We start from the raw sequence: 121,751 nt of genomic DNA on the forward strand, positions 1-121,751 counted from the left end.
AAATAAAACGATTTTGTAAGAATGTTTGTTCCCTCCGTAACTGCTTCCCAAATGTATTAACTTCGAAAGAGGGTTTAGGGTTGTTATTTCAACAATTTAATACTCATCTGAAACCATGTTTTCCGATTTAGAGTCATCATAGAGTCTTTACCACACAGGTCACCATTTCTGACGGCCGTCAGAATGTGTGACCCAGAAAAAAATAATTATATACATTTTTTTAAAGAATGAGTGTTCCCACCCTAACTGCTTCCCAAAGGTAGTAAAACTTCGATAGATCGTCTGGGGTAGTTATTTCATCGATTCACACTAATTTGGAGCCATTTGTTCTTACTTAGAGTCATCATAGAGCCATTACCACAGAGGTCACCATTTCTGACGGCCGTCCGAATGTGTGACCCACAAAAAAAATAAAACGAGTATTTAAGAATGTTTGTTCCCTCCGTAACTGCTTCCCAAATGTATTAATTTCGAAAGAGGGTTTAGGGTTGTTATTTCAACAATTTAATACTCATCTGGAACCATGTTTTCCGATTTAGAGTCATCATAGAGCCATTACCACATAGGTCACCATTTCTGACGGCCGTCAGAATGTGTGACCCACCAAAAAAATAAAACGATTTTGTAAGAATCTGTGTTCCCTCAGTAGCTAATTCCCAAACGTATTAATACTTCGAAAGATGGTTTGGGGTTGTTATTTTATCAATTTAACACTCATCTGGAGCCATGTTTTCCGATTTAGAGTCATCATAGAGCCATTACCACATAGGTCACCATTTCTGACGGCCGTCAGAATGTGTGACCCACCAAAAAAATTAAACGATTATTTAAGAAATGTTTGTTCCCTCCGTAACTGCTTCCCAAATGTATTAACTTTGAAAGAGGGTTAAGGGTTGTTATTTCAACAATTTAATACTCATCCGGAACCATGTTTTCCGATTTAGAGTCATCATAGAGCCATTACCACATAGGTCAACATTTCTGACGGCTGTCAGAATGTGTGACCCACCCAAAAAATAAAACGATTTTGTAAGAATGTGTGTTCCCTCCGTAACTGATTCCCAAATGTATTAATACTTCGAAAGATGGTTTGGGGTTGTTATTTTATCAATTTAACACTAATCTGGAGCCATTTTTCCAATTTAGAGTCATCATAGAGCTATTACCACATAGGTCACCATTTCTGACGGCCGTCAGAATGTGTGACCCACCAAAAAAATAAAACGATTTTGTAAGAATGTGTGTTCCCTCAGTAACTAATTCCCAAATGTATTAATACTTCGAAAGATGGTTTGGGGTTGTTATTTTATCAATTTAACACTATTCTGGAACCATGTTTCACATTTAGAGTCATCATAGAGCCATTACCACATAGGTCACCATTTCTGACGGCTGTCAGAATGTGTGACCCACCAAAAAAATAAAACGATTTTGTAAGAATGTGTGTTCCCTCCGTAACTGTTTCCCAAAAGTATAAAAATTTCGAAAGATGGCTTGGGGTAGTTAAGTCATTAATTCACACTAATCTGGAGAAATTGTTTCCGATTTAGAGTCATCATAGAGCCATTACCACATAGGTCAGCATTTCTGACGGCCGTCAGAATGTGTGACCCACCCAAAAAATAAAACGATTTTGTAAGAATGTGTGTTCACTCAGTAGCTAATTCCCAAATGTATTAATACTTCGAAAGATGGTTTGGGGTAGTTATTTTATCAATTTAACACTAATCTGGAGCCATTTTTCCGATTTAGAGTCATCATAGTGCCTTTACCACATATAGGTCACCATTTCTGACGGCCGTCAGAATGTGTGACCCACCCAAAAAAATTTACGATTATTTAAGAATGTTTGTTCCCTCCGTAACTGCTTCCCAAATGTATTAACTTTGAAAGAGGGTTAAGGGTTGTTATTTCAACAATTTAATACTCATCTGGAACCATGTTTTCCGATTTAGAGTCATCATAAAGCCATTACCACATAGGTCACCATTTCTGACGGCTGTCAGAAGGTGTGACCCACCAAAAAAATAAAACGATTTTGTAAGAATGTGTGTTCCCTCCGTAACTAATTCCCAAATGTATTAATACTTCGAAATATGGTTTGGGGTTGTTATTTTATCAATTTAATACTATTCTGGAGCCATGTTTCCAATTTAGAGTCATCATAGAGCCATTACCACATAGGTCACCATTTCTGACGGCTGTCAGAATGTGTGACCCACCAAAAAAATAAAACGATTTTGTAAGAATGTGTGTTCCCTCCGTAACTAATTCCCAAATGTATTAATACTTCGAAAGATGGTTTGGGGTTGTTATTTTATCAATTTAACACTATTCTGGAACCATGTTTCAAATTTAGAGTCATCATAGAGCCATTACCACATAGGTCACCATTTCTGACGGCTGTCAGAATGTGTGACCCACCAAAAAAATAAAACGATTTTGTAAGAATGTGTGTTCCCTCCGTAACTGTTTCCCAAAAGTATAAAAATTTCGAAAGATGGCTTGGGGTAGTTAAGTCATTAATTCACACTAATCTGGAGAAATTGTTTCCGATTTAGAGTCATCATAGAGCCATTACCACATAGGTCACCATTTCTGACGGCCGTCAGAATGTGTGACCCACCCAAAAAATAAAACGATTTTGTAAGAATGTGTGTTCCCTCAGTAGCTAATTCCCAAATGTATTAATACTTCGAAAGATGGTTTGGGGTTGTTATTTTATCAATTTAACACTAATCTGGAGCCATTTTTCCGATTTAGAGTCATCATAGTGCCATTACCACATATAGGTCACCATTTCTGACGGCCGTCAGAATGTGTGACCAACCAAAAAAATTTAACGATTATTTAAGAATGTTTGTTCCCTCCGTAACTGTTTCCCAAATGTATTAACTTTGAAAGAGGGTTAAGGGTTGTTATTTTATCAATTTAATACTATTCTGGAGCCATGTTTCCAATTTAGAGTCATCATAGAGCCATTACCACATAGGTCACCATTTCTGACGGCTGTCAGAATGTGTGACCCACCAAAAAAATAAAACGATTTTGTAAGAATGTTTGTTCCCTCCGTAACTGCTTCCCAAATGTATTAACTTCGAAAGAGGGTTTAGGGTTGTTATTTCAACAATTTAATACTCATCTGAAACCATGTTTTCCGATTTAGAGTCATCATAGAGTCTTTACCACACAGGTCACCATTTCTGACGGCCGTCAGAATGTGTGACCCAGAAAAAAATAATTATATACATTTTTTTAAAGAATGAGTGTTCCCACCCTAACTGCTTCCCAAAGGTAGTAAAACTTCGATAGATCGTCTGGGGTAGTTATTTCATCGATTCACACTAATTTGGAGCCATTTGTTCTTACTTAGAGTCATCATAGAGCCATTACCACAGAGGTCACCATTTCTGACGGCCGTCCGAATGTGTGACCCACAAAAAAAATAAAACGAGTATTTAAGAATGTTTGTTCCCTCCGTAACTGCTTCCCAAATGTATTAATTTCGAAAGAGGGTTTAGGGTTGTTATTTCAACAATTTAATACTCATCTGGAACCATGTTTTCCGATTTAGAGTCATCATAGAGCCATTACCACATAGGTCACCATTTCTGACGGCCGTCAGAATGTGTGACCCACAAAAAAACAATTATATACATTTTTTTAAAGAATGAGTAATCCCACCCAAACTGCTTCCCAAAGGTAATAAAATTTCGAAAGATCGCTCAGGGTAGTTATTTCATCGATTCACACTAATCTGGAGCCGTTGTTTCTGATTTAGAGTCATCATAGAGCCATTACCACACAGGTCACCATTTTTGACGGCCGTCAGAATGTGTGACCCACAAAAAAATTATTATATACATTTTTTTTAAGAATGAGTTTTCCCACCCTAACTGCTTCCCAAATGTATTAACTTCGAAAAAGGGTTAAGGGTGGTTATTTCAACAATTTAATACTCATCTGGAACCATGTTTTCAGATTTAGAGTCATCATAGAGCCATTATCACAGAGGTCGCCATTTCTGACGGCCGTCAGAATGTGTGACCCACCAAAAAAATAAATTTAAGAATGTGTTTTCCCTCTGTAACTGCTTCCCAAAAGTATTAAAACTTCGAAAGATGGCTTGGGGTAGTTAGTTCATTAATTCACACTAATCTGGAACCATGTTTTCCGATTTAGAGTCATCATAGAGCCATTATCACAGAGGTCGCCATTTCTGACGGCGTCAGAATGTGTGACCCACCAAAAAAATAAATTTAAGAATGTGTTTTCCCACCGTAACTGCTTCCCTAAGGTAGTAAAACTTCGATAGATCGTTTGGGGTAGTTATTTCATCAATTCACACTAATCTGGAGACATTTGTTCTTACTTAGAGTCATTCATAAACAAGTGTTTGAGTGTATATGATATTCGTTTTTGAGTATGAGGGAGGATACACTCATTTCATTCACCATTTTTTTTTTCCATTACTGGTAAAGTACACCAAATTTTTTAGTTAATGTTTGTTTGGCACAAACAGACAGTAAGTGCCCTTAAGATACCCAGAAAGATCTTTAACTTCAGCGGAAGTGTTTAGCTCTGCTGGATAATGGCCCAGCAGAAGCTTTTGGGGCATGGCTAATGTGGGGCCTTGAAGCTCTCCATTACATAATCAGAGCTGCTGAAAGTGGCATTTCACCCTTGTGGATCTGTGGGAGGTCTCTGATACAGCTAATTACAGCATATGAGGCCTGTTTTGTTCCAATCCCCCCAAAGGTCTATAGTTGATCTGTTAGCATCCTGTTGTGGATTCTGCTTAACCATTAGCCTGCTATCCTTGATCCCAATGGCATGCATAGAGATTGCCCCTTCAATAGCCATCTCTCTTAGTAATGTACAAATACTATTGACTGGATATTAACCATGATCAGCCAAGGGGTAGCCCTGCGGCTAGAGAACTGTGATGAAAAGTCACACTTATAGAAGATACACAAACCAACTTCTTTAGCACAGTTTGCGGTGGTCTGGGTAAATAGGATGTAGAGACAAGCCTAATTATAATTGACACCATCACAATGTGGTGCAGGTCTCCTCTTATCCTCCTCAACACAGCTGGCTGAGTCACACGCTTAACTGCAGGGCAGTCAGTAACACCATGGCAATCAACAACCTTTTCACGTCTTCACATAGTCTTCATTAGTCATCCTGTCCATTTGACATGAATTCATTACTGGTTTGTTGAACTTCTTTCTCATTGTTTAGGGACACTTGGATGTTGAGATCCTCCAATGTTCATCCCTCACTGAGGTAGGTGCATCAACAGTCGTGAGGAAGCAATCAAACTCTCCCTTGTTACCTTCAACTGTTATGGGAGTCATCCTGGGGTGGATTTGGGGAAAAATATTTTGTCAACGCTCCCTTTTCCTGTCTCTTTAGTCTTTGTTCTGATGTGAAATAATATGCAGTGGTTTCGAAAGAACGACGACATTTAGCCCAACATTAACTATTAACACCCCCCCCCCCCCCGCTTGTCCACACCCTCACATAACTTATATAACCTACATATCCTTACATAACCTAATGGAGCTTTTTAACCTACAGAAACACAAGCAGAGAGGGAAGCAGAGATGGAGAGCTGGAGGACTTGTATGAAGACGATGCGTTCACTGAAACTCTGTAGTTGACCTGTTACACAAACAAGTAAAAACAAGCATGTTAAGATTTTCAGACCTATTTGTGTAAAATACTTGCTCAGTCAATAACAGTGTGGATGCTGTAATCCAAATTCCTATGTGATTTTTGTGATGTTCTAATTGACCAAATGAAGGAGTTTTACAGTCACAAAATGTTTTTTAGCTTTTTCAATGAGATGTACTTTTCCTGTTTGTGATTTTACTGCACATTTGGTCGTGAATATCTCTGTGAATTATATTTGTGTGTTCAAATGTATCTGTAAATATGTACCATTGTCAAGAACATATTTTTGCATGCTTTCATAACGTAACTACTGAAAATAATAAACCAAAGCTATAATTCTTGTTGTCAAATATTTAGTTTTTTATCTGTACACATTTCAAAACAATATAGTTGAGACACTCTCTGTTGTGGATGTATAGAACACTAGATGGCAGCACTGTGCCAGTTAATGATGAAATCTTCACATAAATCTATTTGTCCGTTTTGCATCTCTATATTCGAGTCTGAAGCCCTGTATTTCTGCAACAAAATTGGGCGTATGCCTCTTAAGTTCCTTTGCCCATTTCCTCTTTGTGTATTTGTGTTTGTTAGACCTACAGAAAACAACACTCTTCAGTTCAAACTTTAACCTACACACACTGTATACTGTGCTAACCTTAAGGTTTCTTGTCCGTTCTCACAACAGTAAACCGTTCCAGTCTCTTCCTTTTGTAGATGGTGTAACTATCCATACAGTCATACACAATCCATACACACCATCTTGAGATGAGTGTCGTGCTCACATGAAGTATGTGTCTTTCCATCATACTTTCCTCTCCAGAGGACATATAGGTTTGTACTATATAGTCCTGTCTGAGCACAGCGGACCCACTATCTGAAGGGCCTGTCATGTTAGACATATGTGCAGTGATTTGTACAGCCATGCAGTTCCCTTATCCTATAGAAACACCACAGGGGTTAAGTTGTACAGTACAGTAAGTTATGTGTGGTAGAGGGTGTCCATGAAATGATCTTCGCAAATGTTTAATGTTAAGAATACAGAGTAGGCTGAGTTTATGTGCAGTACAACAAGGAAACCTGCCGTTTCTGACATGTATTGGCATATGCCATCTATATATGCATGGTAAGAGGAGGAGAAAATCGGGTCTGAAAAGAATGCCTTTCTAAACACAATCACAGACACTATCTATCATCCCCCTCTGTCTAAACATTCTACACCACAGCTGGTAACACGCACGGAACACAAGGAACGTTACCATTGACGACAGCTTATCCCCTTTTAGACACATATTTAGAACTTAGGATGACAAGTACAGTAGGCCACATATGGAAAACAGGACATTTATCAATCTTGTTACGTTAATCATTTAATTAGTTGGCATTTTTGCAGTCAGTTCCATTGCTTCGTTTTCTACTCAGAGGAGGCAATCCTAAAAACCACAGAGGAATGTTTCCAAGCAGAGGTAACTGTGGAAACAGTTGCCATGCAACAGGACAATTGTTTACCAGTCTCTGATATGGTGTAAAAATGGACTACAGGCTGTATTTCACTTCATATATACCATTTTTTTACCTTACGATCAGGTGTCCTTGTTGTTTTTTCTCACATACGGTACCTTGATGTGTAGCCCCAACTTGCAGACCCACACTTAGCTGTAGCACCCATTCAGAGCCAGTCTAGGCTTCAGTCACAGTTAAACCTTCACCAGCGGTGGATCTTGGCACACCAATAGGGCTTAGGTTTCTGACACAGCATTTCTCAAATCCAACGCAGTCTGCACACAGTCAGTCATAATACAGAAATGGCAAGATGCATTGTTGAATGCATAAAACATGTAGGCTTTAGATGAAACATTGTTAGGCAGAATCTTCATTTGCAAGTTCCTGGCAATCCATACTGTACATGCCACACCTGTATGCTATATCTATCTTGGGTATTTTAAATCCTATACAATTTCACGCTTCCTCTCTTGTGATGGTGCACCAAAAAAAAAACACACAACAAAAACAGAACAAAGCCGAGCAAAGAAAAAAAAGCTGGAATTAAAACCATCATTATTTTCAAACAGAATCACAATTTGTCATCTGAGAGCCAAAGGTTTCCTCTTATGTTGGCAGGCTTTTACTGTGAGCTTCTGTGTGCATGTTTGTGCTACTCTTTCACCATGGGCTGGATGTATGTGTCGCATGTGCTGTGCCATGTTATTTAAGTTGCAGCTATGTGGGCACTCAGCATGTCAAGACAGGGAGATTACTGCTAATGTTCCTAGTCCTGCAACTTGTCATTTTTTCCAGGGTGGGTACAGTCTATCTGCCACATGTCACTGGATTGGATATCCAACTTTAGACATAGGACACTTAAGCCTTTATTTTATTATTTCCCAAGTCCCTATGTAATGGATGGCCGTGTATTAAGTGCCTAGTTCTGTACATTCTGTACTATGACATGTGCTGAGTGTGGACAGTTGGGTTGGCAAGGTGCCCTTAAACAGACCACAATAGCATCCATGGGCTTTCATGTCAGAACAAACATGCCCCTATATATTTACTTATTTACTCAGTGTGAGATAGCAACTGCTGGCTCTGCCATTTGACACATATGTTTGGAAAATCCTTCATGTTTGCCAGGAGCTTATATGTTTCTTTTTAGGAATGACTATTCAACTGTATCACAATTCTTTTTTTTTTTTAAAGAATATTGATAGTCTCTTTATTCTAAATAGACTTTGAAGTGATTACTTTGTTTACAAACAGTCTCTTTGTTCACAAAGTTCTGCTGGTACTACTCTGGTTGACTGTTTGAGTCCTTTGGGTATCACAGGTTCCTCCTACCGCAATGCATGAGATAATTTTGCTTTTGCAATTTATTAATGATGGTAAGAACTGTTTAGATTGGTTGTTCATATACATTCAGTGTCAGCCCTAGGATGAAGACTGATTCATTAATGATTTCCTTGCCCAATGCTCTAAGATTAACTATGGTCATCTTCCACACTCCATGACCAGTTCTCTGTGTTTGAGCTATGTCAAATGATCCTCAGACCAGCTCACCACCCTTATTTATATTTTTGGAAAAGCATCCACGCATGTTGTCTGATCCCAGGGTAGACTGTCACTCTACAATTTCCCCCACTTCATCAGTGGAATTCCTTCAAACTGAATAGTTACAGAAAGTAACTTCCAGGCAGACCTCAGGTCTCATGGAGAAACCAGCTGCTCTGTGATGGGAGCTGTGCATCTGTACGTTGATGCAGGCTGTCCCCTCTTCCAAAACTGCTGAGTGCTGCTGGACTGCTGGAGTCATATCTCAACAGGCGCTGATACGGATGAAGAGCAGAGCGGGGGGGACAGATACCTTCACAAGCCTGTTATGTATAGGAGAAGATTACAATTGTCCAGCAACTCTAACAGGGGGGGGTTTTCGTTTGAATTCCTTTGCAATGGTGAGGAGGCTTCCCATGAATAGTCAACCCAGAGTCCAACAACTCTAAAAATAACTGGTTTGGGAGGGCAGGAGGGGGGCAGGAGGGGGGCAGGAGGGGGGCAGACGGAGAGGTGTATAAAGCCCATACCCGAGGACCCTCACTCCACTCTCACCTTGACTTTAGTGCGAGACTGAGACCTACCCTTCCGCAACCCACTGACACGATGACCGAGCGACGTATTCCTTTCACCATGCTGCGGGAGCCCACCTTTGACCCCTTCCGCAACTGGCACCACGGTAGCAGGCTCTTCGACCAGTCCTTCGGCATGCCCACCATCCCAGATGAGTGGGCCCACTGGCCCGGCACCCACTGGCCCGGCTACCTACGTCCTCCTGGCTCCTCTGTGGATGGTGGCTTCGTCTTCCCCTCCCTAATGGGCAACCCCTACGCCCGCATGATGAGCCGGCAGTTGAGCAGTGGTCTGTCTGAGATGAGACAGACCCATGACCAGTGGAGGATCAGCCTGGACGTCAACCAGTTTGCTCCCGAGGAGCTGACAGTCAAGGCCAAGGATGGAATCGTTGAGATCTCTGGTACATGTCTGGTGTTGATGCTCCATCAGATTCTACAGGCACTGATATATCTTAACACAAAACAAAAATGTCAAACTTCCACTCAAATAATATTTGTCTCTGCTTTTCAGGAAATCACGAAGAGAGACGCGACGAGCACGGATATGTGTCCAGGAACTTCACCAGGAAGTACACGTGAGTACACAGACAACCAAACCACACACAAAGCAGAACAAAATAATTCCTTTATAATGAAAGTAAACACCGAATCAGCTACTGATGGAAAAAAATGGATGACAACAGATAAGACACATTCCTTTCATGACATTGGGAACTTTGCATGCATTAATCAGCCCAGTGGATATTCTGGAGTCTCTGTGGTCTAACCTGTTTCTTCCGTCTGTAGACTCCCCCCTGGTGTGGACTCTGAGAAGGTGACCTCCTCTCTGTCTCCAGAGGGTGTGCTGACTGTCGAGGCTTCTCTACCCCTGCCAGCTCTCCAGGGAGACCTCAGCATGACGGTCAAGAGAAAGTAACTCCTGAAAGTGCCTCCCCAGCATCGGTTGATTTTGCAGACAGCAGTTGTCGAGTGCTGTTTGAAATGATCAATACTGTTACTTTAGTGCCTCTTTTTTTTTTTTTTACCTTGAATTGCATTGTTAGTACTATATTCTGGTAGTCAAATATCAGTAAATGTGCTTCATGTGGCTGTTTCTGCAAAAACAATTTCACTTGTTTAAACCACTGGTATATCATAGGTAGTTCCAACCTTTTTCTCTGGTTGGTTGGTTGCTTTGAAGGAAATGCAACAAGAAGGGTTAAAGAAAAGTTAATCTAGCAGGAATTCTCAGCAACCAATCAGGGTCAGAGTCAAGGATACAATACATCTACAAAACAGTAGATGTTAGCCAGCAGTAAAGATAGGAGAGAGAGCACTGTTGTATAACTGATTGTGTTTGTTCTTGATGCTGCATGATAATAAGATGTGAGATAATAAAGATGCAATCAGGTTACAGTGTTTGCTTTTCTTTGTCTCCTACTGTATTTAGACTTTGCCATATTAATGAATTGCATTCATTTCAACCATGCATAGACTTCATTAACACCGAATGTGTTTTAGAAGAAGGAGAGAAGCTAAGCCAAGATGATGAAATACTTAACTACATTAGTATGCATTGTAATATTTCTTCTTAATAAAGCTTAATCCGCTTCTAGGTAATGGGGATGGTGGCATGTCTGATACAAAGCATACATTTGAGTAAATGGCACAACATTGTAATACATCTGGGACAGATTGAGGTAGTGTGCTAAATTTGGCAGAGGTTCTCTTATGCAATAATTTTTTGATCAGTCACTGAATATACTATTAGCCTAGACTCAGTGGTGGGCCTGTCACAGTAATGTGCCTTTCCTCTTCAAACTCTTCTCCCAGGCAATACAGAGAACTATATATAGAACTGGCTGTCTGGGCACTGAGCATCTACTGTGCTTCTCTTTTGTTTTTAAATTACAGAATATTTCTGGAGCATGGTCATCATCTTTTAACATTATAAAAGTGAACATCAAGTTGAAATGCCATAGAATAGACTTGTTTTATGAAGCCTATACCTTTCAACATGCAGAAAGTGCATGGTGTGCCAGAATATAAAGATCACACCTCAAGTTCCAGCACTGGTCCAGGATGTGGCTGAACACTCCCTCTAAAGTCTCAGTCTTTGCATTTTCAGTGTGTCCATTGTCCAGTAAATCAATACTTCTACTGGTTATCTGGAACATTACCCATCTGCAATATATTTGACTTACTATGCATTACATGGATAGTATTCAGCTGCTGCAACCCACTGGTGTTACACAATCAGTTTTTTTTTACTACAGACCCTCATGTCTACTTGGAGTTCCAACCCAATCGGATGCTGCCCTCCAGTGTCCACCTACAGACCTGCCATTCTTGCCACCTGGTAGTCTACCTTGTTCACCTTACAGAGGTTACATGAAAAAAAAAAAAACATTGACCCTGCATCACACTGGTTGCCCAAACTACACAATCCTCCGAGAGATGCATGCTCCCATTATTTTTGTCAGCGAGGTGAGCCTCCCAGTAGGAATAATCTGTACAACATGCAATTTTAATTGACATTCAGAATTGTGATTGAGCACACTTCTAAATCGTCCCGTTTTAAAAGCCTTATCTTTACAACGACATGTGTTTTTTCGATCTTCGGATACGAAAGCCGTCTGTCTGTCTGCTGTGTATCCAATTTCTCTACCAATGATTATTTTGCAAGCAGCGATTGCGCCGTATCTTATTTGTTACTGTGTGTCTGCTTGTCTTGTCGCTGATGCGGGTCCTAATTGGCACAATACCTCAACGATACAATCTCTAAATAGGATTGAGTTGTCAAGCGCAGCGCTGAATGGTAGACAGGTTGGAGCTGATTTACAGGTTGGTGCTGAATTCTAATATTTTCTGTGTTGCTCAAGCTTTCATCTTTTTTTCGTGAGATGCAATAGGCGTCTAAGCGGTGCAGCAAGAAGTTGAGCTAAGAGTTGGATGCTTATTATAGCCCTAGCAACAAGAATTGGATTGGTGACTGCGGACGGAAAGCCTATCAGCTATTGGCTGGCGAGGAGGACCGTTCCAAGCCCAGAAAATCATCTCATGAAAGCTTCAGTGCAGCAAGCTTCAGCAGCAGTCTGCAGTCAACAGAGAGCCAGAAACTGCCTCTTCAGATGATCAGAGTGGTGCCGTTGAAAATAGTTGTGCATCAATAATTTTGAGACTAACTGATTTACAAATCCACTGTAGTGGAATGCAAATAATAATGACTCAAATGAGTAATAGAGATTCAATGTCCAACAAACATTAGGCCTCAACAAACTACTCTGAGATTAAATGAGATTGCAGAACCTGTATATTTCAGAATTCCTATTCCATATTATGAATGTTTATTGATGAGCAAAGGTTCCTATCAAATCTGGTTTGTCTTTTCAATAATTCTAAAGATCTGGCAGCCTCTGCTCTGCAATGCAGCCATTTAGACATACTCTCTCTGTTTCAATGTCTCTCTCTCTCTCTCACACACACACACGCGGGCGCGCACACAAAAACACACACACACACACACACTAACACGCATACTTACACACACAAAGAAGATATTTGATCTAAGTGTATGACCCAAAAACAGGTTATGAATTGTACTGAAGAGAATATAGTGTGTACAGTATGGTTTAGCATTTACTTAGCATGCCTCTGGATGCTGGTGTCAGCTGCTCAACACATCTCACCATCATTAATCTTATATTTGAACGTAAAAGAATGAAGCAGAAAATGAATTATGGAAACTGTAAAAAATAAATATGAAAATACAGATAAACAAATCACTTTAATGGGACAACAAAAAGCAATCAAATGGCAAACATTTTCCGTAAATTACACCACAGTAAAATGTCCCCTAAAATGTGATGGATTTCTGTATTTAAAAGTTGTTTTATTTGTTGATGGTAAATGTTAAAGTAAATGCAGGGAGTTCCTGATGACACAGATAACACAATTCTCGCTTTGGATTAAAGCGTCTGCTAAATGAATACAAATGTAATGTACACAAAACTAATAACAAATTAATTAGCAGCGCCATTTTAAAACAACACGTTGCACAATAGATCCACAATGGACCATAGAAAGCAGCATTGGAGAAAACAATCCACCTAGAAATAAACCGTACCCTACTTTAACTATACGTCCTCCTTTCAAAAATAAATTTTGATTTTTTAACTCTCAAAGGAAATGAATGAGCAGAAACTGTATTGACAGTGGCAAAGCCAGTGAGCCCCTCCATTTGTTTGTGGACCAGTTTAGACATTTTGCATCACCACATGATCAGATATGTGCATTGGTGTTTATCTAGTTAAGGTGGATTTTTAAGTTATACGTTTTAAGTACCCACACAGTCTTAGTCGTGGAGAGTGTAAATCCCTTGTTGCATACATATTTTCATGGACATTTAAAAAGATACCTACTCCTCAACAACCGCTTCAAGTCATCATGACAGTCATACTCTATGTTGATCTTTGTTTTATCTTAGGCACACATCGTACTAATGGCACATACTAAGGATTCATACTCCTCCATCTGTTTACGATCAAATGTACTTCCTAACATTACAACAATACACTGGACCACCATGGAAATGGTTTGTTTATAATTTTGTCATGTTCTTTTTTATTGTCATAGCTATTATTTCGGTTCTTGTGCAACTGCTACATAATGACTCACATTCAAGATATTTGTCACTCAGAAACAGCAAAAAGGTATAAAAACAATCCAACAAACAACAGAAAAAGTATACTGTCAGAAATAAGCTGTGGTCCATGTTTCTTTCTTAACAGAAACTCAGATTCTGATGACTTCACCATTGTTAATAATAACATGACAGAAAAAGTACTCAAATATCGTTCTAAAACATTGTCTTGTTTTATAATTCCATATTCATAGTTTTGTAGTGACAAACACCAGCTGGTAATATTAAGTGATCACTGGGGTTTTCTCCTTTTTTTTTTCTTTTTTTACTTCCATAACAAATCAAATACACATATTGCATGTCACTATAGCGACACTATCATTACAAGTCAATTTCAACAATCACCATTTTGGTATAGCAAATCAAGACAAAACCAAGAATAAAATGAAAAATTATAGGTAAACATTAGACAAAGCCTATCTTTTTTTTTCAATCATATGAATACTTAACACCCACACTATAAGTTAATAAAGTCAAGCTACTGTATATAAATACATCACCAGCATGCACAATATTGAATAATCGATATTATTGTTATACTGTAACTGTAGTCATCTTACATTGAGGAAACAGTATAGTAGGCAAGTGCATTTAATAAAACAAACACTGAAGTAAACCACAAACTCTGAAGCTGCTTTAGTTTTTTTCTGTTTTAAACTGTCTTAATTCCAAACGAGTTCCAGTGTCTTACAGTAAATGCCAAATATATTGTAGACAGAAAAAACGTATTCATAACAGTTTTTCACCTTTTTATTGTTTTCAAAAGCATAATACTTCAATTCGATATTAAGGGGAAATCTACTATATTGTTAATTAAATTAGTTGTCGTGGCCTTTCTACACTCCCTGACAAACGTTTAGTGTAGCTTTGTTCTCGTACTGGCACCAATGCAAACTATCTTTATGAGGCATTTTCCTTCAAGTATTTCTTAATCTCCGAAGTGTCTTGAACACATCTCTATCGCACAAAAACCTAACCTAAGCAGCTTCCTGTGGAACAAGACCTGTCCCTTTGCCAGTGTGAGGCTGCCATTCCAATCAAACAACGACCTCGTCCAGCTGATTGATTGACACATCAGTGGTTTGGCAAATGTCAAAGAGAAAACCAAGAAGACGGAGGCCCTTTCAACTCTTTATATATATATTTCTATATATATTAAACTAAGATTTCACCTCCCCTCTCACATCTCTGTTTGAATCTTTTCATTGAACACATGGAAAAATAAACAACAGCTGCTGTGGTAGTATCTTCGGCAATAGCGGCTGCCAAAGTCCACCGGCCTTTTCGTTTTTTTTCTAAGCATGGTTTCTCTTTAATTGTTGCCCTCCCCTCCCTCGTCATCCTGCTGGTCACTTGTCCACAGTGTTAAGTTGTCTCGAAGCAGCTGCATGATGAGAGTGGAGTCTTTGTAGGAGTCCTCGTTGAGGGTGTCCAGCTCGGCAATGGCGTCGTCGAAGGCGGTCTTGGCCAGGTGACAGGCCTGCTCGGGGGCGTTCTGGATCTCGTAGTAGAACACGGAGTAGTTGAGAGCCAGGCCCAGGCGGATGGGGTGGGTGGGCTGCATGTGCTCCTTGCTGATCTCGTGAGCCTCGCTGTAGGCCTTCTCGGAGGACTCCACCACGGTAGCCCTCTTCTCGCCGGTGGCCACCTCGGCCAGGTAGCGGTAGTAGTCTCCCTTCATCTTCAGGTAGAACACCTTGCTCTCGTGCTGCGTCTCGTTGCAGTTCTTGATCAAAAAGTTGTCTAGCAGGTTGAGCACGTCCTGGCACACGGCCTCCAGCTCCTTCTCGATCTTCTCCCTGTAGGCCCTCACCATCTCTATCTTCTTCTCGTTGCCATCGGCTGAAGTTTTCTGCTCAATGGAGGAAATAACCCTCCAGGACGAGCGGCGAGCACCAACCACGTTCTTATAGGCTACAGACAGGAGGTTCCTCTCCTCATTGGACAGGGCCTCGTTCAGTTCTGTTACCTTAGAGAGGGTACAGCGAGGTTGAGAGATTAGTGGTGAATATCGGAATGTTATGACATGGATAATGACACATTTGTTATCCCACCCATAATGCAACCATAACCTACTTCAAGTCATACTTCAACTTAATATTGTAGTTGAGATGATGTTATTGTTGCTATGTGGCTGGCAAAAATAAACACCGCATTAACCAACAAAATATTGATGGAACTTTGCACTTCTGATGCTTGATTATCAATTGCATTTACTATGTATTATTTGTATGTAAAAGTATGTGCTAAATGCTTAAAGTGTAAATGTAAAATCCTGCAGGTTTTATGTACAGTAGGCTGGCTATTATCACTACATTATGATAACATTCAATATCAATACATGGCACAGCATTAGGGATGTTCAATTCAATTTGCCATTTGCAATTCCCAGTTTCCATGGCAATCACTTAATTTACTGTACCAATATCTCCAGCTGCCTCATGGCCAGCTAATGCTAGCAAGCAAGCAGCCATATTCCATATACTGAGAGTGGGGGTGGGGTGTTCTGGATGATGTTCCCATGAGCACTGGGGGGCAGCTGCACTGTAAGTGAAGACGATCGCTGCACCAGGCAGTTAGTTCACGTGTTTCAGTGACCTTCTCTCTGGTTCAAACTGACCTTTCACCTGAGTGAAACACCAGGCAAGAGTATACTCTGACCACAGATTTAACTATTTATATGCCAATGTGGGGTAGGATTCTGTATATTGTATACAGACTGGTATTGAGATACATGTAAAAGCATGGTCTATTTACAACCATCGGGTGTACTTGATTATATTTTAACTTATATGCTGTATTCAAGGCCTGTGAAATTACCTAAATCAAATAATGTTTTGTTTTTATATTGCCTAGGTGACTAATTATGTGCCTCTGAAATTAAACTGAAGAAAACTTCCAACTGATAATCTAACTATCACTGAATTGAAACTTCCATGTCCCATCCCCCTTGGTCTTGTCTTGCAGTGAGATCACAGTATTAAAATAAAACAGAGGCTAGCTTGTGAGTGGCCCCAACGGCTCTTATCAATGAGCCAACACTGCTCCTTCCTCGTGGGCTAATGTGACATTCCCTCCCGGGATGAACAAAGATGGCGGTTAAGAGACGACGTCAGAGCCATCATTTCAATGGCCAACAGCATATTACAATATAGGCCAACATGTAAAGCTTATGAAGGTAAGTGAATACCTGTTTATCTCCTATTCTTCGGCCAACAGTACAGTAAGTATTAAAAGAAACTTGCAACAAATTTGTGAGAAATATTAAAGCAGCAGTTCAAATGACTTAAACAACTGAACTTTTAATGTTAGCAAGATACCCAAGTGATATGGTTATGGAGCAGGCCTAATTCGTGGTAATTTGATTCCTCGTTTCTTTTCCCTGCCATAAAGAAAGTCCTGACAGAAATACCAAGGGATTTCCCTTCGAGACAGCACACCCCTACTGGTACACTGCGAAATCAACGTATTTGGACTATCCAACGAGAAATCATCTTTAAGGCACAGTAGCATAAAGCGATATTCTCCAGAGAGGGCATCGTAGTGCATATCAAGTGGTACCACTTAAGAAAGAAAAAAATGTTCTGGTGACAAAGCATTTTCCAACAGAATCAAAACCCAATCTGACTTTAATGTAACCAAGGCTATCGATAATGTTTCAGACGCCTAGCAGTAGGTTAATGAGACAGGCAGCCTACAGCCAGTAGTTTATTGGCTAAATTCGAACACTGGGCAAATAAGACAGCCTACTGCAACCTCACGTCAACAAATTCACACAATTAGGTACAATTAAAAACTATATGCTGAACAATAAAAAAATATGCAAACAATAGGCTAACTGAAAACACTACAGCCCAATACCAGTCTCAACATATTGACTCACTGCAATACGACAAATAATGTTCTAGAGACTTCTGCTGCCTCCTACGTTTGTTTTGTGTAAAGAGCTGCAAATTTAGAAACCAGTCTAAGATGAAGGCATTTTTCACACATTTACTATTTGATTGCACAACTATTTTCATTAGTTTTATCATAGAAGCATCTACCAAATGTTCGTATCGTTGCCAACACAATTTAATTCAATGAATTGCAGATGGGTAACTTCACGCTGACAAGCTGATTTTTAATGACAATTCAGACAAATATCAACAGTGTACAAATATAAACAGCCAAGTCTGTAAAATAGTTTAACACGGTTTAATGTTGGTGAATCCTAAACATTGCATTGTAGTGTAGTGAATCGCAGTGAAAGGCATGAGAAAGGCACCGCCCAAGGAGCTGAACAGACTCGTTCTTGCATATCAGCCTCTAATTAAAACACCGATCTCTCATATTAGCCTCTAAAACCCGCCACGGGAATGGCCGGAGTTGAAACCCGTACAGTTTTGATTTATTTGGATGTGCATTGCAGTGATAGGCCTCGCTGAATGAGCGCGTAACTGCAGAATTGACAATAGACCACTATCAAAATGTTTCACTGCCGTAGACATCCAAGTAGCCCAGAGTAAATGTTATGTACAAACTGATTCATTCAGCTATCATTGATCATTAAAATACTTGGGAAAATGCTTAATGTCAAATAATCTCATTCCAAGGCAATGGTTTGGGTGGAGAGACTTACCGATTTCATGGCTGCTGCCATATCATCATATCTCTCCGCCTGTTCAGCCAGCCTGGCTTTCTGCACCAGCTGCTCGCGATCAACCATTTTATTATAAGGTTTGTGTTTACGTTATTCTATGTCTTAAAGAATAATATGCTGATATTTTACTCGCAATGCAGTGAATGTATCGCGCTAACCTAAAACTGCAGCTGTTCCCTGCTGTCTGCGCTCGTGCAGACGGGACACCCTCCTGACACTTTCTCGTGGCTTCGTCATCTCAGAAAGGTGGGTGTCTCGCTAATGATGTAACAACTCTTACATGGGAATACAGAGGCCCTTCACATGATTTTGGCAGAACAGATGATAAATCAATCGACAATTGGTATCATGTGGAATGCCTGTGACATTAAAATAGTGTCAAAATCAATGTAATGTAATAAAAAAATAAAACAAAATATTCGCGAGAGCTGAACTTGAATGGGAAGACACACAGAACCCTAACCAAACTTTAACCCCTTGTAGATTGTTATGGAGTAATAATGTTTCATAATGTTTTTAAACTAAGTGAACCCCTGAACAGCCCTATGCTCACCTAACCTTACCTTGGTTTTGCTACATAGCCTACTTTTTTATAGGTGGCACATGTAAAGTCTGTCCTCTGCTGACAAGTTGTGCTCTGTTCAACTTTCTCTGAGTTAATTAAACCAAACGACTACTTTTGGTGTGACTGTCAATACCACAGTAACCACCACATCATTTGCCTGTGTTGAATCATCTCCCTGCCACCTGGATACAACTTTTATAATTGTATTCCATCTAAGAGACCAGTTATCCTACATGTAATAATATCCTATCTTAGGTTCTATGAAATCTGGTTCCCATGGAGATGAGGAAAGTAGATTTAACTCCCTGCTGTTTGTGTCTCACTCTAATCTTATATTAGTTAGTCCATCTGTGCAGATCTATAGACCTAGAGCGCACTCTGCTGTTAAAGAACAGTAAAGGCAAGGGTTTGCTCTAGCACAGACACATAATTAGGCAAAATTGATTATAGAATTGCAAATGCATGCCATATCCTTATTTCTGTCTACCGACCCTTAAAAATATAGATAAAGATACACAAACTCACTCACCACACTCCCACTCACTTACTTACTCATTCACTCATGTCTGTCTCCCCCTCTCTTTCCCTCCTCATCTCTCTTTCACACTATTCCTGTTTTACACACACTCTTTTGTACCCGGTAGGAGATTATTGCTAGGTAACCGAGGGTCAGGAGGGGAATCCCATAATAAGTGGGTCAAATTGTGAGAAGGAGGAAGATTGAATCAATGATACAACATTCAAGTAACATGAAAACTTTATCTAGAGACAGCATGTGTGGTATGTTACCCCTGTTATCAAGTATTGCACACAGTATAGACATTTATGTTTTACTAGGCTCAAAGGCTATACTATTATCCTACATTCACATCATGTTCAGACTAATTATTCTCTATTACTTGTGTTGGGAAAGAGTCCTGATGATAATTTCCCCTTTAATAAGAAAACAACCAGTAATAAATAGTCCAAGGTTGTTGCTTTCACAATAGAGTAGACTTGTCCAGCAGGAAGGGTTAGGGCTATATAGTTATCTACTTTCCTCAAAGAGGATTAGATTCTGTGCTTGCAGCTTACCTGTTTTACCTCACATAAGGACGAGAGAAAGGCAAGCCTGTGTGCAGTTGCCATCTGGCAGAGCATAGGGCTCACTCAAACTGCTGTAAATGGAGGATATGTTGGAACTGGACGTGCTTCTGTATCCAGATGGACTGAGGATCTCTACGCCTGATGATATCGGGGAGTGGGATCTTGAGACCGCGAGTCAGCTGTCTGTGCCCACTGCCCAACTCTTTGTGGCTCTTTTCCCATACAACCCTGCTGCCATGTCTCCAAACCATGAAACGGCAGGAGAGGAACTGCCCTTCGTGCCTGGACAAATAATCAAGGTAAAGCCCTGTGGAGTACTTTGTGTTATTGTTGCTGCAAAGCAACTTCTAAAGGTACTATGGACCTTACTCTGACAGATAGAGGCATCTAACTCCATAACAGGTTGAGGGAAAAATGATGTACATGTTCGAATGGCAGAAAATAACAGGCAGGAATAGATCAAAGAAGACAGATAATACTGTTTCCTGTTGTTTTAGATTCAATGTCAGGCCTGCTTGATGTGAGAGTTATGTGGGTTTTCTCATTTCCTGTCCTCATTTGTACTTGCTTGATGCTAAACGATTAACTTTCCATGCTTGTACTTGTTCATTGGGACACAAGGTTTAGCATTACTAAAAAACAGTGCGAATTATACAATGACAATTGAGGGGGTCAACTTATTCTCCATGGTGTAAAGTAATATTTACGATTACAGGTAAGAATGATATATAAATGTATCTACCCCCCCAACCTGGTGTTTTTACCTCTATTGGGGGGGGGGGGGGGGGTCCAAGTCTTAATTAGGGAGGTCTAACCCCGCCAAATCCCCGTAATTCAAACCCTGACTACAAAATATAGTCTCTGCCAATAATAACAGGTTAAGAAATAGATGACCGCTGTTTATGTGTGTTTGATAGGTGTTTGGAGATAAAGATATGGATGGGTTCTATCATGGGGAGTCTGGCGGCCTCTCTGGTTATGTGCCTGGTAACATGGTAGCTAAGATCCCAGTGGAAGATGACTACATCAAGTACCTGCTCATGCAGCAGGGTTTCCTGCCTGTGGACCATACAGGTATCTCCCTTTCTCACACCCAGACTTGGGGAGACATTGTCATTTGTATCACTTAGACATTATAGATTTCATCATGTCAATTCTATAATGAGTCATTATACAGTAGTTCACCATCAGTCATTTAGGGATTGCTAGCAATGGATCATCCACCTTCTTGCCAAAGTAAATTCCTTGTTTGTGCAAACTTTCATGGCGTTTAAAACCCTTTCTTATTCTGATTCTGATCCTTCAAAGTTTGTTGTCAAATGTTGAATTGACAGCTGTTTTTGTCCTGAACAGCAGGGATATCTTTCCCGTCAGATGTGAACACGGTTCCCAGTATCCCAGACAATGTGACTGTCCACAGAATGGTGGCCCTCTTTGAGTACGACCCCTGGGAAAGCTCCCCCAACATGGACAGTGAAGTAATGTCCACAACTCAAACTGTCGTCCCCTTGATAAAGATGTCTTATTTTGTTCAGCTGACTTACTTCATCCCACTTGTAATACTACAACCTGTCATGATCATTTTCCATATCTTTTTTTCCCCCATAGAATGAGCTACCCTTCCGTGCTGGGGACATCATTTATGTGATCGGTGACATGGATCAAGATGGATTCTTCTATGTGGGTTTTTACATAGTTCACGCAAAAGGAATAATCAATGAATGTAAGGCTTCTCCCTGGCTAATGACTATTCCATCCCAACTCAGGGTGACCTTCATGGGCGTCGAGGTCTGGTGCCATCAAACTATCTGCAGCCATTACCTTGGGAATAGGAAGAGACACACGGTAGTCATCCGATTGTGTCACGGATCTTGCTGACGTGGTTTCAAAGATTAATCAAGAGGGCCAGACAGAGGACGGAAGTTGATTTACTTTTGTGATTTCAATTACATTCTAAAATCGATGATGCGACCAATTCAGTCTGTGTGGTACTGTGTTCTTCCCAGGTTTTCATTTTTGGAACTTAGCCAATGTTGCTATGCATCCACCAGACAGTTATTAGTCTTTCACAGGCAAAGAGAGGCCATAAAACAAATATTACGGATTTCATATAGTATATAACTATCATTATCTGTTGATTCATTTGAATAGATAATGATCATATCCTGAATATACTTGGCATCAGCTAGGATATTGTAGCCTTAAGGGACTATGTCTCTGATTACTTGCTAAGCTGAACCTGAATGTTGTACAATAGTTCAAATATTTGCCTTATGGTGCCATTTACATATTTTCTTTGACTTATTTTAAAATGTTTCTTTTTTTGAGTAAGCACTAAGCAGAGGTGTCAAAGATCAGGTCGAAAATATTGTATAGATAAAGAAAGAATACTGTGGAGTCATTTTTGTAAAGTACAAGCACAATAAACTGTTCAGACTTTTGTCAAATTTATACAGTTCTTTTATGGATTACAGTGACTGTCTATTATGATATAAATTCAACTATTCATTTCAATTAACTGTAAAATGATGCATGTGAGAAATGGTGGGAATCATTTCAGATGAGCAAACTTGTATTTTCAGTCAGAGTTCATTCATACAATGATGATTATAGATTACAATTTGAAACTATAATAATTTTGATACGACAATAGCGAGCACAAAAACATTCAGCACACAATTGGCAGCATGTCACATCTATTTCAAAGTAGTTGAGACATTAAACATATGTGAATTTAGACTTCCTTGCATTGTCCTCCGTAGCCCTCAGTACACTCATCCATAAAGTAGGAAACACTACACTGTGCAGAGGAGTTTAGTAGTGCTTTCTACTTTATGGGTGACTGCACTGTATGTCAGGTGTTCTCGGTTGTTGTAGCGGGTCCTTGTTGACTTCTGAACTCTTTTCAATGAAAAAGTAACAACTACGCTTGATAAAACTGTAGTAGAAAACAGTGTGACTTCTCACATTTCACATATCCTCATTCTGTCTTACAAAATTGATGATCTCTCACTGCACACCTTTACTATGTTCCAACTGTAACCATTTACACAGACAATGAATCAGTTATGACATTTTCACTGTATCTTACCAGCTTCCTCTTCTTCATCCCAGCAGAAACAGAACTGTGAAATGAATGTGATCTACTTTTTAACCCTGTCTCCACCACGTGGTCCCAACCACAGGAAGAGGTTCAACGTCAACCTAAAGAGTGCAAATTCACTCACTCACTCACGCTCTCTTTCTCTCTCTCTCTCTCTCTCTCTCTCTCTCTCTCTCTCTCTCTCTCTCTCTCTCTCTCTGTCTCTCTCGCTAAACCATAAAACCATGCATAACTGTTCAAATACAGCTACAATGTTGTTTTCACAGATACTGCTAATAATTGATAGTTGTTTGATGAGACAGTTTTGTCTCAATTAAGGATATTCTCAGTGCTATGTATTAGTGATGAACAGTAGTCTTGAAATGTTGTCATGAAGAACGTGAGCACTTGTGAATCACTTATTTCGTGAAACATTTAGTGACTCCTCATGCGGTCCTCTGGCAGAGGAAGTTCTTCTGCACAAGGCTCTTGCCTAACCCTAAGAAAAACATGAAATGTGTAATGTGCTGGCCACAAAAGAAACTGAGATATGTCCTCTGTTGTCAAGACAACCCAAACCTCAGAGTCACACCAAGTGAGCCATGAGGAAGTGGGGGAAGGGTGGTTTGTGCAAAATGGAGGGATGATGTTTTTCAGTGTGAAAACTCATGGCTTCAGTCAGTATTAGTATACATTCGGAGATAATCCTGATATTTTGCAGTAGACTGTATAATTTCCAAATGGATATAACATAATTAAATCATGAGGGAGAGTAATGCTTAGTTTCCCATGACAACAGTGTAGACAGCTTTGCTACAGTATATTATATAATAGTGATTGGCCTGTACAGGATTTGTCTGTGGCCTGGTCTAGGGATCTTCCTAATCATACAGATGAATACCATAATAATCCATGGTTTTAATATTGCATAACTGATATAAAGCGTGACACTGTTCACAGCTCTCTGCATCTCACATCTCTACAGCAACATGACTGCGCAGCCAGAAAAGTATGCCTTTCCTCACCACGGCAGTGCTAAAGGCACTTAAAAGGCTTGGAGCTGGTATCTATTCCTGTGTTTAATGGGATTGTAGCCACTTACGTAGGGATGTATAGATAGCCTGTATAATACCTCAAATTAAATCAGCAGCCATTATCCACACTTCTCTGACTAGAGATGATGGCATTATTCATCATTCAGTCACTAACAACAAGGGTGGTTCTACATTGCCATAACACAGTTACCACTGTGTCTTACAATTTAAAAAAAAGTGTATTTAAGAATTAAGTTTTACTGATTCACTTATTCACCCTGGACCATGTGTCAACAACCAGTACCTTTGGGGCTGAAATTTACATGATGCATGATTCTTATATAATAATTGTCTTGCAACTTTTTCTCAGAATTGTTTGCACAGTGAAACATATTTGCACCCTATTGAGCACTGATCATATCAAGCAAATTGATAGTGTAATGAGAAAATATACAACACTGGGCTATTGCAATCAAGGTTTAGAAGGGCTTCAAAATTCTAAGTCCAACTAAACTAGTGTTCATCATTGCCTCCCGGTGGATGAATGAGGAATTAGATCAGAAACATGAAGAGTGTAGATTGACCAGTCGTAGTAAACAAACATTCAAAGATTGACAACATTTCATACAATATGGAACTATTCCTTAAACATGGATACAGGTCAGGTCAGATACAGGTTTTATTCAAAGGTTCAGACTCCAGTATTACTCCCTGAGAAAAATGTAGCCATGCAAATTGGACAGGTAATACATTCTTACGGACATAACTGTTATAAATATTAATTACATAATAATACAACTTTGATATGGTCCGACCTATAATTTGCTATACAAAAATACACAAACAAAGTGACTTAGAGAACAAAGTGACTGAGAGGATGCCTTAGGTTGTCCTCTCAGAAGTCTGGCAGGGAAGCTTCAATGGCTGACAGTAAAGAGCAGACGAGTAGCAAAGTGCTGAGCAGGACAACATGGCCGCCAGAGTAATATACCCTGCGACCATTTAGAGGCTGTACAGGTCGATACGTCCCTGCCATTGGCAGTGCATCAGCAAACCAAAGCTTTGAAAAAGCAGCAAGCTGGGGAAAAGACAACCAATTAAAAAAAACATAAAATACAATGGTTTAATATCACATTGAGAACAACTTTACAAAGTGGCTCTTTAAGGTATTGGTATGCATGGATTTTTATAGTGTTTATTGTAAAGTAGCATTGAACACTACCTGTTGCTTGCTGAGTGGAATTGTGTTTTCAAACACAGTCCACACAACAGACTCTGCACAGTTGGGTGTGGTAAGGGAGCCATTGTAGTAGTAATAGCTTGTCATGTTACTCCTGGAGGGGATTAACATGTCCAGGGCCATTCCATTCAGGCTAGTGTTGGTGTCTACAGAGGTCAACACAATAGAAACCAGAAGCTTAAGTTTTCATAAAGCGAGCAACTCATAAAACACCATTGCTCAAACCTTATAATGTGGTGGGACCAATGTCTGTGTTTTATTATAGGCTATAACTCATATGTGCATTGTACTTTAGTCTTTGTAATCGGCATTTGATTTAGAGGCCTCTCTTATCTATTTGGAGGCCATGGAATGAATGGTGATATATGAATGAGCAATCCCTTTTTACAGGCTGATTGACTTACTGGGTTGTTTGATAGAATTCAGAGCATTTATAATGGAGTCATATTTCCGGTTCGACACTGTCGACTCCTAAAATGGGAAAGGATATCCTTGGATAAATATCAAACCAACATCAGATTGATGTTCTCCTTGCCGGAGAAATAACCGTCATTAAGGCATTGTTAAATCACTTAGATCCTAAAATACCTCATAAAAGAATCCAAGAACTGCAATGCCTGTTGGATCTTTTAAGGCTTCAGCCAAAGAGTTGTGAGTCTCTTTTATGTGAACAATATGCAGCTGAGAATGACATTACAGATAATTAGATAACAGACCAAACAAAAGTAATCAAAGTCATATCTAGAGACAGAAGCATATCTATGAAACCATACAGTACCTCCATTGGGTATCTCTCTCCATCAATTGTGTGTTCTGATCCAGGACCTCCATCCTCACCCCAGTGTAGGTGGAGTTGAACTGCCTTATATGTTGCCTGTAGATGAGCACCCAAAACTGTGGCTGTTGTCGTCAAGTCCACTTGAACTACAGATTAAGTTGCATCCAGTTAGGAAAGTTCTTTCCAAAAGAAGTAAATAAACTAATTATATACATCTTCTGTAGGACTCACCTGTGTGACCGTTATTTGTGATGAGGCTGTTAAAGGAGTCTTGGTAGCCTGTGAACTTGAATCCTGTGCGTTGCTGAACTAGTTCAGCTTTCTTAGTGACAATGTTAATGGGAGACTGGAACCTAGAGCCACACATCTCAGCCACCTTAACCCAACCATTGGGTCCTTTAAATCAGAAGCAAAACTGCCGATAAAGTAAACATGTATTTAATCTAATAATTTTTTGTAGTAGAATAATCTGGGTTGCCATGACCAACCCTCTGAATGTTTCTTTACCTGTGCAGTTATTGTCACAACTAACTTGTGAATAGTAGCACCAATCTGAAACAAAGACAATTAAGGGGAAATGACCAGTGACGCATTGAATATGGTCACAGAGTGAAATCCTATTTTCAGAGTAGTCAAATAACAACCATGACAAAATAATCCCCATGAAAGTAAGTCCGTAAACAAATATGTGTTGTAAATAAAAATGTATCTATTATAGCTCTACAGATTAGTTTTTCTTAATCTCACTTTGCAGTCAATATATTTCTGGGTTCTTCCGTAATCTATTGATAAACCCAGTAAAACAAATACAATCTAGAAAGCTCACCTGCACCTGAAATTACCCCCACAACTGTAGACATTAAAATAATATGTACACAACTGCTTGGTAAATGTGGTCTAAATGTATCCATTTTAAATAGTTTAATTCCACAGGGTTATCTTGGTGCAGAAGATGTCTGTATTTATCTGCTAGGTGGCTATAATATAGGCTGCAACCACTCCCACCTGGACGTAATGTATGAACCATTATATAGATAAGAAGATAATGCTTGTTTTAAAATGATTTATAACTGTTCAATATTGCCTGAAAGCTCTGAGAAATATTTTTTGTACTGATGCATTCTCTTTCTCATACCTATGATATATTACCATGCTTGGAACATTTTCAGTATGACAGTATGCTATAATATTTCATTTTTTGACAGTAACACCAGCTTTTATTATCCCTATCTTCCTCTCCTTAACGCAAAGTATAATGTTCCCCATGTATAATTAAACCTACGCTTACGCATCTCACCTTTTCTTTCTTACTTGAAACCATTCTAGTGTATTTGAATGAGCACTCGGCGTTCTATTAATTTAGACTGTTCGTGATGCTCATAGATAGATTGCGTGTGCCTGGATGCACTGTTGAGTTTTTTACAGTAAAGAGCAGGACGGTAACCTTTACTAATAATTAGTATTAGTATTAGCACTGTAAGTTGTACAGTAGCCATCCTCCACTCGCGTTTGTTTTTATACTACAGCTGTATAATAACGTAACGTTGATTGTAAACTGTCGTAAAAAGCCGGTTGGGTAGAAAGTCACGTGGCAAGGAAAGAATGGGCGTAATTTAAAGCCATTTACTTATGATTACTACTGAAAACGTTAAAACTGAGGCATATTGTCATACTTTTGGCAATGGATCGCTGGAGAGGAAGAGTGGCACTTGTTACCGGGGCATCAGTTGGAATCGGGGCGGCTATTGCAAAGGTTCTCGTCCAACATGGCATGAAAGTTATCGGTTGTGCAAGGAACGTCGACAAATTAGAGGTAGGCAATGTGTGGGGGAAGTTCAACTGATAAGCAGAAACTTATGTAACTTGTATTAGGCTACCTACCTACTTTAAAGGTTCTTCATTAGCCTATCTTGTCAATATAATTTAAATGGATAACAAGACGAGTTCTAATCAAGCGCCGCAATATAGACGGCGATTGTTCTGGTAAACAGGCTATGCCTCGCCCAAGGTTTTATTGCTGTTTACTCAAACAAATTGTACATTGGCCCTGACCTGAAATCTCCTTTGCAGTCAAACTGTCCCACACCCCTGATTTAAAACTAACCCCCAAAAAGATTTGGCTCCAATTTAGTTAGATGTAGCCTAGTTGCCTACACATCAGAATAGTGGGTATCTATGTAACAAACACAGACACATTTTACTATGTTTTATTTTTTCAACATCTGATGTTTTTAATTTCAGAAACTAGCTGCTGAGTGTCGGAGCGCCGGGCACAATGGCACCATGATCCCCTATAGGTGTGACTTGTCCAAAGAGGGGGAAATCCTGTCGATGTTCTCTGCCATCAAAACCCTTCATCAGGGGGTGGATGTATGCATCAACAATGCTGGCTTGGCTCATCCAGAGTCCTTACTGAATGGCAAAACAGATGGTTGGAGGGATATGATAGATGTAAGTGGTACTGTCACACCTGGGTGAATTACATTGATGAATGTACTGAAAGGAGATTCACTATGACTTCCAGGTGAATATCATTGCGTTGTCTGTCTGCACTCGCGAGGCCTATCAGTCTATGAAGGAGAGACAGGTGGATGATGGACACATCATAAACATTAACAGGTACACATTATGACCTCCATGTTTTTTCGAATATTCATCGTTACTCACTGATACACTTAGTTAAATTCACTGCAAGTTATTTGTTTTTAGTTAAATATGAGTTATGATTGATAACATTAGAGCCCTCTGTGACATTGCCTGTAAAAAATAGCTATACAAATACATTTTGATTTGATTACATTTACATTAGTAGACGCTCTTATCCAGAGCGACTTACAGTAAGTACAGGGACATTCCACCTGAGGCAAGTAGAGTGAAGTGCCTTGCCCAAGGACACAACGTCATTTTGCAAGGCCGGGAATCGAACCGGCAACCTTCTGATTAATAGACTGATTCCCTAACTGCTCAGCCATCTGACCCCCATAAATATCAAACTTAATCCAGACTCTGCTTTGCAGCATGAGCGGTCATCGTGTGGTGACCAATCCAGATGTGCACTTCTACAGTGCCACTAAGTATGCTGTGACTGCTCTGACTGAGGGCCTGCGTCAGGAACTCAGAGAGGCTGGCTCTCACATCCGGGTTACAGTAAACACAACTACTCTTCAGTTTTGCTGTGCAAACTACATTTTACTCATTTAAAGTCTGATATAACTATTCATGTTAATAAAAAAATACATTCATGAATCAATATATTTCATTATTGGCCTAAAAAAAAATATTACGGGAGATTAACTTATATGTTCATCTAAGTTTCTTTCTTTTTGCAGAGTATATCTCCTGGATTAGTTGAAACAGAGTTTGCTTTTCGGCTCCACAGTCTCAGCCCAGAGAAAGCTGCTGCCACTTATGGAAGCTTAAAGGTAAGAAGGCATTCTCAGGACATTGATGTGGCCATTGAGGTGAGAGGTATGTCTTTGATGATTTGGGTTGTTTAGCTTTTCTCTATTTTTCCATGTGCATAGTGTTTGGAAGCAGTTGACATTGCAAATGCCCTTATCTATGTCTTAAGTGCACCTTCACATGTGCAGGTAAGTTGTCGTTTACGTGTATTCTAATTAGCTTTTTAAATGTGTTTATAAGATTAGGCCTACTAGAATCAGACAAGTTAATAGGCTACTAGTGTTGTGTTGTTGCCTCAGTTGGTAATTTTTGAACAATCAAAATTTGTTTTCTTATCCAGATTGGAGACGTCCAACTGCGACCGACTGAGCAGGTGTCATAGTGGTTTTGTGGGAGGAATATGACGTCCTTCTGAATTGTGTTTGGTCCAAACTTTGGAACGGAAATACATCAATGATGAATTTAATGAAACGTAATATTGTCTTTCAATAAATGTTGTCCAGATACATTTTATATTGATTCTGATTAAAGTCACTTGTGATGTGACTTAATGTTCTTGAGTTGGTAAACGTTAACAGTTGTTTTGTAAACAAACGGATTGCAAATAAACTTTAGATCATGTTTAAAATAGGTGAAGCTACAATGTAATGCAGTGCTGTGCTGAGTTTTTTTGTGACGTTCATACGCCGTCGCCATCGCCTCCATTCGGAGTTCTGGATTTTTCGGGCTGGAAACAATATATATTCCAAGCCAACCAAAAAATCTTATCTAGCAGAATACATTTCTTGAGGTCGATATGGCTGTTCGTGTATAATTTCCCAGACAGCGCTCATCAGATGGGTCTGACGAAGGTACGTTCCATCATCCTAATGCTCCAATGTCACCCAGCTGTGCGGAGCTGTGGACATCGCCTGTTATGCAAACAAGCTAGCTAAAGCCAAAGCGGCAAGCTAGCACTGTTATTAAACCCGAGCTCCGCAATAAACCGTGGGTCCAAAAGCTACAGCTAGCAATCAGTAGCCTATTGTGTACGTACTTGCAAGATTGTGTGATGCATTCGTGTGCAATAAAAATATTTTTAATTTTAAGACATAGCTAACCAAATACTACCACCCCTTCCCGTCATCTACTGCATCACCTGGATCCATGGATGGAGTGTCTTGGCGACACTCACCGAGTTTCTAATGTCATAAGACATGCATAGCATCCTTTAACAGGGAAAGTAGGCGATAGATAATGGATTTTTTCTTATTAGTATTGCTAACATTAACCAAATATAACATAGTTCAAGTCTGAGTAGATTGATCTAAATTGATATTCTAAATGCCATCAAGTCATTAATGCAAATGAAGTTTCTCTAACATTAGCCAATGTTTCCGTGGGTAGACATAGTTTTTAAAACACAAGATTCGTGAAGTATATTTTCTCTTCAACAGCCACAGTAAAATGTCTGACTTCATTGAAAGTGAAGCAGAAGAATCTGACGAGGAGTTGTTTGAGGGGTCAGAGGATACCCAGATAAAGGAACAAAAGCTTTGTAAAGCAAATGATGGTATGTAAGATGCATGAATCAATCCATTAGGTTTTTCCTTGCAGATCATAAAAACATACAGGTTATGAGTAGATACAGCAGGCCAGCCATGTAGTTTCTTGGACATGATGAACTTGATTTACCACTTTAGATGAGGAAGAGGAAGAAGAGAATACTGAGGACCAGGATGAACACGGGAACCTTCGGGGTCTGATTGACGATGGCGTTGACCAGGAGGAAGAGGAGGAGGATGAAGGGAAGAGAGAAAGAGATAGTGACTCAGGGGAAGAGATTGGCCACCGTAAGAGAAAAAGAAGTAAGTGGGCATCTTGATCCCTCTTTCTACAAAACGTAATGCAATTTAGCATTGTAACACTGTGGCATCTGCGTCCTGTTTAAGATCTCATGTCTTCTTTGATTTGTTTACAGACTATGATGACCGGTTGGATGATGATGATATTGATCTCATTGAGGAGAATTTGGGAGTCAAAGTGAAGAGGGTAAATGTAACAGGGAATCGCAGTGTAATCAACAATTTTAAGGGTGCTGTCTTATCCACCTCTAATGTGTAGAAGGGAACTTTTGTTGTTTTGTAAAACATGAGCTCTTGGTTTGTATATTTCAGCAAAAGTTTCGGCGCTTGCGAGACATGTCTGACGATGAGGATGAGGAGGGTGATGATGATGTCAGGGAAGCTCATGAAAAGGATATGATAGCGGATGAGATCTTCATGGGAGTGGGAGGCCTGGATGAGAGTGAAGCTGTAGATTTGCCTCTTCATCCAGGCGAAGATGACGAAGAGGATGATGAAGAGTCAGGTATGGAACTGTGAAGTCTAAAAAAACTGTTATTACATAATATAATGTGTCTTAAAATGGTGTCATTCACAGTAATACAATTCAAAACTTTAACTTTTAAGATATTGATGACTTTATCGTGGATGATGATGGACAACCTTTGAAGAAACCAAAATGGAGGAAGAAGTTGCCAGGATACACGGATGCGTAAGTAAAAACTTACTATAATTTGTTATATATATATATATATATATATACAGTTTATTAATCGGTAATTTAGGTCCCTTATTACATTTACATTTATTCATTTAACAGACACTTTAATCCAAAGCGACTTCCAAGAGAGAGCTTTACAAAGTGCATAGGTCACTGATAACAAGATAGCCCCAAAACATTGCGAGTAGCCAAAACATGAAGCATATTGTAAACAACCAAAAATAAGTGCCAAAGGGAAGAACCATAAGAGCATGTAGTTAAACAAGTTACAATTAAACAACATGAACCGCTATAAGTGCAAGTGTACCTGTAGAAAAACAAGCAACAATAAAAGCAATATATATCACAGCGAGTACAACAATTTAAATCAGTTACCACTAACCACAAGAGCAACAAGTCTCTAAGCAAGAGTCATTGTGAGGAAACTAACATCGGGTCAAGCAAACCATTCCTAAGTACCGTTTTTATTACAATGCTTTCTCTACTCACAATACATGTGTGTGCTAGTCCTAGGTGCAACATAAACTGGTATATTTGCCTTCAGTTTCTTGCATCTCTTTCCACAGAGCTCTTCAGGAAGCCCAAGAGATCTTCGGAGGGGACTTTGACTTTGCAGAGTTTGACACAGAGGCATACGATGATGCAGAGGAGGAGGAGGAAGACGCGGAGGACGAGAGCTGGGACAGGCCCAAGAAGCAGACCAAGAAGAGGGTGGGCCGACGCAGCATCTTCGAGATCTATGAGCCCAGCGAGCTGGAGAGCAGTCACATGACTGACCAGGACAATGAGATCCGCTCCACTGACATGCCGGAGAGATTCCAGGTGTGTGAAAATCATCGGTTTCTAAAGTTTGTACACTTCAAAAGGTGGAGTTTGGTCAATGAGGAGTTTGAGGAAAGTGGGGAGCTATTCGGTCATTTGTTTCAACGTACAATATCATTGTGTTAATGATGTTGCCGGCAGCTGCGTTCCACTCGTGTGAAGCCTGCGGAAGATGTGGAGCTGGAGATGGAGGCGGAGTGGATCTACAGGAATGCCTTCTCCACGCCCACCATCTCCATGCAGGTGGATAACTCAACAGATAGGCATGCTGGCAGTGACTAATAACGGCATATGTTAATTTAGCGGTTGCTTTTATCCAAAGTGCCATACAGAGTGGTTGGAACCTTTGGCCTGTTGATCTGCAGTCAAATGCACTAACTACTGAGCTATACATATCTCCTATGTGTGTAGAAACGTATCCAGTGTATGTGGAAATGTTGTTTCTAATGACTGACTTACACTTGTATCCCTCTTATAGGAGAATACAGACTATTTGGATCGGGGTCCAACCACCAATTTCAGTAGAAAAGGTCCCAGCACCATTCAGAAGATTAAAGAGGCACTGAACTTCATGAGAAACCAACACTTTGAGGTACCGTTCACACAATGACCACATCTTATTTTATTTGTTTTTTTTCAGCTTACATATTGTATTTGTGTTCAGTGAGTGAGATAAAGCAAGTTTTTTTACAACCCCCCAAAAAACGTACAGGTGTACGTCTGGGAAGAATCAAATACATTAAAACATTTGTCCTATTGTAGGTTCCATTCATAGCGTTCTACAGAAAAGAATATGTGGAGCCAGAGCTCAACATTAACGATCTGTGGAAGGTCTGGTTGTGGGACGAGAAGGTAAAGAATGGGAACTAGATTCATAATTTCTTCACTTCATAACTACTCGTTGTAGAACTTCAGTGAGGACTCTCTTGTCTTCTCAGTGGACACAACTGAAGACTCGCAAGCAGAACCTGACACGTCTGTTCCGGAAGATGCAGGCCTATCAGTTTGAGCAGATCTCCGCAGACCCAGACAAGCCTCTGTCTGATGGCATACGTCCATTAGACACAGCAGATATAGAGAGGTGCTGTCAGAATGTTGTTGTTGTTGTTGTTGCCCATTCAAGATCAATGGGATTACTTTTTGTATCAAGGTTCCGCTAGGATCGAATAGGTGTGAGTCAATCTTACTAATTAACCTCAAACAGTCACAGTGTCAGTAAGACTTGCAAACACGATATCCTGGATCAGTTACGGGTTACATTACAAATGTAACCCTTTTTGTCTTGCCAGACTCAAGGATGTTCAGTCCTCTGATGAACTGAGTGACGTGTACAACCACTTTCTCCTGTACTACGGCCGGGATATCCCAAAGATGCAGAATGCGGCTAAGTCCAGCAAGAAGAAGCTGAAGAAAATCAAAGAAGTGGATGAAGATGGTAAAGTTGTGCAAATGATACTAAGTCAAATTGTCAAGCAAGGCTCTGTAGAATTCGGGCCCTCGGTGAAGCCCAAATGTCATGTCCCCCTTTAGGGCTGGAGCAGGAGCCGGAGGAGGAAGAGGAGGAGGTGGTGCCACAGTCAAAGGGGCCAGACCTGAAACTAGCATCTCGCAGGGACATGAACAGTATCTGTCAGAGTGCAGGACTTGGTGAGTGACTAATTCTATCATGTCCACTAGGTGTCAGTAGCAACACTTAATACAGACCTGGAAAAATATACCACATACCGGGACACAACTTGACAGATACATTTTTGACGATCTCTCCAATTAGATGGTCTGGCAAAGAAGTTTGGTTTGACTCCAGAGCAGTTTGGTGAGAATCTCCGTGACAGTTACCAGCGTCACGAGACTGAGCAGTTTCCCGCGGAGCCCCTGGAACTGGCCAACGATTACATCTGCAGGTCAGCCCCTGGCACTGCAGTCACTGCATACACACACAGACAACCACATACACAGACATGCCTTTGCTTGATAACCTGTTGCAACCATCTACTCATATCCGGATCGCTGTGTGTCTGCAGCCAGTTCAGCACAGCCGAGGCAGTGCTGGAAGGCACCCGTTACATGGTTGCCATGCAGATCGCTCGTGAGCCTCTGGTCAGACATGTGCTCCGACAGACATTCCAAGAGAGGGCCAAGATCAACATCAAACCCACCAAGAAGGGCAAGAAGGTAAAAACATGTCTGCAGTTACACATTGTATAGTAGGTGTCATAACGACTCACATGTCACAGCAAGCAGATATGGAGTGGACATATATTTTCATTAAAAAAAATACTCAGTATAATATTTATCCTATTAGATTGCCTTTTTTGAGATTGTTTTAAATATCAGATTGTTTTTGTTTTGAAGGATGTGGACGAGGCCCATTATGGCTACTCGTTCAAGTACCTGAAGAACAAACCTGTGAAAGAGTTGAATGGAGACCAGTTCCTCAGAATGTGCCAGGCAGAGGAGGAGGGGCTGCTGACCATCAACATCTGCATTGACCTATTAGGAGTGAAGGGGTAATTCTAACATCTTGTACTGATGTACAACTGATTGAGTGTCAGTATAGTCCTGGGCTTTAGTGTCTGTCTTATGTACGCCGGGCAGATACGGAGATCAGACATACTTCGAGGAAATCAAGCAGTTTTACTACAGAGACGAGTTCAGCCACCAGGTCCAGGAGTGGAACAGGCAACGCACGCTTGCCATTGAACGCTCCCTCAAGCAGTTCCTGTACCCTCAGATGGGAAAGGAGCTGAAGAACAAGCTGATCGCTGAGGCCAAGGAGAGCATCACAAAGGTGGGAGCCTTCTACTGAAAACATGGAAGTTTATACTGCAAGATCTATCACGATGAGGTGGTGGAAGCTCAAAGTCGTTTTTTACCCTTTATTTTGATGTAATACTGATATAAAGATGGAATTTATGACTTCTTTTCTTATTCTGACACAAAGCAGGTTTTTCAGAGAATTGATTGTGTATGAGCCGACAATATTATGATAGTGGTTGTCCGCCCCTCAGGCCTGCAGCAGAAAGCTGTATAACTGGCTGAAGGTGGCGCCCTACCGGCCCGACCAGCAAGTGGAGGAGGATGAGGAGGAACTTGTGACAGAGGCCCAGGGCAAGGGGATCCGGGTACTGGGAGTGGCCTTTTCTTCCAGCAGGTACAGCCCCATGTCTCTACCTAAACTTAGACCCATGGAGCAATTTATCACCTATGTAGAGACTAATAACCTGAAAATGACTGTTCTCAGAGACGCCCCGGTGTTCTGTGCCCTGGTGAATGGAGATGGGGAGGTGGGGGATTTCCTGAGGCTCCCCTACTTCCTGAAGAGGAGGAATGCATGGAGAGAGGATGAGAGGGAAAAAAAGGTAGATTTCGAAAGTCTTGTGTCAGATCACTATCCAATGATGTGAAGCAATCTGTTCTCTGACACTTGTGTCGTAACACTAATACAAGTAGCATGATCTTTAGATACAAGATATTGACAACCTGAAGAAGTTCCTGAGCACCAAGAAGCCTCACGTCATCGCCGTGACTGGAGAAAACAGGTTCCCTTCTTCTCATATCCTCCTCGTTTCTGAACAGTATGTGATGCTAACTTAAATAACTCTTCTTGATCACTTCCTTCTTTTCTTTGTCCCGTCTACCGTCACTGTAGAGATGCCCAGATGGTTATTGAGGATATCAAGCGTGCAGCCAGTGAACTGGAACAGGAGTCCTCCTTCCCTGCTATAGGAGTGGAGCTGGTGGACAACGAGCTGGCCGTGCTCTACATGAATAGCAAGAAATCTGAGGTGACAGACAGACCCAACCCAGATGAACTTTCTCTCGCCACACAAAATCAGCCTTCTTACTTTGTAAAAAAAATGCTGGAAATGTGCTTGTTTGTAGGCAGATTTTCGGGACTACCCCCCTCTCCTGAGACAAGCCGTGTCTGTGGCCAGGAAGATCCAGGATCCCCTGGTGGAGTACGCCCAGGTGTGCAGTAGTGACGAGGACATCCTCTGTCTCAAACTCCATCCTCTACAGGTAATCATGACACTCTCAATAACCACATTCCGATTAGACAAACATCAAAACAAACTGGTCACGCCTCAATGACCCCTACCTCTAACCCTAACCCTCTATGAGCATGTTTATTGTACGAGTCTGACTGTCCTCTGCCCTTGCCTCCCCTCCCCCCCCACCCCCCACCCCTCCCCTTCCTCCAGGACCATGTAGTGAAGGAGGACCTGCTGAACGCACTGTACTGTGAGTTTATTAACCGGGTCAACGAGGTGGGCGTGGACGTGAACAGGGCCATTGCCCACCCGTATACCCAGAGCTTGGTCCAGTACGTCTGTGGCCTAGGGCCCAGGAAAGGTGCCCACCTGCTCAAGGTAAACCAACACTGTATTGTACAAGTCATTGTTTGTAAGGCTAAAGGTTGTGGCTTATGGCTGCTCTCTCATCTTACGTAGGCCTTTTAAGTTCTAGTTATTTTTATGTAGTTTGACTCGTTCAGGTCTTCTGACTAGCTACCGCAGCTTCCATGCTAATCTGTGGTTGCAGATCCTGAAACAGAACAACACCCGTCTGGAGAACCGCACTCAGCTAGTTACCATGTGTCACATGGGGCCCAAGGTCTTCATTAACTGTGCCGGCTTCATCAAGATTGACACTGCGTCCCTGGGAGACAGGTCAGATTCAGCACAGGGTCTTTCTAAAGACAAATATGGGGAGAGGATACGCATCATAGCACGGGAAATATCACATCATCCATAGAACTAGAGTTAAGTTCAATGTATGAAAGAACATTGAAGAACTAAGTAGAACTATTTAAGTTAAACTAAATCAAATCATCCCACTTTGTCTCTCCGCAGCACTGACTCCTACATCGAGGTTCTGGATGGGTCCCGGGTGCATCCGGAAACATACGAGTGGGCGCGCAAAATGGCAGTGGACGCCTTGGAGTACGACGAGTCAGCGGAGGACGCCAACCCTGCAGGAGCCCTGGAAGAGATCCTGGAGAACCCGGAGCGCCTCAAAGACCTGGACCTGGACGCCTTCGCAGAGGAGCTGGAGAGACAGGTCAGTGTGGCGGTCGACGGGCGGCCACATTCACATCGGGCGGCCAAGACAACACAACAAGGGAGTCAGGTGGCTGAACGGTGAGGGAATCAGGCTAGTGATCTGAAGGTTGCCAGATCGATTCCCGGCCGTGCTAAATGACGTTGTGTCCTTGGGCAAGGCACTTCACCCTACTTGCCTCGGGGGGAATGTCCCTATACCTACTGTAAGTCGCTCTGGATAAGAGCGTCTGCTAAATGACTAAATGTAAATGTAGACACATCCTGGTGGCTTCCTGTCTGAGGCTGCCTTTTGTCCACAGGGCTATGGCAACAAGGGAATAACGCTGTACGACATCCGTGCCGAGCTGAGCTGCAGGTACAAGGACCTGAGGTCCACTTACAGGGGCCCCAACACCGAGGAGATCTTCAACCTGCTGACCAAAGAGACCCCCGAGACCTTCTACATAGGTGAACTGCTCCCCCTCTGACTCTATTTGAGACTCACCGCTGTTTGATGGTCTGTGTTTCATCGCGTCTCCCAGCCGTTTGTTTATGCTCTGGCTGTCCTTCTCCATCTCCAGGTAAACTGATCACCAGTGTGGTGACGGGCATCGCCCACAGACGTCCCCAGGGTGAGAGCTATGACCAGGCGATCAGGAATGACGAGACTGGTCTGTGGCAGTGTCCCTTCTGTCACCAGGACAACTTCCCTGAGCTAAGCGAGGTGAGGTGGACTCCCTCCCCTGGACCTAAGAGCACGATCTCTCTGTAAATACTGCCTGTGCTGTGTATTTCCCAGACTTTTGCTGGGAGACCGGATTCTGTGGGCTGCACTGCAATATAGTCTCCTGTAAATGCTGCCAATCTTTCAGCAGCCTACAACAACTCATGTTGTCCCATCCAGGTGTGGAATCATTTTGACAGTGGCTCCTGCCCCGGCCAGGCTATTGGGGTGCGCACACGCACGGACAATGGGGTCACTGGCTTCATCCCCACCAAGTTCCTCAGTGACAAAGTGGTGAAGCACCCTGAAGACAGAGTCAAGGTGTCTGTATTCTTCCCCTAAAAATCGACTGAACGCAGTTTCACATTTTAAGACCGCTACCTAGGTACTGAGTTGTGCAGATGTGCTTTCGATGTGCGTAGTTATTGATGTGTGCTGGTTTCTAGGTGGGCATGACAGTGCACTGCAGGATCATGAAGATAGACATAGAGAAGCTGAGTGTAGACCTGACCTGCCGCACGTCAGACCTGTCAGACAAGAACAATGAGTGGAAGCTTCCCAAAGACACCTACTATGACTTTGACCTGGAGACGGATGATGTGAAGCAGGAGGAGGAGGCCAAGAAGAAACAGCAAAGAACAAGTGTGTTCCTTAAGATTGAAAAACAAGTGTCAAGCATAGGTCTCTCAATGTTTAAGTTTTTGTTTGTCTAGGTTGTTGTGTGGTTCATTGATATTTGCGATCGTATTTCATCAAAGTTTTCATGCATAGTTTTCCAGACTTTTCTACTGCTTGAACTGTACTCTCTCCCTCCCTTTAGCCTACATCAAAAGGGTCATCGCTCACCCTTCCTTCCACAACATCAACTTCAAGCAGGCAGAGAAGATGATGGAGTCGATGGACCAGGGGGATGTCATCATTCGTCCCAGCAGCAAGGGAGAGAACCACCTGACCGTCACCTGGAAGGTGGCTGATTGTATCTACCAGCACATCGACGTGCGTGAGGAGGGGAAGGAGAACGCCTTCAGTCTCGGGCACACCCTTTGGATCAACAATGAGGTGAGGTGACCCCTGGAAAACAGTTTAATCGAATGGTACATGTCTGTATAAATATGCACATTTAATTTTGGGTATGGCTTGACTTCTTATTTCTCAGGAGTTTGAAGATCTCGATGAAATCACAGCCCGATTTGTTCAACCAATGGCTGCGTTTGCTCGTGATTTGCTTGGTCACAAGTATTTTCAAGAATGCAGTGGTGGAGACAGAAAGGTATGTAATTCAATATTTAGGGTATGTGTGTGTGTGTGTGTGTGTGTGTGTAAATGATTCTGTCGGTGGCTTCAGCCCATGCGTCTGCTAGAATGTGAGTGTGACAAAATACAAATTAAACACAATCATTTTCACGCCTTGTTCAGTAATCATTTATTGCGGGACCTCCTTCTCATTGAATTACAGAAAATGGAGGAGGTCCTCGTGAAAAGCAAGAAAGAGAAGCCTACATTCATCCCCTACTATGTGTCGGCCTGTAAAGAGCTTCCAGGAAAGTTCCTGCTCGGCTACCAGCCTCGCGGAAAGCCAAGGTTATCTAAAGACTGCCAACCACCTCCAAACCTTTGTTGTGCTAATGAGGACCCATTCATCAGATGCACACATTTGCATAGATATAGAAACACAGGAGATGCACTTGGCTTCATTTTAGTTCCGTGTTTAATTGACACCCTGAAGAAGAAGAAAAAACTCTTGTGTTAGACTGAATGTCCACCGTGCACCCAGATACTAATGTGTGTCAGGACAGTAGGGAAGCATGAATTGCCCTTTGTCTTTGCTTCTGCCGTTTGCCAGGAGTAAGTGTGATTCTGGGACTTGTTTAGGGACTGGAAAAGTTGTGGGACTGTCAACATTCAGTCATATCAAGTCAGTGTTGATTGGGGGCCTTGTCACAGGCATCAACAATTGGCAAATTTGACAAATAATCAGAGCAACATATTGTTCATTTGCGAAGATGCCTCAGACCTTTTGTCTGAGTACAACCTGTCTTGATGCTGCTTTACCATTGGCCTTTTATGGACAAAAAAATTGTGATTTGAGTTAACAGAACACCACTGCAGGAAGGGTGGCCAGACTAGGGCAAATCAAACACGAGCTTGCATATTCATCTGGTTCCCAGGCTAACTCTCTGTCTGAGGAACATCTCCTGTTGAAAAAGAGGTCATTGTTGTGTAATGGATGAGTGTCATAACCCTGTCTTTCAGGGTTGAGTTTGTCACCATCACGCCCGAGGGTTTCCGATACAGAGGCCAGATTTTTCCCACAGTTAACGGGCTCTTCCGCTGGTTCAAGGATCATTACCAAGAGCCTGTGCCAGGTCAGAACACAGAGAAACCCTGTGTCCTTGTTCCACCTCACAATGAAAGATATGTCAGTAGGAGTTTGTGTCCACCATTGTTAGTAGTAAGTTTTGTATTTTTTTTTCTTCAGGAGTTACACCAGGCAGTAGCACCAGAACAAGAACCCCGGCCTCCATTAATGCCACGCCAGCCAATATCAATATTGCAGGTCTCTTCCTGTTTCCGTCTGTTTGCAGAAAACGGGAGATCATTTCAGATTACAAGGCAGCTATTGTGATCTACTGCGAATAAGTCACCGTGCATTGCTTCCATGTCTTTTGTCTACCAGACCTGACTCGAGCAGTCAGTGCCCTCCCACCCAACATGACCTCTCAGATGTTCAATGCCATCGCTGCGGTAACCGGCCAGGGTGGGCAGAATTCCAACACCACCCCGGCTCAGTGGGCTTCCAGCCAGTACGGCTACAGTGGAAGCAGCACCGGCGGAGGGGGAAGCAGCAGTGCCTACCACGTATGTTTCGGAGTAAAGGCCATTGCACATTGAGTGCGAAATTTTTGTATGAGTTTTTTCGCAATCGTCTGCCTCAACATTCGGTGGCTCTGAATTTCCCCAAAAAACATATAAAAATGCTGGCTATGGATGCAAAAATGCAGACAATTCAACCCGATCCGGATGAAAGTTTCGGAGGCAGTGTGTAAGCGCGATTGACGTAACGTGAGGTCGTATTCATTTTTTTACGTGCGAACATTTCGGATACAAATTTCGGACTCAGTGTGCAATGGCCTTAACATATACCTTTAGTCAAAACCCTGAGGTCTGCCTGCAGAGAGACGAGCACTTAACCCTAACATTCCCTTGGCCCATTGACAGGTATTTGCCACCCCAGCCCAGCAGCCCATAGCTACCCCGCTTATGACACCCAACTACTCCTACACCACACCCAGTCAGCAGGCCAGCGTCACCACCCCCCAGTACCCCAGCAGCACCCCTCACTCCTCCCATGGACACCGCCCGTCCTCCTCCACACCTTCCTCATCCTCCTCCCGACACCGGACACCACAGGCTAAGTAAGTTACAGATTCCAACAGAGCAAAAAAATAAAATAAAAAATAAGAGCGAACTCTGTATAAAGTTTGATTCTCTCGTCTCATAGAAATGAACTTGATTCTCTTGTTTTCTCTGGTGCAGGGCAACCTCACACACAGCCGTTGACTGGGGCAAAATGGCAGAGCAGTGGCTGCAGGAGAAAGAGGCAGAGCGTAAGAAGCAGAGGCCCAGAGTGACCCCACGGCCCTCCCCCAGCCCCATGATCGAGAGCACACCCATGTCCATAGCCGGAGACGCCACGCCCCTCCTGGATGAGATGGACCGCTAGACCATGAGGTGATTTTCTTCCAGTCTCGCTTCCACCTGTTTCTACTGTACATGAACTGGTTGACCTCGTATTAAATCCATTCCACTGCTACTAAGCAACCCCGAAAGATTAAAGAGCAGGATAAGCTGATGTTGACCAACATGGACATGTGAATTCATATGAGATAACTCTCACAGGAAATGGAATTAAAAACTGCACAGTCCTTCCAGGAATAGAGAATGCGTCAGCAATTTTAAAATAGGCAAGTACCATCCTCTGTGTTCCATAACTTGTCATTCTGTTCCCATGGTGGAATTTCACAGGAAACAAAGAAAGTGCATGCTTTGTTGGAATCAGGCTGTAAGCTTACTAACTTCAAATGCATGCAAATACAACAATAAAAGCACTGTATGTGAATAGCACTCAGAGGTTACTATAACCTCATGATAGCAATCTCACATTGGGTTCTATGCCTCATTGCTACAGTATGCTGTTGTTAGTCTGAATGACTAGCCTTTTATATATTTTAACTGTTCTGGTGCTGCTTAGTTGTGTGGGCTGTGATGTTCACACAAATACACTTTATTGCATAGTAGATTGAAAATGAAAGAAAATGTATTAGAAAAGTATTAGAAAGAAATGTCAAAGAATGGATCAAATCTCGAGCACTTTCACCATTAGGTGTTTTTAACCTTTTTTGTATGTTTAAAAGCATTGCATAAGCATGTTTTGGTCAATAATCTATATCCACTGTGATTTATAAACATACAGTATTTACAATAGTTACTTTGCAATTATAAGTATTTCACTGTGATCCAGTATCAATTAGAAAAGATAATACATTTTGTTTGGCGCCTATTTAATTGAAAGATGCACTGTATTGTTTGTACTCTAAATATCTGTGTATATCTCATCTATTTTCATTACTCATCATGTGCTGATGGAGCCCACCAATAAAACAGTCAATGGATAACCAGACAACGGGATATGTGTTCTGCAACGCTGTTGTGTCAGGCTAGTGTGGTCTACCTCTCACATACCCCTGACGAAGTATTGCTGCTTACTCAATATTAGTTCAATTTGGTGGGTAATAAAAAAGCTTTGTCATAAATGTGTTACTTACCTGGCCAAGCTTTTCTGAATGCTTATGTCTGCTGTGAGAATCTGAAACCTGGATCTGTATCATAGTACTCTCCTCTTGAACGCAACGTAGTTATAACAAGGTCATATTATACATTATGAGAGAGATCCTTGCTATTAGTTCTCTGAATATCTCAAGGTGCCCAGTCACATCTAGTTAAATTCCTCTGAGTTGCAAGCATGTGGGAATCAGCTGATAAGGGATTTGATGCTCTGCTGTGGGTGTTACAGCCCTGATTGGCCGCCTGGGGGGATAGTGTGCCAAGAGGGCCTATAATCCCAGAGATAAGAATGTAACCCCTTTTTCAGTCAAAACCTTAAATCGCATTGAAGGGGACCAGCAGGGCCAGTCTCCCACAGAACAAAGGCCATAGTAAATAATCTTGGAATGTGCAGGTCTGTTGGTGTGTATAGTATGGCTAGCATTGTTTGCAGAAAAGTATACCTAAGAAGGTTTACTGTTAAGCAGATAAAACACAATACTTCCCCTTAAAGATTTAACATTCCTTGCTGTGATTTGCTGTCAAGCCCATGACAAAATGTGTTACATTCACACAATCACCAATTTCAATCAATATACCAACATTTGCAGCATTGTAATATTTTATTAATCTATTTTGTAGGCATACATATTTCTATACATAATACTGATCCCCCAATCACATTGATATGATTACTGTGAAAAATGGTTATAATGTTGATTTGTCAAATATCACAGATAAAACAACTAGTCAGCATTGCAACTTTTCCTAGTCAATAGATCAACTGGTCATATAAGATGGCAATGCAGTCTATCATTCTATGCTAGCAGCATGTTAAGTATAGTTTCAGGGCTGTTTGTCAGAAAGCCTTGTTTTTCTTCTTCTCTTCCAACCTAGTTGCTCTTCAGCCTTCTGTAAAATGGATTGGATGAGGCTCATGGCCGGTGTGCTGGGCTGTGCAGTGTAGAGTACCTGCTCAATACCATCTTTCAACTCTTCAATCTCAGCAACTTCAGAGGGCATCGTTTGGAGTCTCAGCCTTGCAGTTGTCTTTGTTCTAGGATCGTTTTCATTGTCATTATGAGGTGTAACGCCTTCGTTAAAAACAGCTGGACTGTTTTTTTTCCTTCTTTTTTTGCGCTCTCCCTCTCTTGACCCGTGTCCTCCTGCAGTGAGAACGAGAGTTCCAGCCGTGGCGGTAGGACGCGTGCGTTTACCATCCTTCTCCATGGCGACCAGCCCCATGGTGGAGGTGGGAGCAGCGGTCAACACAGTAGGGCTGTCAGTAGAAGACAGCACTGACATGGTTTCTTCAGAAGCGCTCTGGGGAGATGTGGCGTCAGCCAAAAGGGGAAGTACAAGTTTTTTCCTTCTTTTTCTCCCCTCTCGCTCTTTTGATCGTTGCCTTTTGTTTTGGTGGGCATTCAAAGTAGAGGTTGCAGCTGTTGTGGTAGAGGAAGCAGCACTAGTTGTAGTAGCACGAGTTGTAGCAATAGTTGCAGCAGTAGAAGTACTAGCAGTAGTAGTAACACTAGTTGAGGTAGTTAAGTGTGACATATCACTGTCATTTTCTGGTCTGTGAGACTCAAGGTCCGTTGCCGTTTTAACAGTAGTGGTAGTTGGGCTGCCTGTAATCTCTCTAAACTCATCTTTAGTGGAATGCTGAGCCGCAGCCTCCTCAATAGGAGAAGAGGAGGTGATTCTCCTTCTTTTATTTCTGTTTTTCCTCTCTTTTGACCTGTGTCTTTTTCTTTTGAGGGGAGCCACAATGGGAGTGCGGGCAGGGATTGTGGTAGGTCCCAACCTTTGTTGCTCCGGCTGCTCTGAGGGGACCGTTGTAGTGCTGCTCTGGACAACTGAAGTGTCTGTGGTCTTGACCAGGAGTTCCTGGTCAACGGCATTGTGAGTTGTAGCTTGTTCTGGAGGAAAAGTTGGAGATATGTGGTTGGGTTTTTTCCTCCCTTTCCTTGGCCTCAACCTCTTCTGTTGCATAGTTGTGGGGATGCTGATTGTCACAGAGAGGAGTTCTGTTTGCTTGTTCTCTGTGTGGGCTTGGGTATCCAGCTTCAGCTCCTTCACAGGACTGTTTGCGTAGATGGAGGTAGTGATTGAGACATTTTCCTCATCTGTCATTGGTTGATCTTTCATAACATCATTGGACGGCTCCTCTTTACCCCCTAGATCTATCAAATAATTCACGTTCCCGTTAAACTGAACAACTTTACTTGGCTCATCAACAAAGTTACTCTTATTATTGACCTCCTCTGCCTTGCTGCTAGTAGGTGTACCTGGGGCTGCCTCCTCGGCTTTGGAGATTGATTCAACCCTCTGCTTTCTCTTTCTCCCTCGACCCTTAGCCTTCTTTTTTTTGTTTTTCTTTTTCTCAGAATTCTTCTTCTTCTTCTTCTCTGAGGACTGTGCCTCTCCTTTGGCAGCTTCAGTGGTCGAACTTTGAGACGTGGACACAGTAGCGAGCACTTTGATGAAGTCCTCTGCGGCTGTGACCACGTTACTAAGAGATGGTTCCTCAGGACCCGTGGTCTGGGATCCTGACACCGGGGGCTCTGTTGGACCCTCCGGTCCGTCCCGCTCTTGTCCTGATTTATTGGACTCTTTCTGTTTAGGAGGAGCCAAGGTCAATACGTCAATAACGTCAATGCCTCCAAAGTCGTATGGAATGGACTCTTTTGCCACTGCAACAGGCATCTTCTCATACTTTTTACACCTTTTGAATTTGAAAGAAGAGTAAGACATAAAAGATAGTTGATTAGGCATCCATACGTTACCATTAGAACGTAAAGAAATTCACTTAAAACTGTTTTAACTTATTGTGGAATCTCCATAAATACTTACATGCCATACCAGTGCCTCTCAACACATTGCTCCTCATACATGAACTCAAAGCAGGGTACCTCCATGACATTGAAAAAAGCCTGTCCCACCACCCTGGATGAGGAGTCATTCACTTTCCTCAGACAGTCCTTCATCCTGCAGCACACAGAGACAACGACTCACTTAATGTTTCTGGTTTGTCCAGGCACACTAGTAAATCAAATTGTATTTTATTTCAATATCTGTTGGGAGAACCACCCACCCCTCTCTCTCCCTCTCTCTCTCTCTCTCTCTCTCTCTCTCTCTCTCTCTCTCTCTCTCACACACACACACACACTCACGCATTATCGCAGTCACAGTGAGAAATGGAAAGCCACTTGAAATTTGTGTAGCCATATTTTGATGAGAACGCATGGATGACATGGGGGCAATGGTCATGAACACGGCAACAACTGTCGGTCTCAGCGAATACCCCTGAGGAAGTACAAGAGCAAAGCATCTATGAGTGTACAACATGGGTAGGTAAATTAATAAAGTCTCCTTTTTTTACTCAGCAACATAATATATACTTTTAATATAAAATGTTCTCCCTACCCAGTTGATTAACATCATCGGCGATGTTGCCTGCACCGCACCACAGTGTTCCTGGATAAGTAAATCCTCGCTTGGATCTGCTTAACACCTTGTCTTTATTGGAGGCAGAAGTCCCTCTCTCATCTTTTTGTTCCTGTATCGGTTGTGCGTTAATATTTTTGATGACTCTCTTGCGCTCCGTTTTCCTCTGAAACTCTTGACAGTTGGATTTGGCATCCGCCAAGTGAGAAAAACTCGTTTCGAAATTTTCAAATTTGGTCGTTTTATCCTTCAGTCCCAATCTGCAAATATGCATGAAAGACTTCACCTGCATTTGGTTCCCTGTCACCGAGCAGTCCACGAGTTTTCCGGCTGGGTTACGCACGGAACGCACCTCTTCAACTCCGTCTGATACTTGGTAAAGGTAATTCTCTCCTATTATAGACATTTTAGCACAGAATGTGCTGTTGAGCATGAGAAACATTGCCTTTGCTTCTTTTTCTCCATCTAGAGAGTAGCTTAGGAATTCTCCTTTGACAAAGTTTCTGTCCAGGTAAGACAGAAATACAAAAAACACAGACCACATTATGGCAGGTGGCCCTTTTTTTGCACCATGCGCCCAAAGACAGTAGCCTGTTACTATTCTCCCACGCCCTGTGTCCACCGGCTTTTAAAGCGACACTTGAAGTGGTGTGATTATAAATACGATGACTGACATTGCTGGGAGGGGTTTGTCATCCACTTTAACCCCTTCAGTGGACGTGTAAAATCGTTTGACGCTTTTTGTTTGGCAGTAGGATCTGGAGCCATATTGGCATTAAACATAGGATAATGGGCACATCATAAAACACATGAATAGCCGAAAAGTTTAATACCGATTAAAATCAGTTCATTACAAATAATAGGCTATAGGCTACCGGCACATCAAGATGATGGATTCTTAGGGGTGTGTAGAGAATGTGTTGGGAAAAAATGCAAAGCTGTGCATTTATTTTCGAAAACAGTAGCAAACAAATTAGCACGATTTAAATATTTATTTAGAATAAAATTCAAGATGAATGGTGTGAACTAGCAACGACTTCTTTGCTAAATTGACCGCAAGTTACCTCCCCACCCCCCACCCCTTTTCCCCAAGAAGTCGAGATTTATTCCACTGGAGGAGGTTCTTGTGGTGCTTTCCATGGTAACGAGGATGGGGTGATTCCTCTCTAACCCAAGAGATTGGACATCTTGCAAATTCCACAAAGGGTTTTGCATTGCTGATGAGTGAGTGAATAAGAAAGTAGTAAAAAGGGAAAGGAAAAGCTCACAAGTGTGCACGTAATAATAATTGGTACCTGCCATCGGAATCAAGTAAGAACGTGGTTGAAGATGCAAGGTTGTAGCTGACAAGTTTTGTGCACAAAAGTAGCTAAGCAGCTCATAAGCCAAATCTGAATAGCCTTTTCCCATTAGTCTTAACAAGAAATTCCAGTAATTAACCTTATAAGAAAAACAATCTTTAGAGCTCAATTTAAGGTTAGAAATTGATGCTATGATTTTCAATTTGCATCCCCAATATGACCCGCATCAAATGCAAGTGTTCACACTCCATTAGGCTTGTAGGGATCATGTGCAACGAGTCGGCAAACTATAAATCACCCTAATGTTGTCACATCGTTGGCTTGGTTAGCTTTGCAAAGCACTCTCGAGAGGCGAATGTTTGAGGGCGGAGTGAAGTGATGCAAAGTCACCAGAGGGAACATTCGACCAAACCTGCGCAGCAAAACGCGGGTTACAAATGCTCAGTGAGGATTTACCGGCAAACTCTTGTAACCTTTGTAATCCCGGGGTGCTCCAAATAATGTGGGATTTAAATCAACTTGTGCTACATTTTTGTCGGTCATTATTGACGGCTCTGTGGAGAGCAGTTTGGCTTGCCATCAGTGATAGGCTACATATGCTCTCTAAACAGAAAAGATAACCAACTCATACTACTAAAAAGCCTAATGGCACAGTGGTGTCACAATTGTTCACACGGACATAGCCTACATTATAAACTTAGTGGACTGGCGGACAACTGTGAGGCAGAAAGACTCTTTTGTAATTGTATTAAGAGTCGTGTAAACTTTTTTGACCATGTTGTGATGTGCTTTTAGGTGTGGTGTGATAGTGACAATGTTTGCCTCTTGGAAATACCTATTTAAAGGACAACCAGTTTAAATGATTTTTTTTTGTTGCAATGCTGTCGAATTAAGTTGTAGCCTACTGTTTTGTAAAATATGAAACATAAATAAACGAATTACATCCGGTAGCCTTGAAGGCATTTCACAAAGTTACATAAGCTGCAATAGCCTACTTCTCATGTGGAAAAGATGCCCCCTGGAGATACTGTAAACTGAGCCATCAGAGAAAACACTGGAAATATTGATTCAGTAAATAATTCCTAGCTGTTCAATCACATGGAACTATGCTTCTCCACATGGGCAAGTACTTTTTTCATAATAAGTAAACTTATCTCCGCAGTCATGAATAGTATAGTTGTGTCATGCACGCCCCCGTGGAATCTGATCGTGTTCGTCTGCAGATTCCCAGGCAGCCCATTCTCCCCACCCAGACTTCTCCATGAAGATGGACCCTCTGGCGGTTCCAAAAGACAGAAATAGAGGCTGGTACCTCTCATTAATGGCACCAAACACCAAAGGACCAAACTTTGCCTGGCTTGACCCATCAAGGCTTTACTGTAACCCCCAGGTAGGTAAATGTGACCCTGTGCGTTCTGGTCTGTCACAGTAACGTGAATGAGCACAGATGCTATTGGAGGCAATAACTGTCCACACAAACCGTGGTTGAGACTGGGTTGTAGTTGGTTGTCTGCAGAAACGCTAAACTGCATTAATATAACTTAATCTTGATACAAAACCATAAAAGTCCTCTTAATGTATTCTCTATATTTCATCCAGGCTCTGTCAGATTGTGTGCAGGACCTTCTCTGTCCATTCCAGAATGAAAGTATCGACCTAGTTGCGGGTATAGATGCAATGGGATTTATTTTAGGTAAAGACAAATATATTAAAAAGACAATATATTATCTATACTTGGTTTGCTGGTTCAGTGCAGTCATGAACATGTTTTTCCCAAGCACAGGCTTGCTAAATTGAGCAGGGAACCCAACACGTTGAGAGACTAAATTTAGAGTTACAGATTTAGGCCATGCAGCTGTGTCTAAAGGAGAAGCAGAAAACATACATATTTGAATGTTCAACAACAATGTTAATGGATCTTAAAGTGGTTTATTGGCTGTTTCCAGGGTCGGCAGTGGCCACCACACTGGGAAAAGGCTTCCTGGCTATCCGTAAGTCAGGACACCTGTGTATAGAAACGCAGAGTCAGAAGTACAGCGACTACTCTGGCAGGGAAAAAGTAATGGAAGTAAGACTGGATGTGCTAAAACCAGGTGAGCAATTTAATTTTCTTAAAATTCCCCCATTTAGTTACACATAATTTTTTTGGTGAATATATTGTTCCTTTTTGGTGACTGTTCAAACGGCAGTGGAGCCTGTTAGGTCCAATGTTTCAGATGAGAAAAAAAGGCAGAAGACACAGTTTGTTACCTCTGCTTGACCATCAGTGTGGTAACAGATGGTATACTGTGGATAGACAAGCTTAATGAACCCTGCAACACACATCAGGTGGTGCCAAAACTATATGGGCCCAATTAGTAATTCTGTCATGGCACAGCAATCCTAATTTCCTGTGGCACAATGCCCCCCAGTGTTGGCAAGAAGGAACCGACAAACATAAGGAGAATATTTGCGCCTGGAACACCACGTTGTCCTCTCCAGGGGACTTTGTATTCACTGGTTGTCAGTTTGTCCCACTCAGTTTGATTGCCTGCTGCACCATGTGACTTTAAGGCTGAACTGACACAAGTGACAACTGCACTAACAGTGGTCTTCCTGTGACAACAGGCCTTCGGGTCCTGATTGTAGACCAGTGGATAGAAACTGGAGGCACCATGAAGGCTGCCATTCAACTGGTGGAGAAGCAAGGAGCCACTGTTGTTGGTCAGTCAGTGTGCATCATCCCTATCAGTACTTAAGTATGCTCAATGTGGGTAGGAAAAGTCCTGTTCTCTGTAGTAAATCCTAACTGAAAATATAAACGATAAACTTTTGAGTCTGCTCTTCTTAAGTAGAGTTTTGTAAATTAATGTTAGTTCCTTTATATGTGTTTTGTAACTGTAGGTGTAACTGCTGTGGCTATTGAGAACAGCGAGGGAGGGAAGTGGATCAAAGACCATTACAAATACTCTCACTGCATCCCAGAGGAACTTCAGAGTCAAATTGATGAACAATATCTAGATTATTTCAAAAGCTTCAAGAGTTAAACCCTTCCACACTTCATTTCCAAGGAAATTGATTTAACGCTAATCTATACTTTTCAATATCCAGTTTTCATATACTAGGACAGATATCCAACAACCATCTCTGGAGGAGGGGAATGACTCCTCCCAAAGTTTCTTTTATTTCTCTGGAGTATCTTGTCTTCATCTATGGTTTAGGATGGTTATAGGTGGCGATCTATGAAGCCATCTATGACATTGCATGTGAAAAGGGCAATCAAATTGAATTTGATCTGAAATGTTTAATACATTTATTGATGTAGTACAGAAGTAACCAGTACCATCACACATCTAATTTAGCTATGTTATATTGTACCTTTTATAAAAATGTTATTTTGGAACAATTAAATAAGTTGTGCTGGAAATGTATAAAAAGTTATTTATTGATGTATTTGACCTGTAAAAATGCGTTGGTATAAAATTGATTAAAACAATGTGTTTGATCCTAAAATCAACTGAACTATAAAAGGTACCTTGAAGAACATTTGAAAGACTATAAATTATGCTGATCTCTCCTAGAGCCGCTATTAAAATATTGTGTTTCTAAGCAAAATATTACAATTGTGCAGATGCTTTTCTAATACAAAGCAATGCTGTTATACATTTTAGTTTCAAAGAAACATAATTGTCCATATGCATTTTAAGGCTGTAACACAAGGAAATGACCACTGAAATCCTAGAGAGAGTGATAACACCAGGGAATGAATGGATCATAACTGGGCAAGATGAAAAAGCAGCACCACAGGAAACCACATCCAACTGAGGATAATTCTTTCCCAAGCCAGCACAAATTCAGTTTGAATGTCTGTGAAAGCAAACCCCAATGTTCTGTCTGTCAGCTCTCACTGCAACATTCCATGTGTTTGGGAGTGGTAGAGGGATCTCAGGTTCACGTTTGGACTTGAGAAAATGTTCCCTTTGGCTTTTGTACAGTACCATCATCTCACCGGTGCTTCTCTCTATTGACAACAGTTGGGCTGTTTCTTCTTCGATGCTGAATTTGGGTTGTTGGATTTACTGTTAATTTCTAGAACAGAATGAGAGCATACTTGCATTGTGACTATTTCAGACAGCTGAATTAATTCATTCCGGCTTTGACTGAATTGGTGATGTATACCAATTAGCTAACAAAACAATTGTAGATCTGGATACTCACCAACTATATCGCCAATCTTCCTCAATCCACTTTTCTCTAACTCTGCCAGAACATTGGCTTCAAATGCCAGTGACGCAACCCGGAAGAAGAACTCCTTCACATTCTCCCCTACATCAGTTCACATCACATTAGCTTTGCAACTACACCAGATAATGATTGCTGTATTCATGTTTTGATTGAAAGAATAGCTCAGAGACGGTAAAAAACAGGCTGAGAGAATCTGTTTACCTGTCAGTGACGACACTGCCCAGTATTCTGCCCTTATTTCCTGCGACAGTTTGATGGCCTCCTCCTCAATCTGAGAGTACCGTGCAGGAGACTGATAACATAAAACACATTTTCTTTTTAACTAACTGAAATCTAATAAACAATCTAGTAATGTAATCTACAAAAGCAGAAAACACATGTACGCTCAAGTCTTTCTTTGTGCCGACGAGAAAGAGCTGAACACTTGTAGGGTCGTTCTCTTTCAGAGCGTCCTCCAGCCACTGCCTGTGGAGTGACATTAGTTTAAATGACATTTGGATTAAACATTTAACCAAACACCTATTTAATGTTTTCTTATTATACGCCATCAAATTCAAATCCACAGTGTGACCTTTATACCTAAGAACTTTGTACAGTAGTAAATGGGTGGCTGAGCGGTTAGGGAATCGGGCTAGTAATCAGAAGAAGTTGTGTCCTTGGGCAAGTCACTTCACCCTACTTGCCTCGGGGGAATGTCCCTGTCCTTACTGTAAGTCACTCTGGATAAGAGTGTCTGCTAAATGACTAAAAGTAGTAATTGAATTGTGTTTACCTGGTATGGCCGAAGGAGGCGACGTCATTCACATCAAACACAATGATGACAACTGGAAGTTTAGAGATATGAAGTTAGGTAGGTACTTTACAAGGACAACAAATATTTTCCCAAAGATCTGACACTGGTTTATTTCATTCATGAGTACTATTTTCCAGTACTTTGAGCTCCTCTATAGTATGTAGAGGCGATGCACTTGAATCTTTCCTGGCCTGCAGTGTCCCACCTGTAGGTATAGGCATATTTACAATATACAAATATGTAGAGAAATGTTTCAACAGTATACATCTAATAAAGTCAGAACAGTGCAGTGCAGCCTAAGTGCAGATAAATAAGGACTCACAGCTGTAAACTGAATGGCACACCCAAAACCTCAAAACGCTCCATCTCAAAGTCAACACCGATTGTTGCCTTGTAGTTCTTGTCAAAAGCATCCTTGCAAAACCTGTTGATAGAGATTGCATTAATTATTAAACCAAAGCACAAACAGTAGTTCAGTTATTTATTTGCCCAAACTGCCTTTGGATTTAATCTTACTGTATCTATGGTATTCACATTGGGCATCTGCTTACCTATTAATCAGACAGGTTTTCCCCACAGCAAGGTCACCAACTACAATCACCTTGGAGATCTTAAACCTACTGGATGAACATTTTACACAGAGACTATGAAAACAACGAAGAGAAAAACATTCATTAACTTTTTATTCATTTAGCTTAAACTTTTATCCAAAGCAATATAAAAAACAGTCCATGACAACACTGAACAATCGAACCAAATCACCACTTCCCATTGCCATAGGAATGTATAGTGTCTTAAAAGCTTCATTAGGAAAGCGTATGTGTCAGCAGGGCCTCTAACCATACCCACCCTACAGTGCCAGTGCCTCTAACCATACCCACCCTACAGTGCCAGTGCCGCTAACTGTTACCCACCCTATAGTGCCAGTGCCTCTAACCATACCCACCCTACAGTGCCAGTGCCTTTAACCATACCCACCCTACAGTGCCAGTGCGTTGCTCCTGGCAAGCAGTCTTCACTTTTGTGTGGAAGCCGTCTTTAGTGTGAAGAGCAGCTTCTTCACAGAAACACTAGAAGAAGAAGGTCAGCTTTGTGAGGCCTTTACCAAACAATTGGAGTGGAAAAGTACAAGACAGCTACAAGTTAAAGTTAAGTTTGAGTCACAAACCATTGTTCAGCATTACTGTCAACCTACCTGAGGGAGCTGGGCAATGATGCGGTCCCTTCGTACAGGAGGAAGTACACTCATGGTCGGGATTCTGACCGACATTACTTCAAACTAAATGCTCCTCAGAGGGCCATGTACCCCACACTACCACCCTAAATTCTGCATAGAGAAGGGTTAGGATGTGATTTAGTGCTGTTGCCTACACAAACTAGAGTGGGCAAGTCACAGAACAACAAGAGCAATTTAGCATCTGTCATGGTCTGGAAGAGGATTCACTAATCTCTATTTTAATCCTATTGTCCAGAAATGTTGTGAACAAAGAAGACTATATTGACTTCCACTAAATGTAGCTAATTACACGACTTTTACACAGCCTAAAGATAATGGGCTGTGTAGTACAAGTATTTGAATGTGGCCCAAATATACTTAAAAATACACATTTTCAAGAAACAAAACACAATTGTAAGTTATGGCACAAATAACGAAAACGTGACCATGAAAGCAGCATTGGTTCAATGGAGGATGCATAACTTTGCCATTTAGCCTACCTTAACGGGACAATATATTTTACAACGCGTGGTAACCCAGACGTCTTCAGCAAACAAAAAGAAAGTCCACAATTTGTTAACTGTTTCATATAAGTCTACTGATGCGAGTGACGCCCTTTCATGTAAATACTTCAATTGAGCGCTATTTGCTCAAACTAAACATGACTCAAATCCATTCCACGAAAGTTAATCAACAAAGGTCAGCATGATATGTACTTCAATGTATTCAAAGCGGACCACTATGACTCACGTTGAGGTTTTCCCTGTGGAATGTGGGACAGCATAGAACAGGCCACAGCCTACTTTTTCCGTGTCGGAGCCGGTCTGAGCCCTCTGCTGGCAAATACCAAGATTTATTTGCGCACGTTACTCGAAACAACAGACAGTACATTGCTGTTTCTCTGTTGTGGAGATACTGTATGGAACAAATCAATGGCATGATGTTTTTTATTTTAAAATGCGTCGAGTGCTTAATATTTAAATATAAACAATTGTTGGTTTTAAATTCACCACTTTGAAATATGAATTTATATCAATGTAAAAATACAACTCTGATCCAAAGATAAAGGTTCAAAAATTCAGGGTGCCCAAATTTGAAAAGTAAAATTCAGATACCAAAAATTCTATGAAATAAAATTCAAGCTTCAGAAATTCAAATAAAACTAAATTCAGGCTGCTCAAATTCGAATGGTGAAATTCAGATCCAAAAAAATTCGACCAGAAAAAATTCTGATTGCAACATCCGGGATATCATTGCTTGCCTAAGACCGGACTTCTCCCCTCAGACCCAACAATTTATGTTTAAATAAATGAATTCATATTTCAATTTAAAAAGGTGAATTCAAAACTAACAAATTCGGTGTGTTTAAATTTTGATATCAAGTATTCAATGCCTTTAAAAATTCCAAACATGATGTCACTGATTTGCTTCCATACTATCTTATGTGTGTTTATCTTGAATAATACTGCTGATAATACTGACAGACTTTCAGCCTCACGACAAAGACTGGAGGAGGGGGGAATCATTTAAGTCAGATCAGTATGCTCTCTACTTTCGCTAGTTCCTTGTTGTGATCCATAATGACTAACGCTATTCCTCGACACATAATAAATTTATTTGGTCAAACATATTATCAATATGCATTCAATAAACCAAAAGCTCAATTAAGGCACACCAAGGCACTAAGACATGTCAAAAAAGCTAGTCTGAAAGACAATTCTGCCAGTCAACTACATTTTCCATATAGGCCCACTAATATTTGGTAAAAAAAAGAAAATCTAATTTGGCAATGGGCCTGCCCTGCATCTCACAGGACTCTTTTTGATTCAGTTCCTCAGGAGATTTTGGGTTCATCCCAGTCACATTTAAAGTATATTGGAAAGGCACTATGATAATGACACTAATATAGTATACGTTGCTTGGATCTAGTCTGTATTTTGAATAATTTGGTGTGATGAAGTGTGATTCCCGGAAATGTTCTAGGTATTCAAGTATGTACTTTGATTAATCAGATTACTGATCATCTATGTATTGACCAAAACAAACTACACATTTCCCTTAAACGTTCAAATTCACACCAACCAGAGCTAATTGATTGTACTGTACTGAGGAAAGTTGTTCACTTTGATGTTCTCTTCTGAGCTACGTATTCCCCTTTTTATGGCATCACATTGTTAATGACAGGTTTATCACGTTAATGAGCATCCCACATAAGATGTATAGTCATATAGTACTGTAATGTGATAAGAGTCCTAGGTATCATTTGGACATTCCCAGACAATGTATGTACGTGCTTCAGTCTCTGATGTTGCCATGTGACCAGCAATGTGGTTGCTGCCTAGCTTTTCTTTAGCCACAAAAGGCATTAAACAGAGAAGTGTCACACGCCAAGGGATGTACCGCAGTCCCCTACTCCATTTCAAGGCTGCCTTTGGCAGCGCCACTAGACCCTTATACAGACCCACAGTGACAAAAACAACAGTGTGTGAGGTTTCATTTGATAAACAATGGTAGTTACAGAATACACATACACACACACACACACACACAAAACACCACCAAACACACAACAACAGCGACACACTGGTTTTGTGTGAATCAGTCACATTGCCAGCTTGGTCAGTCATTGAGAAACTTTTTAGAGTTGTTTAAATGGGTGCCATTTTGTGCCGAGTAAGCCTTCTTGCGTGGGAAGAAGTCTGCTCGGATCAGACGGTAGAAGTAGATCAGAATCATGAGGTTCATCAGGATCATGGTGGTAAGAAAGTAGCCACCGTGGTCCAGCCAGGAGTAATTTTTCACAATGTACCATGTGAGGTAAAACTGGGCGCTTAGGCGGAAGAATACGTAGGTGAAGAGGTTTAAGATCTTGTTAATGTAGTAGAAAGCAGAGAACTGGGCTTCGGCTAACTTCAGCATGAGCCTTAGATGCAGGGTGACGCTGTTGACCTCCACAAAGAGAGCTACCACAGCACCAGCCACATACAGCTGTGTGTACAGGGCATACAGGAAACACCATAGCACCTGAGGAAAACAAAACAACAACAAAATATACACAAGACCCAATAAATACATTAATAAATGATAAGTGTACAACATTCAGGTGCAATTTAGAAACTGTCAATTTATCTTACCAGCACATGGTGAATTAGGAATTCCCATGATCCTCTTGCATGTCCAGTTAGGATAATGTCACATGCATCTTGCACAAAGTATCCTATCAACAAAACAAAATACGGGTTACAGCTCAGTCAGATGAGTGGGTTCAACAATGATTATGCATAGGGTTTGATCATATACTGTATGGCATTGGTTATCAAGGCGTACTTAGAACACCATGTTGTGATACCAAGATATTAATCAAATGTGCGGTTTACCAGACGTCTACTGTGGGTCACAGCACTAATGAACTACTGTGCATGCAGTACATATCCCTCTGCCTTCTGACCTACTTCCAACATTGCATGGCATGACTAATCAATCAATAACCTGAACCTCAGCCCCTCAAACAGGAAGCTAAGATTGTGTTTGCCTTAGGACTTCCAGTCCTTAGCACAATCTGGAGGTAATAATATGCCCTGGATGGTCTCCTGGGTGCCCCTCCAAGAGGCAATTAAGATAAAATGACAAACACATCTGTGTTCATAAGCCAGCCACCACACTGTGAGGGTAAGCGTGACAGGTAACCAGCCATAGATGGAATTATATAGGTATATTGTGTTCTACCCTTGTTTAAATAGTTTGTCTCAGAAGAGCTAGAGGTTGTTTGCATGCCTCTCCATGGACACACATTGTCATGGTTACGCATGCAAGATGATAGATGCAAGACGACAACAACAGCCCCCAGCAGCTAGTTCCCACCAGCTTTGGCACCAGACAACGCAGTCTATTGAGGATTAGGTTGGTGTCCATAACAATGTGGGGGTGTGGTCCATCACTTCTATAATCCAGGTAAAATGGGCGGGTCCGTTTTGTTTGTGCTCTTAACTAATCTGCCACTGGAAAACCGGAGAATATCACCGGTTATCAGGTTATTTGACTGAAAATGACATTCAATATACCAAGAGGATATTCAGTATTTCCAGAATACTTTGTTTATATCAAACTCTAAATCTCTGTTTTAGTCTTGGACAGCATGGGACATGCAAGCACGCTCTGAATTTACCAACAAGGTTAAGTATGTTGCTGTTTGAATTACCTAATTTGATCAACATGAGCAAAGTTCAAGATAGCAAAGTTGAACAAAGTTGAGAACTTCATCAAAATGTAGGCCCAATGTTAAACATTTACAATTTAAGACAGTTCTCCCCCTTAACGAATGCCGTACAAGCAAGGGGTGTAAAAACATAACTTTAGTAACAGTATGCTTTTCATGCAGTTACTCACTGACCTGATGAAACACAGATGAGCAGGTAAGAAATTGGGGTGTAGAAGGAGTGGATGTTGTGCAGCATCTCTGGCCAAAGGAGCACACTGAAAAGAGACACATGGTCATGGATAGATGATTCAGTATTATTTTCATTCAGACAAACATGAGGTTATCCTGTAGGACTGACAAAATAGACATAAAGACAGTGATCCCCCCGCCAACTCCCACTGTCGCACGCCCTGTGACTTAACAAAATATATTCGACAATAACTCACCACCACGTTGTTAACCATGTTAATAAGTACAGTGTTCATCTGTGACAAGGCTTAATGGTCAAATCAAAACAAGCACAACAGCATAGTTGTTTATTTATATACTGACATTTGCTGACAAGACAAATGACAACAGATGCTGGAATAGTTATATAGTTAAGACTCTTATGTATGTTTGTTTCCCAGGATTCACTGTTAGTGTAAAACTTGACTCACAAACTTTCTTAATACTTTCAGAACCATTTTCTAACCAGCTGGTTTTTCCAGTTTCCCTGGTAGGTAGGCCCCTGTGAAATACTTTAACCAACCCTGTGGTTTGCTGGGCGGTTTGGCTTGTGTAAGTCTATGGTGTGATACATTATGAAGGAATTCTACAGAATGCATTTCCTGTGTCATGGTGTTCAATAAATTAACTCAAACATTATGAATTAGAACTCTTTCTGTCTTTCCCAACTCATCTTGTCCCCACAGTTGACTGCTAACAGCCTTTCATCTCCTAATTCAAATGAAAGGTTGTTCTCTGGCTTCCACAGAGCTTGATGACAACGCACTCAATCAGGTGTGTTGGAGCAGGGACACGTCTATAACACACAGCAGCCTACAGCAGACCTCAAGGAACAGGATTGAACACCCCTGCAGTAAAGGATATTGTGTAGATTTAACAGTGTTTACCCCCCTCAGAAACTATGCTTCTCCCTAAGCCATGCCTCCCCACCCCTGGCCCTGTCTGAACATGCTCTTCTTCTCCACTTCTGTCCTGACGCTGACTGTTACTGCCCTGCTCCACCCCCCCCCCCCCCCCTAAATAACACAACACATAATGTGGATTCACTATGAATGAACAATAGGAACCCAGTGTGGAGACTCACCAGGTCACAGCCCACGTCCCTGTGAGAGAAGAGTGAACCAGCGATATTGAGAGATTCTTCCATTTCCATGAGCGGAAATCATCTTGTGTCACCACTTTGGGTACAGGCAGGTTCTGCAACAGCTTGTGGACCACCCTGAACATGAGAGAGCACATGACCACAGACAAGCCTGGGTATCTCTGCAGAACAGGAAGCAAGGCCTCCATCTTCTCCACCCCCCACTCTTCTCACTCTTTCTCTTGTTTCTTTCTCTGTGACTCCCTTTTCCTTGTTGTTCTGTCCGCTATACTTGTCAGTTCTCTCCACGGCTTTTCTGACTGCTCCAGGGAAGGTTGACAGGTACTTGTGAAGCAGTATCTCTCTGGGCAGTAACAGTGGGGCTGCGAAGAGAGTTGTTCCAGAGATAGTCTCCGCCCTTCTTTTGCGCCTGTTGATAATGTTCAGAATGTTCCAGACTAGGCTTTTCTTCAAATTTCCCACTTCCTGTGCAGAAAAATACAAAAGCATGCGCTCAGAACTCTCAAAAACATGATGTTCCAATTCCACTGACTTTTTTCTTTCTTCCCTCTCTTGGAGTGAGTTGCCGCTGAAACAGCCTCTGCGAGTTTGTGACTGGGGAACAGGGGGAGTGGTAAAGAGGGTGTGTTGTGGGTGGTGGCCTGCTTTGAGAAAACCACAGAATAAAGGAGCAGCATGCAGTTTCATTTTACACTACAAAATCTAGCTTATTGCACAGAAGGTAAAACATCTAAACTTAAAAATCTAAACTTTATAAAATGTATGCCTCTATGTCAAAAACACAACTAAGGACATTACTTCATAAAAAGCTCCCATATTTGTGATGTATTTGGATTTTGAAACCGGATAGACATTTACCTTCCTTGCATATCAGTCGTGGATTGACAGAGTATACTCAATGAATAGTATACAATTTTCTCACAAAACTGTAGTCACATTTTACAATTCATTTTAGTTAACTGAAACAGCAAGTCCCTTCACTTGTTGCTACATCATACGAGTCTTGCTCCACGGCACGCCCATTTGCTGGCCCTCTTTTTCCCCCCACAAACACAGCACACTTCCTACAGCTGGCCTCTTCCTTAAGGGGGGGAAGGGAACTTTAACTTGTCATTGCAACATGGCAACATGTCGCGTTCACCTTCCCTCCCAGAAATATTATTCCACCACCAAAATATTTTTTTTACTCCGCCCACTGTTGATATCACGTCCATTCTCTTGGCTAAGAAGGAGTACAAAGCCTATTGTAAAATAAAATAAACATACACAGTGACAAGCTGAAACCACTGATACGGGATAATACAGAGCTGAGAAAGTTTAGACTGTTATGTGCCGTTTTGGCTTATCCGTTTAACCTCAAAGCCTCATCCAATCACCACCTTATGTTCTTCCTACAGGGGATTTAATTGAAGTGTAGCCCTAGTAGTTTGTTTGGGGCGTTTGGGCCTTAGTCCAAGGGAGACGATCGGGAGGATTGTTGTTGTAATCTATTTAGGTATTCATTGATTAGAACACGGTATAGGAGGCTACAATATATTGCTGTGTTGCAAATCATTTATTAACAAGTACTTTGTGGTAGAAAGGCTACGTGGTATTAATTTACTAGCTAACAAGAAACTTAAACAATTGTGACGTTCCATTTGGTGGAATTGTCACAGCCTGTTCGTTATCTAGGTTTAGAGGTAGGCTACTGAATTATAGGTAGGCCTACATTATTATCATAACGTGTGAATGGGGAACGTCCCAAACAGGCGATGCCATTCAGTAGCCCAGCTAACACATGACGTTGCAGCAGCTACCTCTGTAAAGATAACACGTTGAACACGTTAGTTTAGGTAGCCTATCCTTATACCAGTAGGGGATGAAATCGTGTGTACATTCAGGCAACTTTTATAACGTTAATAAGTAACTTCATAAGGACATTCAGAGGCCCCTCCTGCGTAGACTTTGGACGTAACTTTTATCAGCTGATACAGGTAAGTAGCCTAACCATGACTTAGAGGAGACAAAATAACGTTGATGTCACGTCGTGGAACATAATTTTGTTTGCTGGGTTTAAATATTTGAGCATAGAAAACGAGTAAGACGCAATCTCTGGTATTCTCCTATCAGAGTTCTGACAGAACAGACAGGACTGAACAGGTGTGTAGTCATGAAGCCCCTACAGATTACAGCTTTGCGTCAGACATTCATTAGGAAGGTTTAGGGTAATTTACTGTAACATTACAAGGAATGTGTGTGATTTAATTATTTAATTAGTTGCACCAATTAAGTCCTTACATTTATTTCACACAGAGCTCAGACCCTTGACATATACTATTCTTCAAGGGTCCACATTTACCGCTAAGTATTAAAAATAAACTTTTAGTACTCTAGGTAACTGCAGTTATTCATTTTTCAAGTACCTTTTGTTATCTGGTGCACCAAACCAAACCAGAAGATCTTAAGAGCCTAATAGGATTACCATTACTGAGTCATTAGTGGTTTCTCTTTGTTGGTAAGTAACTGTGACTACGGAGGCAAGGGAACAGTAATGGGTTTAGGGCTGGTGGTCAAATTAATGCCCTGAGGGGGGATATGTTATCACTGACCCAAACCCAAGTCGATACCTTTTCAAGGATAGAGGAAATCTTTCCGTACTAAAACAAACATACTTTGTACGATGTCTTGCTCCTGAGAACCAAATTGTGTGCCAGGGTGGTGGTGTGGTAGACGATGTACAAGGAGTGCAATAAATACCATTAGAAACTATCCACAAATAGTTTCTAATAGTTAAAATCCCATTTAGTAGTCCTGGATTAGACTTCTTAATCACTAATTCTTTGGATTCTATCCTTCTTTTCTGTAATCATTTCTTGGGTCTGGCTCCTCCCATTCAGAAATAGGTGAAGAGTCATGTTGTTTGAAGTAGGTGATTTTATGTAGAGAGAGAGAGAGAGAGAGAGAGAGAGAGAGAGAGAGAGAGAGAGAGAGAGAGAGAGAGAGAGAGAGAGAGAGAGAGAGAGAGAGAGAGAGAGAGAGAGAGAGAGAGAGAGAGAGAGAGAGAGAGAGAGAGAGAGAGAGAGAGAGAGAGAGAGAGAGAGAGAGAGAGAGAGAGAGAGAGAGAGAGAGAGAGAGAGAGAGAGAGAGAGAGAGAGAGAGAGAGAGAGAGAGAGAGAGAGAGAGAGAGAGAGAGAGAGAGAGAGAGAGAGAGAGAGAGAGAGAGAGAGAGAGAGAGAGAGAGAGAGAGAGAGAGAGAGAGTCTGGCATGGCACAGGTGATGTTAAGAGAGAGGGAGAGAGAGACATGGGGGGAGGTTGGGAGAGAGGCGAAGAGGGCAGGATTAGAGTAAATGAATCATTTGCTTTGGCTCTGTGGCACACCAACCCCACAGACAGACAGACAACAATAGATAGAAGGAGCTTGTCGTTTTGGAGCTCAGAGCTTCAGGCTGAAAACATTGGAAATTCTTCACTGAGAGTGTACAAGGAGAATCATCAAAAACGTAAGTCTGTCGACAGATATCTTCAATTGCAAAACTTGCTTAACTTGTCAATATGTGTATCAATCAATTTTATAAGACAATGAATGAAGCAGTGAGCAGAGTGAGAGCATAGCTTTGAGTTTGGGTATAGGAGGCCTGTGTTTATACACGAGGAAACTGAAACGCAGACACCCCAGTTCTCTCTTATTGTGTCCTTTAGTGTGTTATTTTTGTGTGCAGACAAAGCTCCGAATGAACAGTTCCTTTATGAGATTAAGAGCTTTCAATCGCACGCTGACAAGGTTGACATTTAGAGAACAGGAGTGTTCAACCTCATGCTAATCTTATCTTTATGAAAATGGAGGGTTGCGGTTATTGGCTGCCTTAGGTCAAGGGGCTCAGAGTAGGGGTCAGGAAGATACTGACACTTGTGATGGACCTATGCACCTGGTATTCAGGGGTGAGAATCTGACTGGCAAACCCCACTTTGGCATCATCAAGCTCACGTTGAACCTAACAGGTCATACATATTCTGCCTGTCTAAACTGAATTGCAGACACTCAGGTGAACTCCTGCTGAGCCGTGATGAGCCTATTCATTGTATCAGCATTCACTAACAGCATTACACTTATAATGTGTCCTTGGAACGGTTTCTTCCTAAATTAATTAAATGGATTTGTCAAAGTCCTCTATTGGATTATTCTCGATGATATAACATATACATAAATATAGCTGCTTTTATTTGGGATGTTCGAGGCAACTTCATCTCAATAAGTACTGTTTGTGTTGGGGAGAGAATGCGTTTTCATGAAGGTAAATTTTCTTCTGAACACAGCTGACCTTCCCATTCCACCATGGTCTGGCCATTGTCGGGTCAATTGGCATGCTGCGGTGCTGATTGGATTAACCAAATGACAAGGGCTTTTCAGCTGGAGTGAGAGGCAGCGTGAACGTCACCACACCTCACACCATTGTGTAAAATCCCTAGAAAGGTTAGTTAAAATTACTCTGTAAGCTCTTCAAAAATCAATGCTTAACTGGTAAAACAAAAATCAGAGCACAAGAACCCCCAAGAAAAGGACCCAAATAATATAATATCTTCTCAGTGATGAAATATGTGAGTACTGACACATGCATGCTACAAAATGTTCCATTCAAATTGACCCAAATCTAATATGCTCTTCTGCTCCCCAGAATGTTCACCACCTAGACAGTCCCCGCGCCTGCCCCTCTGGCCCCAGGAAGCACTTCTGTCATTCCATCGTATTCAGGTACACATCAAACTGCTTTGTATAAATGTATTACTAACAATTACAATTGATGACCACATTTTAACTTTGTATTTATAAAGTCATGTGCATACTGTATGTGTGTTAGGATCTGTTCCCTTGGATCACCGTGTACTACAGAAAGCCTCTCAGGGATCCAACGCCCAGCCTTGCGCAGAGGTTCACCAACACCAACACACACATCAGCACACACACCAGTCCACCTTAGCTCCTCTGTTTCACCATCCATCTGTCATCCTGCCTACTCCTCCTCCGCCAATGCTGGGAACCATGGCCAGAAATGTGAGAACTGGCAGAACAACAGTCTTATGTTATGATTAATGTTATTTCAATCAGATATTCTGTATGTGGCAATATATATATATTTTTTTTTAATTTTTAATTAATCAAATACTTGCCCATTTTACAGTTCAACGAATCCCCAGCCAAGGTTGATCCATTCTTCAGACACAGTGTATGTAACCTCTCCCATCCCTGTCTCCATTCAATCTGAATTGATCTCCTTGACACATCTGACAAAACTTGGTTCGTCATGTTTTGCTTTCCTACAGGTGTTTCAGCCCTATGGAGAGGTGATGCCTAGGCTGGCCCCCCTATGTGGCCCCCACACAGGCCCCTTTAGCTCCCTTGAGGGGGCTTTCCAGCCAAAGGTATGTCCAAGCCCTTCAGGCCCGGGGACACTGTAGACAAGTCATATTGTTAGCTGATCAGAGCCAGTGCTACCTAATGTAAAAACAGATTAAACACAGAACATTCCACTTATCGAAAATTTACATAGTCACAGTTGTCTCATTTTGATGTTCCTTATATCAGAGTATGACCATGCTGTCTTTTCTTCCATCAGCCTCTGTCTTCAAATCTACCACAGTCTCAATGGAAGGTAAGATTTATAATTCTGTGTGACAGATGTTGTTAGACATTTCTGATCCATCTTCCCATAATCAGATATATTAAGCTTAACAGTTCCATTGTTCTTCAGAAACCAGGTAGATGGTGTGCAATGCATGCCCGCATTGCATGGAAAGTCCATCACCACAAAGAGTCAACTAAGGTTAGAAATCAAATCTATAGCTCTAACAAAAGATAAAAGCAACCATAGCCCCAACAAATGCATAAACACACATTTTATGACTTAATGTAAATTATTTTGTATAAAGTGTTACATCTTCATTTTCAACTGAAAAATTATGTTTGAATTTCCTTAATATTTTATTTATAGAAGATGCAAGTAGAAGCTAAAAAAATTGACTCGAATGAGAAACCTTCCAGAGAGCTTTCTGGGAAACTTAAACATCTCGTTCAACCGTTCATCTCCAGCCCAGGTGAGGTCAAGTTCTGAACTTAAATCCTTTAAAAGGAATCACACACAGCAAGTATTTAGCCCCAGCTAAATTCGTGTTCATCTTTTGTTTTGCTTCCTCTGCTCTAGGGTCTTCCAATGAACAGTCATCCCTGAGCGATTTTGGGAGTAAGAGCGTAATCCCTTTTGGAGCACCAACAAACGCATCCCAAAACGTCAGGGGTCCCCGCAATGGCCAGCCCCCTGGTGTAGCAGTCCCCTCACCTTGCCTCACAAACGCAGACCCAAACAAAGACCCTAACACCATGGACAGATCTTGGGTCCCTGAATGTGGTCGTGGCTGGGACGCGAGCACAAGGAAAAGGGAGCTTGAGTGGGAGAGCCAAATCAAAGTCAAGAAGATGAAGAGGGTAGATGGAGACAGAGAGAACGTGCAAGAGGAGGATTCCAATGAGGGCACTCAACCACAGAGACCAAGAGACACATCGTTCTCTACTCCGGTTCAACAAACGCCATCCTTCCACGCCCAGTCCATTCATCCAATTGCCATTAGGAGTATCAGACCAGGCTCCCACACTGTCAGTGTTGGATACAATTCGAGTAGGACTCACAACACTCCGCCTAACGAACTCGCTCCCTACCAAGGAGCAGAGAAGCCCTACAGAGATGCTCCAGGGGCACCCCTGAGGACGCCAGTTTGGGACATGTACCAAGGAATGGATCTCCCCCCTCATCCTGACATTGTGATGAGAGGGGAACATCTGCACTCCGGGATGGGGTCCCAGCAGCTGGCAGTAGTCTGGGCGCAGAGAAACAATGAGACTTACCAGGGCTTCGCACAGACCTCTATTCACCCCTCACTGGCCCTAATGCAGCAGGAGAGGACCTTCCTCAAAGAGCAGGAGAACCTTCACATGCTCAGAGAAAACGACTATCACCGATACGGTCCTCTTCAACCCCTCCACCCTGCTGCTGTGAACTCTCACCTGCCCTCCCCCAGTCTCTTGACCTCTCCTTATTCCGCTTCTCAGATGTGCCAGATGGGACTGCCACAGACTTACCAAGGCAGCCACATTCACACTCTTCACCCCCCTGTGCCATTGGGTACACATTACCCCCTTGCCTCCTTCTCTGGCGCCCCCCACAGGACCACATCTGTTGTTGTAGATGTTGGAAGATCCCACTCCATCATGCTAATAGACCCCGATAAGCAATGGACCCAATGAGCAATACTGTGAAGGCTACAACAATTATAGTGAATGACTTGTGTGCAGGAAAGAAAAAAAACAACTTTATTTTCAACTGTACAATCATGACCATTTAATGTAACAGGTTAAAAATGAGTGTGTATACCCCTGAATGATAGTTGTTTGTTCTTAGGCTTGTTGAACAGTGTACAGAAACGGAATGTAAAAAAACATAACAGATAAATTGGTAAAGATAAAGTATACAAGCATACAACCTGAAACTCAACATTACCAGTAATGTCAGACATCTGTTACCATGGATCTAATTGTGTACAACTGGCAACCAACCTAGACATATGAATGCATGGTAACGTCACACACAAAAAAATCTTAAAACCTGAGTAGATTTCTACACTGTTACATACTATACATCTGATTACAAGGTTGCATTTAACAAAAGCTGCTTAATACCTTCTGTAGGGTATCGACACGAAACCAAACACTAACATAAAAAGTAACTATTACTTTATTTCAAGACAAAAACATAATTATTTCCATCCTGACATTTATGGTTAAGGGCTAGGCTCTGAAATCTACCCAGACACAGTCTGACATGTTCCCCAGCTAACATACAGCACAGCTGCAACAATAAGAGACCGAAAGCTACTGATCAGACTCTTTGCAATTCAATTAAACAAGGTTAAGTGCTTTTTCCAGAAGTGGCTCTCTACACACATTATTTGTAATTAGTAAATTTCATAGGTAAAAACTAGAGGTCGTCATCCCAATACCAGGGTTGGAGACATATGGTATGGTGTCCTCCTTCCCCAACAGGGTTTACACCACATCCCCAGGCCCCAGTCTCTTACACCACATCCATCCCCAGGCCCCAGTCTCTTACACCACATCCATCCCCAGGCCCTAGTCCCTTACACCACATCCATCCCCAGGCCCCGGGCCACTTCCGTTAAGGCCTTCACCGCCCCAGAAGGCTCACAGAAGTCCGACTCGTCCATGGTATCGTGAGCCTCCTCCCTCAAGTCAGACACGTTATCCAGGACACAGTAGACGGGGGAGTCGGTGGCTCTGGGGCTGGGCCGGGCTGACATGCCCGTGTCCTCATCTGCAGACAGCTCTGAGGACGAGGAGTAGGAGGAAGAGGAGGGCGGGGAGGAGCTCAGAGGGGAGCTGTAGTGTTGTTCCGCCCCGGTGGCTCTCTTGGCCAGTCGGCCGGAGGAAGGTCTCCTCCTAGGGTTACACTTTCTGGCCATGTTCTTCATGATCTCCTGAGTCACCTCCACCGTCTCGTAGCGCACCATGTTCAGCTTAAGGTAGCCATCCTCATCCTCTTTGTATCTGTGAAAATCAGAAACATTTTATTTCTAGAACTACATATAGGGTTGTGTTATGTTATTTTACTGAGGTCTGGTGAGCGGCTAGGGCCTCTAATACGAACCTGAATCGGGAGTGTCCTGAAGGCCATTTCAGTTGGTGTTTCTTGCGCAGGTGCAGAGTTAGAGTATAGCACCAGGAGAAGGTCTTGTCACACAGATGACACTTGTATTTGGAGATCATGCCACCCTGTAGAATAACACAGGTGTAAGCAAAACAATCTCCTCTAAACGCTGTGGTTGTATTCAGCATTGGGTATTTGTCGCCCCCTGGTGACTGGCCTCGTGTACTCTCTTGTAGTGCTGGTTCATTGTGTGGGCCATGCGGGAGGAGTAGTCGCATCCTTCTACAGTGCAGTGATAGGCTGCTCCCTCGTTATGAGTCTCCATGTGCTTGCGCAGGTCATGCTGGTTCTTAAAGCTGGGAGAGGAAGGACATAAAACAGAACACCATGTCAGTGGTGTCCAACCCTGATCCTCAGGGAACACCTGTCCTGCATGTTTTTGATGTTTCCCTGCTCCAAATGAATGGGTCGCTATCCAGCTCTGCAGAGGCCTGCTTATGACCATTCATTTGAATCAGGTGTGTTGGAGCAGGGAAACATCTAAAACATGCAGGACAGGTGTTCCCTGAAGACCAGGGTTGGGAACCACTGATACAAGTGACCGGCAACCGGTCGTCCAGGTTTAGATACGTTTCTTGTACTGTTTTGTGGGGAAGTGGAAAGCTGAAGCACCTGCTCTCACAGAAGTCACAGGGGAACGGGCGCTCGTCACAATGACGGAACTTGATGTGGATCTTCAGAGTGGCAAGAGTAGTGCATGTCATGTCACACAGAGGACACTTTATATGGTTCACTAGGAGGAGGCAGAAGAGACATCACTGACATCTGTATACTGACTCTAAACTATATATCTGTCAACAGGAATTTTGATGGGAATGATAGAGTATCTACTGACCATGTTGTCGAACATGGTCTCTCAACAATCTCTCGTTAGCAAAGCCTTTGTCACAATGCTCACACACCAGGGACTCTGTAGAAAACCCCAAAACATTATGAACATCTACAAAACACACATTTGTGTGAATATTCAATATTGTAAATAATTATAAACCACGAGCCCATCTCTATCTGATGGCGTGGTAGTTTAGCCACCAGTTTAGCATCACTCACCTTCCGGCTCAGCTTGTCTGTGGATGTGGTCGAATAACTTGGTGTTGCTGGAGAACATGCAGCCGCAGGTGGGACAGGCCACCAGGCGCTCCTGGGTGTGGCTCCGCAGGTGTTCCCTCAGACGGTACTTGATCTTGAAAAAGGCGTCACATCCTAGGGAGATGGAGGGAATGAGAGAACAAGACAAGTCATACAACCGAACTCCATGTGACCCATATTTAGATTTTGTGATTTAGCAGACGCTCTTATCCAGAGCGACTTACAGTAAGTACAGGGACATTCCCCCTGAGACAAGAGAAATGAAGTGCCTTGCCCAAGGACACAACATAATTTTTCACAGCCGGGAATCGAACCAGCAACCTTCGGATTAATAGCCCAATTCCCTAACCCCTCAACCATTTAACCCCATATTCCATGCAGCAACACACTGGAACAAGGTCTGGGCATTGGGACCCGTCCTATCAAACTCCCTCAGACCTAGCCCTGGCCTGGCTTCTAGGATGTACCTTTCCAGTTGCAGAAGATTGCTTGCTGCTGGTCAGGGAGAGGCTGGAGCTCTGTGCAATGGGCATGCATGTCCAAGTGCCGGTAGAACCACTCTGGGTTGTTAAATGTGCTCTGGGAAAAGGCATACAAATGTTCATGATACATGAAAATACATTACAAGCACTGATGAAAACAGACTCCTCGATAAATGTACTGCCTTCTCTTAGTTCAGAGTGGACTTACATCGCAATGCTCCCATTGGCACACCAGTCCCTCTGACACTTCAGGGACCAGGTTGTTGCTGTGTAAGTCCTGGTTACAACTGGGGAACTCAGGGTGGGATTTCAGCAGTTGTGCCCCGATGAACTTGAGCTTGCTATGGAAGGTGTGGAAATGGGCATGGATTTCTAGCTCCTTGGGGCTTCCCATGGCTAGAAACTCACAACCCTCCCATAGACAAGCATAGTCATCTGGAGTAGAACAGAAACAGTAAGCAGATGAACAAACTGTTTTTAAGCTGTTATTTAAGTTATCGGTGTTATGAACCAGATAGGCTTAAGACAATCTTTCCTAATTAGCTTTAATTTCTAAAGAAGTAACAGGTGGTAAACCTGTGTATCTTTCTGACCTAGTTCCTCCATAGCATCCCCCTCTCCGAGATGGTCCTTCAGGTGCACGGACATGTGATCACTCAACTCCTCCATGGAGTGTCCCTTGAAGGTGCAGGATGACCACTCGCAAGACACCACCAAGTTAGACAGTTTTTTTTTCCTTTTGGCCATTGCGGGTGGGTTTAACTACTCTGTTGTCACACTACCACCACCTAGGGAAACACAATGAACAATATTATAATGGTGTCGCAATAGATTAAATTCAAATTACGCTTTTCTAATTTATTGTTAATGTTTACATCTTGTGTGATCCAACTGTTTATAGCTTGCATTAACGTTATTGCTGCCCAGGAAGACAAGGTTGACTACCTGGCTACTGACTGCCTCAGGTACTTACTTCTACTTTACATTCTACTAATTACTTAAAATCGGATGATGACATCGTTAGTTAGCTAGCTAGCTAGCTAGCTAGCTACCTGATAATCAAAAACGAAAGTTAGAAAGGTATTCTAGCAACGCTAGATAAGATTAGCAGGTTGGCTAGCTACGCTCGCGTGCTGCCAATCTGGCTATTAAAATGACAAGCTAGTTAGCCAGTTTAATAAAGTAAATACAACATAGCTTTGTTTTATCCATTACCTTTTCAAAGTATCCCCAGCTATTCAAAATGGCTACGGCTGTAATAAATGCATTACGCTCCAGGATTCTTTAAATATCAACTTACTTATGGGTATAAACACTGGACATACTTGTACGTGACAACAAAACACCTCCGCTTTCTCTCCCTCCAATGTGTTTGACTTCACTTCCTGCCAGACCACATAGCGGAAGTTAGATAAAAATGGGCGTCAAACTTTTTGAGCATTGATTTAACCACTAGAGGTCCCTGTTGCCCGTAAAATCCTTGTCTTCTGACTTTTCAAACCAGCGCCAATCCTAAAGAGACCATGTTTCAATTGTTTAGACCTTTATCTGACCAGTGGGCTGCACTTGCCTTTAATTATAATTGTCTTAGTTCAGACAGACTCGAGACATATTCCTTGTTCTTAACACTCAATAAAGATCAACAGAATGAAGAACCTGGTTTCTCAAGGGTGTAGCTAGTCTGAATGGCGTCATTGCATCAGGCTGGTTGGATGTAATCTCTGATTCAACATTGAATATTTCATACAGCCATCCTAACATAGGCCCCTATCACAACTGAATAATTCAAGCCCTTTTATGCCAGACTTACTGAAACACAGGTAATCGGCCAGCACAATGCACAAGCCTTAAGTAAATTAGATTTAAAACATTTTTTTCATTTTACATGAAGCCAAAGAAGCATTTATTAAGGGCAAGTATTTTGGGTTGGAATCCATTTTGCACCAGTTTCACATTCAGGACCTATTCTTTGTGTTGCTCTATTTCGTTATGTAATAGAACAGCAGCCTTTCTTTGGTTGAGTATAGGATAAACTGATGGCATATGATAAAAACATTATAAAATGAATTATACTCACTGGATTTTTTGTAGACAAAATATATTAGAAACATTATTGTGCTAGGTAGGCTACTGTAGCAGTCTTCGCTAGACCTTACATAATCCCTCTGAATATTTGATGCCTGCTGAAATAAAAAATTGATGATTCCAAAATACATTTTGCCAAATAGTTTTGGCAAAATGTACAGTAAGACAAGGGAATCACAAATATCTTCCCTTCTACAATACACCATTGAGTTACGATTTATCGTGTTCTTAATAGTTCCATGTGCATAGCTATGCTCTCTTATACCAAACAGACTGACTTTAGTACATATACTTAAAGCAAGGGAAGTTTCTTGTAAACAAGAAAGCAGAAGGGAAATGTGTTCCTTTGTCTCAAATAGAGGTACAGTACCAGTCAAAAGTTTGGACACATTTTCCAAATCGAATCCCTCTTCCAATCAGGTGCACTTTTATTAGCTCAGTTTATGTGTCTGCATCTGTCATGCAGACTTTCTATGCCTTAATTAAATACACACAATCACACCAGAGAACCTGTTTGGTCATATTTTAATCAGTTCATTCAGAGCAAGCTAAAAATACAAGCACACAATCACAACACATCTGCAGCAGTATGACGTCATATTGCCGTCATTTCACTCGGTTTGAGTTCAGAGGCCTCAAACTTACAGCATATAGATGGGAGGTATAGCACCAGGGCGTGGTGTGCTCTATACATACAACACTGGATCAGACAAAAGACACATTCAGTGCTGGGAGGCTGCTGAGAGCTACAGTAACACTAGAGGGCTCTCACCCCTCACACACACACAAACACACACGCATTTGCAATCAGCATGAATAGCTGACAGATGGCGTAGTTGGATACAACAATCGTGGACAGACAGCAGAAAAAAGGCTGCTGCGGTGTATGCGTACTGTACTCTGCCATGGTGGAGCACAGGAACCTGCACTGGAAGCAACGCTCACACAGAGTGAACTAAGCAGTGTTTCAGATAACAGGAGGGTAAAAAGCTGAAAACAGATCTTCAAGTCTTTCCCCATTCCTTATCTTGAATACCGTTTGGTAATGTTTGAGCCCATAGAAGGTGAGGGTGATTGTGTAAATACAATGTTATCCTATTGTCTATAGCATAGGCGTACATATGCATTTTTTTTTAAATACATTCTACATATTTTGCACACAAACAGCATCACGTGTTAGTGATGGATAATGGCTTAGTATTGTCAACGAGGGGTGTACCATAATAAAAATTGCAGTTTATACTGCACCAAAGAACTGGATATTGAACATAGTGCTTTACACATTGCATGTAGCTGTAAAATCATATTTGTATGGCCAGAACAACAGTTGATTTACAGCTATTGCTAGTTGATATTGTCTGTACGTTTGCGAGTTTCCTTATTTGACTGTGTTAAAACGTTTGGTGTGAGATCAGACTACATCACTACACATGCACTACTATTTGAACAATTATCCCCTCCTGGATATTCTATTGAGTAATATCTTATGGGATTTCACTGGAGAGATGTAAACTAAAATGCTACCACTCGACCAATAACTGGGCCTTGCATGCAAGCTGTAGCAATTATATTCCTTTCCGATTGGTTTCTAAGCAACCACACTGGTGAAACCAGATATCCTCCAGAACATTGAAATGATACCCAGGTCCTTAGAGGCACTGTATTCAGGAAATGCGAGTCTTTGCGATTCATATCTACAAGAACCGACAAATTCAATGCAGTTTAATAGATTGAAAAGAGGAACTAAGTAATATTAATAAGTAATATTCCGCAAAGTGGTCTTCAGCTTCAAGTTCTATCCTGAAAAAAAACAACAACTATAAAATGTCTTCGGTATAGTTTTGATTAAGATAGAAATTTAACAACTGTTATGCAAATAATGCGTTTACCAAAAGAGATGTATGTATTTAATGCTTGCAGTCGTGTGCACACACAAACACACCTTACTAGCAGCCTTCGTACCACAAAGAAAAAAGAATAAAAATACAGATTGAAAGAAAGGGATGAGAATCCTTCTCTAATTCATTTAAGCAGCTTTTAATTTCAAAAGAAATAAGTGCAGAGAGGTTCTCCTCACTGTTTTGACTCAGCAAGTCTATTGCTTATCTCTTTGCTTTTCTTTGTGACCACTCCCTCTGGCTTTGACTCTGGGGTGCTCGTGGATGATTTTTTCTTGGCTGACTGAGTTCCAGCAATCTGCTTCTCTTTAGCTTTCTTCACCATTTTGCTTGTTGTCGTGGTAGGTGTCTTCTTAGGTTTGGAGCGGGACGCTGGCTTCTCCGTCTACAAAAGCAGAAAGAAGATGCAACAAAAGTGGGTGAACTGTGCTTCCCCAACACCATCAGCCTAGGTTGATTTGATTTGTTCAACCATAATTTGAAACAGGTGATAATGGCATTATTATCAGCATGCAAATCAAAGCCCTACGACTAGGAACAATAAACATAAATCGGCAAATGACCATTTTGATGGTAGCATTTGCATCAAGTGGTTAGTGGAATTTAAATACACAAATCACCGATTCTTGAGCCAAGGGTACATCTGTACAGATGTAAGATGTTGGTTGTGTGGATTCTTAAAATAATTCTGGCCAAGAAAACCTTAAAAATGTATATCCCTTCACTCAAGAAACTGTGAAATTCAGTTTACTATATGGACTGGTGTAGCTGTTCTTTAAAGAAAACCGTTACCGTACAGAAGTAAAAGCATAATGCATATTGCGGGTTAGTACATAACAACTAGCAGGTTAGACTTTTACTAGAAATATAAAATACTATTGTCCTAACAGTTATTTACAGTGATCCCATTGATTTTGTAGTTTTTTTTTTAGGAATCATTAAAGTAATAAAATGCCATGCAAACAAGTTTAGAAAACTACGGTTTTGATCTCACTCATGCTATCAATCCTTCCACCTTGCTTAACTTGACTAAAATCCATTTGTCAATCAACTGAACATTGCTATTCAGTCCATCCATCCATCAATCATGCCATCCATTCACTATCCATTCCTTAATTACATATAACAGAACCGTTCATGAAACCACTGAGATGATCAAAATGACAGAAGAAAGGTAAGAGGTATAGGCAAACCCCTGAGGCTGTGGCTAACATGGCAGCTTGCAGAAGGATTGAATCTGGCAGCTCAGTGGCTATGTGACCCTGGTCCTCTTGTTCATGGTGCATACAATGTGAGTCAATCTAAGGTCAACCTCCATGCCTTCTAGAATAAATAGACAACACACCTGACTACAGCAGATCTAGAACAGAGCTGCTTTCAGTCTCAGAACAGTCCTACAAGAGTGAGAGAGGGAGGGGCCATATAAACATACAACATGCAGACACAAGAATATCCCATCACTAAGACACATGCACGTGGAGAGAGATTAAACCTCATGGCTTGTGTGGTTGGTAAATGTTGGCACACTACTGAGTAGTGACCGAACACTAATTTAATGTATAAATACTAATTGTTATCAACGGCTTTTTCTGTAGCTTCAGACAAAGCTACTGTAGCTATCAAAGACAAAAAAAAAAAAAACAACTATGAAGCAACTCTTGTGTGGTCATATAAATATATATACACTCTTTCTGTCTTAAATGAGTTGGCCTCTCATAGCAACTAGCACTTGGAAACCGGGAAAATGAAAATAAAATTTAGACACAGTAACAACCTGGGAAAACACAAAAGTGACATTGGAGTTTGTCCATGTAAGCTCACCTTGGTGGGTTCCTTGCCAGGTTCATTATACAGGCTGCGTATCCTCCTGCGTTCCTGGACCTTGTTGTCAGTAGGCTGAGCCTTGACCTGCTCCCCCTTGTAGGTGGCACTGTAGCTGGTCTCCAGACTGGCCTTCTCCTCAGTGGGGGCTTTGTACTGAGACTGGGCCTTGAAGGACTTTACTGGCTTCACATCTGTGTACGCCTTGAACTCATTCCTGAAAACAAGGACACAAACAAGCCCTTCCAGAGGTCATTTTCTTTTTGTTACAATACAAATAGTTCATTCATTTCCGGACGCTACATACCATGAAGACACTGACGATTTCACAGAAATCCACGCAAGTACAGTACATTTCTGTGCAGCTGTCATCTAAGGAAGGCTGCTAACCCAGCTCTCTTGTATACCCAAATTCCATTCACATTTCAGCATGAAGTAAGACATAAGGCCTGTGTGGAGTGGGCAGTGGGATAGGCTGAAAAATAGATTAATCTAGATCATTTACTGTCTGCTTCATGCCATGTCACTGTATAACTGTGTAGCTGAGGAAGAAGAACCAATCCTGCAGGAGCTCTATGACAATATTGGTCTGATCATGGGCAAGATCATAAGATATTGATTTTGTATGGCTTACGGTGTCAAATATCTCACCATAAAACACACAAGCAATAAAAACGTCCAATATTACAGTAAATGCACTAAATGGGCCATATAATTTAAGAGTATATATTTCATGGAAAAGCTAAAGTAGTTCAGGGTTAGCACAAGAAGAAGTAGTGAAAAGAGGCCAGATTAAGTCATATTTTAAATGGAATATTCCATAAACTAACCTCTGACTAGTCACTATATATTAAGTGTCCTGGTAACTCAGAGTTAAGGGATAAGTAGTAACTAGGGATTTTTTTATGAGGCAGAATTGATGAACAGATAGTTCCAAATGTATTAAGCCTTTTCTTCAACAAAATGCTCAGGAAATAAACCAAAAAGCCATGTCCCATAGCAGGGTGGTAGGTGGGCCTATACTCACCTGTAGGAGCTTCCCGTTGAAACGACCTCCTTTATCTGCCTGTTCAGTGCATCTGCTGCCGCTCTTCCCTTTCTCTCCGCAGTGACATCTGCCGGTGGTTGCTCTCCTGTTTTAGCATTTAATTTTTCCTCTATGGTCTTCTCCCTTTTAATGGATTTCTTTAGCGTATCTTTAGATTCTTTCTCCTGTACTTTCTCCTCGATTTCGCTCTTCTCTACCCCGCTGTCTTCCTCTGGTGCTACCTTTGGCGGGGCACCCCCATAACCCGCTTCCTGCACGGTGGAGGTGGGGCTGGGTTTGGGTATCCAGGGGTGATCCCCCTTTTTCGGTATCGGCCAGGGTTTATAATCCTTCTGATACTGTGTTACGTTGTTGAAAGGGGTCGCCGAGGGGTGATATTCATTCCTGGGCTTGCAACTGGGCTCAGGCCGAACTTTCCAAGCCTTGAAGTCTTGGCGCATCACGGACGCACTAGAGCCATCTTTACTCAATGCGGCACCAGCGGGCGGTGCCTTGCTTGCGGTGGCCTCCTCGCCCAGCGGAGGTTGGGTTTCTACGGCGACAGGACCTGTCCTCTTCTGTCTGGGTTGGGGTTGAGGATGGAGGTGGTGCACCTCAGCCACATCTGAGTATTTTGTGAAAACCAAGGGCACAGCGATGTCGCCTTTGTCTAACTCACTCCAGAAACGATTAATGCAGCAAGCCCGCGTGATGCACGGCCACGCCATGGTTAGGGATTTAGATAAAATAACTACCGTTAAACAAAAATGTATAAGGTAGGCCTATAGGCTACAGTGGCTAGGCTATTGATGAATGAACGTACTCACGACTACTCACGAATATCAAAGACGGGGGAAATGATGCTTCTTGCGCCCACTCAAATTCTGTCCAGTCAGGGAAAAACACCTAAATCTTCATATTTTATTTTATTTAAAGAAACGTCACAATTCTTTAAAATAAAGAATGTTTGAATAAACACGTTCCGTCGTCTGTATTGGTTATTTTTATCAAATGAGGTTCAAGCAAATTTAAGTAGCCCTATGTTGAGCAAATAGCTCGCTGTCGACTTGCTGGTTGCGCATCAGAGCGACCCCACCCCTCGTTTTAGAACCGTACGAAAAGATGCCCGGGTTTACACCGTGAACTGTCACCTGCATCCGTCACAAACTGACTGGGGAGGAGATGGGGGAGGTTAACCATTTGGTTTCCGGTGGCAGTGACCGACCACAAATATGCAGGGGCCTAGGCTGAAACTTAAGGGTGACCGTAGCCCATGAATTATATGATCGGTTAAGGTCCATTTAGACCAGATCCATTAGACAACTGAATTCCCTAGCTACGGTAGTAAAAATACATATCGATCCTTTTACTTTAGTAAGACTTCATAAATATGTGGCAGTTATTTCCTAAACCCACCACATGGTCCACTTGGTACCAGGCTATAATTATCAAGGATAAAGTAGTGTACTGTATAAGAATAAAAACGACATAATAGTAACAATGTGCTTACATCCATTTGATTCCTGAACACTGTCTGATTAATGGAATAAGGAGAAGCAGACAGCTCAAGTTCTAAGGCCCTCATGTTTCTTCCAGTTCCACTCAGCATCACAGTGTGACAATTCCACGCCATGTTCGTATGGGTCCCTCAGCCTCACTTCTTTTAGCAGACATAAAAAGAAAAACAAAACCTTGAGCCATAGCAAAGTGCTGATTACATCACATCGCACTACAGCCTGATTCTCATTCAGTGAACTGCAAGTCAATAATAGTTACCTTAACAGTTCATATCCATTTGCAAACATGACATCCAGTTGACTAATTCTGGGACAACTAAAACTTACCAAAAGTCAAGCAGAATCTCCCCAGGAGCCTCACCATGTCAGGAGCAATGACTGAGGAGCACACTACAACACTTATATTCCCTGCCTTTGGAGCGCCGTCATGTCACAAAACACAGCTGTCAGGGGGACCACAAGGAAAAATAAAGATTCATGCAAAACATTAAGTCTTCTTCAAAAGCAGCAAATGTTTCGAGACCTTGGGGCACTAAACTTGATTTATGATAAGAAATATTATTTCTTAAGGAGGCCCCTACAATGACAGTGACGCTTTAGATCTCAAGCCACCTGATGGAACAGCTCCCTCTTCTGGATAGTTCAATGAAGACACCAAGAAGTAGGTGATATTGGGAGAAAAAAAAAATCTGTTTTAATTAATGAACTTTTTGAAATTATAATAATCAAGACATTACAAAATTATACAAAAAAATACTGAATGTCCTTTTTCCTTCGACTTCAATGTCCATATCTACATATTAAACAGTGGAACAGAGCTGAGAAACCACAGCCATTTAAATGTCATTGATTTAGCATGAACTGTATGTTGAACAGGCACAGTCTCAACGGCTTATGTCATTTCAGTGACTTTTTCAAGCTCCGCTTCTGTCTCTGGCTCTGCTTCTCTTTCTGGCTCTCCTTCTGGCTCTGGCTCTGCTTGTCTTTCTGGCTCTCCTTCTGGCTCGGGATCTGGGTCTGCATCAGGTTCATCCTCAGTGTACAATCTGCAGTATTTGTCCACCATGACATCCAGGTCGTGTTTAACTTGAGAGTTAATGTTGAGCACAGCCAGTCTCTTGCACTTGCGTCCGAGCGGTGTGTTGTCGAGGTACACCTGCAGGCGTTTCCTGGCTGTGTTGGTGGCGCCCTCCTCCAGCTTCAGCACAGGCAGTGTAGACAGGACCTTCAGGAAGGAGTTGACGTTGGGAAAGAATTTGACGTCAGACAGCTGGAGGGTCTCGTGGATGGTGGAAGGCAAACGGACCTCCTTACTTCTGTGTTTCCACTTGATTCTCCAACAGTGAAGCTCAGCAGGAAGTGTGTCGGGGTTAGGAAGGTCATTGCGGTACACATCTGCGTAGTTTTCCTCAGAGGTGTTGAACTTCATCTGACCCATGATGGCAGGCACCAGGGACAGGCACTTGAGTGCTTTAAGATTGCTCTCTGAAAATATCTCCTGAACCTCCTGGATAATACCCCGAATCACTGGTACAGTTACATACTCCTTGAAGTAAGTCTCTGCCTGCATCTCACCCAGGTCTGCAGCACGTTGTTTGCGAAGGAAGAGTCTGGGCACCACCACTGAGACTTCCATTGCAGTGGCCAGGTTCACAGCCTCTTCGAACCAGAACTCATGGTATACTTCAATGTTGTCAATGACTTCATTAAGTGAATGCAAGACGGCCGTCAGACTGTTGGCGGCGAAGAACACATCAACAGTTTCCCCTTGTAGATTCCTGCCAAATGCTCGTGTGAAGGAGAGGGCATTCTTGAGGATGACCAAGGTGACGATGAATTCAAAGTCAACCAAGGTCTCTGAGAAGCAGTAGGCCTGACTGGTCACTGCATCCGTGAATTTGCCACTCTCATTGTTGCGGATGCAGTCCATACACAATACCAGGGACTCCAGCATGTCCACAGTCAAGTCAAAGACATTGTGCTGGCCGGTCCAGTTTGAGCCACTGGCCTGCTTCAACTCTGCTCCCTTCTCGTCGCCTCCTTGGTAAAACACAGAGATGGCCTTCTCCAACTCTGCCTGCAAGGATGGTGACGCCCTGAAAAAAACTTCAATCTTCCTCAGAGTTGACATGATGACCTGGACACTGGGGAAGGGAAGGTTGTTGGCCAGGTGGATGTTGAGTGCACAGGAGGAACAGGGTGTGTACAGAGCCATGGGATACTTCTCCATCAGGGTGAGGGCCACAGCTTTCATTTTGGTGGCGGAAGTACCCGTAGCCACGTGGGCTTGTCCACGGCAGTCCTCCATGCTAAGCCCCCACCGTTCTGTTATCTGGGCCTCCAGCCTGTCCACTAAGGAGGCTTCCTCTCCTTCAAATGGCAAGAAGTCCAGGAACTCCTCCCGCAGGGCACTGGATTGATCCACGAAACGCAGAAAGAGGGGTAGATGTCTCTCGCCAGAGAACTCCACCAGGTCCCCTGTGACCACGGAGAAGAAACGGCTCTCCCTCACTTCCATGAGGATCTCCTCTCTGACTGTGTTTTCACAGACGTCCAGAAGCTGGCTCTGCTGGACCGTGGTCAGGTACTCTGCGTTCACAGCGGCGGTGTCAAAGCGCTTTCTCAGAGCTTCGTCTCCAGCATTGATGCGGTACTCCAGTAGGGCTTGGAAATTACTGGGGCAATTATCTGTTTCTGCAGGGACATTGGTCTCCAGAGGGATGTTCTGCTTTCCTAGCATAACCATAACCTCAAACAGCGATCTCAGGTAACCTCGGAAGTCCTTTTCCTCTGGAGATAACTGTGGTTCATCGCCGTTGGTTCCACTACCATCCTCTGCCCCCGCACTGTCTTTCTTTGAGTGCAGTTGTTCGATAGAAGATGCCACTGGAAGATGAAACAAAGCAGTTATATCTGTAAAGTTAAGACAATCTGTAAAGATGGACACAATCATTCAAGCTACAAGTCTATTAAAACAATCTTGTAAAATAGAGCTCTTACATCTTCTCTCTTTAATCCGCCTTATATCTTCTTCCGTCTGTGGAAAATTATGAATAATTAGAAAGTGTCTTAGAGGAAGACCCATACAGGTATAAAGCAGGTTACAGTGATCTTAGAACTGATTTTATTAAACATTTATAATTAAACTAGCATACAAGTTACCACAACCATACATTACATAATAACATACCAATTCTTTGATCCGTTTACGATGCCTGCAGTGCGGGTTTTTGAGATGACTTGTTAAATCAAATATAGTTGGAATGGCAGTATCTTTTAGTACAGTCCTATAAGGGCTCTGGGGAAAAAAACAGCAACATACCGCTCAGTCCGTTAGCTAGGCTACACATTTTGAAAGATCAAGATTTGGACATCAACTCTAATTACTTACCGTTTTGCAGACCATTGCTGGGTCAAAGTGTTTAGCACACAATCTGTAGTGTTTATTAAGTTGATCTGATGTTTTCGCCTCCAGATCTGCCCGCCGGCAGTTCTCCACCCAGATTCTACATCTAGATACAGAGTAGGTAGGTTAGCTAGAGATACCTAGTTATACACTTTCCTGTGAATACTTTGCTAGATAACTTTACGCTGAGCTCAAGTAGTTACGTTTACCTGACATCGATATGGAAAGTTGCTCAGACACGAAAAGGCAGTAGTAGTTAGCTAATCTAACGCTAACCATGTTAGCTAGCATTTGCAAAGCCATACTACAGCAGCCTACAGGCACGACAGCGACAGAGAGCGTGACATAATTTGCTGACAGCTACCATTTTTCACTGAACAGTTAATTGTAGACTTCAGTAGCTAGGTTTGTTCACTTTCGTAAAACGGGACAACAAGAAGTGGTACACTACTAAGGTACTACTAGCCTAGCTAACTTAACCAGCAAGCAAGCTAATTTAGCTAAACTACTTACCGTTCAGGGTCCCTTGGAAACCTGAAAAATGCCAAATCGGATTGTGTGCTCTTCCTTGTGCAGTTTGGGGCAGCACAAAAGTTCGGCATAGTTAATATATCTTTGCAAAAATATTAGAATTTAAATCAGCTAGCTAGCACTAGCTACCTCAAAAATAAGCGCGCAACAGTGCCAAGCGAGGCTTGGAGGATTAATTGTACGGTGAGTGTATGACGATGACGAAAATCTTGAACCAGTGCACGTCATCATGGATGTTAATATCCGTCTCTGGGCGTTTCAAGCTACACCTACAATGTTTTATCGGTACAAATCTTAAACAATTCTCGTATGATTTATCGAAATATAAATTAAAAACCAAAAGGTATGTGAACAGTTCAATGAAGAAAAAGCAAAAAGTTGAACTATTCACCATTATCTTCATCTGGCTCGTTGGTCTAGGGGTATGATTCTCGCTTAGGGTGCGAGAGGTCCCGGGTTCAAATCCCGGACGAGCCCGCCTTTTTTATAATCGATTGCACTACACAACCCAACTCAATAGTAAAATTGTTCTTCACCCGTATTATGAACGCAAAACTGTGTAGTGGAACACAGTGGAATCTAAAAACGACAAACAAAACGCCTCTAAACTAGCTACATAAACGAAGGCATATTGATCAACCGTCAGTTATTGTTTGTGGAATATTTTACAAATCCTAAACCGTGATTACGGGCACTAAAATATTGGGCTCGTCCGGGATTTGAACCCGGGACCTCTCGCACCCGAAGCGAGAATCATACCCCTAGACCAACGAGCCATTGCGCATCGAAATCGTAGCATAAACGGTTTTAATACTATGCAAAGAGTTTTAGTTTACTGTAATTCAGAAACGTACTTTAAATTTGTGTAATACGTAATCTAACTGTGCTCACTCCTAGAGAAATACAAGAATCGGTATGTGAGCATACATCTATGTAAAGTGCAAGTATGTAATCTTAGTAGCCTAAATGTCATGGAGAACAATTCTAGAGTGGTGGGGAAATATATGTGTTGAAGTGGAAGAATAAAGAGACAGAGAACAATTCAATTAACTTCTTTTTATATATCATACATAAGACTGTCTTAATATAATACAAAGGGCATTGTCATATACACAGCAAAGTCTTGACTAGATCTTACAATCTGTGGATACATGGACTTATCCTTTCCCCCCCATGCTGTTCAGTTTTTAGTGCATGTTGCATGTACAAAAAATGTGATAAAATGTGAAATCAATAATGAAGAAAAAGAAATTCAAATGAAATCAGAGGACTTGGACTTTTCTAAGGTGGAGGATATCATGTCAACAAGTACAAACGTTTGTGTGAGACCCACAAACATAACCTTATGGAAAATAGAACCACTGTTCAAACATGTGCTTCTCATAGAACCAAAAAGTAAGGTTTGTGATGTACATGCACTTACAATATACCCTGTGAAAATTAAGGTTTGAAGATCTAGCTTTCCCTGCTTGATTCAAACCCTACCTCAAAGTGTTGTCCTGATGTAGTCAAGTACCTCTGCCTCAAGGCAAGGTTACGCCACTGACATAAGAAAACAGAGGAGTTCCTGCCCACTGAATGGTCACCAAATTGACAAACATAACCAACATACCAGCAGGAGCAAGGTAGTGAGTTCTATACTTCCTTTATTAAAAAAATATAAATATATACATAAAATTCTATTTCAACTATTAAAAAGGGGCTGCATTTCATGACAACTGCTCTAGATAAGAGGTCAATCAGCATGATCTGAAACAGGCGCACACTTAAGTCACTCTGAAGTCAATTCTTTTCTTTTTTTTTTTGTCTTTATTTTGGAATGTTTTGTACCAGTATGAGTGCCAGTTGAATCACTGGCATTTTCTGAATGTCTCAAATCATGAGGGGTAGTAGAAATGATTGGGACTGACCTTAACATCCAGCTAAATCCTAGAATTCATTATAGGTAGCTTTACATCAGGTTTGTAGGCCTACCAAAATATGACTTGTCCATGGGATGGTTTTTCCTCTGAACTATGACAAAAGAATGTCCTACAAGTTCCTGCTGTCTGCATTTTGCTTACACAAGCAGGATTTTGGTCGAATTACTTTTCCAAAGTTGACAAAAGAGAGTAAGAAAAAATTATACGCACTTCAAAATCCCTGATATAAAATAAAACAAAACAAATTTCTGGTTATTGACAGGTTGTAATGACATGCATGTCTGCTTCGGCCAAGCACATGTGATTGAGGGTGGCACCCTTTCCCTTTGAACAGGACAAAACGTTTGGGCATCTGCTCCACCAAATCACAGCATAACATTTCAAACAAACTCAAATAGATTTTCCCCACAACTGTCTCACTTTACTGCAGACACAGAAGAGACTTAAGTCGTTGCATGTTTTATGGCAGCAGATAGCATGTTGTTCAAATGATGTATGAAAGTCAGCAAAACCATTTGAAACAGTGATGTGGGGGGGAGGGGCAAATGCAGACATAGAATGCAGTAGTCTCCTTTAAACCATCAGCTTCTATCCTGCTACTCCGGAGCCTGCAGAGTAACTACCAATGTCTCTAACATATCAAGATTTTAAAAGACTCCTGATAAAAACCTACCAATTCATGTGGAAACAGTTCTGGTAAAACGTTGCAACCAAATCAGAATACAAGGTGGCTAACAATTAAGTTAAACATCAATCTCCAGTTTTGCTAAAGAAATATATTGCAGCTGTTAAATATCGACAATAAAATAAGATCTTGATAAACTTTGCCTCAAGAGTGGTGAACTGCTACATTATTGGTTACAGACACCTACTGTATATGCTATAAAACAACTGCTTTGGTATAAAAAATATCCAAAGGGAAAATAAATTCATTGTAAAATTCACAGCATAATTTGAGGAGAAAGAAGGCAGTCACTTAACACGTTTGTTTTTTCTTCAGTTTCCATGTTTTAGATGGAGAGACATTTGTGCAGATGTTGTGATGAGGAACTACATGCATAAGGGATTTTTTTTTAACAAAAAAACAAATAAACGGGTTGACTCTGGAATCGATTGTTCTTTCCACTGCAAAATCCTTAATCTGAGAATAAGGAAGTAACGTTTAGGAGGTTGGTGTGTACAATAGACCCTGTTACGTGGGGCCCTGTTGAAGAAATCTTTGTAGAGAAAGGCCTCAAAAATTACCATTCTTAGTTACCTTTTTCTGTTGTTTTAACATCCTTAAAGAATCAAGGGCTGTCTAAAGATAAAAATAGAGGAAAGTCATCCAAAATCAAATGGTAATGTCCAACTCCATCCCATTCCAAGTCCATGAGTCGTAAGGCCAAAGGGTTATCTCAGAACCAGCCACTGACTGTCTCCTCCACACTGGGCCGGATCTTCCTGTCTCCGGTGCCCATCACTGTCCTTGTCTGTGCCCGGTCGGGGTCCCCGCACACTGGGCCAGGCCACAGGGCTCTGGGCTTGAAGGGTGCGGCTCCACCTCCTTCTTGAACTGCCCATGCCTCCCCCCACCCACCCCCACCCCCCGACCAGTGTTGGTACCTACCTGCGGGGCTTGCCTTCCACTTGGCCAGCACACGCTGTAGGAACTCCACTGCCATGTGCTCCCCTCTCACAGAGTTACACAATACCGACCGACAACACGAAATATCACTGCAAACACTTCCCTCCTAGTCAAGCTACAGGTTTTACAAGCAGCTCTTATGTGAAATTTCACTTAAAAGGGTAAAACAATTAACAACCAGTGGAACATAAATGTCAAGACATTCCACAGATTGAACTTAATAGGATGTGTTAGCATTTCATAACTGAAAGGTACCTGTGAAACAGCTTCAAACTTGATTCAGAAATGCTCAGAGATTTTGCCACATAATACCTAATAGGGATAACTTGTTACATGAATATAGTGATATGGCAAATGGAGTTCTCAATCTTACTCTGGTTATTTTTGTTATATTATGTGCCTAATGATTGTAAAAGAAATATGATGGAAATTACATATACTTTTAACAAAGGTTCTTCTCTGTAGTAGCGATTCAGTGATATCTCCCTTCTGACGTGAGCAGCTTTTGTTCTCAACACACCTGTAGTAAAAAAAACACCACCTTAAAAATGACACACAAGGGGGGAAACACACAGCCAAATGTCAGTGCAGTCACGAGCTGGCCATGGAACTCTGCTGCACACACACTCCAGTCATGGGAGACTCCTCCCGGTCCATGCCCTGTCTCATGCCCAGGTGGCCCTCCGCTAGGTAGTGGGCCGGCCCCGTGTTTGTGCCCATGGGGTACGCAGGGTGCGCTGCCATGCCAGTCTCCTGCCGCGGGTTTGAGAAGGCACCCAGCCCCATGCTCAGCCCACCGTTGCGACCAAAGTCCAGGGCACCGGCGGGCAGGTGGCGCAGCTGGTAGGCTTGGTTGCCATGGTTCCCAGTGGAAGAGGAAGATGTGGAGGAAGAGGAGGCAGAGGAAGACAGGGAGGTCATAGACAGATGGCCATGCACCACCTCCATAGAGTCCTGGGTAGAGGAGCTGTGTGTCGGGGAGGTGTAGTGGCGTGGGCGGGGCCGCGTGGCCATCACCTGCCCATGGTGATGATGGGGGTGGGAGTGGGGATGGAGGGCCTTGGGGTGCTGTGGGGGTACGTGGAAGGTGGTCTCTTGCACTGGATGGGTCTCTCCCGTTACTGGCTCTGGTCCAACGCCACCTCCCCACACCAAGGGAGGCGGGTACGGCTGTCTTGCCTGTCAGTTAGTCAAGAAAGAGAGACGGTTGCTCAGTTCATGCATCTTTCATTTACATCACATACATGTAACATGTAATTTATTGTTCAAATAAGATCAAATTTGGTTGCTTTGTTCAATGGCTAACAAGACAGACTGAAGTTAGGTCTGAGTGTCACCTGTGGACAGAGGGTGTCACCGTCGATGGCTGGCAAGGCCGTGCCAAAGTGCCCTCCACTGTGCAGGTGGTGGTGGGTGGGGTCTGATCTCGCTCTGCCACTGGTGCTTGTCCCAGAAGACCCCCCTAGAAGACCAGAGGTGGCACAAACACAGAAATTCAGAATAGAACCACAAAACATATCTCTACGTAAAAAAAAACCTGTTTCATGGGAAGAGCTACGGACATCAACACTGCATTTGATTGGACCATGAAGTGAAGGGTTTGGTGGCCCAGTCATTTAGTTCCATTGTTACCTGAACTAGAGGAGGTGCTGGAGGTTGTTCCTGAAGACTGGGACTGCTCCAATGCAGGGCTGGTGGACACACTGCTGCTTGTGTTGGTCCCTTCGTCTGCAGTCTTCTTGAAGAAGCTGTGCTGCAGGGCGTAGTAGGGCTGGATGCGGCTCTTAGGGTCGTAGTCCAGCATCCGCAGGATCAGGTCCTTGAACTTCAAGTAGTCCGCGACAGCGTGGCCAGATTCTCCTGCCCGCCGGCCACCTGGACCTCCGGCCTCTACACCCAGGATGGAGTGGAGCTTCCGTGAGGCTGGAGGCTTATACTGGTCAGGGGAAGAGGACAAAGAGCATGGGTTTGAGATCCTGTTTCATTCTTAAACATGAGTTGTAAACACAGCCTCAAAAGATTAAACTCATATGCAAAAAAGCTGGAAATGTCATCACCATGACTGGTGACAGCTGTACACCATCTTACAGTGAATGATTGTGTGGCTACTCTAATAGACCAAAGGTCTATACTTTAGCGCCCCCACATGGTAAGTATGTAGAAGTGCACTTACCCTTTTGCCATCTTTGGTCTTCTTTACACTCCATGTGCCATCCGATAGCTTCTCAAAGAACTTCCTGGCTTTTGGGGCTAGGTCCATTATGTGATTGGGTGGGATACCAAGAACTTCAACTATCTTGTTCATCTGGTCCACCTAAGAATGAAACATTTTTTATAAAACGATTACTTTCATGACATCGATACAAATCTGCGAGACGCATTACAACAGACTTGAGAAGATTTCAAGATCAGACCAGGCTAACGTACCTCGTTGGCTCCACTGAAGAGGGGCTCTCCCGTATGCATCTCCACCAGGATGCAACCCAAGGACCACATGTCAATGGCCAGGTCATACGGCATTCCCAGCAACACCTCAGGGGACCGGTAGAAGCGACTCTGGATGTACTGGTATATCTAAGAGAGGAAGGACAATATGAGACATCTTCCATCACCACAATAGTCACCCACCAAGGTAATACATGACAATCCATAATACAGAGAACAGGAGAAAGAATTGAGGGCTGGACGAAGGGGAAGAGGAGAGAAAAATATTAAAGTAAATGAACATAAAATCTTAGTAGTAATATTAAATACCCTCTGTCCCAGTTGGCATGAACTGCCAAAGTCGACTATTTTGATGGCGCTTCTCTTGGGGTTGCAGAGCAGGATGTTCTCGGGCTTCAGGTCACAGTGGATGATGCTGAGCTCGGGCGTGGCCAAGAAAAGCAGCGCTGTGCACAGCTGCTGGGCAAACTTCCGGGTCAGGTTCAACGAGACACCACGGAAGTTAGTGTTCCGCAGCAAGTCGTACAGGTTGTAGGAAAGCATCTCAAACACCAGGCAGAGGTGGTTCCGGAACATGAAATGGCGCTTGAGGTGAACTGCATTAAAAGAGGTACAAAAGGGGTCAACTGACAACCACATATTCATGGAGAATGGCTGAAAGTAACAATACACTGAAAGTAAAGGGAGTCACATACATTTATATTTTACATTTAGTCATTTAGCAGATGCTCTAATCCAGAGCGACTTAAAGTAAGTACAGAGACATACCCCCCGAGGCAAGTAGGGTGAAGTGCCTTGCCACAACGTCATTTTGCACAGCCAGGAATTGAACCGGCAACCTTCTGATTAATAGCCCGATTCCGTAACCTCTCAGCCATCTGACCCTCTCCTACTTACCGATGTAGTACTTCATCTCTGTGTCATGCTTGTTCATGAGCTCGAGGAGACGCACTTCAATCTGAGCTTGATTGAGAAAAGCTTTTTTGTTCTTGATGATCTTGATGGCAACCCACTCTTGCTCTGCACGGTCATAGGCTTTAACAACCTATAATGCATTTCAAAAAGAAGGAAGAAAATACATTAACACACGTTAACTGACTGTCTTTTTCAAACTGACCCCAGTTCTCAACCAACAAGGCCACATACCAGCACATGTAAACATTACTACTATGTATAACATTACGACCAATAAGAATATGATGCAAATGGCCACGTTATAATTATGTTTTTTGTTTTCATGGTATAGGCTACAATGGTTGTTTTCTCCCCCAGAAGCATTGTATACCTGTCCAAATGACCCTTTGCCTATCAAGGAGTCAATTTCATAGCGGTCCATCCATTTCTCCCCATTCTTGACAATGTAGTCGTAGTTATCATCGTCATAGCCATCATTGAAGACCTTCCTCTCTTTCTTGTGACTGGAGTCTTCACCCTGACCCTGTTGGTGACGTCGTTTCTTCTTTGCATAATACACCTAGTGGACAGGTATACGAGACACCAGTTACCAGACACCGGAACATATACATCAATCCAGTCCTCATAAGCCTCAAATACTAAAGCAAATGTACAAACCAAAAGGGTCAGTCTCACCTCATTGATGTGTTTGTATGTTTTAATAAGATCGATGGAAAGCTTCCTCAGGGGAGCCGAAGTTGGGTCACGAAAGCACTGGGGCATGTGCCTCTGGAAAAACAATGGAGCAGGAAACTAAACAGAATTAGTCATTTGATTTGATTGAGGAGATACATGTCATTTATACTGGTGGCGGCCAAATGCTCAACTTTAAAGTGCGACTTCCAAACACCAAAAATATATACAAATAAAAAAAATTGTAATAAGTGCGCAAATGCTCGTGTGTGAATGCTGTACCGGGTTGGCAGTGAGCGGTTGATTCGGATCGCTGTACGGTAAGACCGTAACAGATTGGTCAGTACTCGGCTGGTGGCGGTCACTGTACTGCTGGTGCGTATGGGGCATTGGAGCAGCCATCTGAAGACCAGCAGCGTGGAAAGAAAAAGAGGGCGCAAGCCGGACGGACGAAGGTTTGCATGCTGAAGTCTCTCCTCCTGAAAACAATGAACAAATGTGCACTTTAGGTAAAGATGTAGCTTTACAAAAGAAATTGTTAGAAAAATCAAGAGCATTACTTTCATGCCAAAATGGGACATACATTTGGTGCATGTACAGTAGCATGTAGTACTGGCACTCAACAAAAAAAACTCAAACCTTTGCTGAACTAAAACAGTCAATACTGGAATTGTTGTAAAATATAATTTATAGAAACACATTTTATATACGTATCATTCACCACAGCCTGCATGAAAAGGCATTTAGGACTCTGCACTTTCACTTTGTTCTGTAAGGCTCCAATTCCGTTACTTTTACAATTTCTACGTGGGCTAGGCAATATCTGTAGCAGGTGCAACCATATGAGGGTGGAGATAAAGCAGACCCCCATATTGCATCAAGTTCACAGATTATGATAGTTATCAATGTGTGTAACAATTTAAAGGAAAATGTTCCTTTTATAACCGATAATCAAATATATTCATAAGAAATGTAATTAGGTCATTAGTTCTACAATAATTTGATGAAGAAAATAGGTATAAGACTGAGTACATTTTTAGAAAACAATGAAAAAAATATAAGTGCAGTGAATTATACTGTACTTCAGTTTCAGAAGTCAGAAAATTAATAAATAGCATATTCATCTATCAGCGTCTCTCATCAGACAACACAATTTACCAGTGCTACACAGTAACCACTATTCAGAATCCCAGCAACAGCACCTAATTAGCATAGCCTATCACCACAGAGATACAGCGTGATTTGGCAAGCCCATCAATGCACAGACCAATCACAACGCAGTATGCAAATAGCCTACTTTTGTTGCCAGGGCAGAGCTGCTCCCATTTTCCAATGAGAAAACAAGAAATAAACAAGAAATAAAATTGAACTTTGGCACACTTAGAGGCTGCTTTCAACACACCAGAGCCTGACAGAAAAATAGCAGCACAGCCCAAATTCTGCACTTCATCTGAGAGCGTTAGGAACAGAGCTGACCCAGCTGTGGGGAGAAAAAAAAAAAAAAAAAAAAAAAAGAAAGAAAACTGCACATTCAGTGACAAAAACAGAGAACCTGGAGACAGTATGATATACTGTACATTACAAGACAACCAGTTATTGAGAGGCCTAGCATTTTTTTATATGTGTAATGCCATACAAAATCTGATTATATATTGTTTTATTATAATACAGAATATATTGACATTACTATGTATAACTGCATCCCTATTTTAATAGGGATTACCCTAGATGACAAAATAAAACCTACACCGTTTATATCTTTGACAGCTTTGTCACAAACTACTTATACTATTTTAAAAGGCTTTGATTAATGTTTATAATTATTCATATTTGTTAATTTGCCTTTATTTACAAGATGCACAAACATGCTGGATATCTAGGGCTAAAGGAGGCAGACATACTTTCTATTCAGGCATATGAAGGATAATTTTGGGATACAATCAAAAATCATTAAATAGATTTAGTTATTCCTGGGGTATGTGCAGCATGTTGCCTTAATCAATCAAATATGACTTCTAATTGATAAGCAATGGCTGGGCCTGTTCAAGAGGTACTGTTAGACATTTGGAAAACGAAAGAAATAGGCTGCCCCTCCCCACCAAAGAATAAAGACTTAATATGTTGCAGCTAACCTGGATGCATCGTCTCCTGTAAAATGTCATATCATCCTGGGAGGAGAGTCCAGCAGCAAACCACAACCCACTACAAAGAATACAAACAGATAATTATATTTAACAGTAATGGTGGGATCTACTTATGTGATTAAAAAAATATATTAAAAGAACTCTTGGTAGAAAAATGGAACTTGTGGGAGAATAGCCTACACAATCTAATGTGCATTTAGTCCTAAGCATTGGGATATTTACAGATTAAAAAACTTTTTTTGAAGGCAGGTTTTTCTTATGGGCAGCAAATGTTTTCAAAGCAAAATACAAGAAGCATGATGCCATTATCTTTTTAGGGAACTGCTCAAGACAACGGTTCACTTATACAGATGCCACCTTGTCAAGCAGGTCAAATTGGCCCTTTTGTTGTGGCTATAATGTGACTGGAAATCTCCTCTCAGAATGTCCATGCACACTGTCAAAGGCCTCTTATGAATATAATCAAAATAATGTGACATATACATACACAATACATTGTCATGGTAGTTGCGTTTTTTGAAGTAGTAGTAGCCTAAATAATTCACGAAATTAATCACGAAAAGGTTGAGATTAAGCACTGTGCAGTCATTTGTCACTGTGAACCCTAACTATCCTAATTCACTACAATCTACACAACAAAGGCCTGTTACTTCGAGATCAACATGAACATGAGATAAACGTCAAGAGCCCAACTAATTCGTAATCTATGAACATTACAAGTGACTGTTTGCTAACGTTCGGCACATTCTCCGTTTTCAGAACCAACTTGTGAACAGTTCCTTTCCTGTCTGGTTTATATTCCTCAAGACATGAGCGGGCCTACACGGGAGCAAACATGGCAGTCTGGTTATCGAGTACTGTGACTAAAAATCTATACCTATTCCATCTCCCACTTCCAAGCGAAAACATTAACGTTTAAGTAAAACCATGTCATCCTTCACGTTAAAGAACGACACTTGTTTCAGTCATTAAAAGGGAGTTCTGAAATGTCATCGTTACAGAATAAGTGACGTCTGCTAGCTAGCAGCATATACTTACAATTAATGGAGTATACCTCGTCATGGTTGAAATGTAGAAAGCAAATCATCACTAGTATCTACCTAGTAAATCCGTTTCACGAATTATCCGTTTACAATGACCAACTAGCTAGCTAGCAACAACGCTAGACTAGCTAACTGTTGTTAGACGAGCCAGCTAACGTTTGATTGCTGTTCTGCGATCTTAGGACAAGCAGGCTTGGCTCTCCCCTTGCAAGCGAGTGTTGCTTGTGACGATGTGTTCAACGGGTTGTGGGCCCGTGATTTGGTAGCCGTGCAAGCTAGTCTAGTCTAACGTTAGCTAGGTACCTACATTGCAAAATATGGCTAACACAGCCTACACTTGCAAGGTTAGTACTATATCACTGACTATCATGAAGACAATTGCAAATGGTACGTTTCCCACGTTTGTCACATCTAACTTATTGGGAACTGCACACAATACGTTCATCCAATTATTTTGAAAACCCTGTACGTCCAAACTATCGTGGTTGTTGCTGGCAAATATGAGCGAGCTAGCACTGGCTATCCAGCTCTTGATAACACACAAACTAGCATGTTAGCTAACGAGCTAACTTTGCTTGCCCGTAACCTGTGAAACCAAGCAACAACAAACATATTCCACAAAAACCTTAGTTAGATAGTCATTTAGTTAGCTATACATTGTCTAGTAATACATATCTACAATTTAAGACTACATAAGCTCACCTCTGACGGCACGATCTTCATTTAAAGTCCAATAACCTGTATGATGAGGCAACGTATCCAGTTTGAGCTTCTCCACTCCCTGCGTGTTTTTAGCCAGCGTAAACTCAATTCCTCCTGACTAGCCAGCAAAGTCGTCAGAATAGCCAGCCAATTGAAGTCTAGCTAGTCTAGCGAACTTATTATCTGTCAAACGTAGCTGGTTCCAGCAAACAGCATCGGTAACTAAGGCAACACAGACAAGCGCCAGTTGGTGATTAGCTAGCTAACGTTAGTGGCTCTAATGAAGTGAAGTAAACTAGCGTCGCGAACGAGCTGATGTCTAAACGACCGTAGGTATCTAGCAAGCGAGCTAACTAGCTAGCTGAATTCAGTTGCTAGCTAGCTAGCCAGATTAGCTTCCGAGCTAGCTAGCTAACGTTAGCAATTGTACCGCTAAATCAACGTTGCTGAATTTGGACAAATCTATCCCGTACAAAAGCAGCACGGAACATATACGCGTCGAACATGTCGACAAATAAACTGAATTAAAATCACGACAGAAAAAATCTTATCCTCCGCTTCAGCTACTGTAATTTTAGACAATAATTTTAATGTCAATTTTCACAAAATGGCGCGCGTTCCAAACCTGCGCAGTGGACCGGCCCGCTAGACCAGTGATACGTACAACTGAGTAAGTGCGGCGCCGCCTAAAACATCCAACAGCACAAAAAAATCTGCTCCTTGGTGTTCTTAACCCAATCCATTGGATGCTTCACTTTCATAAAAAATGTCAAGGGTATATCCAGTGTCAGCCTTATTCCGAGAGGAAAGAACATTTGAGGAGAACAGCGAAAAAACCCTTCTAACAAAATGGCGATGCCAGTGCTGTTACCATGGCAACTGTCAATCAAACCCTCAAATCCCCGGATGAGCCAATGACGAATAAAATCTAGCATCGCTTGCTGTCTGTCATACCTTGTCATTCGGGTTTCAGTCAAGTAAATCAAATAATTGTTAAAATTGTGGGGACAACTGTGTTGTTGGTACATATGTCCAACATCAATCACTAACTTTTTATATAGTCCACTACACAAATGGATTTACGTCGCTAAAACTTGTTGCCAATCAAATTCTCAATACCAAATGCAATTGATAGCCCACTAAAATGAAACAAGTAGACATTTGCTCCGATCGTCTTTGTTCATTCTCATCAAAATTTGCGAGTTGTTTAGGGGAAAGCAGGTATTTTATTTTACTAGGTGTCATGATGGTCACTCTTCCACAAGAGCAGTGTCCATGTTTGTTGCCTTGCCGCATTTGACAAAATGATAAACTACCTTTTGACATTCGCATCATGACTTTGCATTCCATACAACCAATTTCAAGTCCAATTCCAAAGAATTCCATGAATAAACTGCAACACTCACAGCATATGCTGCAACATAAACATAAACAGGAACACTTCAAATTAATGGATTGCACATTTTTGGGGGCCAGAAGATGGCAGCGTAACCTTTGTTTCGTGATCGAACCACCTAGGCCTACTATCAGATTGAATATTTTGAAATAAAAACTCAAATTAATGAAAGTAGACTAACCTAGGTTACTTGACGTTTGTTAAAACGTCAAAATAAAGTGAATAAACAACTTTTAAAACACATTAGTTAAAAAAATTGTCAACATTTAAGTAAACTATAGCCTAAAGTTCATATGTCAAAATTCTGACACTGTGTAGGCTACATTTGTTGTTGTGAAAGTGAAGTTGTAGGCTGCTTTCACTTTTATCCATCAAAAGCCAATCTGATAGGCCTAACTGAACAAGATAATTAGTTGGGAAAAGATGTTGAATAGGCTTCAGCTACAGTACATTTGCCTTTCAATATGTACGGTTTGGTGGATTGCAGTGCATTGCATGAGCCACGGCTCCCGTTTATGCGAATGTTGGGTCGTCAGCTGGGCTGGCTTACGTGTCTTTCGGCCCTCAATTAAAAAAATGCAGAACAGATCCCGTGGACACTGGTGCATGATCCAATGTTTCTTATCCTTAACAAGCTTATCTTTTATGGCCCGATGTTCAGTTTATGTTCCAAGTGGTTTGAAAACCAACAATCTGCATGTGCATTGCAAGTGCACATTTTTCTTATATTATGTTGCTTATTGTCTCACTAAGCCATTTCCACTTGTGTTTCGTTGGGCTTTTACTGTTTCTCTGCTTAATAATCGTTTAGGGTTTCCTCCCAATACACTTTCAAGAGATCTTCAAAATGTACACTTTATTTTAAACAAAAGTACAAAAACAAAAGTCAGTATTTACAGTACTTGCATGGCAATGGCCTCTTTGGTCTTTTTCCAATTCGATGGTTTTACATGAAAGTTAGCAAACAGCGGCTCATCAGTTTAAAATACTGTATCAAGTGTTGAATCTAACATTCAAATTTCTGCAAGTAATTGTTCAATACCTTTGAATCTAAGATGTGAATTTAGTGATAGTAATTGATTTCTTCTAACAGAAAATAAAACCTTGAACAATATAAATAGCAAAAAAGGTCAAATAAAACAATTACATCCAGCTTTGCTATATTTACATATTCATTAAATGCTCAAAGATAACCTTGACCTAAATTGTGAAGTGTACAGCTGATAATCATCTTTTTACACAAAACAGACAGAGCACAAATGACCTAGCACGACAAAAACACAGAATTTGTTGTTGTTATGCAGTGTCCAAAATCAATGTGACACCAAGCAGACATATGGTCTAGTGAGCTACCTAGCAGGTTCACTCAATTGTCTGACAATTAGATAGCTAAAATGTTTAGGATAAAAATAAGGACCATGCACCATCTCACGAAATCATTTGTACAGCATATGTCCTCGTTTTTTGCAATCCTATGGGACACATTTCCATATGACATATTACAGTCTGTAATCAAAGCACAGTATAATTACACATCCTGAGCCCTTTCAATTTTTATAAACTGTTAGTTTTTCTGTGATGACCATGATGAAAGCAACTCTATGGACTATTGAGACAAACAATTAGTTTGGAGAAGAATTTGTGATGATTTGTAGGTAAGATGGGACAACACAAGTTCCTCAGAACCTCCTATTGCATTGAGGATAAGTGAGGTAATAGGCCAATGAACACATTGTTACAGAAAAGGCAACTGGTCTAGTAGTAGTTCTACTAGTGATAACCAAAACAAAGCCAACACATTGAGTTGTAATTTTCATCGTTTCATCGTTTCCCACATTCCTTTTAACTAGTACTTGAACAAAACAAAACGTTCATAATGGGGAAGTTTACACATTTATCAGTTAGTGCAGACATTATGTACACCGCATATGCATTCACACAGGCTGTTTTTAATAGCGGAAAAAAAGTTTGTGGATATGCTTTTGGAGGAGGGTCTCCCTGAATCCAAAGGCAATGCCCCTCTTCAAATCTGAGCAGAAGTGTGCAAAAGCTTCTGGTCGCTGCTTCCTCACTGAAAGAGACAATTTTTCGTATTTACACTTGTGAACATGTATTTCACACACAACTAATAACTACACATCCAGCTATGAAGCACAGTTGACCCAATACAAAAGCAAATAAAAATACTTTTCTTTTAACCTTCGCAATGTGGGGGGTCTGAGACAGCCCAACGGTTAAAAGAAAATGGTTAATTTTGTTTTTGTATGCGTTAAAGTTGTTGCAAACGACGGTGGGTCACAATGACTGATGGGTCAGAATGACCCGAAGAGAACACAAGGGTTAAAATAAAGAAGTGCATTTGATTTAAACTAAGTAGTCCCAAGGAAATAACCATACCCCTCTTAAGATTACCTTAAACCTCAGCCTTTTGGCTGTTATCCTCCAGCTTCTCCTCCAGCTTCTTGCTCTCTTCAGAAGATCCATCCTCATTCTCACCAGTCTTCCAAGTTCCTTGCCTTTAAAAAGTTTTTTTTTTAAATTCAGTACAACAATCTATAACAAGTTGACAACAAGATATTGGGTAGGTGTTTATGATAATTATGAAAACGTTATTTTTTTAACTATAGATATATTAACGACGGAAACAGGATATTCAGAAAGGTTGAGAACTGATCTGTTGCACTAACTTGGACTTTTTCATGTAGATCCAGTATGCCAAACCAACGATCAGCGTGGCCAGGAGCAGACCCACAACAATGCCCACCACCAGCTTGGTCTGGTCATTTTCATCTGACTGATCTGCCAAGCAAAAGGATACACACTGGACACTTACTGGAAGAACTTTCTACAAATATTTCCCCCCAAAACAAAAGCTTGTGTACAGAATATCAAATAAATTGTGCTGCATGTGAATGATAGGATGGACCGTTTACACATCTATACTGTAAAGCACTATGTAGTCAGCTTTATTAATTGTATTATCTCATTCACACTGAATAGCATTAAGTGTGTTAAAAAAGAAAGAACAATTATGATCGATACATTTATGTAAACAATGAAAGAAATAACTTTTGTCATAAATCGAGATTTTGTCAGGATGCTGGTTGCTCCTCCACGTCTGCACCACTGGACCTCATACTGTAGTTATTTACCGTTTTATCATCCATCACTGTATGGTGATGTTCAACAGTGACTCAGGGATTTTTTTTATATAATGTGAGAATGTGTCATAGCTCCAGAGGAAACAAAACAAGATCTTCAAGTCTGCAAATCCTTTGTTGTCTTTCCTTCCCTTCTCACCTACCACTGAAACGGTTAAATCATGAAGAAGGCCATCACAACTTACCTTGTTTATCCACTCTCACCTCCCCAAATACTGAAATCAGATATAAAATGATATTAACATTCACCTCAGAGACCCATCAAAAATGCATACTGCCAAGTCACAGGTGAGACTTTTTTTATCGTGTGTTATCTGCATGCAGAGGTAGTGCGGGACGCAGAGTGGGAAAGGATAGGAGTCCAGCATCCCGACAAACAGCCAAAGGTGAGGGGAAAGTAATGAGTAAAAGGAAGACGTTGTTGTCCAGACAGACAATGATGAGAGAACCAGGATTCACAGTATTGGTTAAATGGACAAAAGTCCAAGTTGCAGAAGTAATAGTTATCCATTGGTGCATGCAGAAAATGCATTGTGCGCAAAGTCCAAGGTTTAGTAGAACAATTATATCTCCCAGTGGCTTCCCTGTGCCCAACCTTTCTATACAGCGTTGTATTGTCATGCACTACAAGCATTGGAGTGTGTCAATATCGGATCAACACAGGACATTAGCAAGTTCCCCTCCAGACAGGCGGGAGAAGGACAGAACAGGAGGGGAGGACTGAAGACCATACCACCATTTTGTACTTACAAGTGGACACATTTATGGCCTTGGTAGCTTGGCCCAAATAATTGGACACCGTGCAAGAGACAGTGAGATTCACATCAGGCACAATAGTGAGCTTGTGGGTAATCTTCCCATTGATGAAGGAACTCTCATACGGCTGAAAATGATATAAGAAACAACAACTGTTAGTATGCACACAGTAACATACAAGTAAGGATTCTGTCAAAAAGAAAAACACAAGATTGTGATGAAGCTTTTTGTGTAAGAGTCTCACAAGGCAGTTACATCTTGTACCACATGGGGATGCTGTTGTATTTCGGTCCAGCATTTTGATGGCAGTGTACACTATTGAAGTTGATAAATGCCGTCTTCTGAGGAAATACTTAGTGGCAACTAGCCAACACCCTTTAAAATGAATACATTATGGTACATCCACTACATAAATTGCCCTTACCAAGCTTACATTTGACTCCGATTTAGTTTTGGTAGGTATTTATTACACAACAGGACTGGATGGAATAAACTTTGAATGCATAATGCATTTGTCCGTAACTCTGCTGCCTCTATAGGAATACAAACCTGTGTGACTCAGCCATGGAGAACTCTGAAAAAGGTCATGGCAGCATTTGAGTGGATTTATTGCGCTGACTCACGTCAAACACAAATGTGTGCATGTCTGCTCACAATGCACACACAACACAACACCTGAGCACTGCACTGACAGCTGCATATCATCTCATGCTGTCTCATTGTGTAGCCATGCTATCAGCACACACAGAGCCACCAAAACAACAAAGTGCTTCAGTCTTCATGACAGACTAATGCATAATAAACTTGGTGTGCATTTGAGAAAACAAACATATCTCTGAGCCACTCAACACTGAACCCCATTCTTTTAGAAAAGTTTCAGCCAGGAACTTGAACGAAATAAACGGCATCTGAGACCGAACCCTTAAAATAAGGAAGTAGCTTTCTGTCGGTAATAGACAGGGGATGATGAAATACCACCAATCACTGCCTCCCTACAAAGACATCCACAGGTTCATTGACAGTAAACCTCCCAGATTTAAGACTTCTCAGTCTTCCTGACAGATTCCAATAAAAGGAAGCTTAAATGGACTCTCTTTATAAGGTCAGGGCTCTGCTTCATATCTGCAGAAACACACCCAGAATAACTGGGCGGATTTGTGCATGGTCTTGCTCACATGGTGACATGCAACAAAACTATGGGCTGCAGAGAATACATATTTTTGCCTTGATATTTTTCATATGTTTGACATGAGAATCTTTGTGAATGTAACCGTTCATTTGAACACGTATGAAAACGGTTTTCGGGGGGCTCAAAACAAGACATTAAGATTACATTTACTACCATGTAACTTACATAACAATACTTCTTTGTGACCCCCCTATAATTCTGGCCCCTGTAGTGTGGTGTGCATGTGTGCATGTGTATGTGTGCATTGCATACCAAGGTTCCATTGATGCTCCAGGCCACGCTGGGCTTGGGGGAACCTTCAGCCTCGCACACCAGGACCTTGTGCAGACCATCCTCACCACGCTGTTTCATCAACCTCTGGATGACAGGGGGCCCTGTAACAAGACGCATCTCTCCAGCTAAACCAGGACAAGAGAGATATTGCATACGCCATGCAGGAGGAAATCGACAAGACAAACTGCCAAAAGAATGTAACAAAATCCTTACCTTCAACAACGACTTCAAATGAATCTTTTTTGACGAGAGTGCCAATGGCGACTTTACACTCATACAAACCAGAGTCAGAGTACGTCAGTTTGTCAAACTTGGGCTGCTTGTCCAGTTTCTTATGGTCCTACAAGTATAGACAATTTAAAACATTTTAAAAGCCTGCTACAACTAGCTTCTTTTCAATGAACAATGCAGAACCAACCATACACCACACCTTTGTCCAAGACACTTTAGGTTCTCCTGATGCATCGGTCTTGAGGGTCAGAGCCAAACTTTCTCCAGCACTCTTTATGACTTTTCCAGAGGGGCTCAAGGTCATATCCAGGTCTGCAGGCGAGGAGAGCACACTTTAAACAGGCAGTTTAACAGCAACGAGGAGAAGAGCACCAAGCTCCTGTTGAAAACCATATCAGCTCCCTGCAGAAACCCCAGCACGTCCTCATTGATCCAGCGTATTAAACGTATTAAAGGACCTGGGCTCAAACAGAACTTTCACCTCACAGTGGAAGAGACTGACAGGAGAGAAGTGCTCAGACTAGGTAATGATACGTCTCTCTCTATGGAGAAATATAATAACCGCTGGAAACTGAGTCAAATTCACAGAACTATTCATTAGAATAGGTTTTAAATATTGGTTTTCTCATCACTGAATCATTAAGGATATGAAAACGTGGAAGATTTAGAGGAAGGTGACCCACACTATTGCTTTGACAGAAATACAGCATAGGATACAAAGGTGACTTACAGTTAACAGTGATGTTTTCAGAAGCTTCCATGTTGCTGTTGTCGATGAGAGCACATTTGTATTCACCGGTGCTATCGCGCGTGACACCAGTCAGATTGTAGGTGTCCGAGTTCTCCACTTTCACCACAGTATCCTTACAGACCATGGAAAATAATACTTTAGATTCTTTTTTCAAGATCAGCTAGAATCTCAAAGAAAGGTGGGATCAGGGACCAGATGGAAATTTAGGGTGATATCCGCAACTACTGCAGGAAGTTGAACTACCAATAGTGGAGATAACGGGGTGTGACAAGAATGCAGATGACAGAAGTTGGTCAAAACTCACCTGGATGTAGAAGTTGAAGCTGGTAGGAGGAGGGTTTCCATCGGCCTTGCACTTCAGAGTTACATTGTCTCCTTCCAACACAGGGCCATCAGGGATGATCTCCAGGCTGACCTTCTCTGTCGGGTCTGAGGGGAGAAGGGGATGGAACCAGGGGGATGATAGGATCAGTCAAGAACAGTCTCACAAACCCCTGGCAGCTGTATGTGTAAGAGACCAACCAAGCATCCAGCCTGGAAAAGTTCACAGTTATACACAGAATTTCTGAGTGTCGAGGCGCTGTCAGAGGATACAGCCACCGAGCTCTTGAAACTACACTAGCACCCTGAGGCACAAGACAAAAAAGCTCTTTTTAAACCTCAATGGTGCTGCTTCAACTGAGCCAAATGGCCCACATTTCTTTTACGACTGAATTCAGAGACCCTTCCAGTTTTGATGAGCCCTATTCAAAATGTCTTCTCGAGCAGATAACATCGACCAAACCGTACTCCGAATGTTACGCTCCGTCTCCCTCTGACAACAGAGTCACCCTCACCTCATTTTTAAATTAACATCATTAACATCATCATTAATAATATTGTCTGCTTTGAATGGTGGAAAAGAGAAGTTTCAACTACAGGCGGAAAATAAAACACCCATCATCCTGACTGTCGATACGGTTGCTGTTTACCGGTGAGGAGCACAGCAAATCGACTGTCTAGGAAGAGGGATGTACTTTCGATTGATAACGGTTGTTAGGGCAGTTTCTATCTGATTACTCACAGGTGACAGTGAAGGTCTCAGGTGCTGTTACCAAGTCATCCCCAGCCGGGTGATGGGAGCCGCAGGTGAACTGAGTGTCGGTGTCCTCCTTCTCAGCAGTGTACTGGAGAATGGAGGAGGTGGTTGAGAGGCCCGTGATGGAGTCCACCTCCACTGAGGTTTTGACAACGATCTCTAGAAACCACGTCCGCAACGGTTAGTAACATCACATATGGGGGACGACACATATTAACAAACTATGGCACAATTAATGAGGCCTGACATTGTATGTCCCACAGGGAGAGATTGAGATAGGTATCAGTGCTGCACTTCTGGGCATCCTGCATGCCAAGATGTTGTGACTGATTGTGAAACCAAACATGAAAGTTCCCATTCTTACAAACCTTGAGATACTTATTTCTTCACTATCTCTGAATAATCACATTTGATAGTTGCATACCTTTCCCATCAGCCACCAGAGGTCTCTTGTTCTTAAACCATGTGACGTCTGCGGCCGGATTGGCATTGTGTGCCCTGCAATTCCCCATCTGTGGTACAGAGAACAAAATAGGAAAGCTGCTAAATCCTGCTTTTGATCTATTCGCATATGATACAGAGTTAATTAATTTATGATTATGGCCTTAATCAAATGTGTGCAACTTCTTCATTGATCAAATATCCCTGCAAGTTAGCTCTTATTGGGACTGCTATGGCCTTTAAAAAGTCTCTGGTTTTCTAGCCAGTGTGGCATGAAATGCCCCAAGCATTTTAATACCCTATCTTAGACCCTTTGGGTCCTTTAATTGAAGGAGGCTCTGCTGTTTACTAATTCAGAAGCATTACTTCAAAGACCTCATCCTTCTAGAAGTATGGTCTTTCTTTAGTACGCCTCCAGATACTTCATCTCCAGTGAGGGATCTCCCTTGATAACACTGCTTAAAATAATGTAGGTATAAGCAATGCATATCATTAGAAGCCCTACCGTGGTTAGTTTGCCAATCTCTAGCTCCTGAACTTGGCCAGATACTTCCAGTTTGGAGGGAGCCTCTGTAAAACACAGAATGCAGAACTCAGCATGTCAGCATCTCTAGTATCTAATACACCCAGGTACATTGTAGCACTTCTGTCAGTGGAAATGAAAAATACTGTTTATCTCTATGGTTCCTCCATTTCACTTAACACCTATTTTTGATTCCTGTACTCACTCTGGACAACCACTTGCACACGGTTTTCTGCAATGTCATTTCCTTCCACCATCATGCAGGTGAAGGTCGTCTGGTCACCCAGTGTTACATCAGAAATGAGCAGGCTGGAGTTTTCGGCCATGCTCACGCGGTCCTTGTAGTCATCTGTGGCAATGATGGAGATGTTCAGGCCTGCCTTCTTAACCAGCAGGTCTCCAGAACTTCCATCTCTCTTTTCCTAGATGGGATTAATTCAGTTAGGGGATTTGATCATTATGGTTTTGATTTATATTAACGATGAAGCCCCACTTCTACTACTATATCATCAGTATTAAAAAAAGTAAACTAAATGTACTTCTAAAATAAATAGAAGCTTTATAACATATTGCCATACATACATTATGTAAACTATTGACGTTCTTGATGAGGGAAGTTCAATCTTAAACTGTGTTTACTGACATGTCAGGCTCATACATGTGGTTATCTCCAACCTAACTTCCTAAATGAGTATCAGGCCCGCTTCATCATTAAACACATTAATTTTCATAAAGAAATACAGTGTTAACTTACATATTTCCATTTAGTCATGAACAAGTCCTTTGAATTTGCACCCTGGTTATGGCACGGAATGACAATGGTGGTTCCATACTGGCCAATAATTTTGCTCAGACCACTCACTGAGGGAAGACAAGAAAGACAAGAAATATATACATTTATATTTAATACATCAGAAATTAGATCAACTACAACACAGCTTGATACACCATGGCATTGAGTAAAAATGTCCTCTTAATTGTTCATTTGCAGAAACAAAATTTGTCAAATGCATTATGTCTTGTGTACGCAGCTTGTAAAATGTAAACAAATCTCAGTTCTGAACAAAACGTTTCCATGGAGATAAAGCCAAGCATGAGAGGGAGGGGCAATGCGGAAGGAGGTGAGAAAGAGAAGAGGGAGAGTAGAGGAGTGGGGACAGAGGCCTGAAGGGAGTGGTGGTCTCAGATATCTGGAGGAAAAGAGAGGTCGTCATGGTGCAACTGACTTGTAGGTGTTGCTCAGCTTGCCATAAAAATACCTAATTTCAGTCTTTCAGAGTTTAGGTTGAGGTTAGGGCATGAGTGGGAGGGTGGAAATGACACAGGTTGTTCTCTTTAAGCTCAGTGTTTCCCACACACAGACTCATTTGTGGCAGTGCGCCATAGAATCAACACCGGCCGCCACCTATTACGTTCTAATCTGTGGGAAACACTGAAGTCAACACTGCATTCAGAAACGAGTCACTGGGTAGTGAAAAATAGTCGTACAGCCGAACAAAGCGACAAAAAAGGAAACACACAAATGCACAAGGTAGGAACTGCAGTTATATATATATCATGACATTTGTCCTGAAATTATTTTTCTTTCTTGTAAGGTAGAAATCATTGTGTGAGAAAATTCACCACACAGCATGTATTCATTTGTTTCCTGTCCCTCAAATTTGAATCCCTCTTTGAATGGAAGTAAATGGCTTTACCATGGTTACCATCACTTTCACACAGATCAGGTCAGTAGGACAACTTGCCCCCTGCATCCAGACGGTGCACATTAGTTCTAATAGTAATAAAACCTTTTTAGTTTGAGTTTTTTCACCACTAGAGTTTTTAGCCCTTATTCAATTACACATCATTAACTGCTGGTCTAACTGGGCAGTCTAAACTAACACACGATAGGACACACAATTTTAGATGTGACTACCAAAGTCTAGTGAGCTACCTCATGAAAGAAAAGCATATTAAGAATATATTTGAGACATTTACACGTAATTCCATTAGCAGATGCTTTTATTAAAAGCAACGTACAGTAGAAAGTAAAGAAACAAGCAAGTTGTAAAGCTTTCCTCTGTAAGACAGATGTTAAAATACTTCATATTAAAATAGCTCTTTTGAATTGTTAAGCGAAGCTGTAAAAACTTTAAATGAGTTTGTATTAAAGAAAGTCTTTATCTCTTCTGACTACAATGTGACACAATGAGAACTAATCGTACATGTAGAATTACAAAGGGACAAAGCTCCTACTGCCTGTTGAGATAAGGTAATCCTCCGTCACCAACGAGATGACCGACGTGACACAATGTGGGTCATACACTGAAGAAGCAGTCTGTTCAAAAACTAACATTTACACCCCATCTCTGCAAGACAAAACTGATGGCTATGGCTATATCTTATATATATATATATATATATATATATATAAATATTTTAATACACATACTTATAATAATTAATATCATGTTATTCAATTTAAAGTCTCACACTCAAACTCTGACCTGTAGCATAATCGTATCAATTCACTGAAGCCTTGAACAGTTCAGATAGCCAGGTTTGATGTAAAATAATTAGCTGTTAGCAAGTCAGATCCTTAGGTTGAAAGTAAACCAGTTTTAAACAGGGTAGGATAGCAATGGAAAATCAAATAACGGACAGAGAGGGAGAGAGGAGGAGACAGCAGCACCACGGGAGATACTTTCATGTTCCTGATTAAGGTGGCTCTTTCCCTAAGGAGAGACAGCTGAGGACAGCTCAGATACACTCTCACAGGGGAAATCAGACACCCCTCCACCACCCCCACCACACACACACAAACTCTTCCATACCTCCCTCCCCACTCTCTTCAAGAGAGATCAAAAAATAAGCTCAAACTTATTAAGTGCTGAAACGGAGGCCAGTGCAGTGAATGGTGATCCCATGGTGCATGCCCACAAAGGCTACACAGTGAAGGCTTTCCACATGCAGCAAGCAGAACCACTCCAGCTAGATCAATAGTGTTTTGAGGAAAGGCCAGATCCGCTCCAAGAGTGAACATTAGTGCAGACAGTACTGCAGAAATCTGAGAGAACTTAACTCTGTGTGACATTTTTCCCTGCCATCTTTTATTGAATTATTAAACAATCTCTGAATTCTGATTTGCCATCCCTAGAATGTATGTTAACACTATCAAACTTTCAGTAGTTTCAGAATTGGTGCAGAATAAATGTATACTGTTCTGTTTCCTTATTACTAATACGTTTGACCAACTTTTGTTATGCATACTGTATGTTTGTTGTATATGGCCCAGTCAGACAGGATGTCCACTTTCACCGTGAGATTGATTGAATATCAGTGTTTGTAGATGTTTCAAAGCATACCTTCCATCTCAAACTTCAGGGAATTTACAACAGGCATCTCTATATTTCACATACTGCCTATGTCTATGCTTCAGAAATGTTCTCATGAACAAAGCAACCAGCTGAACAGGGTTGTGACCCTCCCCCTTACCCTGCAAACCAACCAAATATTGCTGTTTCTTTCAATCATTCTGCAAGGGAAAGGGTGTAATCATCTGGTGGATGAATGACTGACAGCACACACACACACACACACACACACACACACACACACACACACACACACACACACACACACACACACACACACACACACACACACACACACACACACACACACACACACACACACACACATCCTCATCACAAACAACTCTTACTGTTGTTTGAACCACACAGTGGGAATGCCACATTAGAGCTCAGTGGTTAGTTCTATAATCTTCCCCACTTCCTGTCTCAATTCCCATTATTCTGCATGTAGATATCACTGTGAACAGCATCAACAGAGCCTGGTCCAAATGGTCTGTCAATTATTGATGATTCAGGTCAACTCAATTGTGGGGTGATTATATTCATTCATTACATTTTTGGATTCGGAAGCTTCATAAATGAAGTGGGTACGTTGAAGTGGAGAGTGCAAAACTACTTTATCTACTTGGTACACTGGCCTTTACGCAAATACGGCCAGATAAATTCATCTAGAAGGGAGCTCCTGCATGGCTGAGCCAAAATGATATCCGTGACAAATGTATTTGTTCTGGATGCAACTTGTATTTATCTAGTTTCATTGGTCCTACAGTGTTATTCCTCTTGATAAAAACATTTAAGCCTCGTCTAGTTGACTTTGTTACAACACAGATCGACTGAGAAAGTCATGGGCCTGGCTCAGGGCTCAGACATGTCTGGAGTACCACCTGTGAGGTGCCCGTCGATGTATAACAACTAAAACGCTGTCTCCAGTCGCAGGAAGTTCCTGAATGGAGCCTTATACCTGTGTAGGCTTGCCACTACACAGGATCAGGTGACTGATTCCCGGATTTGGGGGTTGTGAAGAAACAAAGTATAACAAAGAACAGGTAGTTTGGAGCAGGCGAAAAGTAATATGGTAAAATATTTCATTTAAAAATACAGTTAATCTTTTGAGCAATAGTCTCACAGATAGCAATTTTATCAGCAAAATCCAAACCAGTGGCCCATGTCATGAAAACATTTTAAAATGTTTTTACCTCCAATTTCTATTCAGAAAGCAAACACACAGACACAGGCAATATGAAAGCACCAACTCCCATCTTTTTTGAGCCCTCAGCAATCACCAGGTGAAGCAAACAAATTACCCAGTCGTCTGTGCATTGTTTGTGAACAGGTGCCTCATTTTCCTCCACCTGCTTTCCCAAGAGAGTACTGCTCCCACACAACAAAGTTCCAGGGAATATAAATAGACTATGAATTTGCACCATGTTCCTGCTCAAAACGTCTCACGCTCCAAAGTCAATGACAGAACATTACTGCCAACCACAAATTTTCAACAAACTTTTATGTAGATTTCACAGAAAAGAAAACAGGGAAACAATATTTTCAATTAACTATATATACTGTTTTGTAATGATCCAGATGTGCCATCTGGTACATACATTGGGGTTGCTACAAATTTGCTAACAGCAGCATCAAGGGACACAATCTAATCTCTCTAACTTTCAATTGGCTGAAGATGTTTAATTAAAAATATTCCGACTTGTTTGTTAGGAATACATTTTGTTATGAACATAAGAAATGTGAGCAATATACGTGAGTCATAGGGAAGGACAAGGCTCATTACTAGAAGTGATGGGTGTATGAAGGCTTTCACCATGACACAAGCTGGGAATGGATCTTAAGGTCTCATTAGTCTTTCATATGTGGTCCTATGTGCACTCAAACACACAAGATCCTGCTAAAACCTTTTTTAAAACACCATAAATTACTGCTGTGGACAGACAGCTACTGTAGGGTAACGGCACAACTTTCAACCAGCATCCTGCTGTCCGTTTAGGGTATAAGTGCACTCTAAAATCACACCCATTATGCTGTGAATTATGTATTGTAGGGGTTCAGAGGACCCCCAGGGGAGAGGGGTTAAGGGACGTCTGCTACCGGCAGACAAAAAGGAAGACCACAGGAAGACTCAGTTCTGACCCTGCAGATCCAGCAGCATCACCCATTAATGATTGGCTATTAAACCCAACATCAGCCATCAGCCAAACCCTGCCACGCCACTTCTCCTGTGGTCCATTAACTCCAAATCTAATTCACTGGTTCTGGGGTTTGGCAATGACATCATTTGGCTGCTTCTGCAGAAGCCCAGATGACCTCACTGCCTTCTGTGGGTTATGTATATTATGGAATCACTGTGTACTGTTACCGGTATGTTGCTTTAAAAAACACACACACACACACAATAGTATGGGTGGACTAATGGAACTTCTCAATGACGGGAAAGCCTTTATTAGGATGCTGTCCCATTAAACGTACTTGCAGCTTTATTTTACAACAATAAATTGAATGAATCATTTGTAATGTATTGTATTCCTCGTTACATTAGCTTGTTACACTTTCTATATGTATTTACTGTGACCTTTTCTGTGAGGAAAATATGTGAACTGGCAGTGGTATACTACAGTAAGTACAGTTTTATAGCCAACTGTCAGTTGTATCCCACAAAAAGTTTATGCACGTACATGGTAGCAGCTATTACAAATGTGTTTATTAAAATCACAGGGAAGCAAAGACCCCACAACCACTGCCAGTCTATTATGGGAGACCACAATCCTAAAACCATGTCTCGATGTTGAAGATACAAAATCCCTCCCCCTCTCCTCCCCCAAACCCTTCTTACAAACCCCACAACCCCTCCCGGTACCTGTGCTTTTGAACATTCGCATTCCATAGGAGCTTGAAGGGGCCCCTGTATTTACACCATCTGCATATGGTTGTAGGCGATGCCGGTAAATACCAATCAAAGATGGTGTCATAACATACCTCTGTTGAGGGCCAAGAGCTCACCTGCAGCCCACGCCTCCGAGCAGATGAAGAGAGGAGGCAGCCTTCGTGATGAGCCCCGAGGCTCAGTGCGGCAGCTAAACAAAACAACCACTATTGATCTCAAAGTGCTTTGTGAGACGTTGTAGGAAGCAGGAGTTGACGTTTCCTCGATGCAAAATGAATGATTAATGTGTGGATCCCCTCAGCGGAGCCATATTGTAATTTATGGGCTGAATTTAATGCGATGACAATTTTGCAGTATCAGTAATGTTTAATTATGCTGTAAATGGGCAGAAACATTTGTTTGTCCGGTTGCATTCTATGCCTTTCATTTCCAGTAACCGCTCTGGCAGGACATGATCCTTCCCCATTACCAGTGTAAGTAGTGCCCTGTGTTGTGTATCGACTAATGACTTTGCTGGCCTTCTAACCCTTCAGTGAAACACACCAGGCCTTCCCTCTCCCATTCCAATAAGGCAAGCAGCCTGGTTGGTATTAAGAGTGCATCGTGGTCTGAATTTATGCCCTGCTTCACAATCTGACACTGACGCTGGGGGGCCTAAGCCCCTCCAAAAGCAACACAGGCCAGACAGCTGAAGGAAAAGTAGGAATGCAGATAATGTGCACACGGAAGATTTAATGCCAGTGTGGGCATCCTGCCTGTGTGCCTTTACATGCTCTGAACAAAACAGACACATCTTATGATTGACTGCTGTGAAAGGTCAAAGATTAGAACTCACCGCCTCACCACTGTGTCTCCCGTGTAAGGGGATTTACAACAAGAGCCAATCACACTTCTTGTTAATTTTTTATTTAATCCAATGAGAGCTAGGCTGCTTCCCCTCGAGTGCCTCTGGTAGACTAGTGTCGTTGCTACTGCCGTTGCCAACAATAAATGCATAGCCTAGCTATGTGAGTAACCCCAAGCATGCTCTTAAACCGATCTTTAGACACTGCTCAGAAGAAAACAACAGTTATAGGGGTTGCCTGAGTGCATGAGGTCAGAGGGGAGCGTGTTATTCTAGCAGATACTCGGTTGAAAGATGGATCCCTCTGTTTCTGTGAGATCTGTGTGTGGAGGTCATTCACCTGGGGCAGGTGTGACAAACGTCCATTACTGATGACCTGTGCTGGCCCTGCCTGTCAGAGGCGTTGGGTGAGGACCTGACTTTCTCAAAGGAAAGTCTGTTGAGGCATAATCTCTTCACCTCCCCCCCAAATCCCAACCAGCCATTCTGGTCTCCTGAGATGGGCTGCCACAGGTCCAGTCTGCTGCCCCCGAGGTCACAAAAGAGCCTTGATCCAAAGACTTTAGCCCTCCAAGTGATAAACAGATAAAGCAGAGAAAGATAGATGCTACACAGAAATGAAAACTTTGTGTGATTAATAGTGTGTAACCTACTAGAGTTAATAAGTAGTTGTAGCTTCATCGCTTGCTGAATAGCTTCCCTCCAAGTTTAAGAACTGCTTATTAAATTCACACAGGAAAAAAGATAGAAAAACTCTCTTGGGAGTGAGCTTATAAAGCATACCTGTTGGTTTCTCTAAGTATAATCAAAATATGCTGATGTGACTTTCAATCCTGGTAAGCTTCCACTGTCAATTATGAAATACAAGGCTGTTTCCCTTTGGGAAACAGTAAAGAAAATTAAAGTAGTGTCTACCTTAATATGATTTGCTTATTCTAAATGATTCTCCTGAAAGACCAATTAATATGTAATTTTGTATTGGGAATTTATCAAGTTGATAAACAATTAAGTTATTTTCTTATTGTAAGTATCTCTTCATTGCTGAAGTTCCCTCCTGAAAGTTACATCTTAAAAAATGTTTTCTGCAAGAAAATTATACACTGTAGCTTTAAATCACAAAGCAATCTGGACTTAAACTCAAGAGGGACTTTCACCTTTTAGAGAAACACTGGATTGGATTGGACATTTTCAAATATATCAGCCGTTTGAATCGTCATGCCACAAGAAATAAAACAATTCTTCCTTTTCATCGTTGAAACTCGACAGCAAATCTCACTTTAATTTCTTTCTATCTGTGTCCCATTTGCCTTGGGTGGACCATTTATATCCGGGCCATAACATATTCTCATTAGCTTCTACAGATGACTCAATGGCCATTACATTTTCTCTTGCCATTGAGAGGAGCAGCCATATATCAACATAAGTGCTTGAAAGCATCTATGCTGGCGCCTCGTGTCTTTCACTAGAATCCCCCTCCTGCCTGTCTGTGCTGTGTTTCCGACCACAGAGTCTTTGAACAGGGCTTTATAGATGCCACTGATAGTGAGCTGTCTTGACACTGGTAGCAGAAAGACACGTTACCCAACAACTTCCAATGAATTTGTTGATAAGACGGCTTTCAGGAAAACTCATGTTTTCAGCAGCTTTCCCACAACATAAACCAGTCGTCTAACAGCCTGGGGGGACATTAGTCCAGGCAAGTCCCATTTGAATAAGACAAAGAAACCTGTGGCGGAAGACTATGTAGACACAGCTAACCACATGCACAGTTATGTTCTATGTGGGGAGAAAATACAAGAAACCTCATCTATGAGAAATGTATTTTGTGAAGAGAATACTGCCTTGAACCGAAGAGTGACAATGTGATCCAATTACTTGAAAAGCCATCTGGAGACATTTCTGTCTGGGTACAAGTGCACGTCATAGCTGACAGAGGCTGTGGTGCTCACTAGTGTGATGCAGTGCATAGTGTCAAGTATGTTTATGGGAAAACAAACACAATGGCTAGTCCTGGAGATGGGACAGGTAATCTTCCGATTTCTAAATGGAAGAGTGGGGATGCCCTATTCACATATTCCCAGACTACAAGTACTAGTCTGACTTCAGGTTTGAATCAATGCTGTGCATTCTACCTTCAAAAATGTCTTACTGAAGATTTCAACATAGCCTGTCAACATAACATGTCAATATATTAGGAAAGGACATGCCCCTTCTTAACAATTTCTGTTGTTTGTATGACAATTAGGGTTGGGTACCGAAACCAGGTGCTAATATGTCACCGGTACCTATATGACCGTTATGTACTGGACCGAATCAGAATGCAGATTTCGGTAGCACTATGTCTGGGCTGTCAATTGAAATGTTTCCCCTCGCCGCTCATGATCGCTAGTTAAATTATAGCCTACTGCATTTGTGTGGTGTCAGAATAATCAAAAAAATAATTTCCAGACTGAGAAAATTTACATGAATGCAAGTCGAAGAATATGGCAGACAATTGATTTTATTTTGTTCTATCAAAAAACCTTTAATGTAATTCACCGCTCCGGAACCGTTTACAAAACAGAACAATACTCCCTATCTATTTGTGGAGTAGTAGTTGACATTACTTAGAGGATTTCAGAGCAGAGCATGCAGCCCGTCTGATTCTGTGTCTCCAAAGATATGAGCCACAAAATGTGAGGTAACATATGTAGAAATTCTTAGCAGGAACACAGGCCTACTTGAAGACTTCTGACATCCAATTATAAAATATAACATTGCTTTCAACAGTCACAGGAGTGGCTCTTCACATTCTGTGTACACTGAAACCCTAATGGAAGTTTTAGAGTCCTTAACTTAAAGCCAAAGTCCCTCTGCATACTTCCACAAACCACAGAACAGTATACAAAACGACAGTGAATCTGCTATGCAAAAAGGGCAATTTCACTTCATTGAAAACAAAAGTGCATAACATGCTGTTGCTGTAACACTGGATTGGTTCTTCTCAAGCTTAGTGCTTCAATCCCACTAATTTGTTTGGCTAGGCCAGAGCACAGCATTTTGCACACCACTCATAAACACACAAGAGATTGTCCACCTGGAACTGTAAGGTAATTCACACCGACAAATGGACTAGCTGCTTGCACCACTTCTGGGATGTGCTGATTACAAATTGTTCAAGGGCAACGTGACCCTGACCGAAGACGGATAATAAATGTACTTTAGTAACAATTTTTCTACCAATGCTGAATCAAATGATCTATGGATGAAAAACACACATTCTGACTATTACAGCTCTGGGCTCCACAGCATGATACCTACAATATCACAAAACAGAAAATAGCATCTTTTGACTGAACCCTTAACCTCCCCCAAACTACAGGAACTGGAATATAAGTCATGACATAGCATGTGTTTGAAACCTATTGAGCAACATGTTTGGGGCATGCAAACTGCTTCTGAGGTGCAAAATGTATATTTGTTGTGTATGGTTGAGAGAGGGACTCAGTATTTTACAACTGCAAATACTAAGCCAGTGAAAATGACAGGCTTTTAATCTCACTCAGCAATATGCAGCGTCTGCACTGGTGAAAACGTAAGGCTCTCCTCCATTTCTGAAAAGAGATACTGCAGGTTCATCTGAAGCAGCATGTAATCATGGATAGCTTCGGGCGTCACAGTGTGCAGCATTCTCCAAAGGATAGACGAGGGGGCTTCACTAGCACACACAGAACCAGCCTTTAAAATGGCCAGACTGGGGGATATAGAGGTCAAACACTGATACAAAATACTTCCCTTCAGCCCCTGGGGGCAAGGCACTTCATGCACCATGTTTTCAAGGATGAAAAATTGTTACAGACTATCTGAATGAATAGAGAGTAGTCACTAGTGCAATACTGTTTCTGACCTAACAGAGACCATTTCAGTGACAAAAAAGACAATGGGGCATGTCATTCTTTCAGGGGGCCAATAAACATGTGGAATTCACTATTTAAACAAAAGGCAAGATAACGTAATGGGCCTCTCCTTTGACCAAATTGAAAAAGTCAGATGGGACTGCAACTGATTCAGCCCCTTGCCTCATGTAAATAGCAGTAAATATGACTTTAGGGATGGTATAAATCATGAAGGTTTCATCCCTGACCCTTTGATGGGTCAGTGGGAGTTCCTGCTGTCCCCAGTAATACTGGGAACACAACAATGGCATTATTACTGCTTTGAGGCATTGTGATTTTCCAAACAACTCCCTTTTCCTCCTTGTGTACACATGACCCAATGACCTGTTCCTCAAAAAACCTCGGCATTTGAATTACCCCTGAACTACCACACCAACACGGTGACAGATGGCTCCAACAGACCCAATCAAATTAAGCAAAAGTTTTCCATCTTAGTCAGAAAATTTCAACTAAGATGGCTGTCTCAGGGCCATGAAGGTATTGTTATCTGTCTGGGAATTTTCATGGAAGTGAGCTTCTTTCAGTTTGCAGGGACATGCACATGAGGGGTGAGAGGACATGGGGCACACAGTCAATGGCTTTCACAGAGGGGTGTATGCTGCTCTATCTTTGTGACAAAGGGAGGAGTTGGTTGGAGAAGTCCCCCCGATCATACATGCATTGGTTTTAAAAACCAGTCTGCTTCACAATGCAGCCAGCAGGAGTCCTGACGGAATCCAGCAGACACAGGGGGCAGCGTGAATGACAAAGGAGAGAAACAACCTCACTTTTTTTTGTCACAAAACAAGGGTTGACCGATTTCAGGGCACTGTAAGACTTTCATGGAACCCAAAGGTACTTTCATGCATTTCAATAGGAACATTTCTGCATAGGGAAGAGTGCTGTGGCCATCTCTCTCCTGTTGTAAGGACTTTCTTTTTAACATTTGAAACAATACAACTGTGGCCCCTCCCACTGGATAGTAAATAGACCTTCATTTTAACTGTGACTAGCAAGAGCAGGCAACTGCGGAGAATAGATTGCTGTGAGAAAATGGATACAGGGAGAGGACGCACCTGAAACGGGGATCTCCATTCAGTGTTAAATACCACAGGTTCTGTCTCTTGTAATCTCAAACAAATCTACCATGTCATTCCTTAAATAATGTCTCAAGAAAAATGTAATCTATATGGAAAACATGTCATATCTGAGTCAACTGCCTGTCGAACAGGTAAACCCCAACCTAGGCCTTCTCCAACTGTCTAAAATAATGCTAGTGACAGAAGAATTGACAGTTTTCATGGATAGGATTGGGATTAGAGTAAAATCTCAATGGTTATGCTGTGACATAACATGAATCTCCTGCTCCACTCAAAGTGGGCAGATCCAATCACCAAAGTGTAATTGAGACTCCCTTAATGCTATTTTACTCAAACGGGAAGACAACATGCTTTTTTTCTCTCATGCAAGCTGTTGCTTGAGTCTCATTCCATTTATCACACGTATCTTTTCAATTCATCCAAGCAAAAGCCAAATATTTTCTTGTTGAATGCCTGGTCACTTGAAATAGACAACCTCTCTTTTACATTGACAACAGAAAGACACCATTATCTGTGGTGGCTTACCTTTCCTATGAGAGCAGTAGCACTGAAATGTATCTTGATGTTTTAATTTTCACACCACTATAGAAAGTACTTCAAATGTTTCAGTGACTTAGCACATAACAAATAAAATCAGCAAGGGAACCACTAAAAGTGAATGTATCAGATATAGAAACGAAGAAGAAATAAGATTATTAACAGATTAAATCAGAAATGATTACATCTAGTATGCTGATGTGCTGACAGTGCGCATTTTACTCTTCAGGTGAATAATCTATGAAGCCATCACCTACTGAGCTGAGTGGTCTTCCTGTTGCTCTACTATTAGCACTAATGTGGAAACATTACTGAAATGGCTCGATAAATCATGTCAGTTTCCATGACGTTATCTCTAATATGTTTCTCCTGACAACATAAAATGATCAGACTTCTGTCCATATGAGTTGGACCACAGAAATACACACAGTTGCATCTATCCTGCATGAAACTGAAATGAACTTGATGTCCGGATAAAAGACAATGCATCTCGTAGAAACAAATGAACACAATATTTGCCCATTTTATCATTGTCTTGATTAAGGGAATTCTATTAAATATCAGTTTGAAGTCTTGACAGTTCCATGAAGCTTCAAAAAAAAAAAAAAAAGATAATTGTGATTGAACAATGCATCTACATAAAATTATTTATATCATTATATTCAAGAGAGGTAAATAAAGCCATACTAGAAAATCACACCAACTCCTCCGGAGGCACATTCTCAATTTCTTATTATGACCTACAACTTTCAAACCTGTTTTGTCATCATTATTGAGCAACTGAATTTTCGCCGGGGGGGGCGCAGGGAATAACTGTCATAGAAATATCTAGACAAAAAACATCTCTGAACCACTCTAGAAAACATGTCTCTGAACAGGATCGGGCTTGCAACCACCCAAAGCACATATGCAAACATAAAATACAAATCAGCCCAAGTTTGCATTATTGTCTACATTTACATTTGAGTTCTTTAAGCTTTAAACCAATGCTTATGACATTAATCAATCACGTGTGGACAAAGAAGCTGAATACATTTCAAATGGAACAGAGGTGGAACCCCATGAGAACACAGGGCAGATTAGTCCATTAGCAAATGAAGAGCCCCACTTGTCTGATGGAAAATACCAGGTGTGACACTGAATGGTTTTTTTTCAAAAAGGAAGATAAGCGGGGGAGGGGTGGAGGGAACAAAAACCAGATGCAGCCTTTCATACTGTTTGTTCAGAAAGCCTCTTTGCCAGTGCTGTTTTTCAGCACTAACTGGTCTGGCTGAGGGTCGGTCTTGGTGGCTTCAAGTGTTTTAGGCAGAGAAACAACTTCAGCAATGCAAGGACTACATTTCTTTAACAACACTATTTCTTTCAGCTATTTTGAAGCCCATTTGCGCTGTGCACTGACATTTAAATGAAATGTTTCCATGGTAAATTATAACAGTTAATAGTTGTTCTACAAAGTACGCTTAACCATTAGTAAATAATCGATCCACATGTAGAAGTGATCTCCACAGTAGCCTACCAGCAAACATAAACACACAAAAAAAAAAAAAAAGATTTCACCATCCACAGCCCTCCTGTCCAACAGCGTCATGTTTGCTCATCAAATGACAGAGTAGAGGGAATGTAACATCAATTACCTGTCCTCCCTGAGGCAACTGGCAATGCAACAGCATTGAAGTGTCCACTTCCACATGAAAAAAAAACTCCAGCTACAACATGTGACATCCCATTATCACGTGGCTTGTCATTTTTCACACAGTTCAAATAAAAACACCCTAACCCTGAGACAGGTGAGGCATGCTGTTAATCGGCAGGACAGACATCAATGTCATGTGACCAGGTGTCAGTGTGGGGGAAGCTAAGTGAGATCAACCTCCCTTCCCTTGTCCCAAAGGACATGGGAGCTCTCAAGCAGCAGCTTGTTCTATGGGTATAGGCTGAGTGGTTTAACACATGGTGCATACCTTGTGGTAAAAAAAAAAAGAGGAAATTACAGTGTGTGTTGTAATATGTTTCTTGGCTTAGCTAGCATTACATGTTTTGTATATTCTTTGTTGAACCATTTACACTAAAGCAGCACCCCAGGCGCCCAAGCCTACCCACTGCACACCCACCCCCGCTAGAAGATATATTTGAGATGTTTTCGAATTAGAGAAGACTAGGTTGTGTCCTCAAACGTGCATCTTTCCATGTCTCAGCATAAGTGAAAGGAGTAAACTGTAGGTGCTAGTCAGGGCTATGTGACTCGTCAGCAAAATAGCGAAGCAATACAACAGCGCGTCATTCATTCCCGAAATAAGGGACCTCGGACCACGCCTTTGTCGTTATCGTGCTCTTCTCATGCACTGGGGCAAATACTTGTACTTCATAACCTCATTTTGAAACTTTTGTTGTTACAGTAACCGTTGATGCTTCAATTAAATTGCTAGACAACCTCTTCTAAATTGAGGACACATGCACCACATGGCTGACACCTGCTTAGTAGCATGTGTGCCAGCAGTTGGCAAGAAATTGAGCAGTGAATGGAAAACAATAACCCAGGTAACTGAAATAATCGTTAACTTTCATGGTACGATTATTGCAATAAAATCTGACAATTTTTTACAACTAATGGAAGATGGAACTATCTTTTGAATAACTATTTTGAATGAGGAAAGACTTGTGTGTCCAATGTACAATGTTCAAAACAACAGGGGATACGTATCCTGAGCCCATATTTATTTTAACAATAAATTATAATTAGAACAAAATTGTATTTTAAATGTTAAAACAACTGAAACATGGCGCTATTGTTTCTTACCTTGATAGATAGTCACGACAAGAAGAGCACCGACAAAGCTGGCAGAAAAGTGCATCCTGGCGATTGGCACGGATCCAAGTTGATTTTGCTCTTCGGTTAATACGAGTTAATGATTCTCTGTAAGGTTTTATGGAATTTGACAAAGTTTACGATTATTGTAATTTAACCATTCACTTAATGTGTTCAGATCCTGCAGTGTTTCACTTCTGAAGGCGAACAGGTGAAATGCGGGAGAGCGAATCAGTCGAGAGAGCTAGGTAGGTTTGAAAAGCAACTCCGCCCAGGACCCACCCCAGTCTTTTGCCGACCCCACTTCACCACGCTTTCTCTTTCTCTCTTTCTCTCTCTCTATCTCTCTCTCTCTCTCTCTCTCTTTCTCTCTCTCTCTCTCTCTCTCTCTCTCTTGCTCTCTCTCTCTCTCTCTTACTCTCTCTCCCTGTCTCTTTCTTTCTGTCTCCCTCTGTCTGTTTTTCTTTCTATATCACACACACAGACACAATCATTGTGCCTCATGCGAACAATAATGAAAACAATTTTCTTAACATTCACACAGAGCAACACTAAAATAGTAATTTCCTTCACAAACATTTCGAGTTTTCTCCAACCCATAGATGCTGTTGAACAGTTAGTATAGGAGCAGGTTTGGGTGTTTTTTTCTATTAGAAGGTGTTATATGTGACACTGAATAGGGATGCTAATATTTTTGGTGAAGGCATTTTTAGTGTATGCAGATAACATCCCATTTCAGCTCATGTCACAGGGTAGGTACTTGACTGAACATTCTTTTTATAATCTAATCTTGAGTTCACCACTGTGAAACACGTGCACATGGATGCAACCTGCCACCAATTATGTTACATGTATGTATGTGCGTGAGTGGACGTTACGTTCAGTTATTGTAGACTTGGATGCAGACAGTTTTTTTTTTTTTTACGTGAATGTGCAGTCTATTTAGTTTCAAGGCCTCTAAGTAACCACTCACTGACGCATGCGTCTTACTTGTATGGAGTGTGAGAAAGTATACAAGACAAAAAAGATACATTGTGATTATTACTTATCTGTGCTAGAGGGTCATGCTCAGGTAAAGGCTTGTGTAGGAGTAGGAATTTATAAACAAGGGCGAGGATTTCAAGTCGTCACAAGGTAGTGTGTGAAGGTGTATTAGTCAGTGCATTGGGTCAGGCTTAATGCACGGGCTTACCAGGGCTTAAGACCTCGGACCAGAGCCAACCAAGAGACCATGAGGACTTACGTGGCTAAAATAAAGGCCCCTTTTGACCAGAGGAGGGTCATCCCTTGTCAGGGTAGCAGCTTCACAATTAGATCTACAGTATCTCCAGTTGTCATGCAAGTGAGAAAACCTAACATTTTAAGTACTGTTCAGACTGTTCACTGTTCAGAGTTAAGCACTGATATAGCTGTATACTGTGTTATTCACATTCAAAGTTGAGTGTAGTTACTTACATAGTTAAATTGCTTTTACATAGAGAAGTACTGTATCCAATCCATAAGTCACATGTTAACGCCATTTGTCAGTGCCTGATTAAATAACAGTTTCGTCTTTAGAACTGGGGAGGTAACCATAAGAGGGCCATGGACCTGGAATCAATCAGCCAAAAACAGAAGCATTACAAGAGAAAGGTGTCCCCTCACAACTGGTTTGCAACCAAGGTACCTACTGACTGAGAGCGTTTTACAAACCTAATACATTTTGATTAGTAGTTGACCACAAAGCAACACCTTCTGTTAGTAAAACCTGAGTGCCCAGGATGAAAACGTTTTCTCGACTGTTTGCTTCCTTCTACATATGGTTAAGATTGATCAAGACTGACTCGCGACAATGGCTTGAATCTGGCTTTCATTTCCTTAACTAAAATAGGGGGTATATTTCGACTTGTTGATTGAAACGGAAACTGAGAATAAAGTAAATAGTGTGGGGTCAGGTTAGGAAATCGGGATACCAATCACAAGGTCGCCGGTTAAATTCCCGGCCGTGAAAAATGACGTTGTGTCAGGCACTTCACCTTACTTGCCTCGGGGGAATGTCCCTGTACTTTCTGTATGTCGCTCTGGATAAGTGCGTCTGCTAAATGACTAAATGTAAATACCTACTGAGACGTGGTGTTCTGCAGTACAAATGGAAAACATGCCCATCTGTT

The 121,751-nt window shown here is 41.6% G+C and overlaps 16 protein-coding genes, 1 long non-coding RNA gene and 2 other non-coding genes across 38 annotated transcripts; 8 read left to right on the forward strand and 11 right to left on the reverse strand.

Moving 5' to 3' along the window:
- The first annotated feature begins 9,287 nt into the window (after positions 1–9,287).
- On the forward strand, positions 9,288–10,684 carry LOC146257632 (heat shock protein beta-1-like). Its single transcript, XM_084674035.1, has 3 exons — positions 9,288–9,697; positions 9,808–9,871; positions 10,083–10,684. The coding sequence occupies exons 1-3, from the start codon at positions 9,328–9,330 to the stop codon at positions 10,210–10,212; spliced, it is 564 nt and encodes a 187-aa protein (XP_084530161.1). The 5' UTR covers positions 9,288–9,327; the 3' UTR covers positions 10,213–10,684.
- Positions 10,685–13,043: 2,359 nt separating this feature from the next.
- ywhag2 (3-monooxygenase/tryptophan 5-monooxygenase activation protein, gamma polypeptide 2) lies at positions 13,044–18,735 on the reverse strand. Its single transcript, XM_084673574.1, has 2 exons — positions 18,599–18,735; positions 13,044–15,946 (listed from the first exon to the last, which is right to left on the reverse strand). Exons 1-2 carry the CDS (start codon positions 18,683–18,685, stop codon positions 15,290–15,292), a joined length of 744 nt encoding a protein of 247 aa, XP_084529700.1. The 5' UTR covers positions 18,686–18,735; the 3' UTR covers positions 13,044–15,289.
- Positions 16,959–22,701, forward strand: LOC146257634 (RIMS-binding protein 2). 5 transcript variants are annotated; one of them, XM_084673578.1, is made up of 7 exons: positions 16,964–18,696; positions 18,790–18,865; positions 19,829–20,569; positions 21,188–21,344; positions 21,624–21,748; positions 21,879–21,950; positions 22,037–22,701. In XM_084673578.1, the coding sequence occupies exons 3-7, from the start codon at positions 20,348–20,350 to the stop codon at positions 22,100–22,102; spliced, it is 642 nt and encodes a 213-aa protein (XP_084529704.1). In that variant the 5' UTR covers positions 16,964–18,696; positions 18,790–18,865; positions 19,829–20,347; the 3' UTR covers positions 22,103–22,701. The 5 variants fall into 5 exon arrangements, with proteins under 5 accessions (XP_084529701.1, XP_084529704.1, XP_084529702.1 ...); XM_084673575.1 differs by lacking the exon at positions 18,790–18,865 and having other exon boundaries at positions 16,959–17,155; positions 20,388–20,569; XM_084673576.1 differs by having other exon boundaries at positions 18,790–20,569.
- A 2,472-nt stretch (positions 22,702–25,173) lies between these two features.
- On the reverse strand, positions 25,174–27,315 carry ca4b (carbonic anhydrase 4b). The gene is made up of 8 exons (XM_084674844.1): positions 27,231–27,315; positions 26,912–26,956; positions 26,636–26,800; positions 26,405–26,550; positions 26,215–26,307; positions 26,031–26,097; positions 25,609–25,772; positions 25,174–25,464 (listed from the first exon to the last, which is right to left on the reverse strand). The coding sequence occupies exons 1-8, from the start codon at positions 27,313–27,315 to the stop codon at positions 25,282–25,284; spliced, it is 948 nt and encodes a 315-aa protein (XP_084530970.1). The 3' UTR covers positions 25,174–25,281.
- A 503-nt stretch (positions 27,316–27,818) lies between these two features.
- LOC146257636 (dehydrogenase/reductase SDR family member 11-like) lies at positions 27,819–30,319 on the forward strand. The gene is made up of 7 exons (XM_084674522.1): positions 27,819–28,217; positions 28,646–28,855; positions 28,929–29,023; positions 29,422–29,551; positions 29,734–29,826; positions 29,929–29,994; positions 30,147–30,319. Exons 1-7 carry the CDS (start codon positions 28,086–28,088, stop codon positions 30,186–30,188), a joined length of 768 nt encoding a protein of 255 aa, XP_084530648.1. The 5' UTR covers positions 27,819–28,085; the 3' UTR covers positions 30,189–30,319.
- A 165-nt stretch (positions 30,320–30,484) lies between these two features.
- On the forward strand, positions 30,485–43,727 carry LOC146257637 (transcription elongation factor SPT6-like). 2 transcript variants are annotated; one of them, XM_084674521.1, is made up of 38 exons: positions 30,485–30,657; positions 31,243–31,358; positions 31,489–31,653; positions 31,767–31,837; positions 31,963–32,155; positions 32,257–32,341; positions 32,917–33,172; positions 33,314–33,415; positions 33,651–33,764; positions 33,935–34,024; positions 34,111–34,253; positions 34,462–34,607; positions 34,703–34,819; positions 34,944–35,073; positions 35,194–35,344; positions 35,525–35,679; positions 35,768–35,960; positions 36,181–36,323; positions 36,414–36,531; positions 36,635–36,711; positions 36,822–36,957; positions 37,055–37,192; positions 37,375–37,542; positions 37,715–37,842; positions 38,026–38,233; positions 38,535–38,682; positions 38,796–38,938; positions 39,119–39,259; positions 39,385–39,580; positions 39,759–39,997; positions 40,095–40,208; positions 40,395–40,519; positions 41,192–41,304; positions 41,418–41,495; positions 41,616–41,797; positions 42,158–42,354; positions 42,476–42,670; positions 42,839–43,727. In XM_084674521.1, exons 2-37 carry the CDS (start codon positions 31,253–31,255, stop codon positions 42,660–42,662), a joined length of 5,196 nt encoding a protein of 1,731 aa, XP_084530647.1. In that variant the 5' UTR covers positions 30,485–30,657; positions 31,243–31,252; the 3' UTR covers positions 42,663–42,670; positions 42,839–43,727. The 2 variants fall into 2 exon arrangements, with proteins under 2 accessions (XP_084530647.1, XP_084530646.1); XM_084674520.1 differs by having other exon boundaries at positions 42,476–43,727.
- Positions 43,728–44,406: 679 nt separating this feature from the next.
- Positions 44,407–47,811, reverse strand: proca1 (protein interacting with cyclin A1). Its single transcript, XM_084674659.1, has 4 exons — positions 47,189–47,811; positions 46,936–47,068; positions 46,616–46,750; positions 44,407–46,487 (listed from the first exon to the last, which is right to left on the reverse strand). The coding sequence occupies exons 1-4, from the start codon at positions 47,751–47,753 to the stop codon at positions 44,609–44,611; spliced, it is 2,712 nt and encodes a 903-aa protein (XP_084530785.1). The 5' UTR covers positions 47,754–47,811; the 3' UTR covers positions 44,407–44,608.
- Positions 47,812–49,535: 1,724 nt separating this feature from the next.
- On the forward strand, positions 49,536–52,006 carry LOC146257639 (uncharacterized). 3 transcript variants are annotated; one of them, XM_084674268.1, is made up of 5 exons: positions 49,536–49,900; positions 50,110–50,203; positions 50,457–50,603; positions 51,118–51,259; positions 51,394–51,522. In XM_084674268.1, exons 1-4 carry the CDS (start codon positions 49,772–49,774, stop codon positions 51,246–51,248), a joined length of 501 nt encoding a protein of 166 aa, XP_084530394.1. In that variant the 5' UTR covers positions 49,536–49,771; the 3' UTR covers positions 51,249–51,259; positions 51,394–51,522. The 3 variants fall into 3 exon arrangements, with proteins under 3 accessions (XP_084530394.1, XP_084530395.1, XP_084530393.1); XM_084674269.1 differs by having other exon boundaries at positions 49,537–49,900; positions 51,118–51,248; positions 51,394–51,526; XM_084674267.1 differs by having other exon boundaries at positions 49,701–49,900; positions 51,118–51,213; positions 51,394–52,006.
- Positions 50,188–56,191, reverse strand: rab34a (RAB34, member RAS oncogene family a). Of its 6 annotated transcripts, none has more exons than XM_084674260.1 (12): positions 55,244–55,485; positions 54,723–54,854; positions 54,506–54,597; positions 54,079–54,171; positions 53,850–53,951; positions 53,668–53,732; positions 53,507–53,558; positions 53,118–53,199; positions 52,936–53,026; positions 52,708–52,815; positions 52,499–52,578; positions 50,188–50,515 (listed from the first exon to the last, which is right to left on the reverse strand). In XM_084674260.1, the coding sequence occupies exons 2-11, from the start codon at positions 54,795–54,797 to the stop codon at positions 52,511–52,513; spliced, it is 828 nt and encodes a 275-aa protein (XP_084530386.1). In that variant the 5' UTR covers positions 54,798–54,854; positions 55,244–55,485; the 3' UTR covers positions 50,188–50,515; positions 52,499–52,510. The 6 variants fall into 6 exon arrangements, with proteins under 6 accessions (XP_084530386.1, XP_084530384.1, XP_084530387.1 ...); XM_084674258.1 differs by lacking the exon at positions 50,188–50,515 and adding an exon at positions 55,494–56,191 and having other exon boundaries at positions 52,088–52,578; positions 55,244–55,287; XM_084674261.1 differs by lacking the exons at positions 50,188–50,515; positions 55,244–55,485 and adding an exon at positions 55,494–56,191 and having other exon boundaries at positions 52,088–52,578; positions 54,723–54,847.
- Positions 56,192–56,336: 145 nt separating this feature from the next.
- Positions 56,337–61,320, reverse strand: tlcd1 (TLC domain containing 1). Of its 2 annotated transcripts, XM_084674265.1 has the most exons (5): positions 61,130–61,320; positions 60,254–60,736; positions 59,134–59,216; positions 57,878–57,960; positions 56,337–57,767 (listed from the first exon to the last, which is right to left on the reverse strand). In XM_084674265.1, exons 2-5 carry the CDS (start codon positions 60,457–60,459, stop codon positions 57,363–57,365), a joined length of 777 nt encoding a protein of 258 aa, XP_084530391.1. In that variant the 5' UTR covers positions 60,460–60,736; positions 61,130–61,320; the 3' UTR covers positions 56,337–57,362. The 2 variants fall into 2 exon arrangements, with proteins under 2 accessions (XP_084530391.1, XP_084530390.1); XM_084674264.1 differs by lacking the exon at positions 61,130–61,320 and having other exon boundaries at positions 60,254–60,886.
- On the forward strand, positions 58,567–60,244 carry LOC146257642 (uncharacterized). 2 transcript variants are annotated; one of them, XR_014729943.1, is made up of 5 exons: positions 58,567–58,694; positions 58,868–58,920; positions 59,122–59,155; positions 59,652–59,721; positions 59,918–60,244. It is a non-coding gene; the product is annotated as an uncharacterized LOC146257642 (long non-coding RNA). The 2 variants fall into 2 exon arrangements; XR_014729942.1 differs by having other exon boundaries at positions 58,868–58,915.
- A 551-nt stretch (positions 61,321–61,871) lies between the features above and the next one.
- On the forward strand, positions 61,872–67,601 carry LOC146257643 (uncharacterized). The gene is made up of 10 exons (XM_084675034.1): positions 61,872–62,247; positions 64,570–64,726; positions 64,929–65,005; positions 65,112–65,305; positions 65,433–65,477; positions 65,575–65,673; positions 65,868–65,903; positions 66,003–66,074; positions 66,243–66,345; positions 66,453–67,601. Exons 4-10 carry the CDS (start codon positions 65,282–65,284, stop codon positions 67,547–67,549), a joined length of 1,476 nt encoding a protein of 491 aa, XP_084531160.1. The 5' UTR covers positions 61,872–62,247; positions 64,570–64,726; positions 64,929–65,005; positions 65,112–65,281; the 3' UTR covers positions 67,550–67,601.
- Positions 67,563–71,996, reverse strand: LOC146257644 (histone H4 transcription factor). Of its 2 annotated transcripts, none has more exons than XM_084675033.1 (10): positions 71,898–71,996; positions 71,191–71,385; positions 70,806–71,032; positions 70,583–70,694; positions 70,077–70,229; positions 69,862–69,936; positions 69,639–69,759; positions 69,184–69,322; positions 68,967–69,091; positions 67,563–68,866 (listed from the first exon to the last, which is right to left on the reverse strand). In XM_084675033.1, exons 2-10 carry the CDS (start codon positions 71,342–71,344, stop codon positions 68,440–68,442), a joined length of 1,533 nt encoding a protein of 510 aa, XP_084531159.1. In that variant the 5' UTR covers positions 71,345–71,385; positions 71,898–71,996; the 3' UTR covers positions 67,563–68,439. The 2 variants fall into 2 exon arrangements, with proteins under 2 accessions (XP_084531159.1, XP_084531158.1); XM_084675032.1 differs by having other exon boundaries at positions 71,813–71,973.
- Positions 71,997–74,566: 2,570 nt separating this feature from the next.
- On the reverse strand, positions 74,567–79,489 carry map6b (microtubule-associated protein 6b). Of its 2 annotated transcripts, XM_084674871.1 has the most exons (4): positions 77,429–79,489; positions 76,402–76,618; positions 75,926–75,974; positions 74,843–74,965 (listed from the first exon to the last, which is right to left on the reverse strand). In XM_084674871.1, exons 1-3 carry the CDS (start codon positions 78,154–78,156, stop codon positions 75,930–75,932), a joined length of 990 nt encoding a protein of 329 aa, XP_084530997.1. In that variant the 5' UTR covers positions 78,157–79,489; the 3' UTR covers positions 74,843–74,965; positions 75,926–75,929. The 2 variants fall into 2 exon arrangements, with proteins under 2 accessions (XP_084530996.1, XP_084530997.1); XM_084674870.1 differs by lacking the exon at positions 75,926–75,974 and having other exon boundaries at positions 74,567–74,965.
- A 127-nt stretch (positions 79,490–79,616) lies between these two features.
- thap12b (THAP domain containing 12b) lies at positions 79,617–83,249 on the reverse strand. Its single transcript, XM_084674869.1, has 5 exons — positions 82,865–83,249; positions 82,337–82,457; positions 82,136–82,243; positions 81,946–81,982; positions 79,617–81,831 (listed from the first exon to the last, which is right to left on the reverse strand). The coding sequence occupies exons 1-5, from the start codon at positions 82,951–82,953 to the stop codon at positions 79,838–79,840; spliced, it is 2,349 nt and encodes a 782-aa protein (XP_084530995.1). The 5' UTR covers positions 82,954–83,249; the 3' UTR covers positions 79,617–79,837.
- Positions 83,250–83,287: 38 nt separating this feature from the next.
- On the forward strand, positions 83,288–83,359 carry trnap-agg (transfer RNA proline (anticodon AGG)). The gene has a single exon. It is a non-coding gene; the product is annotated as a tRNA-Pro (tRNA).
- A 227-nt stretch (positions 83,360–83,586) lies between these two features.
- trnap-cgg (transfer RNA proline (anticodon CGG)) lies at positions 83,587–83,658 on the reverse strand. Its single transcript has one exon. It is a non-coding gene; the product is annotated as a tRNA-Pro (tRNA).
- Positions 83,659–86,392: 2,734 nt separating this feature from the next.
- On the reverse strand, positions 86,393–95,219 carry dyrk1ab (dual-specificity tyrosine-(Y)-phosphorylation regulated kinase 1A, b). Of its 3 annotated transcripts, XM_084673692.1 has the most exons (13): positions 95,017–95,219; positions 94,353–94,574; positions 92,596–92,665; positions 90,746–90,942; positions 90,467–90,559; positions 90,162–90,350; positions 89,774–89,921; positions 89,186–89,472; positions 88,859–89,005; positions 88,605–88,745; positions 88,064–88,367; positions 87,769–87,893; positions 86,393–87,610 (listed from the first exon to the last, which is right to left on the reverse strand). In XM_084673692.1, the coding sequence occupies exons 3-13, from the start codon at positions 92,603–92,605 to the stop codon at positions 87,023–87,025; spliced, it is 2,229 nt and encodes a 742-aa protein (XP_084529818.1). In that variant the 5' UTR covers positions 92,606–92,665; positions 94,353–94,574; positions 95,017–95,219; the 3' UTR covers positions 86,393–87,022. The 3 variants fall into 3 exon arrangements, with proteins under 3 accessions (XP_084529818.1, XP_084529817.1, XP_084529819.1); XM_084673691.1 differs by having other exon boundaries at positions 94,353–95,219; XM_084673693.1 differs by lacking the exon at positions 92,596–92,665 and having other exon boundaries at positions 94,353–95,219.
- A 1,370-nt stretch (positions 95,220–96,589) lies between these two features.
- Positions 96,590–119,869, reverse strand: LOC146257650 (CD166 antigen homolog). Of its 2 annotated transcripts, XM_084673694.1 has the most exons (16): positions 119,593–119,868; positions 104,906–105,012; positions 104,357–104,573; positions 104,134–104,198; positions 103,612–103,699; positions 103,173–103,346; positions 102,414–102,538; positions 102,089–102,221; positions 101,558–101,670; positions 101,341–101,467; positions 101,107–101,228; positions 99,660–99,792; positions 99,095–99,124; positions 98,436–98,547; positions 98,161–98,264; positions 96,590–97,819 (listed from the first exon to the last, which is right to left on the reverse strand). In XM_084673694.1, the coding sequence occupies exons 1-15, from the start codon at positions 119,645–119,647 to the stop codon at positions 98,162–98,164; spliced, it is 1,704 nt and encodes a 567-aa protein (XP_084529820.1). In that variant the 5' UTR covers positions 119,648–119,868; the 3' UTR covers positions 96,590–97,819; position 98,161. The 2 variants fall into 2 exon arrangements, with proteins under 2 accessions (XP_084529820.1, XP_084529821.1); XM_084673695.1 differs by lacking the exon at positions 99,095–99,124 and having other exon boundaries at positions 119,593–119,869.
- Positions 119,870–121,751: the final 1,882 nt, after the last annotated feature.

This window comes from Hypomesus nipponensis, chromosome 15, assembly GCF_054491055.1.
Source record: "Hypomesus nipponensis isolate SF chromosome 15, ASM5449105v1, whole genome shotgun sequence".
Classification (NCBI taxonomy): domain Eukaryota; kingdom Metazoa; phylum Chordata; class Actinopteri; order Osmeriformes; family Osmeridae; genus Hypomesus; species Hypomesus nipponensis.

What these genes read in the sequence shown, in the direction of transcription:
- LOC146257632 (XM_084674035.1), top strand. Translation starts at nt 9,328, where the DNA reads ATGACCGAGCGACGTATTCCTTTCACCATGCTGCGGGAGCCCACCTTT. An exon ending in TGGAATCGTTGAGATCTCTG is followed by an intron (nt 9,698 to 9,807) that starts GTACATGTCTGG and finishes TCTGCTTTTCAG; the next exon opens with GAAATCACGAAGAGAGACGC. An exon ending in AACTTCACCAGGAAGTACAC is followed by an intron (nt 9,872 to 10,082) that starts GTGAGTACACAG and finishes TTCCGTCTGTAG; the next exon opens with ACTCCCCCCTGGTGTGGACT.
- LOC146257634 (XM_084673575.1), top strand. Translation starts at nt 17,107, where the DNA reads ATGGCCAACAGCATATTACAATATAGGCCAACATGTAAAGCTTATGAA. An exon ending in TGCCTGGACAAATAATCAAG is followed by an intron (nt 20,570 to 21,187) that starts GTAAAGCCCTGT and finishes TGTGTTTGATAG; the next exon opens with GTGTTTGGAGATAAAGATAT. An exon ending in ATCAAGATGGATTCTTCTAT is followed by an intron (nt 21,951 to 22,036) that starts GTGGGTTTTTAC and finishes ATCCCAACTCAG; the next exon opens with GGTGACCTTCATGGGCGTCG.
- ywhag2 (XM_084673574.1), bottom strand. Translation starts at nt 18,685, where the DNA reads ATGGTTGATCGCGAGCAGCTGGTGCAGAAAGCCAGGCTGGCTGAACAG. An exon ending in TGGCAGCAGCCATGAAATCG is followed by an intron (nt 15,947 to 18,598) that starts GTAAGTCTCTCC and finishes ACCCTCTCTAAG; the next exon opens with GTAACAGAACTGAACGAGGC.
- ca4b (XM_084674844.1), bottom strand. Translation starts at nt 27,315, where the DNA reads ATGGATACATTTAGACCACATTTACCAAGCAGTTGTGTACATATTATT. An exon ending in GGGGGTAATTTCAGGTGCAG is followed by an intron (nt 26,957 to 27,230) that starts GTGAGCTTTCTA and finishes TCTTTGTTTCAG; the next exon opens with ATTGGTGCTACTATTCACAA. An exon ending in TTCCACTCAGCAAGCAACAG is followed by an intron (nt 25,465 to 25,608) that starts GTAGTGTTCAAT and finishes TCTTTTCCCCAG; the next exon opens with CTTGCTGCTTTTTCAAAGCT.
- LOC146257636 (XM_084674522.1), top strand. Translation starts at nt 28,086, where the DNA reads ATGGATCGCTGGAGAGGAAGAGTGGCACTTGTTACCGGGGCATCAGTT. An exon ending in GTTGGAGGGATATGATAGAT is followed by an intron (nt 28,856 to 28,928) that starts GTAAGTGGTACT and finishes TATGACTTCCAG; the next exon opens with GTGAATATCATTGCGTTGTC. An exon ending in CACATCATAAACATTAACAG is followed by an intron (nt 29,024 to 29,421) that starts GTACACATTATG and finishes TCTGCTTTGCAG; the next exon opens with CATGAGCGGTCATCGTGTGG.
- LOC146257637 (XM_084674520.1), top strand. Translation starts at nt 31,253, where the DNA reads ATGTCTGACTTCATTGAAAGTGAAGCAGAAGAATCTGACGAGGAGTTG. An exon ending in AGAGGATGATGAAGAGTCAG is followed by an intron (nt 32,156 to 32,256) that starts GTATGGAACTGT and finishes TTAACTTTTAAG; the next exon opens with ATATTGATGACTTTATCGTG. An exon ending in CACCGGACACCACAGGCTAA is followed by an intron (nt 42,355 to 42,475) that starts GTAAGTTACAGA and finishes TCTCTGGTGCAG; the next exon opens with GGCAACCTCACACACAGCCG.
- proca1 (XM_084674659.1), bottom strand. Translation starts at nt 47,753, where the DNA reads ATGTGGTCTGTGTTTTTTGTATTTCTGTCTTACCTGGACAGAAACTTT. An exon ending in CGATGATGTTAATCAACTGG is followed by an intron (nt 47,069 to 47,188) that starts GTAGGGAGAACA and finishes GTACTTCCTCAG; the next exon opens with GGGTATTCGCTGAGACCGAC. An exon ending in CACTGTGACTGCGATAATGC is followed by an intron (nt 46,751 to 46,935) that starts GTGAGTGTGTGT and finishes TGTGTGCTGCAG; the next exon opens with GATGAAGGACTGTCTGAGGA.
- LOC146257639 (XM_084674267.1), top strand. Translation starts at nt 49,772, where the DNA reads ATGAAGATGGACCCTCTGGCGGTTCCAAAAGACAGAAATAGAGGCTGG. An exon ending in GGCTTTACTGTAACCCCCAG is followed by an intron (nt 49,901 to 50,109) that starts GTAGGTAAATGT and finishes TATTTCATCCAG; the next exon opens with GCTCTGTCAGATTGTGTGCA. An exon ending in GCAAGGAGCCACTGTTGTTG is followed by an intron (nt 51,214 to 51,393) that starts GTCAGTCAGTGT and finishes TTGTAACTGTAG; the next exon opens with GTGTAACTGCTGTGGCTATT.
- rab34a (XM_084674260.1), bottom strand. Translation starts at nt 54,797, where the DNA reads ATGTCGGTCAGAATCCCGACCATGAGTGTACTTCCTCCTGTACGAAGG. An exon ending in GTGCCATTCAGTTTACAGCT is followed by an intron (nt 53,733 to 53,849) that starts GTGAGTCCTTAT and finishes CTATACCTACAG; the next exon opens with GTGGGACACTGCAGGCCAGG. An exon ending in GAAGATTGGCGATATAGTTG is followed by an intron (nt 52,579 to 52,707) that starts GTGAGTATCCAG and finishes ATTCTGTTCTAG; the next exon opens with AAATTAACAGTAAATCCAAC.
- tlcd1 (XM_084674265.1), bottom strand. Translation starts at nt 60,459, where the DNA reads ATGGAGGCCTTGCTTCCTGTTCTGCAGAGATACCCAGGCTTGTCTGTG. An exon ending in GGGACGTGGGCTGTGACCTG is followed by an intron (nt 59,217 to 60,253) that starts GTGAGTCTCCAC and finishes GTCTCTTTTCAG; the next exon opens with TGTGCTCCTTTGGCCAGAGA. An exon ending in TCCTAATTCACCATGTGCTG is followed by an intron (nt 57,768 to 57,877) that starts GTAAGATAAATT and finishes TGTTTTCCTCAG; the next exon opens with GTGCTATGGTGTTTCCTGTA.
- LOC146257643 (XM_084675034.1), top strand. Translation starts at nt 65,282, where the DNA reads ATGCTGGGAACCATGGCCAGAAAT. An exon ending in AGGGGGCTTTCCAGCCAAAG is followed by an intron (nt 65,674 to 65,867) that starts GTATGTCCAAGC and finishes TTCTTCCATCAG; the next exon opens with CCTCTGTCTTCAAATCTACC. An exon ending in ACCACAAAGAGTCAACTAAG is followed by an intron (nt 66,075 to 66,242) that starts GTTAGAAATCAA and finishes TTTTATTTATAG; the next exon opens with AAGATGCAAGTAGAAGCTAA.
- LOC146257644 (XM_084675033.1), bottom strand. Translation starts at nt 71,344, where the DNA reads ATGGCCAAAAGGAAAAAAAAACTGTCTAACTTGGTGGTGTCTTGCGAG. An exon ending in GCCAATGGGAGCATTGCGAT is followed by an intron (nt 70,695 to 70,805) that starts GTAAGTCCACTC and finishes GCCTTTTCCCAG; the next exon opens with AGCACATTTAACAACCCAGA. An exon ending in ACTACAAGAGAGTACACGAG is followed by an intron (nt 69,092 to 69,183) that starts GCCAGTCACCAG and finishes GTTATTCTACAG; the next exon opens with GGTGGCATGATCTCCAAATA.
- map6b (XM_084674870.1), bottom strand. Translation starts at nt 78,156, where the DNA reads ATGGCGTGGCCGTGCATCACGCGGGCTTGCTGCATTAATCGTTTCTGG. An exon ending in TCAACGGGAAGCTCCTACAG is followed by an intron (nt 76,619 to 77,428) that starts GTGAGTATAGGC and finishes CCTTGTTTTCAG; the next exon opens with GAATGAGTTCAAGGCGTACA. An exon ending in CTGGCAAGGAACCCACCAAG is followed by an intron (nt 74,966 to 76,401) that starts GTGAGCTTACAT and finishes CTGCTTTTGTAG; the next exon opens with ACGGAGAAGCCAGCGTCCCG.
- thap12b (XM_084674869.1), bottom strand. Translation starts at nt 82,953, where the DNA reads ATGCCGAACTTTTGTGCTGCCCCAAACTGCACAAGGAAGAGCACACAA. An exon ending in GTAAACGGATCAAAGAATTG is followed by an intron (nt 81,983 to 82,135) that starts GTATGTTATTAT and finishes AATTTTCCACAG; the next exon opens with ACGGAAGAAGATATAAGGCG. An exon ending in GCGGATTAAAGAGAGAAGAT is followed by an intron (nt 81,832 to 81,945) that starts GTAAGAGCTCTA and finishes TTCATCTTCCAG; the next exon opens with TGGCATCTTCTATCGAACAA.
- dyrk1ab (XM_084673692.1), bottom strand. An exon ending in CATACAAACACATCAATGAG is followed by an intron (nt 90,351 to 90,466) that starts GTGAGACTGACC and finishes CCTGTCCACTAG; the next exon opens with GTGTATTATGCAAAGAAGAA. An exon ending in GTGACACCCTCTGTCCACAG is followed by an intron (nt 87,611 to 87,768) that starts GTGACACTCAGA and finishes ACTAACTGACAG; the next exon opens with GCAAGACAGCCGTACCCGCC.
- LOC146257650 (XM_084673694.1), bottom strand. Translation starts at nt 119,647, where the DNA reads ATGCACTTTTCTGCCAGCTTTGTCGGTGCTCTTCTTGTCGTGACTATC. An exon ending in TCATGACTAAATGGAAATAT is followed by an intron (nt 104,574 to 104,905) that starts GTAAGTTAACAC and finishes AATCCCATCTAG; the next exon opens with GAAAAGAGAGATGGAAGTTC. An exon ending in TGAGACCTTCACTGTCACCT is followed by an intron (nt 102,539 to 103,172) that starts GTGAGTAATCAG and finishes TTCTCCCCTCAG; the next exon opens with ACCCGACAGAGAAGGTCAGC.